The sequence below is a fragment of the Prionailurus bengalensis genome, chromosome A2 (assembly GCF_016509475.1).
Source record: "Prionailurus bengalensis isolate Pbe53 chromosome A2, Fcat_Pben_1.1_paternal_pri, whole genome shotgun sequence".
NCBI lineage: Eukaryota > Metazoa > Chordata > Mammalia > Carnivora > Felidae > Prionailurus > Prionailurus bengalensis.
The window spans coordinates 99,354,951-99,485,341 of record NC_057348.1 but is presented as its reverse complement, the minus strand read 5'-3'; the positions used below and the strand labels follow the sequence as shown (position 1 = coordinate 99,485,341).

At 42.4% G+C, this 130,391-nt stretch overlaps 2 protein-coding genes and 1 long non-coding RNA gene across 4 annotated transcripts; 2 read left to right on the top strand and 1 right to left on the bottom strand.

The window, feature by feature from the left end:
* Nucleotides 1-18,621: 18,621 nt before the first annotated feature.
* On the top strand, nt 18,622-23,138 carry DLX5 (distal-less homeobox 5). Its single transcript, XM_043588935.1, has 3 exons — nt 18,622-19,290; nt 21,167-21,351; nt 22,457-23,138. Exons 1-3 carry the CDS (start codon nt 18,936-18,938, stop codon nt 22,784-22,786), a joined length of 870 nt encoding a protein of 289 aa, XP_043444870.1. The 5' UTR covers nt 18,622-18,935; the 3' UTR covers nt 22,787-23,138.
* An 8,104-nt stretch (nt 23,139-31,242) lies between these two features.
* Nucleotides 31,243-76,018, top strand: LOC122487908. Of its 2 annotated transcripts, none has more exons than XR_006298501.1 (2): nt 31,243-31,974; nt 73,180-76,018. It is a non-coding gene; the product is annotated as an uncharacterized LOC122487908 (long non-coding RNA). The 2 variants fall into 2 exon arrangements; XR_006298500.1 differs by lacking the exon at nt 31,243-31,974 and adding an exon at nt 39,241-39,632.
* On the bottom strand, nt 32,749-38,075 carry DLX6 (distal-less homeobox 6). Its single transcript, XM_043588934.1, has 3 exons — nt 37,347-38,075; nt 35,861-36,054; nt 32,749-34,009 (listed from the first exon to the last, which is right to left on the bottom strand). Exons 1-3 carry the CDS (start codon nt 37,771-37,773, stop codon nt 33,758-33,760), a joined length of 873 nt encoding a protein of 290 aa, XP_043444869.1. The 5' UTR covers nt 37,774-38,075; the 3' UTR covers nt 32,749-33,757.
* Nucleotides 76,019-130,391: the final 54,373 nt, after the last annotated feature.

The following is a 130,391-nucleotide window of genomic DNA, read 5'->3' as shown; positions in this document are numbered from 1 at the left end:
CAAAAGACAGATTCGGGCTGACAAATTCCTTGGGCAGCATCTATGCAATGCGGAATTGAGTAACAAGAAAACTACCTCTCTTTATGTACCAAGAAAATATGAAAAAGTACATCAATCCCTATGTTAAATGCCCCACAGAAACATACTTTTTTTTTAATGTTTATCCATCTTTGAGAGAGAGAGAGAGCGCAAGTGGGAGAGGGGCAGAGAGAGAGGGAGACACAGAACTGGAAGCAGGCTCCAAGCTGTCAACATGGAGCCCAATGCAGGGCTCGAACCCACAAACCACGAGATCATGACCTGAGCTGTACTTGGACGCTTAACCGACTGAACCACCCAAGCGTCCTAGAAACATACTTCTTTAAAACACTATAAACTGTGATGAGTTCTTGTGTTGCTATATTCAGATTTTCACACATTGGTTAACACATATTCTTTTTGCAGGCAAAAATTGAGATATAAAATAAAAGAAACATTTCAAATAAAATGAAGCATTGAAACAATATGGATAACTTTTTTTAAAAAATCTTTTGATACTGAAGGAAAAATAGGATTCTTCTGTTTATTATGAAGTATATATAAATCAGAGATTTGTAAACCTCAAATTAAGCTCAGTTACCTTCATTAAATTTTCTGTAGCAATAATCCAGAAATCTTAAGCAATCTGGAAAAAAAAACGTATATTGTGGAATCTATATTTTATAAGGTAAAATATTTACCAAAAAAATAAGTTTACATATTTTCCATTAGGAATCATGGTAATAATACTTTGGGGAGTATGTTAATTCATTTGTAGGCCACTTGAAGCAACGGAAGGGAAACTACTGGTATTCCTCTATTCCACCAGAAGCCATGAAAATTTTTCCTAATTTATATGATGCAATAACATTTGCAACATAGTTGGTTATTTCCATTTGAGGTCAACTGTGGTAACAATAGAAAATCAGACATTTGGCAGAAATAGTAGGTTTAAGCTTAAAGAAACAGAAAAACTTTTTCATCACTGGTAACTTGAAAAGTAAGTTTGTGTTTGGTTATGTTAAAATGTCTTTGCAAATTAACAATCTGTTATCAGTAGTGACATTGATGGAATGTTTTAATCTGAATTAAAATTTAATAGTTTAGATGGAAAGCCCAGAACAGAGGGGCGGGGGGAGCGGCGGAATGTAATTAAAACTCTGGGCAAAGTGTCCCAGGAGAGATGTGTTCTACATGGTGACTTGTCTGGAGCTCTCTTTGGAAATGCTTTCACTCCGGATGCTCCCACACTCCAGGGCTGGACCTGTGCCAGTTGCACACCACATCCAAGCAAAGAGAAGGGATGTGAAATCAAGAGTTTGGCTTGGCTTTCCCAATCCCAAACCCTGCACAGTCAGTAAGAGAGAAGGAGGAGTTTGTGGCTACACAAGGCATTTCATAAACTGTTTCAGAGCATTTAAATTTATATATTTTTAATTTTTAATTTTATATATTTTATATATAAATATATTTTAATTTTAATTTTTTATATTTATATATTTTATATATTTTATTTTCTGCATTTACATCCATTTATCCTTTCAGGTGTTGCTGCTTCAGGGTGTGCAGTTAGCTCCCTCCAGAAAGACAAGGGTGCTCAGCTGAGAAAAGGCTGAGCACTGGCCAGGGCTACAGGACCTGAAGGAAGATCCCCAAGCTTTAATTCACACAAGGCACTGCAGGGCTGTCAACTTCCTAACTGGCCTCACACATTTTAAGAAAAGAGGCAACCTTGTATATTTCTTTGTGTCAAGGGCTCACTTCCCTTGAAAACGCGTTAATAAGTTAATAAGTGAACAACAATGAGATTTAGAGAAATCAGCACATTTTGAAGAAGTATTTTCAGTCTCTGTCCTCACCTGTAAATGCAGGAAACAAACACCAAGGTAATAATCACATAGGCAAAAAAGAGCTGAGCTGTTTAGGAACTCTGGGACTGGAGGAGGAGAACTTCTCCATGATGCTCTGCTTTGACTTGCTTAGCCACCCACACTGCCTTGCTGCAGAACATTAAGAGTCCATGTCCTCTTGGGCTAAGGCATACATTCTCAGTGGTAGGATATCACCCCCAAGAAGGAGAAAACGATCTTATTCTTTATGTATGGATACACAGATATTTCATAAAGGGACATACTGTTTATCTGTGGTGTTAAAATATCAGGGGGAAGGAGATTAGGAAAACATGTCTGTAAAGGCTCCTGGAGAGAGTAGGGTATAATCATGAAAAACAGGTTGAGAAACATTGGATTCGGGCATTTTCCTCAGAAAAGCTCTGTCATGATTATGTTAGCAGGAACAACACAGAATCAAATGACTGACCTACAATTATTGAGCAACAATATACACAGTGTTCTACTTTAGCTATTGTAAGAGAACCAAAGAGATACAAAATTTTATTCCTTTTTTTAAAAGTGTGTATAGATTAGGTGGATGTGGGGCGCCTGGGTGGCTCAGTCGGTTGGGCGGCCGACTTCGGCTCAGGTCATGATCTCACAGTCCGTGAGTTCGAGCCCCGCGTCGGGCTCTGTGCTGACAGCTCAGAGGCTGGAGCCTGTTTCAGATTCTGTGTCTCCCTCTCTCTGACCCTCCCCCGTTCATGCTCGGTCTCTCTCTGTCTCAAAAATAAATAAACGTTAAAAAAAAATTAAAAAAAAAAAGATTAGGTGGATGAGACTCTAGCACAGAGTAAACAGACACTGATGTGAACATGAATATTTGAATATGCCAAGAACTGACTAGAATGTTTTTAATAATGTGAAACAGTTTATGAAAAAGGATAATAACTGTACACACAATAAGGTCAAGGGGAGCTCAAGGAAGACCAGAGCAGTGGTCAGGGAGGATTTCATACAGCTAATGGGATTTGACCTGGACCCTAGGATGGGAGGGGTTTGACTCAACAGAGAGGAGACGGGAAAGTATCCAAACAAGAAAATGGCTTTGGGGCTGAGGAACTGCATCAGAACACAGTAAGACTTTCAAGCCCAGAAGGAAAATAAAGTCTCAAGGGATCTGGAAAGAGCTTGGAGACTATGCCAAGTTTTGGCCAGTTTGAAAGTTGCACAGGGACCTTCTTTTTTTTTCTTCTTCTTCACTAAAAAAGAAAAAGCAGGATAGCCATCTTAGTGCACACAAAGTGGTATCTCACTGTGTGGTTTTTCACTTTAGGATTTTTATTTAGTAAAGTATACATATCATAAAATTTACCATTTTACTCATTTTCAGGTGTAGAGTTAAGTGGTATTACATACATCCACATTGTTATGTGACCATCACTACTGTCCATCTCCAGAGCCATGCCATCCTGAAACTCTATACCCATCAGAGAATAACTTTCCATCCCCCTCTTCTCCTGACCCTTGATAAACACTGTTCTACATTCTGTCTTCATGCATTTGATTGTTCCGGGTACTTCACGTAAATGGAATCACACAATTTTTGTTCTTCTGTGTCTGGCCTAATTCATTCAGTGTAATGTCTTCAGGGTTCATCCATGTTGTAGCCAGTGTCAGAATTTCATTCTTTTTTAAAGCTGAAAAATATTCCATTGTGCCCAGCCTTTCCTTCTCCTTCCAGCTTTCTTGGTAATTAAAGCTAAAAGACTAAAAGTGTAGGCCTCCTTTCAAAGGCTTTAGAGTAGCAGCTATGGGGAGGACAGATGACTCCAGGTTGCACTGTGATCATTGAAAAGACACTCCAACTAAGGGCAGAGATAAACACTGTCAAGAAAACTCCCTCCAGAGACAGGACTAGGGGGACTGGGACAGAGCAGAGCACACAGAGGAGGTCACCCCAGCAACCCACATCCCTGGCCTCAGCTGGGGAAGCTACTCTCAGAAGAGCTGCAGGGTGGCAGCTACCACAGTGACTGAGGAGGGCTAAGAAGTACTGAGGGTTGCAGCAAGGCAATGGAATTTTATCCCTGAAAATAAAATCAGGGAATTATTTGGTGTCAAATACCACTGATTTTGATCCCCAGGACTGAAGGGTAAAGAAAGAGGCATGCAGTTACAAGATGGTTAAAGAAGGAAAGAGCCGAACAGTAAGACAATAAGGTTATTGTGATACAGTGACAAAAAGAAAAGATACAATAGGGCATATTATTTTTTCTATAGGTGTATCAGTTATCTCCTGCTGCATAACAAAACACCCCAAAATTTAGTGGCTTAAAATCACTGTATTATTTCTTGCGAATCTATGAGTTGGCTGGAGGAATCTTCTCAGCTGGGTCAAGTGAGGCAAGTAAGGTATAGTCACTAAGTCAGTAAGTTTTAGTTAATAGCAGTTTCAGGTTGATAGCACTATAGAGGTAACTAGTGTGCCAATCAATGAAAAAGATGGCAAATGAAAAAGCTCTAGAGTATAGGGCAATTCCCCAGACAGGCAAAGCCTATGGGAAACCTTAGGTAACCTGGAAATCCAAAGGAAAGAAAAATAGGGGCACTTAAAGACAGGCGGTCAGTTAGATAAGTTGCACCTATTTTGCAATTTTTTTTCTCAAGGTTAGAAATTGCAAAACAACAACAACAACAACACAACTCTGTAGCCTCCAATCTTATGCTAGGTGTTATTTCTGCTATTTGCGATTATTTTCTGGCAGAAAAAAAAATGCAAAAAAGGAAAAGCCTCAGTAACTAAGGTTATATCTTATGCATGGGAATTATCAATAATTTTAAAAGTATAAAAGTTGGGAGGTGTGATTCATTTACAATTCCATCTTGAAGTATAATGTTTCGATATCATAAAAAAAACTCTATAACTTATCTGTATAATCTTAGAAATGTACTTAGTTTCTCTGGGCCTCGGTAAAAAAAAAAAAAAAAAAAAAAAAAAAAAAGTTTTACTCACTTTTAAACCCAGATATAATTCGTTTCCTACTTACAAACAAAGAGCTATACCGAGTAATTTTTTTAGCACTTTCCGGATCAGAAATCTATGACTCAGGGACTACTTAGTTTTCCCAACACATCCACAGGTATCTTACTACATACCATCATACTTTGAGATTAGGGAACGATCACGTCGGAATTAAATCTAATGAAATCAAAAGCTGTGCAGCTGCCTGCAGTACAGACATCAGAGATAGCATGCAAGTTTCATCTGAAGCATCACTATCAGTTTACTGAGGCTGACTTGAGTACTGGGGTAAGAAGGATTCTGAGGCCAATGCCAGGCTGAGTAAATCTTGTGTTTTAATCTCACTCTTCAAGTGGGATAGTGTAAGGAGGCAGGTTATGGCTGTGTGAACTACATGTTTACCATCTCTGCAATGTGAGTTAAGGATAATTAGGAAGTATAAAAATCTACCAATGACACTGCTTGCTATTTTGTAGAGAAGGAGACATTTGAACTAAGCCTTACAATGGGTAAATTTTGGTGGATAAGGAAGAGGGCAGGCCCGGGTGTTATGCCACATACATATATATACATCCTATATGATATATATAGGAGAGGTGAACAAGGACAGGTATTAAAACCATGGACTGGCTCTCTCAACCTCTATTTACCTTCTTTCTAGTTGCTTTCATGTACACCAAGATTTCTTTACAATTAGAATTCTGACTGCAATGATAGGCACTATATTACATGTAGAAGGCAGAAGTGAAGGAGAAGGCATTTTCATACTTTTAGCTCTTTCTGCTAGCTACAGGGTATGAAAATGAATTTGGGATTTTGTTTTTAACCTCAATCACATTCTAGTGTTTCTTTTTTCTCCAGATTCTTTGGGTGAGAGACAACTACAGTAGCAGTGATGGCAGAAGCTTCTGATCCTTCCTGGATTGCTCCAATGTGTTTGCGAATTAAATCTATCTGGTAGCAGCCTCCATGGTGCTCCAGGAGTCATCCTTGGATGCCCGGCCTAGACTCTTCCTCTAGCCCTTCTGACACTTCTGCAAGCATCCAAGTGCCTCTACTTAAGTCCCATGGTGCCTGAAACATCTAGAATGACTTCTGCTTTCTACACTGAACCCCAATATAGAGAAGAATGATCAAAGATGTAGAGGTGAAAAGGTTTGTGGTATAACATGGAACAAGGAAGAAATCAGCCTGACTGAAGAAACAGGGTTGGGGAGCTCAAGGAGATGGAGATATACTGGAACAATGTGGTCAGAGCCAGACTCTGGAAGCCTTTCATGCCACGATGTGGAGCTGAGACTAGGTGTGGTAGGGAATGGCTATCACCGTGGAGTCAGAATAGGGTAGAGGGGGATAGAGTGGAACATGGAAGGGCTGTAAGCAGGAAGACTAATTTGAGGATATTGCAATGGCAGGGTTTGAGATGAGGAGGGCTTAGAATAAAGTAGAGAGGCTGGAGTGAAAAAGGAAAAAGTAAATTCAAAGGTACAAGAAAAGACTGAAAGTTGAGGATAACATATAAAATAGGCAATATCCCGGACATCAAAAGTTCACTTGGTTAAAACGCTAATTTGTCACAAAATAGATATAACTGCAATGGACACATGTATAATCTCAGGAGCTACAACTTTATTCAACTGATGTTAAAATCTGTATTTTTCTCACTTGGTTTCTTCCTCTTACAGGCGGGTGGGGATAGGTTTGGTAAAATAGCATCAAAGTTAGACAAACTGGTTCTGATCCATCTCTAGGCTCCACCTGCTGACACTGCTCCCTTTCACTGCTGAATCACTGCAGACAGTGTCCAAGTAAAATAATAATCCCTGAGATTCTGGAATGTTGCCCTATCCTGGCAGTGTAAACCTAGCAAAAGAAAGGCCAAGAGTGAAGAAAAGTCCCCTGAGAAGTCTGCTCCCAAGCCACCAAAGTTTCTGCCCTAGTTCCCAGGCTAGTCAAGCTCTCTCAAGTTATAGTAATTGTTCCTCTTTATTGAGAGCCTACTATGCCCAAGCACTGAGCCAAGAGATTTCCATCTGGCAATCTCATTTACCACCATGACAATCTTTACAGTGAACACTTTCTTCATAATTAGACAAATGAGAAAACTGAGGCTCAGAAAGTGGACAAAAATTTTGACTAATTTGTATAACCAATTTATACCATCACCTTAAAACTGGAAATGAGGGTGAATTACAGAACTTAGGAAAAGACAATTGGCTCACCCTCTCCTACCCAGATAACAGATAAACTCTCAAATATGGGTTGTCACTGGTCAGGCATTATCATTATTACATACTTTAGAAAAAGTATAAAGGAAATATCAAGGCTTTTCAATTATCAAGATTTGTATGGTCCTAAAGTTGCCTCTATATCATATAAGAAAAAATTACTTAAGTTTTAATCACATGATTTCCTGATTAGTGATTAAAATTTAAGTAATTTTTCTCAGACCAAATCAATTGGATTTTGTTAAATGAAACCTTTAAATAAGTCCAGATTATGTATTTATCAACATTCACAAAACCTAGTAGAATGGACTCTCATTAATTGTCATGATAATCATGAAAATGAAAAAGAGGAAAAGTGGAATTCCTAAATGAAGTGCAAGTTTCTTACATGCCTAGCCTTTCAAGACAGTGATTAGCAACTTCACATCTTTATACCCAAAATTTTTAGGCTAAAAAAGTCAAATAAGTTAAGAAAAGTTCAGCCATTGCCTGGTCCTGTATATATTGTCTAATGAAAGTCAGTGTCTTTTATTATCCTACTTGGTAAAAAAAAAAAAAAGAAAGAATAATAAGTTTCGCTGGATCCCAGGAGCGTTGGGCAGACTAATTAATAGCTATAAAATGCTCTCAAATGAAGAATACTATATCTGTATGTGCTAATTTTTTTTCAGTGATCATGTTAATACCCTATTCATTTCACTGGTAATTGTATAGCGCCATCACCATAGTGTAATGATGTGTGCCATGCAAAAGTCAGGTGAGATAATCTAATGATGTCAAGATGAAACGCTGTCAGTGTAAGTCTATAAAGATAGTATAACACTGTCAAAAATGAAAGGAAATTATGGCATTGTAAGTTCTACTACCATTAAAAGATGTTAGAAGGAAAGGGTTCCACAATCTGGGGCAATGTCTGTTATGACAGATGTACTCAAGCAACTTAAAAGACAAACTAGCATCCCTCATCTAATTTTCTTTATCCAAAGAGTTTTTTATTAAAATTCTCTGTTAATTTCCTACATGAATATCTTCAAGCCCAGAATAGGACTATGATTTTCAAAAGCGATTTGTGTTTGAAACATTCATTGTTCTTTGGGTCTATGGTCCAACATTAATTGCACCAGATTGTCTTATCTTTGTCAAGGGCAGGGAGAACATTTGAAAAGTTTTGTGAAAGGTAATAGTTCTCCAAGTTTCGCTTTCTGAAGACACCTTGGCAGTGAGAGAGATATCTTTGTTATACATGGCACACCTCACAGAAGAAAAGAAATACAACCCCTTAACGCATGGTTAGTTTAGGCACACCATTTATCCTCCCTATATACCAGATTTGGAAAAGCCTTAGGAAGGTCCAAGCTGAAAAGAAAACAAAACCTTTCAGTATACATTTGTGCATTTGGGAGCCTTGAATTTCAGTTCTCTGAAGTTTTCTATTATGTGGGGGATTCAGATGAAATGATTTTTAAAATGCAGAGGCGTGATCTCTGCCAAGACTATTAAAAAGATAATAATCGGGGCGCCTGGGTGGCGCAGTCGGTTAAGCGTCCGACTTCGGCCAGGTCACGATCTCACAGTCCGTGAGTTCGAGCCCCGCGTCGGGCTCTGGGCTGATGGCTCAGAGCCTGGAGCCTGTTTCCGATTCTGTGTCTCCCTCTCTCTCTGCCCCTCCCCCGTTCATGCTCTGTCTCTCTCTGTCCCAAAAATAAATAAACGTTGAAAAAAAAAAATTTAAAAAAAAAAAAAAAAAAAAAAGATAATAATCAAAATGAAATAAGGGATTTAGAGTCAACACATAAAAAAGTCAGACAAAAGATTGGACCATGCTGTACTCAGGGATTCCACCAGTCTATACAGTGAGAGTTAGAATCTAGTGAATTTGTGTGAGTTAGAAACAGATGCAACTTTCTTGGAGCAAATACAGCCCCTTCCTGAACACATGGCTGGTAAGTATGGTTAAGGGCTAGATTTCAGCTCCCAGTTTCCTTTCATCATGGCACCCTTGTGTAGTGCACAACTTGCACTACTACAGAAGGTGGTCCTGACTATTCTTAACTAATCCCCTGTGTAGAGGCTAAGTAGCTCAAATCCGAGGCACCTAGAAAATCTCTGCTCTACCTACCATGCAAATTCCCATGATGCCAGGCTACAGGACAGAACTTCCCAAGATGGCCTCCTGTTAGACTTTGAGGAGTGTTAGAAATATACCATAAAAATCAAAGTTTGGCCAGAACCATCCCAGCTTATTCCTGTTATTGTAGGGTAGTTATTACCATCCCCTTTTCACTTTCAAAAGCGTCCTGGTTTGAATGATACAATATATAGTCACCTTACACACAACTGAGAAGAAACTGAAATTTTTCCCAAAATAGTCTATAAATGGGTGTGTGGGATACATATGTGAATGTGAAGGTGGATGGGGTGGGAGAAAGGAAAGAATGGAGGTAAATGGAGAAATAGGATCTCTAGCTCAGTTTTATGTGGGTTTGTCCGTAGTTAGTTCCAGGGACCAACTGCTCATTGACATTTAACATCAGTTATGGAATTAAGCTTTCTATTAGAGCAACTTAACCTGAATTTCCTGGCTCCAATGCTAACTCACCCCCACACTCCCAGATATAACTCACATCTTAGTTCAATTTCCTAAGTTGTGGATGCTAATATCCAGCAACGGATCCTAAAGAAAAGTGTGATTCATTACAGGAAAAGGAAATTGTTGATGTAAACAAACCATTATAACTAAAAGAGTTATTGCATGTGTCTGTAGTGTAAGAATACAAAGAAAAGGAGAAGATCAACAGGAATGTTATTCTGGTATCTAAAGCCAAAATTTTTGGTTTTATTTTCCATAGGGTGTAGGATTTCTGATTTTGGAGATTTTCCCATGCAATAAACTTACTAGCCACGGGAGCCTAATTAAATTTCTTATCCTCTGTCTCTCATTCGTCAGTATAAATGGGTGAACAATGGCACCTCCTTATATTCTGTTGTAAAGATGAAATAAAATAACACACAGAAAGCAGTTAGCACACAGTCAATGCCTAATGGATGTTATTTTTTTTAAAGAGGAGCAAATTTGTTTCAGTTTAGGACCAACTCTCTCTCTCTCTCTCTCTCTCTCTCTCTCTCTCTCTCTCTCTGTGTGTGTGTGTGTGTGTGTGTGTGTGTGTGTGTGTGTACACAGATAGCATTTTAACGATGGAAAATTTTGACTAGTCTTAGGTAACAGCACAGTTTTATGTAGTGTATGTCAAATAGGAGTTAGGAAGTCAGGTTTCTCAAAGCCCTACTTTCCTCTCAAGAATATTGTGAGGGAAAATATTAAATTATATGGGAGCCCTCTGTTTTTTTTTTTAAGTTTAAACCTCTAAGCAAATTCAAGTATGATGATGATGATGATGGTGATGATGATGATGATGTGATGGTGGTGATGATGGAAGTGGACTCTTGGGCTTCTGTTTATTAATCTGTCACATGGATATCCAGGAGTACCTTTAATTCAAAATATATGTATTTGAAAGCAGATAGTTATTCTAAAGAGCTAAACAGACATGAAGTCCCTAACTATGGTTCCTCCTGGTGCTTCTTTCCCCTGGCCCAACCACCTAGAGTGCAGAGGAGGCAACAGCTTGTCTTCCATGGGCATGGGGGAGCCGAGCCAGGCATCTCTCTTTCTCAGGTGCCCACTAACCTACAGGGACCAACAGAAGCTCAGGCAAACCCAATGCCCATGGAGAGACAGAGAATTGCAAGGATGGTGGTATGAAGAGAAGAGGAAATAGGCCAGGCTGGAGAGAGGGCAGCCCTGCATGAGCCAGCAATCCCATGCCCAGATATTAAAGGCACAGTGTGGCATGAAAGGGACACTCACTTGGCGGCGTTCACACCAGCCCTCGAAGACCAGGTGCTTTACTCCTGACAGTAGTGCCTCAAACAGTGCTACCACATAATGGCTCAAAAAAGCACGCGGTAGGAGTGCCAATATGGAGTATGGGTTCAAGTTAAAGGAAAAGCAAATGTATCAAAGTTGAAGACCACACATAACCTGACATAGCTACTTCTTTAGGCTACTATGAAAGTAAAGTGAATTATGTAGTTGGAAAAAAAAAACATTGAAAGGCTACAAAATTTGCAAAAGACATGCCAAATGTTTGTCATAATACTATAAAGAGGAATGGAGCCCAGCCTTATATTGGAAAAACTTGGAGAACTTTTTTTTCTGAAGTGTGATATACAGAGCCACATGGGATTTTAGTGACCCCAGTTCTAGTAACAGGAAAGTCAAAAGAAAAGAACTGTCTTTGGCACCTTCTATTTCATTCATTCCAACTTCTCTAGGAAGTATTCCCTAAAGACAAACCTTGGGTGGACAAGTGTTTTTTCCTAAATGCCACCCTAATGTTGATTCTAATTCAGAGATGACAGGGTGGTTCTTAATGCCTGGCTGTTTTTATCTTTTTGCTTTCCATTCTTCCACCTATTTCCCTTCCAATCTTTTCCATTGTTCTTGTAAGTTAGAGATTTACCAGGTGATTTTAATTGCTGAATACTTTTTTCCCTCTAGTTTCACACCTAATTCACTGGCTTCTACTAAAAATACTATCACTGGACAAAGATGGTTGGTTCACTTCTTTTCTCAATGTTAAAAATTTCTCCCTATCCTCTCCAAGTTTACTATATAGCTTAACTTCCAAAGACCTAGCACAGTTATTCTATGACACAACTCTGTAAGTGTCTGAAACTATTAAATGGCAAGTATGGAAAAGCTGTTAAAACCCCTGAAGCAGTGAGAGAGCCAAACAACAAAATGTAGAGAAAGAATGGTATATCCATAGAATATGTTCAGTTTTTCCATGTATGAATGCAGCTACACTCACCTGTATTTGTTTTTTGTTGATTTAATTTGTTGATTTTCATCCTCACTTTTTTTCTCTAGGAGAGGATTTAATGCAGTGTCTGAGGATATTCTGTGTGGCTAGCTGCAGTCCAGAGTTACATAAACAGAATTATCTTTTCCCTCTATAGTTCCAAGGATTCCTTGGAACTTATAAGAAAAATTCCCCATTTATTTTATTTTTCCTGTTGAAGTATAATGATGTATAACATTATATTAGTTTCAAGAATATAACATAATGATTTGATATTTATACATATTGTGGAATGATCATAATAAGACTAGTTAACATCTGTCCCCATAAGTAGTTACAAAGTTTTTCTTCTTATCATGAGAACTTTTAAGATCCTACCCTCTTAGTAACCTTCAAATATCCAATACAGTACTATTAACTATAGTCATCATGCTATACATAACGTCTCCATGACTTATTTATTTTATAACTTGGAGGTTTGTACTTTTTGATCCCCTTCTCCCATTTCCATGCCCCCCATCCCACTTTAGACTAACCATAGTGCATGCAGACAATAGTATGTTGCCTGAAAAGTGGGGTCTGTTGAAAGTTACAACAGCAACGAAAGTGTTCCCTGATTTCTTAAGTAACCAACTGAAATGCATACATCCACTGGGGTTAAAACTGTGAAAATGCACTCAAACCATGGGTGCATGCAGTCACAAACCCAAAATTGTAAACCAAGATGTGGCAATAAATTATATGAATGTATATGTTCATATGATACTTTGCTAAATGCACCACCCAAGAGCCTGTTGAGACCATGTTGAGTCAGTGAAATAAAACCAAAGAATTAATGTTGCAAAAGCAAAATTTGACATAATATATATCCCCATGGGCTAAATAAGTTGACCATAACTAAGATTCTGGATGGCAGAGTAATGTATCTTTTCTGCCCACAATTTTTAAAAGTGACTCCGTTGCTGTGTCAGCTACACTTCACTTGGAAAGCTATTGAATTTTCCTTTCTGTTGCCTTAATTTTCTTCTGCAGGAGCACAGAGGGATGCAAGTCCAGGTGGGCACTGTGCCTTCGACTGATTATGCTGTGTAACACAGCAGGGAAACCTCTTATCTCAGGCTGGGGCTGCCTGTTTAAGAATCTTTTTCTTTATAAAAGGTATAAGGTAGTAAACACAGCTGTAGAAAAAGACTCTGTATTTTCTTGCTGTTTGTTTTAATCTATTAAAATAATATAATTAAGAGAGAGCACAAAAACATCTATAACATTATACTATCTGCCCATGTGCATATACATTATGCGCCAAGTTTTACCCAGCTCGCAGTGTTTGAATAATCTGAATGGATTTGACTTTAGAAGTGGTGTTTTACATCTTTGCCTACAGTGTTGTCAGATCATAAAAATACAGTGGCTTAGGATCAATGAACTTTAAAATTCTAAATTGATCTTGGAATTAGGATGTTATTAAAGATGACTTAAGCTTCACTCTTGCTATTTCCTTGCCAGAGTTGGATCATTGCTCTGAATTCCTGTCTGCCGATTACTTTTCTTTTAACTCCACAAGGGGTATTTTTTTTAATTGGAATATTTATATATCTTTAAGAAGAATAAAGGTTTTGTAAATAGTATCACAGCCAAACCTTCCTTTCAAGAAGATGAAATCTGAGTTTAGGATGAAGAATATGACTCAATTCAGTTTGCAAAGACATATAATAATATAATCCCATTTACTTCCTACTTAGATGAACTTGAAGTGTTTTCAGCTGTGGTATATTAAATTCGTTTCATAGAGAATAGATTAGAGTGGATACTTAAGGCCTTTTCCTAGCCAGTTATGTTTAAGTTAAATGAATAAACATATTTTAATGTCTTAATTATAAAAATAAAATGTGCAGAAGCCTATGATCTGCACTATCATTTGGAAATAAACTGAAAAACCCTGTTAGGTTGGAATTAAGTGGAAAATAGTTTCCCCCTCTGGGGATTTTTAATATATTCAGAATATTTCTATAATTGTTTGCTAGTGAATCCTTTGAGATTACTTTGGTAGAGACACTCTTGAACTCCAAACACGTTTTTCTTGAGGATGGGGGGCAGGGGGGGGTACTGAAATTAATTTCAGCATGGGAGGAATCTTTCTACCTATCCTTTCCATCAACTCCCATACTCTTTCCCTCACCTCCCTCCCTGGGTGAGCTCATTGTCAATTCATAAGGGCTTCAAAGCATTTTGGGTTGGGCCTGGTTAGTTCAGCCTTGAGAATACATGGGAAGAACTTTAAACTTCGGTGGGGGAATTAAACAGTTTTGCTAACTCAGAGGGTGAACCACCTCTGAATGTCAGTTCCAAGCCAGTATGCCTTGCTTTCTGTTGGGAGACACAAAGGCCATTCAGCTGAGTTGCCAAAACCAATGACCAACAACTTGTGATATTTTTGAAAGCTTTCACCACTTTTGAAACAATCGTTCCTGTCTTTTCACCTCACCTCAGTTCATAGAAATATATCTCTTCTAAACAAACATCAGATTGAATATTTCAAGGCTGTTACCTTAAGTTATTACGTGGTCTTAGAGACCTAGTTCAAAGAAAAATGAAACTCCATTGTAAATAGAATTATTCAGATCTATCTCCACAAAATGTATGACAGCCAGCTTTGTTGTGCTTGATATTTCTGGGATGAAAAGTACTCTACATGGTTCATGATCAATAAAGACATAATAACAGTGAACTTCTCTGAAAGCTTTTTTCACTAGACAGATAAAGAAAAGTAATGGATAAAGCATCGCAAATAAAAAGTAAAATAAGCCAAGAATGGGACGTTTAAAAAGCAGGTAGTTCACTGATAAAAATCCTAAAGTCCAAAAGCACTGTATCAAGTTTGCACATATAATGCCAGTATCATATTATGGGTTCCTTTATCTACCTGAATGGCACATCTGGTGGATGTGCATAATGTTTTAAATAAATGAAACAATAGTTTCCGTATTAAAAAGATCTTAAGTACATAAATTAAATATTTTCAGATGCAGTGATTTGACTGAACTTCAAGTCCCAATGAAAGGATGTTCTGCTTTTCACAAGCCTACAAGGAAAGAGTCTTCCAGATGGACCAGAGGGAGAAAACTGCATTTAATGCAGCTTATTAAAATAATCTTTCCCACCCCTTTCCAAGGCACTCCTCCTTCAAATTCAGCGGCACTACCATTTCAGCCCAGAGAAGCAGAGAATTACCAGCAGGCTCTGGAGCGCCTCATCCAGTTAGACGAGGGCCTGCTTCACTGTCAAGGAGGTAAGATCACCGCCAACTATTCCCAGTCATCCCAGTTGAGCAGATTGAACCGAGCGTGTTACCCCCCCCCAAATCGCCAGATTTCGTACTGAATCCCAGAAAAGGCTGATCCGGTGGAAGGAGGGGAGGAAAAGTGTGAATGTGTAAGTAGTAAAGGAAAGGAGCTAAAGGGCATGGGGTGGAGAGAAAGGTCTGCCGGAAGCAAAAAGAAGGAAAGCCACGTAGTAGTGTACTCGAACCCCAAAGACCTGCCAGCATTGTCCAGCCAGCGACTCACAGCTCGGGAAACGTTAGGCATTTGCGCGCGCCATCCCTCACGGACACTGGGTGGCGCTCACGGTAAAGACTTGCACTTCTCTTAGGGTCCATCCCGCCCCCCACGTCCGCCCCCTCTCGCCCCGTGCAAATTTCGGCTACCAGGAGATGGAATTACTCACATTCTTCCTACGTGTCTCAGTGGGGAGAGTACTTCTGGATAATTTTGCTGCCGTGGAGCTGTTCCTCCACGACTGGGCCTGTCGGTGGGTTTTGAAAGAGGCAACAGCTCGCTGGCCTTAAAGCAAAGTTCTAGGCCTTGGTGTGATTACCACCCACAGTACCAGCAAAAGTTTCTACCCTGAGAGCCGAGATTCTCAGAGCTTTTGCGCCCGGGGTTTTGATCCGAAGCGGGGCGGTGGGGAGAGGGGGGGGGCAGGCCGGGTTGCCACAAGGACTCCAAAACGTTAAATGAAATGGAACTATATTCTGATCAAACTCCTTTTAACCTAGAGCTCCCTCCTCCTCCCGCTGCCTATGAGGAAAGGGTAGGGGGAACTGGAGTCCAGCTAGACAAGAACAAAACAAGAAAGTTAAGGCTCTAGATCTCCAGAGGCACACCCAGATTTGGAGGTCTCACACAGCAGCGGCCTCTGTGCCAGTGCCTCTAGTCTGGCATGTGGGCCAGCGCTTTAGGAATTGAAACAAAGACGTTAAATCCTTCCCTACCACCCCGTTCCTTTTTGTGTTGGATAAAATACGAGAATGTCTTTTTTTGACGGAGGGAAAAGCAAAATTTAGTAAGGTCTAAACTAACTTAAAAATAAATAAATAAAAATAAATAAACTAACTTAACATTGTAACATTGTGTTCTCGACCAGATCCCTAACTTCTAAATCATGCCCCAAATTTGCAGTTTCCAATCTTGTACTAGTTGAAATCTGCTTTCTCAGCAAGGTCTAAGGACATAACCATTTGGAGCATAGTCGTATTGACCTTATTTCCCTCTGCCTAGTAACTTTTAAATCTATAACAAATAAAAAGTGGGGGGTGTGGGGACCCGCTAAGGCAGCCCAGCTCCCTGCTCCACTTGCCTTTGCCAGGAGGTGCTTTGACCCATCCTTGGCATTACTCTGGGGAAGCGATGCATGTAATTAAATGGCAGGATGTGTGTAAGGTGACTCAGTGGGTGCCAAGAACTTCTCCAGCACAGAGACCAGAACTGCAAGCAGTACGGGTTTGGCACTGCTTTCCCGATGTCCTGTAGTTCTTCACAGTTTAAACCCAGGGGGTGAGCTGCGATGCCAACATCGACAGGGTGAGGCAAGGGGTAAACAGCCAAGGCTCTGTTTCCTGGTGGACTATCTCAGAGAAGTTCAGGGCTGCACAGGCCTAAAGCAGGAGGCTTGGGCCAGGGTGGGGAAGGGGGTGCAGGGAGAGGGGGAATGCTGTGGGGACCCTGTGACACACACCTCCCCTTCCCTGTGCACTCCTGTCCTAAAACTGTCCCCAAAAGGTAGTGCGGCAATAGCTGTGGTTTTACCACACCCAGACTGCAGAGGCGAGGAGTTAGTGCACGTGTGGTCACTCCAGTTTGCAGTTCCGCAGCTAGGCTGACATCCTGCCCTGAGTTCCAGAACCCTGGCTCTCCCTGCCAGCCTATTTTGGGTCAGAGTAGCTCTATGACTAAGGTAAGGCTAAACTAGCACTGAACACAACAAACGTGGACACTTTCTTCGGTTGAGAGTGGGTGGGTGAGGGAATGAGAGGCCCCACCAGCCCAGGTTCTAGGTTCTGGGTCTTAGGTTCTCAGTCTCAGACTCCCTGGAGATAGATGCTGGGAGGGCCCAAATCAGGATCCAGCTCCTGCAGTTGCCTATTTTAGGGGAGTGGATATGGGGGCGCGGTAGTTTGACTTATGTTAAATTTCTAAGCTCCCAGCTGCATCACCACTACAGCAAGAGTGACTGTCATGAAAAGCAAACTCTGCACCTCCAGTACCAAGTGTTTGATTATGGAGTCTTTATTCCCTTTGCATATCAGTTGAGGCATGTCTGCCACGGGAAATGAAGGGAAGGAGAATACAGAAAGCGGGACTTGGGAATTAGAAAGGCAAGCCCTTTGCTGCCACGTCCATGGAGCTTGGAGGGGGAGATTCGTGGACTTCACACAACCTCACCCCAAACAGCTTTTGTCCCTACTTCCTAGTCTTCCTAGGGTTTCCCCATTCGGTCCTGGAGTAATGATAGATCGTAAGTGAACCATTCACTTCTGCAGGAGTATTTGGCCACTGAACACAGTTATAGACCCTCTATTCCAATGGCGTCCGCGTAGACAAGAATATTGAACAAAATGTGCGGCTGCCTGCTCTTCTTGGGGACCAGCAATTTTGGCATCATTAAGTTATTTGTGCTTGTGACAACGATATTTTTTAATGATTGTAGAGATTTAGGGATGCAGGAACTCTCTCTGCCATTAACAGCTCAATGGACAGCGTGCATTCTTGAGCATCCTTATCCAGCCCTTGTCTGAGAAGTAAGTACTCATCTTGTGCAAAAGAAGTGCTTGCTGCAAATTTGTGTCATTCCCCAAATCACAAATTTTCAACACCCGTAAGTTGCAACTTGGTTCTCAGCACCCCACCAAAAATATTGCTCTCTATTCCTTCTCACCGCCGGTCCCACATCCCTGCTCCCTCCCCCCATACCCTGCTTTGATTCCTCATTTCAACATCAGCCTTCAGTTCCACACAAGCCCCAGTTGCAAGCCACAGGGGTGGGGAGGTAGGGAACAAGGAAAGACCATCGCCGACCTCATCCCCCAAACATGTGCACTTTCCGAGGCTGCTGATTGGAACACATTGTCTCCAGACATTACTGAGCTGGGTGTTGGGGCTCCTGCGTTGTCTTTGGTATTCACTGAAAACAGATTGTCTGAGACACCCTCCCCCAACAAGCAACAACAACACACACGCGTGCGCCCCCGCGCGCGCGCGCGCGCGTACACACACACACACACACACACACACACACACTCCTCCCCACCCCCTCCATTTTTTTCTCCCTCTTTTTTAAGCAATGCTTTGTTGTGCTAAAACTAGTTGGACGAGTTAGGGTGTTGCTGCTGCTCCCGAGGCCCTGGCCAATGGAACCCGATCCACCCCGCTGTGCGTAAGCGCGCAATTAAGGATTTAACCAAGGCTGTGCTGCGCCTCAGCCATCAGTCAGCCAGCCGGAGACAGAGCCTCCACGACTCCCAGCCTCCTCCTCGCCGCCGCCGCCGCCTCCTCCTTTTCTCCTCCTCCTCCTCTTCCTCCTCCTCCCTCGCTCCCACAGCCATGTCTGCTTAGACCAGAGCAGCCCCACAGCCAACTCGGGCAGCCGCCGCCGCCACAGCAGCAAGGACAGCCGCCGCCTGTGAGCGATGACAGGAGTGTTTGACAGAAGGGTCCCCAGCATCCGATCCGGCGACTTCCAAGCTCCGTTCCAGACGTCCGCAGCCATGCACCATCCGTCTCAGGAATCGCCAACTTTGCCCGAGTCGTCGGCCACCGATTCCGACTACTACAGTCCCACGGGGGGAGCCCCACACGGCTACTGCTCTCCTACCTCGGCTTCGTATGGCAAAGCGCTCAACCCCTACCAGTACCAGTACCATGGCGTGAACGGCTCCGCCGGCAGCTACCCCGCCAAAGCTTACGCCGACTACAGCTACGCCAGCCCCTACCACCAGTACGGCGGCGCTTACAACCGCGTCCCGAGCGCCACCAGCCAGCCAGGTATGGGGGGGGGGGGGGCGGGAAGGGGGCAGATACAGGGGCAGCCAGAACTCCAGAGGCGCGAAGTGGGGTGGAAGATTGGGGCCCGCGACAACCACTACAGTGGGGGCGCGCCCGGCAGAAGGGAGGGGGGCCTGGACTCTGCAACCAAGAGAGGTTCTCCTGGGCCAGCATTTTAGGGATTCTTAGAAGAATCTTCCTTAGTAGAATCCTCCACTCCGGCACCTGGGGGTGGGGGGCCCTCAAGTTTCTGGATTCCCAACTTGCCTGGTCTGGAAGCCAACTAGGCTGCAAAGGGGCTAGGGGTGGAGAGAAGAAAGAATCAGGCAGCCTGAGTGGCGTTTGCGTAATAAAGGGGAGGTTAGTCGTTGGAATTGTTGGTGAGCGTGCTCGTTTGGTGCGAGTGGGAGTGGAAGGCTGCCTCAAAGACTCTGTCGGGATTAGTCTGAGAGCAGCCAGCGTGGTGTCGGTGCCCTGGGCGCGCGGGGTGGGGGTTGAGGACTGGGGAGCTGCAGCCCGCCAGAGGAAGAACGCCGCAGAGAGCCTTGTGGTTTATCCAGGGCATTTCCAAAAACAAAAAGGCATTTAAGGGTGGAGGAGGGTTGCTGAGGGGTGCGTACAATTTCTCTTCCTCTTCCCCACCTCCTCTCTTTTCGCCTTGAAACTTAGTTGGAGAGTTGAAGAGGGTTAGCTTGGGCGGTAAGAGAGGCATGAGGTCTCCTTGGAGAGGTTTTGCTGGTTGGGTTTGATCTCTTCCCACTAGCACATTAATAATCCTGCTAATATTAGAATCCCCTTCTTTGGCAGAATAGAGACCACAGCTCTCATTCTCCACCCTTTCCTCTCTCCCAGGAGCTTGCCACACACACACACACACACACACACAGGGGAAAGGTTCTCCACCCCTTGCAGAGATGGTACTTTTGATAAGGTGGTACTTTTCGGAAAGGGGACTTGTGGCCCCAGGGTATGTTTGTAAGACAGGCTTTCAGAAAGTCTTCCCGCACCCCCCCCCCCAAATATATTCACGACTTTGAGAAATTCATCCTGACCTGCCGCCCCTTTCCTACGAAAACACCCCAGCACCCAATCCTTTTCAATGTGTGACTCTTACTAAATTTTAAAAGAAAGCCCAGGGGGTGGTATGTCTTCGTTCCTTTCAGTGTCTCTTTATTTCGTGCATAAGTGAAAGATTTTTTTTTTCTTTTGGCCAAGAACTTATTAAGTCTATTTGTAAAAGAAACCAGACACATCTGTGCCCTCGCAGATCTGCAGGGAGATTATGGGGGCTGCATAATCGGCCCTCTGTCTGCAGCGGCCTGGACCTTTTGCTGCTGAATTGAAGGAGCATAGTTTGCTTGTGGGTCTTTGAACTTTGGAGACCTCGGTTAGCGTCTTCCCTGCCCAAGCGTCTGGTCTCTGCGGGCGCCCGAACAGACGCCGACAGAAGTAGCGGGGCGGAGGGGGGGGGGGCGGGGGATGTCAAGGCCCAGGGCCTTCCCTTGAAGCCCCAGGAGGCGCTGGCCACGCTCGCCCAAAAACGAGGGTGAGCACAGGGTGGGCGTAAAAACAGGTCAGGGTGCAACAGGAACGGCTGCAAGGGCTAAATCCCAGACTCCAAGAAGGGAGCTGTGCTGTACAAAGAGCTCTGCACAAGCCCACAAGAACCTGAATGAACAGAGTAGGGAATTAATCAAACCACCTGGCTTTTCCACGGTTTCGGAGAGGGGCAAAGGAGGTGCCACGGGGATGGAAGACTGCGTGGTAAACAGAACAAAACAACACAAGTAAACAAAACCCCTAAGGACTGTATTTGAGGGTTCTGTAAACGAAACACTGTCGACAAACTCTAACCGAGTCTGTTTTGATTGTTTAGAGAAAGAAGTGGCCGAGCCCGAGGTGAGGATGGTGAATGGCAAACCAAAGAAAGTTCGTAAACCCAGGACTATTTATTCCAGCTTTCAGCTGGCCGCGTTGCAGAGAAGGTTTCAGAAGACTCAGTACCTCGCCCTGCCCGAACGCGCGGAGCTGGCCGCCTCGCTGGGACTGACGCAAACGCAGGTAAATCCGCCGGCGGCCCGGCCGGAGCCCCGCCTCGGCTGCCTGCTGGGCCGCGCGGTTCCGTCCCGACGGGCTGGAACCGACTGGATAGCACCCGCCAGAAACTCGCAGACAGAGAGACACGGCCCCCAGCCCTTACCTCCACGAGCCCGGCCGGGTGTCGCCGCCGTGCGACTGTGGGGACGGGATGGAGACGTCGCTCACCCCCCCACCCCTCGCTTCGGGCCTCCAGGGGCGAGGGGCCGATTTCCTAGATTGGAAACAAGGGGAGGGTCATTTCTAGGACACTCTCACGGCCTTGAGAAATTGGTCCTCTTCACAGTGCAGAGCCTCTGGGGGTGAGCCGGCCCGGCGGCTTCGCGTTGGTCCCGGGCAGTGAAGGTCGCCTCCGGCAGGAAAGCTGAAAGGTCACGCCCCGCTCCTGCGGAGCTTTCGGCCGTAGCCGCCAGAGGGTCTCAAAGTGGGGGGGTGGGGGGGTGGGGGGGGAGGGAGGGGGCGCTGTGGTGAGGGGGATATCATCCCCTGCTCGTCCGATTCCCTTCACCCCCACTGCAACCCTGCTGGGGCCTATTTAAAAAAAAATGAAGAATGTTCGAATCGCCGCCCAGAGCTGCAGGCGCATTCTGACCTTTGGAAGCTGAGGAGGGAGTGGAGGGAATTGGGAGGGAGATGGGGACACCGCTCCTTTCCCTCCACACCCGCGCGCGCACAGCCAGCCCCAAGGCCCTCGCGCGGCTCTCGAGCCATTGTTTTGGAAACCTTCGCGGCGCCGCGTTTCGCGCGCACGGCGCAGGCCCACACGTGGGCGCACGCCGCGGGGACCTTCGCGCCCCCCTCCCCCCGCCCGAACAAAAACTACAAACCGCGGTCTCCGAGTCACGCCCTTGCGGCGGCCTGTGAGCACCTAGCCGGTCAGGGTGTCCTCTCGGGGCCCCTGATCCGGGCTTGGCCTCCTGCTCGGCCCCCTGACTTTAGGCCGCGAGCTACAGGGAGACGCCAGGTCCGGGCCACTTGGAGGCCCAAGATGCCTCCAGTCGCCGCTCTGGGGAAGGCGCGGGCGGCCTCTGAGTGACCCGGTAACGTGTGCCTTTGTTCCCCCACCCAGGTGAAAATCTGGTTTCAGAACAAAAGATCCAAGATCAAGAAGATAATGAAAAACGGGGAGATGCCCCCGGAGCACAGCCCCAGCTCCAGCGACCCCATGGCGTGTAACTCGCCGCAGTCTCCGGCGGTGTGGGAGCCCCAGGGCTCGTCCCGCTCGCTCAGCCACCACCCTCATGCCCACCCTCCGACCTCCAACCAGTCCCCCGCGTCCAGCTACCTGGAGAACTCGGCTTCCTGGTACCCGAGCGCGGCCAGCTCAATCAATTCCCACCTGCCGCCTCCTGGCTCCTTACAGCACCCGCTGGCGCTGGCCTCCGGGACACTCTATTAGGCGGCTTGCTCTTGCTCTCTTTTTGGGACTGCTGTGTTTTGCTGTTTTAGAGAGTCATAAAGAAAGGAATTCATTTGGGGAAGGTTGGAAAATGGAAACAAAAAAGATTCATGTGTAAAGCTTTTTTTGCATGTAAGTTATTGCATTTCAAAGGATCCCCAGCCCCTCTTTTTTTTACTGACGAACTTTTTTGCGCAACTGTGGACACTATCAATGGTGCCTTGAAATCTATGACCTCAACTTTTCAAAAGACTTTTTTTCAATGTTATTTTAACCATGTAAATAAGTGTAGATAGAGGAATTAAACTGTATATTCTGGATAAATAAAATTATTTCGACCATGAAAGCAAAATGTTTCTAAAAAATACTCCTTTTGCCCTCCTTATAATCGGCTAGTGACGTTTTATGCAGGCAATTAAAGGAAGGCCAACTCTGCAGAGATCCAATATGGCAAAAAGGAAAACAGAAATTGGGGGCTGCATGGATGCAAAGCTGTACACGTGTATGTCTTGGGTGCTGTACTTTATGTGTTTATATACATAGGTGGCCTGTTTATAGTCCTGCCATAAAATATATATTTAGGTGGGGGTTTTTTTGTTTTGTTTTTGTTTTTGTTTTTTTACCTAACCACAAAAACATTTAGATAATTTTAAGTTTTACCCCAAATTGTTTCAGGTAGAAAGTAATGCTGGCATCTAAATCCGGTCCTCCCACCCTGTGTGTGAGTCAAAAAACAGAAATCCATCAATAATCACTCTGAATTCTAAGCTCAAAGCAATTATCATGGAGAACCCCAACCTCCCCCCCCAAAAAAACAGCCTCTGTGTATTGGCAGAGCAATTAGATAAATTACAATCCCTTCTAATGGGAGCTTCCAGAGATGAGGAGGAGGAGGTGGAGGAGGAGGAGGAGAGAAGAAGAAGAAAAGAAGAAGAAGAAGAAGAAGAAGAAGAAGAAGAAGAAGAAGGGCAAGAAGAAGGAGGAGGAGAGAAATTATTGAACAAGAAGAAGAAATTTTCCTTCCTATTACAGTTTTTTTTTTAAATTTGAAATATTTGCAGCATGGCAAATGGTAGGGTCTTGGACGCCTTGGTGTATGACTAAAAATTTATTTCAGCTCTTTCAGAGAGGAAAGGATCACAGGGCTTGAGAACAATGATAAACCTAAATCAGTAAGGCAAGCAGGGCATGGGTGGGGGGTGGGGGGTCATTTCTTCTCCTGCCAAGAGAGGGAACTGCAGAGTGGAGGAAAGGAATGAAAGCATTTTGGCCCGGTTTTGATTTCATCTCATGTGAGATAATATTATAAATATTTTTTTTCCTCCATCCTCTTTACCACTCTGGTTTTTTCACGAAGGAGCTCTTTCTGCTTTGCTTTTACATAAAACAGTGGCAAAGCAGGTTCCAAACGATGGGAAATTGAATCTGTTTGCAGGGATTTCTCCTTTGTGAAGCCTTCTTAGGGGCAGAGAGGAAGGACTTGTAGCAACTTTGGCCTGTGTCCCATCCTTCTCCCTGTGGCCCTGCACAGAGACATCCACACTGTGACCAGAGATGCAGCCTGGTCTAGAGCTGTGCTTGCGGCCTGACTTGTGGGCATCTTTTTGACTGTCGTTTAGTACGCCTGACTCTGTTTCCTCAGGATACCAAGGGAAATCCTATGTTGGGAATTACAAGATGCGTACGATATATTTTACAGCTAAGAAGTCGGCAGCAATAAATGTGACAAAAGAGTCTTCTTAAGGGGGGGGGGGGGGTTGGAGATTATCACATAAAAAATTACATCCTGTCATCTGAGGATTTCTGAGAAGGTTCTTCCAGGGTTGGGAAACTAGACCTGAAAAGGCACGCTACGTGCCCGGAGGGGAATTTACCTGTGTGTTCGCTTTTTCTCCTTCTCTCTCCGTCTCCTTTCCTCTCCTCCCCATCTCCTCGATTCCTTTCCTTTCTAGCCTGCCCATTTGCCACGGCTTGGGCCTCGGTGGGAATCTCAATAGTCTTCTTGCACACCCTGCCGGGACCCCGGGGCAGCACCTTGGCCCAGGCCAGGGCTGTGGACCCCTCCTCCTCCGCCATCCCCAAGCCCGCGCGGCCGCTTTTCTTGCCGCTGCTTTTCCTCCTCTGCATTCCCCTCCAGCCCTCCTTTCTTGCAAGAAGTTCCGGGTGGCGACGCACCTGGGGACAAGCCTAGGAAACCCCACTTTGTTTTTTGCACTGGCAGAGAAGGGGAGGATGGTGGGGAAGGGGTGGAGGGATATACTTCCTACTTTGCTTTCTTCTTTTGTAAAGATTTTGAGTTTCCTTTACACGGAAGCCGGCGCTTTATAACCCGGGAAACCGGCTTCGAGAAACCCTGCGCCGCCGTCGATCCGAGAGCAGCAGACGGACTTTCCCCTGCGCCTTCGAGTGCGTGTTTGGGGAAGCTGGAGGGGGCGCACCTACTGTCCGCCTCTAGCATTTCTCATCCACTGGCCGCCTGAGAGTGGAGGGAATGTGCGTGGAAGATGCTCCTTCCTTTTCTGCACACGAAGAGGGCTGATGTTTTTCTAGCCTTCCCTGTTACCTCCCCACCTCCATTCCTGGCTTCTAAAGGGGATCCCTTCCCTACATCCCCAGTCACCAGAGACGGTCAAGCTGAGAGAAGGGTGAGTTAGGATTTTTCCCGGGAAAGAAGAGAGAAGCTCTTCTTTAAGGACCACCCTTCCACCTCCAGCCTTGACGCTGCTTGCTTTTAAGGACATTAGTCTGTCGCTGCGACACCGGCAGGCATAGCGCGGACAGGCTTGGTTTCAGGATTGCTTTCCGTGTGCTAATCTCACTTCTTCCACTCGCAATGGCCTCTTCTCTCGAGCGGTTGTTGGTGTTTTTTTTTTTTTTTAACTTGGTCTGGGAGCCATGGACAAAAATATTCTGGCAAACCATTCTGCAGCGGGTTTTCCCTGGCACCATGGGGATTCTCCCAGGAGAATTTAACTCCCTGCAGTCCTGCGCCCAAGGATGTAAAAATAACAGATCTTGAGCAAAGTCTAAAAATATCTGTGTGATGTTTCTCTCCCTTGCCCTTCCTCCCACCTTCCCTCTTTCTCTTTATTGTTTATTCCTATATCTAATACAAACGTGCACTACTCCCCACCATTATTTGCAGTATGCCTGACCCACCTCTCCGGGGCTTCTGTCTGCCCCTTCTGGTCCCCACTTGCCTAGCTTCCAATCTAGTGCTCCCAAGATGTTAAGCCCACCCCAAGATTTAATTTTCTTTTCCGTGGGCCTCTTCACCATCCCCACCATACTCCCGAGCCTCTACGCCTACTTTCGGACCTCCTTACAAAGCCCAGGAGGCCCGGGGCATGCCGGCAGGGCCAGTGCGATTCCTTGGTGCCCTCTCCGCCTCCTGGGCCCTCCTGTAAAAGATCAGATAAATTGGTCTTTGTTTGAAGCTCTTACGCGGATTTCTGCCCTTTTTCCCCCCTTTTTCCTGGCGGCCACCTCCTTGTGGAACAGGGGGCGGCTTGGGGAGCCGAGAGAAGCCGCATTCCTGTGGGTGCCAGGCGGCTCCAGTGCTGAGCCACAGGGCCTGAGACACACACACAGAGGAACCCGCAGACCTCGCTGCCCTTGATCTCTCTCTCTCTCTCTCTCTCTCTCTCTCTCTCTCTCCCTCCCCCTCTCCATCTCCTTCTTCCTCCCTCCTTCTTGGGGCACCCAGCCGGGAGCCTGTCGACCCACACTCAGATCCACCCAGGTCTCGGCCTCCGGCAAGAGCATGTTGACCCGCACACCAAACACACGCACACACCCCTCCTGGGGACCATAGCCAGGCCAGGATCTCCCCGCCCATGCCAATCCTTTCTCTCCCGCCCCTCATCCCACAATCCCAGACGCGCCGGCTGGCCTCCGTTGGCTCCTTTGATCCCACTGGATGCCCCACGGCTCGCGGCGTCCTGGCCGCGCAGTCCTGGGAGTCGCCCACGGCGCGCCAAGGCCTGGCGGTGCTCGCCTCCTCCCGGCGCGCCCAACAGTTTACTCCGGCCTTGATACCATTGGGTCTCCTGATCTCCCCCGCCCGAAGTGCAAGGGATGCCTCCTGGAACATTGCCCCTGACCCCCCGCCCTCCATCAGTCCTTCCTTTTATTCGAGGAGAGGACCTTTAGGGCTACCCAACCAGCACCCTCCCCGCCTCGTCCCCGCAACCCCTTGGATCGCGCGCCTCCCACTGGCCACTGGGATCTCGCCAACCCGGAGCTCTCTAGTGCTCTCCAGAGGCACGCCCTGAGGGCAGACGCCCTCCGGCACCTCTGGGAAGCGAGCCACGACGGCGGATCCGCCTGCGGTCACCCCTCTCCTCCAGCCTAAAGCACCCCCCTCCCACAGCGGCTGGGTGGAGGCTTCCGCCTCGGGTGAGGTTGGGGAGGGGGCGCTGCTACTCGCTCCCGCCCTCCACTCTTGTTCCGAAGTTGCCTGCGGTCCTTGCGTACTGTACTTGGTTTTTTTCAGAGGCATAGCGAACTCTGGGCCTCGAAAACAGCCCAAATAGCGGTAGCACATGTGGGATTGGCTAAATATTTTTCTACGCAGCCCTGCCGTCCCCCCACCCCGCCCCATCTGCGTTTTCTTTTGCATTTGACAAGCTTTAAGTTCCCCTGTGGTAAGGGGCAGAAAGTATACAGTGTATCTACTAAGGAGGGGCGGGGGGGGGGGGAAGCTTCCCTTTCAATCATCCAGGGTTGCCAGCTGAAATGTAATAACCTGTTTTATAGGTCGCGCTCTAACACTGAAGATAGGAACCGGGGGAATTTACATGAATCTGTCTTTAAAGGATATAAGAATTTTGTTTTGCAGCGATTAATGTTTCTGTTCTTTTGTTCGCTGGGACTTCTTATTTACTTCTGATTTGTGGGGGTCCGAAGGAGTCTCTGCCAAAAGTGCATATATTATTGAGTCTGTTCCACATCCTAAACCAAGATTTATATAAAACCGTGAAATACCACACATTACGACCTTTCCCACAGGAAGGGGGAAAAATGGTTTCATAACATCACTACACACACACACACACACACACACACACTCACTCACTCCAAGTTTCAGTAATGATTCTATCTCCACAATTCACAGTCTAATGTTTTTTTTAAAGAAGTGAGTGGGGGTGAAGGGCTATAAACAGTTCCCAAGCTATGATTTTTTTTAAGTGCTTTTTTTTTTTTTTTTTTTTTTTTTTTTTTTTTTTTTTTTTTTGCTTGCAAAGGTGAGAAGACAGAAATCTGCCACTGGAAGCTTATTGTCATCCAAGGACTGTTTTGGCCACTTGCCATTTGCAAGGTGGGATATTAGGGGTAGGCGAAGAGGCAGAATATGGACTCAGCTTTCATCTATAAACAGGGGTCACTAAACAAGGAACATTTCATTTTTGCCCTTAAATTCATAGGAGCTAGGAAGTCTGCTTGCCACTGGAGGGTGGCTCTGGTTGGGCAGCTCCTAGGGCTGTGAGGTGGTAGGAGGAGGGAGAATCATCATATACTGTTATAGAGGCTGGAAGAGAGGCTCAGGAAATTCTCTGCACTCCTGGTGAGAAAACTGAGGTCTTGGAGATATAAGGGTCCTGACCAGGACATCCCCACCAAGAACCAGAACTAGACTCCAGAAGTTTCAACCAAGGAGGGCTCACCCTCCTGGAAGCCAGCTAGAACCCTGGGTTCTCTTTCACTCTGGACCAGCAGAGTACCCCAGCCTCTCTCCATACTCTTTTGCTCTATGTTTCATACTCCCTCTCTTGAGTCCTTCCGTGTTTTAAGGAGACTGACCTTGCTCTTTTACAACCATGTCTGGGAGCAAGAATAGTCCTTTATCAAAAATACTGGACTTACTGGAATGCAGAAAGAAACATATCAGTGACATATAGCAATAGAAGCAGCTGGACTAGTTTATACGGGGGGGAGGGGGGTAATTAATAAAAGTTAATGATAGGATTAAAGCCGATAGCCAGCCTAGCCAAATAGAGGAGACAGCTTCCCAGCCGGCTTTATTTAATTAGCAGCAATTAATACGGTTTCTGCTAATATCCTTTTGGCCTCTCAGTGACTTGTTCACAGTGAAAGAGAATGGAGATGGAGCTCAGGAACACTTACAAGCACCCAGGGCATTTTGTTCTGACGACAAGAGAGATTGCAAATTCATTTAAGCAAATGTTCATAAACAAGTGACAGGCACACTCTGAGGCAGCATTGGTGGAAACAATGGTGAAACTGACAAATATTCTTTGCTTAGGAGAAGAGCACTTTTCTTTTTTAAGCAAGGAAATGCTTTAGCAGAGAGGGGGAAAGACAGGAGGCTTAGAAAGAAAGAATGAACGAGAAAGAAAGAAAGAAAGAAAGAAAGAAAGAAAGAAAGAAAGAAAGATAATTTCAGACTCCAGCAGAAGCACATACAGCAACCCTTGCAAACACATCAGCCCTACACATATTGAAGATTTGTACACGTAATGCTTCAGACCACTGATTTGCTATTTTCTTAATTCCCGCTCTTCTTTTTCCATATGAATCAAACAGTCTTTTGTCCTTCAGGGTTTGATTTGATCGCTACTGTTCACATTTCACTTTTGTATTTTCCTCTTCCTATACCATTACTCATTGAGTGCCCTGTGAAATTACAATCGTACATTTTCAACTCAGCAACCCATTTGCAGTGCAAAAATAGGGTCTAAATAATGGCTGAATTAGCCCTACTGGACAGTTTCAGATGTAACACTCTGTAATAATTATATTGCAGGCTGGATTAGGATGCTATTATCATAATCTGGACGTTTACAATTATCTGTAATTTGCAAAGATGCGCCAGGTCTTGATTACAGCAGTTTTTTTTTTTTTTTTGTATCACGCTAACCATCACTAAACAGTGACAGTAATAACAGCTAATTTTGCTGGCAATATAAGAGGTGCTGGGGTGTGCAAACAATTTCACACCTGGATGTGCTCACTCAACCAAGAATATAGAGAAAGAGCTTCTGCCCTGAGACTCAGACAAATATTCTCCTCTGCTTCTGTTCAGTATAGATTTCTAGACCCCGATCATTGCTTAAGAGATATTCACTGGTGGTAAGTTTTTATTTCTTCCATACTTCAAGGCACAGTTCATATTTCTATTCTCACACTTTCCAAGCTATATGTATTGCTGTTGTGATTTATTTTAGACTGCAACTTTGCTTTATTAGATTTTTCAATTCTGATCTTTTTTCTCCCTTTAACAGTAAAAGTGTTGTCGTTCTGGTGAGTAAAAGGATTCGGGTGAGAACGGGATCCTTAAGAACTCTTGTGTCTTTTTTTCTTTCTGTGCTGTTGATGTATTTGGTGCAGCTTGTGACTGGAGACTGAGAAAGAGACCAGGTTTCTATAAGGTGTGGAGGGAGCCGACTGGAGATTCCGAGCTAAGATCTATTTGAAAATTGTTATTCAAAGCTAGTCATACGCGAATTTAAGGTCTTTACATTTGACGATGATTTTCAGTTTTGGAGCGTCGGGAGAGCAAAGGGAGCTCGCCACAATGCTCCTTTGGTATCACAGATATGCAGACATTAGCAACAGCAGGTGTAGTCTGAATCTCTAGACTGTATAGCCCCCTCGACATTTTCCTCCACTTGGGAGAAAGTTTCCGGAATAACTGGCCTCTGAAACCCTTCAGGGCTGCTTTGCAAGGCCTTTGCCTCAAGCTGATGGGGGAAGGGGGGGAGGAGAGGGGGAGGGGCGGGATGCGGTTCTTACAGCTATTGCCTGCGGGGCCCAAACGCTGCGACCTTGGGGTTGGAGGGGCACGATTGGCTGAGACGCAGAACTGAGCTGTGGAGCTAAGGAACCAGTCCGATTTAGGAACGCACCAAGGAAGACTCTAACCAGAAGCGGTGCTGTTCTATCTATAGATGACGCTGTTTCCTGACCCAGTAGAGATTTGGAAGCAGCTACAGATGTTAAGTGCAGGAGCCTGAGACGTCTTCGTTTCCCTCACCCCTGTACAGAAAGGCCTTTCTCCGGCGGCGGGGACCTTTGGGCTAAATTGTGTCAAAAGATAATGAGATGCTTATTGGCGCCGGGGAGACATTTCCCCCTTCACCCGCACCCCCGCAGCTATTGTTCTCTCGTTCTTTTTTTACCTGGAAAATATGGTCAGAACGAGGCTCTAGAACACCAACTCCGCGGAAGTTTGAGCGTGGGGAGGCGTAGTAGGCGCCGCGACGGGGCGATGCCTTTTACCCACCACGCCCCTCCCACCAATTTCTCTCTCTCTCTCTCTCTCTCTCTCTCTCTCATCGGTTTACTATGGGGTCAACACTTACTAAGAGCGAAAATATTAACCCTTCATGTTCAAAGGACCCAGAGGAAGCCCAGTTCCAAGGACAGTTCTTGGGATGACCTCTTTGCAGAATTTCTTGATAATTAAACTCATGTTAAGAGATAGAGAGGTCGTTACAGGCGCATCATGACAACACCTTCAACGTGTTAAAATGCATTTGCTAGGTTTCAGAATTCCATGCACTCACAGTGGTTTGGCATGCGTCTGGTAGATTTTTTTTTTTAAGAAAAATTAGTGTTGGTTTCGATGTATGGTAGCTTTTTCTCTAACGTAATTTGAATAATTCAGCAAAGCCCCACTACCAGCTGTACTTCTGCAGCCTCTTCCATTCTTTTCAGCATTATAATTTTGGTTAATTTTCAATTTTAGGTCCTACGTCTCTGCAATTTGTGTATGAATAACAGAATAATTTCCCTCTTTTGTTTCGCCTTTCCTGTTCCTGAATCTAAATAAAGATGGCTTTTTAGTATTAAAAGTGGAAGAAAATTACAGGTAATTATCTTTGACGGTAAAAACGCTGTAATCAGCGGGCTACATGAAAAATTACTCTAATTATGGCTGCATTTAAGAGAATGGAAAAAAACCTTCTTGTGGATAAAAACCTTAAATTGTCCCCAATGTCTGCTTCAAATTGGATGGCACTGCAGCTGGAGGCTTTGTTCAGAATTGATCCTGGGGAGCTACGAACCCAAAGTTTCACAGTAGGAAGGGGGAAAAAAGAAAAGAAAACATTTTTCCTAATGTAACAATGCGAATGCTAGAAAATGACAAGACTGATCGGTTTTAAACCATTCTGAGACTGACTGAGCGTGGAAGTTGCTCAACAAAAAAAGGAACGGGTATATTGGTAAGTAGTCTTTGCTTTGTGTCTAATTATAGTGACTGTCCTTTTGCACGACTGTATGTCGCTGTCATTATATGGAGCACTCTGAGTATCTCTATTGACTTCTGATAAATGGCTCAGTGGTTTCAAGGTTCATAATTTGAAGGATGCCCAGGTCTGTAGCCATTAATTCTCGCAGTATGGGGCTTCCTGCTTGTATGACGAAAGGGCTTTTCATTTTCATTATTTCTGTGCTTTCCACAAGATCGGAAGGATGTATTTCATCCAGGATCATGCATTTTCCTACCTAGCTAGCTTGCAAAGGGTGTAAACATTAAGTAGTTATAATTGTGCATTTACTTTGTTTTTTTTCTTGTATTCTTTCCTCTTGTTTTTAAAAAAATTGCTTCCAAACAAAGACAAATACAGCTGTATTATTTTGACTGAGGAAAGGAAAAGGAGAACACTCAGTTTCAGCACTAGAAACTATTGGATGTCTAGAAGTTAACCTGGGGATAGATCACTCTGATGTTTTAAAAAATAGATAAATGTGTAGAAAATGTAATAAAAATATAATATATAAAGAAAGCTGAGAAAACATCCATGTTTAATGTTAAAGTACTTAAGACAAAGGCTGGTGCTGCAAACTGACATCTTTGCAGGCACTTGATGTTTATATATAGGGCTTCCCATATTAGGAAATAGGAGTTCTTTTAAGAGTGATAGAAAATATACTGGGAGGGACGAGGAGGGGGTGGTGAGATGGAGACACACAGAGAAATATACAGGACACTCCCAGCGTTTTGTGGCTTTTACTCCATATATGAAAGAAGACAAAACCATACAAAGTATATGTACAACTAAAATTCAACAATATATACAGAAATGTTTCTCAATATAAACGTCCCTATTAGCTTAGTGAATGCCACCAATTCACCTAGTAAAGGTATCAAAGCAATAGAATGGTGATTTTGGTTGTTTCCTCTGTCTTTCCTGATTCCAGTTCAGGGTTTGGGGGTGGGGTGGGGAAAGAGTGGTTTTGTTTTGTTTTTTTTTGTTTTTTTTTTTAAACATCATCATTCTTGCTCATTGCATTTTGATAAAACATGCAGCGTTCCCTTTGTGGCAATGTTCTAATCTTACAGCCGATTTTTCCTTTTTCTTTAAAGAAGGGCTGTTAGGTAAAGGTTTTTTCTTTTTCTTTTCTTTCTCTTTTCTTTTTCTTGTTTTGTTTTGTTTTGTTTTGTCAGTCTGGGATTGGTAAATAAAAATGCAGGAGCCCGAAATGCTTCTTTTCATCATGTAATGTCTTAAGCTCATTAAACAAGTAAAAACGCTGCCATGTTTGCGCAGATTCTTCTGGTGGGGGAAAATGTCTGTTAAAAAAAAGTCGTTTTGATGGATATTCCCAAAGAGAAGAGGAGGCTCAGAGCCTGGATCCCAAAGGGTAAGGGAAAATGTCCTTGCAGTGAGGAGTTTCAGGAGCACTGGCATAGAAACCAGTTTCTCTCTCTCTCACTCACTCTCTCTCTCTCTCTAAGATGCAAAATCAGTTACTGAGGCTGCTCAAGGGAAAAAGCAGATGAGAAAAAGAAAGGGAAAAAGAAAAGGAGGGAAGGAAAGGAAGGGAAGGAGGAGAGAGGGGGAGAGAGAGCGAGAGGGCGAGCAAGCGCCCAGACTGTCTTGCCACACAGAAGAGTTCTCCCGAGCCTGCTCCTTCGGCTGGGTTTGGCAGATGCAAGCAGGTCCTGGATCCTCCTTGCCTTGTTCAGACGTTTCCCTAGGGTATCAATTTCCCTCAGACAACTCACATCATCTGTGGTCTCTGCATCGTGTCCTGGTGTGGAGAGGAGTACCAATGCGAATAGCCGGGCATGTAGCTGTTGGGGGGCATACTGACGCCCTTGGCTGAGGCAGAAACGTCCCACACTGGAGGCAGCGCCGGCGAGCGCGGTGACAGGGCCGCTGAGCCCGGGAGGGGGTCGCTCTCGTGCGGGTTACTGCCCTGCTTCAGCAATTTCTTAAACTTAGAGCGTTTGTTCTGAAACCATATCTTCACCTGGAAAGAAAGGCAGCAACGATCATTAGGCTCAGCGAAACACCGAACCAGTGCCTCTATTCCAGGGTTTGGAAGCAATACCCCCATCCCCAAAAAACGGAACAAACGAAACTGCAAACGCCAGGTCTCCGCCTTCCTCCACCTCTTTCTAGCCTCCTCTCTCTCACCCCGCCCCTGTCTACCAGGTATCTTGTCTGGATACCTAACGTTGTTGTGCTAAGCTCTTCAGTGGGATGCAAGTCTAGGTTTAAAACAGCAGCATAAATAAGAATAAAATAAGAATGAAGGCGAATGAGACAGTCAGGTTCAAAGTCTAAAGAAGGATTTTTAAAACAGAGAACTTTTCAGATTAAAGCCACACTTCCTCTGATAGTCTGTTTCGTATTTACTAATGCCCAAACCTGACATTTCTATGCATGTACAGTGAGCAAATGACTATGAACAGAGAAAAACCTGTACATTTATAACCAAATGCCTTGAATATACCTATGCATATATTGCATGTGCATGAAGCATCTTTCTCCTGAAGTAAATCTATCCTCATAATCCTGTAGGGAATAGGGATGGTACCTCCCTGGTTCCCTACTTTGTATGTTGTTTAGTCAAATTGTGGTCAACAATCATCACATGGTTGTTAGTGCGGTCACTAAAAGTCAAAGGACTCCTGAAAGTTAAATGTGAATCAGAAATCTGGGATGGAAGCATATCTAAGCTACTTGGTTTGAAGAAGGAAATTCTATGGTGCCACTTCTTTCACCTTTAAAATTCCTTAGCCATAGGAATCTTATCTGCTTTACCAAGAGTAATACAGGTTACTGAGTTGCAGGAACCCCCCAAATTTTTGGTGGCAATATGGCAAGAGAAAGCAGGCCGAATTGAAAAGAAGAGCTTTGGGGACATCTGTTCTAAGGCAGCACACAATCACTCACCAGCTAGAGTCTCCTATACCCTGGAGTCCCCTTGCTGAAGATCACCCACCTCACATGAGGCCTACCACCCCATGCAGCTAAGTTAATTGACAAGGACAAAAACCACAGGTGATTGCAGCCTGGCTTTATGACCAGGGTCCTAATATACCTACTTAAGCCCCTTCCTGTGAAGTCTAAAATGCCCCATATGTCTTTCAAATTAGTAGGACAGGAGAACTTCAGCAACTGTACTTAACTGAGGCTTCACCTGCTGTAATTTGGTGAGCATTCCTCTTTGATCTTCAACTCTGCCATTGCTCGCAAGCCCTGTACTCTAGGAAGGCACCTCACCAGCCTGCACCAGTCAGTCACCCAGTATGACTTAACCACTGAGCTTAAGGGCAATCTTCAGAAAAACCCACCTCACCTATCCTAGGATGGATAGTTTGCACTTTGGTTCCTTTAGTAAATCCTGTTGGAGCCTATACATATCTGGTCCTCCCCCTCACTCCAATTTCATAACTATGCCAGTGAGTTGAAATCCTTATTAAGTCCCATGACCACACAAACAGATCCTTAAGAAACATAGCTCTCATTCTGCCTCCTGGCCTGAACATCTTTTTCTCCTACATGCTTTTTCTCTTTCGTGTCGTTCTGCTCTGGAATAGGACTCGATTAATTTATGAGTTTGGTCACCAAAGGACACTAGGCTGGGGTGGGGTCGCCGAGGGTTGGGAGGATGTGCAAATCCAATCCAGCATTAAATACCAGGTCATTTATTCCAAACTGTTGTCCCGGAAAGTGTGTAATGGAGCAAAGGCATTTGTCATTAAGCTCTTTCCATCCTTAGTTGACTAGGCCAAGAATTCCTCCTGATGTGCTCCCTGCCCGATCTGTAAGCAGGATCAGCATTTCAGGGATACTTGGGCTTCTCGGGAATTACCTGTGTTTGTGTCAGTCCTAAGGAAGCTGCCAGTTCAGCTCTCTCGGGAAGGGCCAGGTACTGAGTTTGCTGAAAGCGATGGTTTAAAGCCTGGAGCTGCAGGCTGGAATAAATGGTCCGAGGCTTCCGAATCTTTTTCCCTTTTCCATTGAACCTGATTTCCCCGTTTTCAATCACTGTGGTTTTTTGTTGATCTGCAAGCAAAAAATACAGAGGAGCAGTCACCCGTGAGGCCACTGCTGCAGCCTTCCTGAGCTTGGCCTGGACTGCGCCGGGTCTTCCCAAAGCCCCAAAAGGATTTCTTCGAAGCGTCCCCACGCCACCCTGACCTCTCCGGGTTCACAGTGCCCGGGTACTTCCTGTGGGTGCGAAAGCTTCTGGCCGACCCTGACTCTGGCCCTAATAACGTGGGGCGGGGGGGGTGGGGGGGGCTGGACCGCGGGAGCGCTCTCGACCCTGGGGCAAACAGCCTCGCTCTGCCGCAGCGGAGGCGGCGCCGACCGCTCTCTAGGGCGCGCGGCGCTGCGGGGCGGCTGCTCTCGCCACGAAGCGGGGGCCCTCGGCCTGGCGTTACAGTGCCTTAAGCTGTGCTTGAGCCACCCTGATGTTTATGCGGCCAGTTGACTTGATGTCACTAGCTCCGAGCCCGGTGCATCAAGACCCTCGTCGAGTCCGACATTATTCTGCTGAGAGGGACCGAATCGAATCCCCAAACAAAACACAACCAGCCGCTCTGACCAGCTCCCCAACGGGCTGAGCATCGCACGGCAACTTTGAACCCCTCGGGGGGCTGAGCACCGTCCGCCCGAGGCCCTCTGCTTCACCTCTCGGAACAAAGGAGCAGCCAACGTTGTATCGAAAACCCAGAGGGAGGGGGCCTGGGCAAGGGTGGGGGGTGGAGGACATCTAAAAGCCCGCCGGAAAGAGCCCAATTGTCACCAGTTTAACCAGAGCTAGAGGCAGCGTCAGCTTCCCTTCGGGTCACCGAAGCTCACCGGGCGCCACCCGCAAAGTAGGCCACTGGCTGTCCAGATCGGGTTGGGGAGCAAAACACTCTCCCCAGTTCCGGCTCAGAAATGTCCCCAGTCTTGCCAAACGCCGGTCACAGACCGGAGGGGAGGAGGGAGGCAAAGGGCGCACAGACCCAGCGAGCTGGAGCGCGCAGTGCGGACCAACTCGTAGAGCGAAGCCAGCGCGGAGCCGGAGGCGCGGCTCGAGAGGCGCACCGGAGACCAGGGAGCCAGGCGGGCCGCGCCGCAAGGAAGCCGAGGGTCCGCGGCGGCGAGAAGGGGCCGGGCTGGGCGAGGCCGGCAGGCAGGCGCCAGGCGAGCGGGCGCGCACGAGGCCTGGCCGGGGGCGCGCCGGGCCGCCTGGGGGAGGGGGCCGGCGGAGGCCCGGGCGTTGAGGAAGTGAGCGGGGCGGGCGGGGTGGGGGGCAGCCGGGAGGCGGGAGGCGGGAGAAGAGAGCTGCCCCAGCGGCCTCTCACCTGTGTCGTCCCCTCGCGTCTGGGCGGCCGCGCTGCTGTTGTGGTAGGACTGGAGGTAAGGGCTGTGCTGCGAGTGGCTCATGTAGGGGTAGGCGGCGAGCGAGCGGTGGTTGTAGGAGTTGCCGCCGCCCGACGCGTAGGGCGAGCCGTGGTGGTGGTGCTGGTGGTGGTGGTGGTGCGAGCCGGCCGCCGCCGCCGCCGCCGCCGCCGAGTGCAAGCAGTGCAGAGGGTAGTGCGCGCCTGCCATGGCCGGGGAGCTCTGCTGCGAGTGCGGCTGTGGCGGCGGCGGCGGCGGCGGCTGCTGTTGCTGCTGCTGCTGCTGCTGCTGCTGCTGTTGCTGCTGCTGTTGTTGCCCGAACTCCATGAAGGCGGATTTGGACGAGTCCTGGCCTTCCAAGCCGTCAGCCATCGTAGTCATGGTCATCATCAAAACTTTGGGGGCTGGAGAAAGCCTTCTCCCGGGTTTCCTCCACCCTCCCCCCACTTGGCTCGCGCCGCTCTCCCCTCTGCAGCCACCTTAGCTCTTGGGATTCTTGCAAAAAAATAAATAAATAAATAAAAAATTAAAAAAAAAACAAGAGGGGGTGGAGGTGGTTCTCCCTCTCCCTCGCTCTTCTCTAATATATATATTTTTTAATATAAAGAGATATAGTGAGCAGGGCCTTGTTAACTCAAAGGGAGGAGGAAGGGGGAGGGATGGGAGAGGAGAGGGGGGAGGGGGGAATCTGCTCTCCCCCCCTTCTTTCCCCCCTTGGATTTTTTGGGGGCTGGTGCAGTTTAAGGCAGAGATTTTAAGGTGGATTCTGCGAAAGTTGCGCGTCTGCTTTCAGACTTGATGCAGACGCCACGAGTCGAATGGTTTGTCTCCAAAGGGCAGCGCCTCCCCATTGGTCAGTCGCCCCCTGACGTCACAGGCGCACGGCTTCTACTGGTGTGTGCGCCGCTCGCCGAGTTCTTCGCCTACCTTCGGCAACTCCAATCCCAGCCCGGAGCTGCAGCCGGGGGCCGCGCGGCTCCGCGCTCAGTGCTGCCGGGGAGGGAGGTGCCTCGGCCGGGCCGGCCGCCGACGCCTCCCGGAGCAGCTCGCGCCCCCAAACCCGGAGCCTCAGTTCCCCGTACCGCAGACCTGGAACAGCCTGGCTGGAAGCCGCTTCCTCTCACTCCCCTTGCACCCCAGCAGGCTGCCTGTTCTCAGAAGCAGTGCCCTCTGCATTTAAAGCAAGGTCCCCTCCCTTGACCTCCTCTCCACACCCCCCTCCCCCAGTCCCACTATAGTCCCGGGGGAGCGCCCCGTCACCGTGTATTCTTCTAGACGTACTTTATTGAAACCACAGAGGAAAGAAGACCCCCACACCTGGGCACCACCCCTTGGTTCGGGGGGAGGGAGTGTAAAGAAAAAGAAAAATCAGACCCTGTTTTGGCGAGGTTCCTGCCGTTTCAGGCCGTAGTTCCTATGTATTGAACAAGAAAGGGGGAACTTCCCCTCCCCCCCCCCCCCCCCCCCCCAGAACGCGCAGTCTGTTCTGAAAGCGAATCGTTGGAGGACTGACAGTAATGCATTTTTTCCTATTGAAAACAGAAGCTACTGTAATGCTTTCAAATATATGCAAATGATACATGCGGTTAGTGGTTTGGCAAATCTTGATTACAATATAAACTACCCAAGTAAAAGTGCCTTCGTCCTAAATTTGTCTCTCGATTACAATTCCAATTGATTTTATTTTATTGTCAACATTGTTAATGATAAAAATAGAGTCGTTTTACAGTTATTTTTACTTTCTGGAAGGAGGCAATTAGAGTTCTAATCAGGAATACACAAAAATCTCCCATGATTAACTGCAGTACTTTGTTCAAATTGCTGCTATAAAATTCAGAACAATTTGCCTGTAATGATTATGGACTGGGTTTATTTTGGGAGGTGGAATAAAAGTGGATATAGCATAAATTATCCTCTAATTATACACCAGTGTCGCCTCAATTATCCTCTTATCAAAATGGTTGTCTAACTGCCGCATTTAGTTTCAATTCTCTCCTTTTTTTCTATAAAAAGAACTTCATACCTTGTTATTATTAATCCATTTATTATTTGCAAGGGGATTTATATCCGCACATCCAGGTGGTAGAACCACTTCTCTTTCAAAGATGGACTGGGGAAAGACATTAAGTTCGGAGCAGCCCAGGGCTGTGGATCTAGCCTTTCTCCGTCTAGTCTCCAGACCTACTCAGATCCAGGCAGCTGAGGAGAGACAGCGGAATCCCGGAGCGAGGCTCAGGCCCGGCCACCAGGTAGGAGAGCCGGACTGGGGACCAGGCGCTGAGGAGGGCAGGCCGGGCAGCGCCAGGAGTCGGGTCCCGGAACTGCGGGGAGGCGAAGGAAGTCTGCATTGTCAGTGGATCGGGACTGGGTGGGCAAGACATGCAGACCCCATGGGCTCGGCGCCAGCGTTCAATCTGCGACTAGACCCAGCCAGCGAGCCTTTGACCACACGGAGAAGTGTACAATCTAACATCTCCAGTTCAACATGTGTAGGAACGAGTCTGGGTCTTTGGGAAGACGCCTGGGGACTTCTTTGCACCCTATTGGCTTGGACCCCTAAGGAACCCGAGAAATTGACAATTTAGCGGTACCGCTGGCCCCGGTAACTCCTGGAAAGGTGGCTGCAGCAGTAGCAGCTTGGACTGTATTGACATACTGTGCGCACCTCTGCAGCATCGGCTTATGCTAATTGATTTACCCAGCGCCCTGCCCGGGGTCTCCAGGAGTCGCCAGGCTAGTTTGCCTTTTTCTTTCCTTCCTTCCTCCATTTTATCACATAACCTGAAGTTCGCTGCCCGTGGGCTTTCTCCAGGGTTCTCAGGACAGCAGCATTTACTGTCCTCTCCCCTCCCTTCCCCAGCCCGCCGCGCTTAACTTCTTGAGGCTCGGGAGCCGGTTCAGTAACTCTGAATTCATTTTTAAGTGGATTGCCTTGTTCCCCTTCTTTTAACAAGAGGTGCACTTTAACACGCGAACCAGTAACCCGATCCACGCGTTTACAAATCGGCAGTGAATTAAAACAACAACAAAAAAACCTTCCAGGAAAATGAAAGGTGGGCCAGGGAAGGGGGAGATGTGTGTAGGGTGTGTATGTGGGGGGAGCAAACGGGAGGTCAGAAAAAGAAAAGCCCCCCCCCCCCTTCCCTGGAGGGCTCTCTGTGCACCCGGGCTTCGCGCCGGGCTTGTTTGTGATGTCCTCAAAGCCAGCAGGTAGATATGGCAATTTTATTGCTTTATACCCAGCAGCTTGCTGTTAACACGGTGAAGGCGTTTCTTCCCCACATACCCCCCCCCCCCCACAACCCCGTGCATGTCTATGTTTCTCTTTATGCTCGCAGGTGCACCTATTTCCTCGCTGGCTTCCCCAACTCTGGCCGCACCCGGAACGGGTCGGGTCTTGGCGGGCCCCGAGAAGGTCCCCGCACTGAACACCAGATCCAGGGCTCAGCAGCCTCTATTCAAAGGGTTTCCCCCGCTTGTTAATTCCTGAGGAAGCTTGGAGAGCTAGAATTGTCCGGGTTGAAGCTGCAGGGCTCTCATCCCACCCCCATTAGAGGATAAAACCACAGCACTGTGTTCCAGAGGAGCAAGTGTGCAGTTACACCGAAGTAGCAGTTGTTGCCAGTGGTAAAGGTCCTGCTGAGAACCACATTGAGCCCAGTCAGTCAAGGGCTGGAGAGCGGAGCGAGCGATGGGTCTCTCCGCCTGGGTTGAGGTCTCGGTGCGACTGTACTGGATTGAATGCTACACTGCTTGAGCTTCCGGCTTTGCGGGCACTCCGGAACAGCTAGCCAGAGAGCTAGTCTGGCCCCTCACAGTGCGCCAAGGTGGCGCTCAGCGAGTGGCCGCCACGTGTGGCCTCTGCCACCAGCAGCCTAGGCTGGAGGAGTTCGCTGCGCAGTGGCTGTCTGCCGAAGGGGCCGCTCCCTGCGGTCGCTTCTCTCCGACCGAACCCGGCATCTCGGCTGCCGAGTCCTTCGCGCGTCGTGGGCGGTGGTAATGCGCCTAGGCAAGTCAGCCCTCGTTTGTTCCAGTCCAACGCGCACCTCCGGCCCTTCTGAGAGGCACGAACTCTTGGATTCTTCAGGGCCTCGCAGCAAAGGCGCACGTCTCAGGGCCTCCAGGCCCCAGCGCTCGGCAGGCCGCCCGCCGGGCGCTGGCTCCAACTTCTTTGTCTTGCCCGCCGGGGAACCCTGGCCAGTTCGTGGGGGCGGGAGGAGGACGGCAGGCGAGTCCCGCTCAGTCTTTATCATTCAAAATAGAAGTGAAGCCGGCAGTCGGAGTAGGAGGCCAAAGGCTCTTTTAGATCCTGCAGTAGGCGAGGGTCATATTCACTAAGAAGTTACAGAAGGCAGACTTTGAGGCCTATATTGCTTTTTTTGCTTTTTAAGGTGTCGAGGTTTGGGGACTTATATCCCAGCTGTCAACGTTATTTAGAGAAAAAATAACGATTGTCAATATAAGACCGCGTGGGTCGAGCCCAAGGCCACGGGTGGGAGGAATGGGATCTTTGGGACAGAGAATCCCCTGTTGTTTTAACTGTAGAGGGATGCTAGCACACTCCCTTTGGGTGCTGACGAGGGTTTGCAGCCTCTGCACCCTGGAGAAGTGCATTCAACCCAGGGCAGGCCCTTGGTTGGGTCTGGTTGCTAAGTTGGGCTCAGTTATCACGTTAATTCTAAGGAAATTAGACCTCAACAAATAGCCTTTGAATTCAAAGAAATAACTCGGTATTGATTTACATAGCCATGCTAAGAACCTCCTTCTCAAGAGGAGACCTTGGTGGAAAAAATTCCTGCTAGTCTTTCCTTCATTCAATGTAAACTTCTGTTTGTGTACTTGTGTAGGGAAAGGGTGCTTGATGTCCTGGAAACCCAGACACTCTTTTCCCCTCCCCCAACACATACACCTGGGGAAGCTTGGGAGTGGAACAAGAGAGCTGCCTCTTTCCCTTTCTTAGCCCAAGTCAGTGATGGTATGTTCAGGGGCAGGCAAAAGTATCTGACTAGGCAAGGAAGCACTGAGACTGTGGCATTATTTCCTTTAGTTATAAAACATAATGCCCATATTAGCACCCTACCCTCCCAGGCCCACCCAAACCCTTTCAGGATCCCCAAAGCTCCACATGCAGAAGGAGGCTCACTAAAGTCTGGAAACATCTCCCTCATCTCTCCAGTTCAGGGTCCCAAGGACAGGTAGCTAAGAAACTCCAACACGGATGTCACTGGCCTTACTGGGCCAGTGATGCCCACTGGGAGCTTCGCAGACTTTTTCTAGAGTGTCCAATTTGGAGAATATTAATTAAGCATATTCTAGACTAGAGGCCCCTGCTCCAGGGGAATCTTTTCAAACCTGGATTCCAGGTTATGAAAGCAAAGCCAATCAGGTCCTCAAATTCAACACATTTTGCCTCTCTCTGTCCCATTCCCAGACTGTGAGAGCATCCAAAGCTTTCCTAACAGAGGGAGCCAATATGTTGGGCATACAGTGGATTCAAGGGGGGAAACAACACATGTTTCTACCATCCCTGTATACAGAAGTCTGTCTGTTCTCTTTTTCTTTTCTTCCTTCCCTTTTTTTTTTAAAGTTTATTTTTGACAGAGAGAGACAGAGCATGAATGGGGGAGGGTCAGAGAGAGAAGGAGACACAGAATCCGAAACAGGCTCCAGGCTCTCAGCTGTCAGCACAGAGCCGGACACGGAGCTCGAACTCACGGACCGCGAGATCATGACCTGAGCCGAAGTCGGATACTCAACCAACTGAGCCACCCAGGCGCCCGCCCCCTCCCTCCCTCCTTTTTCTTTTTCTTTTTCTTTCCTTTCCTCTTTTTTCTTTTTCTTTTTCTTTCCTTTCCTCTTTTTTCTTTTCTTTTCTTTTTTCTTTTCTTTTCTTTTCTTTTCTCCCCTTCCTTCCTTCCTCCTCTTTTATTAAGCATAGAACTCCACCCCCTAATACACTAAATATTCTTCTTTCTTTCAGTCCAGGAAAAAAATAACTCAATAATGTTTAGACACTTAGATTAAAACAAAATGAATAGTGATGTTGGTATTTTTAGCCTGTTGGGTAAACCAAGGCTGAGTCCCCCAGATTTGCCCTGCTGGGAAATGTAGCAAGGCAAAAGGGGAAGGGATAGGGTGTTTGAAGTCAGCTTTAATTAAGCCAGTTCTTGGAAACTAGGACCTCCTGACCATTGGAGGATAAATGCAGCCCTGGAGTGGCAGGGAACAGGCATCAGCAGGAAATGGCAGACTATTTTTAGGGTAATAAGGAGTTAATATAGCTGGTCAAGCCTCTTCCTAAATGCCTGGAAGCATCCTCTGTTTTAATTTCTTCATCCCTTCATCAGCAGTAACATAAAAAAGTCATAACAAATGCCTCAACATTAAGGGAGAGCCAGTCTTGGATAGCTCTTGAGGAAAACCTGGGATGGAAAACATCCTCTTGCTATCATGTGAACTCTTAGATGGTTCTCTTGTTACAACAGAAAAAGAAATCAAAACTGTTTCCCATTAGAGAGAGAGAGAGTTGTACCTGACTACCCTTGTGATATAGATGTTCTGGTGATTTTCATATTCATGACTATTCCTAGGTACTTCTTATCTATGTTTATTTCATATGTTTATGAAATCATATGTTTATTTCATGACATCCAAATAAATGGAATTTATTAGGTAATTTATTAGGTTTTTAGTAATAGAGCAAAAATCCTTTTTTTCACAAATCTAGGAGAAAGAACACCCCCCTTCCATGCTACCCAGAGGGTGATGCAATAGTATTCTTCCATAGGTTTCATAATTTTGTGCAGAAACAAAAATGCTTTCCCCCACCCCCTCTGTCAAGTGAGGCACCCTGCCTCATAGAACTCAAAGCCTTTGCTTCTTTAAATACTCACTGAGAGTTGTGTCCATTTGGATACATATTCAGGTTCATATTTGAGTTCAGCATTTTTCTTCCCATATGCTCTGTGGAGAGGGAGATGGAGAGAGTAGAAAAGCTGGGAACATACAAAGAGAGTTGAAAAATACAAGGGAGTGAACAAGAGAGAATGAGTGTGAATCTGCTTCATTTGGAGAGTACCTCCCCTCGTTTTCCTGTCTATCCAGTTCTCTGGAGACCACTGCCCCACAATGTTAGTTGCTCAGCAAATAAAACCAAGTCTGATAAAAGCAGTCCTCTTTGCTCTGGGGGCTGGGGGATGGCTGGACCCAAACACCTAGCAGCCACATTTAGTGTTCTCTCTTGGACCTTTCTCCCCATCTCATTCCCATCCCTAACCTGCTTTCCCCTCAAACCCTTAGGGCATCTTGTTGCTCTCTCTAACAGCTGCAAAGTCAAAGGAGGAGGAACCTTTAAAAATTACAAAAGAGGTCACCCTCCCCCGAGAAATGAACCCTTTTAAGAATGAGCCTCTGGAAGCTCAAAGGTCTTGGGCCCGAGAGTTAAAAAGCGAGCATAGTGTTTCAGGATTTCAGTGCAGCAGTCCCAAACAGACAGGCAGGCGTCCAGGGCTCTCTTTGGGGCTGGGGTGAAAGAAAGGACGGGGGAGGGCAGGAGCCGGGAGGGCGGGCAGAAGCTGAGGGCGACAGGAACGCCCGCGCCCGCAGCTGGCTCCCACGCGCCGCTGTCTGCGGGGAACGTGAGGCTGGATAATGGAATTCAGGAGGCAGAGATCCTCCAAGAGCCAGCCACTGTCTTGTACAGATTTGTAGAGAAACCCTCACTGTAATTAAAACCGTACAGTCAGATTAATTCAATGTGTTGCTCGGCAGCGTTTTTAATAGTAAAAATCCGCTTTAAAATTGAATTAGGATCGAAGAAAATTTCTGCGAGACTCGCTGGATTTGCCAGCTTTCATTGAAGCCAGCCCGAGCTGGACTTCGGCGGTGGCTGCACAGTGTCGCCCCCTCCCCCTTCCGTGGTCCTAGACAGGGATGGGATGGGGGGGAGGTGGGGGTGGGGGCTTGATCAACACGGAGTGCCAGTTTGGGTGCGATTCTGGGAGGCCCGAGCCAGGCCCAGGAGGAACGCAGGGCCTGCGGTCACCCTTCTGATGGCCAGTTTTGAGATTATGCAGACTTTCGACACCCATGACGCCTTCTACCCGCCGTTTCGCGAAGTTCGAGGCTCAGGTAGGGTCCCGCGAAAGAAGAGAGTTCTGCTGTATCTTGAAGCAATTTCCCACTGTGTGTTCCCGCGCTGGCAGAGGTTGGAGCCCTCCCTGTTTGGATGCTGGAGTGACGGGAGAAAGTTGTGGTTCTTTCCACTCACCCCCACCCATCCCCCTTTCACTTCTTGAAAGTCTTCCAAAAATTAAGAGTAATATTTCAAGCGCGCTGTCAAAATGTCTCCCAAGCTTTGATTTGGCTGGGCGCCCCCCTTTTTCTCCCTTCCCACCCCTCATCCTTGCGTCTCGGTGGTTGTGAGATAAACGTTATTGTCATTCTTAAGGTTTCCCCTTTAAGGTTAGACACTTTGGAGCTGAAAACTTGCTCCAAAGTTCCTGGAAGAGGTGGCGGCTGAGTGCGAACCTAGAGGCTCTCACTTGAGACCGCTGGAGTGCGGGGGTGGAGGTAGGGAGGGGGTGAGCGGTTAAGGGAGCTTGACCCGGCACTTTCCCGGAGAAAAACTGTGTTTTCAGGGGAGCAGAAATGGTCCCAGCTTCCTCCTCCCCCCATGGACTTTTCAGCGTGTGTGCGCGCGCGCGCGCACACACACCCACACACCCACACACACCCACACCCCCTGGGACGAAAACTCCCTAACGAGTTAGTCCCATCATCAGGCCTGAGAAAACAAAAACCGCTGTGGGTCCCTGCTCCTCCGGCAACATGTGCAGACGCTTTAATTGCCACAAATTGTCACTCTGTCCCCTTTTCATTTTCTCGCTCCTTCGTTTATTTTTAGTACACTTCAAATGCCTACACACATCCCTAGTAAGGAGAGCGCGGAGCAATTATTGCCTCTGCCTTCAGGGCCTGCTTTGCCAATCACTGAATGGGGATGGAGTAAACAGGGCGAAAAGCGAGGCGCGTTATTGGTCTTGCTTATTTCAGGTGGAGGGCGGTAAATAACTCTCCCTACTGCGCCACCCCCTTCTCGTTTCTTGGGTCCCAATTATCTAGAAGAAAGGAGATGCGCTTCCCTCCCTCCTCCTCCCCATCACAGCCCACCCCATGTGAGCCGAGTTTTACTAGAATCCAGCAAACCCCGCCAGAATTGGCGGGTTCCTCGGAGAGTAGTTAGTAAAAGAGAATTCCACCGGGACCCAGCTCTTAATTCGGTATTGAATAGAAAGACGCGGCGTGTGCAGGCACCTTCCCTGCCCCCATGCTGGGAAATAGGGCCCTTTTTCTCTGAGGGCTACCCCGGTGATAGATGCCCCCAGGTAGGTGATAGAGAACCCGATAAGGGATCCTTCCCCGTCTAGAGAAGCTTTGAGGTTGGTTTGGAGCAGTTCTGGACAGTCTGTGAGAAGCTGTCCGATCAACATTGCTGTTGTTCTAAATATTAGCCAGGAATTCTTAAAGGCGAACTTTAAATTTCGAGACTGAAGTGTGGTCTTGAATGGTGTAGAGGTCGTCCTGTACCCAGCTCCTCTTCTCTGTTTTTCCTGGGATAGGCACAGCGGTGCCGGGTGGGGAGGGAGGCAGGTGTCTGTAGCAGCAGCCGAACGGGGTATCTGGCGTCCTACAGATGGATCCAAAACAAATCAGTGCGGGATTAACTTGTCTGTCTGCTGAATTGTCTGCAACTGCAAACACTGCGCCGGCCGCGCCTGCCCGGGCGGGTTCGGGTTACTCCGCGCGTCCTGGGCGCGCTGTCGCTACCATGTGCCGGCCCGGGCTGGCGGGCCGACCCGGGACCCGTCGGGCGCCCGGCCGGCTTGGCAGGACGTTTTAAAAGAACGCGGCGAGTATGAACTACTCCATTCTCACACACACCCCCTTCCTATTTCTTTTTTATGAAAACATTTACAAGAAATCTAATTTCAGATTGTGGAAGTAAATTTCATGCTAGGATATACTTTACAAAACATATAATCTTTCGGGCCGAAGACGTTTAATTAAAACCATACTCTGACAAGTTGAGTTTCAAAGCGAATTCACACCAGCGCAGAAGGCTAATTCATATTCAAGATGCAGCCTGTAGTCCGTGTTGTTTGAAAACGCCAGCCAGGGCAATGCGTGCTCTATCTGCTCGCTGTCTGCCCAAGGGCCGAAGGACTCCCAAAGGGTCCTGCGCTTCGTCCAGAGCCCTGGACTGGCTGGCTGACTGGCTAGGCTTAGCTGCCTGGTCTTGAGGAGATAGAGGAAAACTCCTCGAGCACCTTTAGTGTCCTCAGAATAACTCCCACGGGATGGGGGGGGGGGGGTGGGTGGGGCGGGGAGGTTGTGAGGTGGGAGTGGTCCCAGACACCGGAGACTAATCCGGAGAGTAGGCAGGGGGCACACCTGCAGTCTAGGCGCCTCAAGAAGAAGTCGTCCGGGTGGGAGAGAGTGCCAAGCCCCCTCGCCTCCTTATTGTTCCCTGATTGACCTGCTAGAGAAAAGGGAATCCCCTATCCCCCACCCCAAATCTTCCTTCCTGATGACCCAAAACGTGAAGGGGAAGTTTGTCCTGCTCCAGCTGATTTGTGGCCACCATCCTCAGAGTCCTCTAGGAGGAGGCAGCATTGGTGCCAGAAGCCTTCACAGTGTCAGCTGCATTCTTATAATCTTCCTCCCTCCCCTCCATTTTGCTGTTTCCCTTTAAATTGACCAGTCTCAACTCAAATAAGAGCAGTACAACCCCACATGGGAAGGATCTGCTCCCAGCTCAGCTGGTTTACTAAGAAGCCCTGATAGCACAAGGTGCTAATGGCCAGTCATGCCTGTTGGGATGGGCAGGAGCTAGTAGGTATCCTAAGGTCCACACTGATGGGAGACAAAGTGACTGCAAGATAGTTTGGGTTGGAGCTGAGGTTGCCTGTAAACTGCAATTCCAGACACTGAAGCTGTGGCCTCACTGGGTTCCAGGTCACTGTCCTCATTCTACACCTCAGTGTTCCCTTCCTCACTTCCAGCCTGCTGGTCTTTCCTTCTCTTAGAGGTGACAGTGAGTTGTCATTAAAGTTAGACCCCTGACTGCTCTGAAACCTGCCTCAAGAAAGAAGCTGGGATGTGAATGAGACATATGTTGGTTCAATTTTACTCCACATGGTCAAAAAGGTAAACTTCATATGGCAGCCACTCCCAACACAGGGAAGGAGGATTTTGCCTCAACTGGGGACAGTGCAATTATTGATTGGCTGATGGACTTTCTTTTAAGTCTGTATTTCCTTTCAAATACACCCTTATTTTCCATAAAGCACAAACTCAAGTCAGTTATAAGAAAAATCCTAAAGTCTAATGGTCAAGAAGGATTTAAAACAACGTGGCTATCTCATCTTGAAACCTCTTGATTTTATTGGGCCAATTTAAGAGAAAGCTTAATTTTTGCAAAGGCAATTCCAAACACAATCACGATAAAGTTTTTTTTCTCTCTCTCTCTCTACAGAGACTACCAAGTGAGTATCTCCTTAGAAAACAGACATGGATGTTGGCAGCTAAATGCTTAACAGTATGTCATTTTAATACTTATTGGTCAAATAATATTGATCTTAGATTAACAAGTAAGACCTTGAAGTCCACTCTTTAGCGCCTTGCATTTTGGACGGTTGGGGTGTGACTCTTGTTCATATGCTCCAAAAAAAAAAAAAAGTTATAATTGTAGGCCTGGAGGGTGAGAAAGAAAGACCTTAGAGACAAACAGAGGCACTGCTGGAATGGTTTTAACATTGTTTGAGCTGAGCACTAAAAAGTGTGTACCTGACCAAATGCATTTGAAGCCTAATCCTATGTTGGAGACTTGTGAATTACACAAAAGGGGAGAGGAACTGCACATAATAATCCCCACCTGTTTTATTTCAGTGATATGAACAGGCAGTTTTCCTGTCACAGACAGGAGCGCTCTCAGGACTGTTGGAGGCCCATTTGTGGGCAGTAATTCTGGCATGGATATATGGTGGGAAGAGTACAGGGTGGTTGGTAACTGTCAGGGTGCTGCAGAGGGCAGGCAGCAGTGTTAGTGTGCAGAAGGGGCAGGATAGGTAATATTTCCCATCTGGCCCACCCCTTCTGCAGCCCCAGAGAATCAACCTCATAGTTTCCAGCTTCAGAGCTTGGGTGGAGGTGAGAGAGGCCCAGACAGGCAGGAGATTTATGTCATTTCTTTACCTTTCTAGTTCCCTCTGCCCTTCTTTAATTAGCCCCATTTCACAGATGTGGGAGCTAACACATGGACCTCAGTACATAGACCACTTTGGTGTCTGGGAAAGGGAGAAGGATGAAATGCAGGTGTTCTAGCTTCCCATCTCCCAGGCAACCGTGGGGGCTGGTGATGCGAATGGAGAAAGCGTTGGGTTTGGGGTTGGTTTCCCAAGACAGGCTCGCTTGTACACGGTAATGTTTCTGCTTCTGAGGCTCATTTGGTCAATGAGGTAGGTGGGATTTTCATGTGACAGACAAGGCTCGAGAGATTCAACTTCGGGCAAGTCTGAGGGTTCTGAAGGCAGCAGTCCCAGGATTTCCTGATTTCCCGCCAGTGTTCTTTGAACAGACTCCTTTCTCCAGTCTAATAACTTTCTCTTAAATTCTGAATACTTTAACCCTTGCTTGTAGTAAATGTATTTGTAGTTCTAAAATGTGTCTATTTCCCACAGAAATCTAGCCTGCGGAAAGCGAGAATCGATACTAAAGTACTCTTTTTTATTTTTAAAATGGGTTTTAAAGGCCTATTGTGGGGGGAACCGAGTTGTCAATGTGACCCGGAGGCGCAGTGGAGATCGGGATTCTATTGGTTGCCACAGCGGGCCCGGGCACAGCCACAGCTGACTCACGTGTGAGCCTTATCATGCAAATCCGAAGGCTGGGCATGCGCACTGCATCTCGGGTGTGGGGGCGGGGGTACCCGCCTCCTTCTCTTAGTTGGGACCAAGACTCCCAGATGCGCAATAATTAGGTTTCCTCATTAAACAAAGGTCTCCCCTTCATTCCCCTCCTCCCACCGTTCTCAGCCGCCGGAGCTCCTTGCAAACCAAGCTGATTACCCGTCCCCCCGCACGCCCCAATCTCTCATATACAGACTTCGGTCCACGGCTTCTATTTGTTAGGGCCTCCCCGAATTTTGGGGTCCTTTACATACCTCTCCATTATTCCCTTTCTTTGGGCCAACTTTAAAGGATATTAAGATCTGATTCTCTCTTCATTTTAGGTCCCCTCCCTCATCTCTCCTCAATTAAGAGAAAAAAATCCCCAGAGGTTGGTGCGACGGGAAGAGTACCAGCATCGCTGCTCCCCATTCTCTTTGGGGCTTCGGCCATCTCCGTCTCCCCACCCCCCCCCCCCCCCCCCCCGGCCATGTGGATTTCAGTCCAAAGTGCAGGAGCGTTGGACGGACCAAGAACTCTATGGGCAGTAGAGCCGGTCACCAGTCAAGCCGGACGGCGCACTCCCAGGCACGAGCCCCGGCCGCTAAGAAGCCCAAGGCCAGCACCTGCAAGCCCGCCTGCGTGGGTGGGCGGCTGCTCCGCGGCTTCCAGCCCCCACCTCTCAGGAGAAGCGCCTGACTCAGGGAACGCCTGCAGGGATGTCCTCTAAACCTCTCCAAGACCCCCAGTGAGGGCACGGAGACCCCAGAGATCCATCTCCTTGGAGCAGAATGGCCTTTTCTGGAAAGGGATCTCAGTGGGCGACAAATAGCCACCATTACGCTCTAAGCCTCCCGCGGGAAAGCTCCGAGTCTGGGCGCTGAGCTCTGGCAGACCCGCGTGCGGCGTCGCGCGGAGGACCGCGCCCACACGCGCTCCCGGAATCGCAGTGAGCTCATTCTCCCCGGTAGGAACGGGCATCGCTCCTCTGGCTTTCAATTACTCTCAGCTTACCTGCAGGGAGAGCAGACTTGTATTTTTCCTCTGAAAAACCTCTTACCCTCGATTCCCCCAGATTTCCCCTTCCCCCTCAACCGACCTTAGCCCAAAGAAGGGCGAGATAGCGGCTTGATTCTTTGATATGACACGAATAGTTGTTGCATCATGTAACTTCCTGCATCTTGGTTTTAATTTGCCGTGAACCAAACAAAGATATTTGCAATTTTAAAATAAGCACTCGATTTAATAAATGGGAACATTGTGCAGGGAAGACTATGCTCCCCCCCCCCCCCCAAGACGTTATTAGCTCTGACAGCATGCCGCTCAGGTTTGCGGAGAGGATTTTGTAAAGGGATGACAGACAGGAAGGCCAGCAATCATGGGCTCCTTGGGCTGAAGCTTTTTTTCTTTCTTTCTTTCTTTCTTTCTTTCTTTTTTTTTTTTTTATCAGAATGTTCTGTTCGATGCCATTTATCCTTGATGATAGAAAATTGCGCTGTTGCCAGGACGCTGCTGCTGCCGCTGAAATAGAGGGCAGGAGCCACATTTCCATTTTCCGGCTTGAAAGCTATTCAAATGAATTTGTGGAGAGGTGGGGGGAACGTCTAGCGATAAACAAATGAGAATAAATCGAGTTCCCCTTTCCATTCTTTCCTTTAAATGGGTACTCTTCATTTCCGATATAAAGATTTTTGTTCATCAGTGTTTAGGAATACCTGGGAGATAGTGTGAGCCAACGTATAATTTATTTTGATGTTCTTAAAGTGACTAACCACGTAAACATTTAAAAGGGATGCATGTCTAAACATATATAAAGTATAAGAACTATACATACATAGATCCCGTACATACATACCTTCACACAATTCCAAAATACAATGAAAGATCAACTCTTCAGCAGAGTTTCAATCGAATACAATTTGCAAGCAATGCTGGCTGTTGGTAGTTGTGGACTTCTTGCTAGTTGTGTATATGCAAGGATTGTTAGATGGGATCATTTTTTAAAGCCCTCCCCATATTATATATTTCAGAATGCTATGTAATTTTATTACTCTGTGGGTCTTAACTGATTTAAACACCCTCCCCTCCAAAAAAAAAAAAAAAACTGATGAAAGTCACCCTTTGTTATGTGCTTCTTTCAAGTTAATTTTCCAAATTTACCTTTAAAGTTTTCTAAGCAAATACAAGTCAAAAGAGTTGGTAAACCTTACTTGTAACGATGTGAAGAGAGGCTGAAACCTGCACTTCCCTCCCTTAGAATTTCGATTTGCTGCTGGATTAAAAAGATCACATATTAATAGGAACTTAAGGAATCATGCCAAAACATGAAGTTTTAAAAATGAGAGCTTAAAAAAATACAACCCATGAGAATATATACATACATATTAGCAATGTCTTGGCAGAAACTGTAAAACTTACAGGGCTCCCACTGCGCTTTAGTAAGTAACTTCTACTAAATTCTAACTCCTATATTTTGCAAAGTCAGACACCGACGGTTAGAAAATTTTTCAGCAATATAAAGTCCTTTAAAATACAGCGACTAATTGTACTTGAGTTTTCAGGTGGTCCTTTAAACTTCGGGAAAAAACACCCTGCAATATTTTAAAACTTAACATTTTTAAAGTGAATTGTGGGTCTCTAACTACTATCCTTTTTAGCTACAGGATGGTTTCCGAGTGATAGGCCACCGCTGTGCAAACCAGGGCTGCAGAAAGAATAATAGTGTAAAAATAGGGAATGAGAGGGGGAGGGTGGGTGGGCTGATACTGATGTTGGGAGCTTTTCCAACAGAATTTTCGGGCTGAGTCCCTCAGCCAGCCAAGATTCCTAGTTACCGATTCCGGAATAATCCCTGTTCAACGGAAATTTCCTTGTTAACATATTAGCATGATAATGAGAAAACAATTATCAACACCGCCAGCTGTAACTAAATAAAGCAAGGACAGTCCAGTTTGCTAGTGTTTGTTGTGATTAAAACAACTGGAGGTGAGCGTAGCGTGTTTAGGCACTGAGAGAGATTCCTCCTCCCTTATCTTGGCCCTGGGAATTGTATTCCGGACAAAAAGCTTCACCAGCGGGCTGCTTATCCAGTTGAGGCAATTCACCGGGTTCCTTGTTGAATTACCTCTCCAGGTGGGAGCTCGGGGCAGGCAGCGGGAGTCCGGCGCCGCCAGGACGCAGAAGCGAAAGTTTGAGCTCTCGGGCGGGGCTGCGAGGACTGCAGCAGAGGAGACCCCTGGCCTCGCACTCCTGGCCCTGGAGACAGCCTGACTCCAAGCTCCCCGCCGCTCCGCAGGGGACAGGCGTATTGGACGTTACGCAAAAGGAGGTGGAACCTCCATGGGTGCCAGGGCGGGGATACGCGTGGGAAGGCCCCTGGGTCCCCGCCTTTGGGTCCTATCTAGACCTTTATCCCCAGCGTGTCATGAGGTGTCTTCTTCTTGCGCCACTTTTTGGGCTTTGGCCACGTAGCCTCCAGCTGGGTTTGGAGAGACTTGGTGAAAGGGGGAAAAATGGTCTTCGAGCACTAACCTAAAGGAACTTGGAAGCGCGAACAAGACGAAGGTGCTCGCAGGAAAAACCAGGGCTTAGCTTAGTAGTGAATGGGCTGTTGGAGTTGGGGACTTCTTGTTGTGCGAGTGTCTTTGTGTGGCTAGGCGTGCAGAGTTGCGGAGAAGGTGAGTTTGGGGTGGAATTACGTAAACCAAGAGTGGAGACCGTGGGGTCACATCCCTGACTGAGAGAACCTCCGCCCCTACCCCCGCAATCCGGTTCTCCCCTGCTGTACCGAGTCCCTAAAAACTGCAGCGCCCTCTTCTAGGTAATGCAGCTGAAATCACAGTCAGGTTTGGCAGAGGGGGGCTTTCTCTACCCCTCCAAGAGGTGTATACATTAAGCAGTAAAAACGAGAGTGATTTTTCCTTCACCTTCGGAGATCCCAGGAATATAAGACTTGCCTTTTTTCTCTCAAGAAAACAACGAGCACCTCTGAAAGGCTGCAGAAACACTCTTTAGGGGTTCCGGCATCCAGGAATGTGACACGCGGTGGAAATACAAAAGCTCATTTTGATATTTTGGAAGATTTTCCCTTCTTTTAAATCCTCTGCATAAACGCCTGGTTGCAACGCGAAAGGGCTTTAGTGTGAAAACATGCAGGGTTCCATTCTCTTATGATGTGTACTAGCAGCTGCAAAACATTCCCAATGAGCTAGAAGGTCATTGTGGAGACTTATTAATATGACATTTAGTGCTGGCCTCATCAATTAGCCAAAAGCCTTGCCCCAGAAAATGAGAAAAGAGAAAGCAGAGGTGTTTAAAAATGCAAAGGACTTTAAACTCTGCATTGCTTCCCAAATCCCAAATAACTTTTCATAGTTATCCTTTGGACTGTTCACCCACCACATTCCTATTCTGTTTCCCCTGTGTTCCAGGGCTGCATCTCCACTTATTTCTGAAGTCTCCAGAGCTCTGAGATGTGCAGGGCAAACAGTAAAGAATCACATTAATCCTGCTTTGATCTCCAAAGGGAGATCGTAGCAAAAATGAGGTCACCACACAGATAGGCACTGCTGTGAAAAGGAGCCCCCTCCCCTTTCTCTCTCTCTTTCTTTTTTCTTTCCTTTGTGTGTGTGTGTTTCTATAAGATATCTTTCTTGGCTTCAGGACATCCACTGCTAGTTGGCAAACTGTAAAGTGTCAGTGTGAACTATAACTTTTTATTTAAAAGCTCAAGGATTAAGCATCTTAAATGGAGCCATTTTTTTGTCTTACAGATCTAGATACTGGAGTGTATGTACTCCTCTTGTCTACCTGGTTATCTACATAAATACATTGGACCACTTTCCAAATGCATGCCCCAAACACAACCTCCACAGGAACTTAACTGCCTGAAAAAAAGTTATTATTTCCTCTGCCTTTCTTTACGCCTGCATCCTGTAGGCATAGAATAAGAGTAGTTAATCTGCTTAGATAATTTAAGACTTAAATATTAGAAGGACTATATTGACAATTTCAAAATTTGAGTCTGAGTGCTTTGGCTAAGCAAAGCTTAGGGGATGACAGATATGATAAAAGAACTGCCAAAAACTAGACTTTATTAAAACTAAAAAAAGTATGATGTTTTTGTGGCTTTGAAAGAAATGATTGTTATAGTGCTCACTCAATCCAAATGTGTCCCTAAACAAACAACTATAGGGTATTTTATTTTATACTACCTGATATTTATACACACAATACAGTATTTCACTCTGCTTGCATATGCACACACACATTCTAGTGCTTTTCAAACCACCTCCCATATATATAAATACAGTTAATCAGTTAGTATAGTTAGTATAGCTGAGCTACGTACTCAACACGAGTGATGTGTACATAATCATAAACATTTGTGCTATGTGCACATCCTTCCCCTCATTTCTCAATTTTTTGTCAGTGCATCAACATCATATAGCAAGAAGCTGCTTATGAAGCTGTAGCTGCTGTCCAGCTTTTTTCAGAACTTGTTGAATGGGAGGAATACCTGCAGATATCTGAATGTGTTTTTAAAAAATGCTATTCTGTTTTACATCATCCCTATTAGAGTTGATTTTCATTTAATCTCGGTGGGCCAGCCTCCATGGCAGCCCAATTCACACTGACACGGAGGCTACCCAAATGGTTCTTCTACACATAGGACAGAGTGCACTAAGCTGCTTTGCATCAAATATGTCCTTTTAAGGTGATTTTAGACAATCAGTTTGGGAACAGCTTGGAAGGTGGACTACCATGGAAAGAGAGCGATCAGGAAGGAAGAAAGCAAAGAGAGAAAGCAGGTGAAGGAAAAAAAAAAAAAAAAAAAACCCTGAGTGATCACTTAGGCTGAGAAACCTTTTGTGGCCATAGATCCTATCCTGTGAATTGCTGAGGTTATTTTCAAACTCAGTGTCTGTTCTCACCTTAGTGGCCTCCCTTTTCCTTGATCCATTCCTCTAAATATGCTACCAGTAAGATCAGCTTCTGGAGAATTTGTAGTGGAAACTACCAAAGTATTTTTTATAGGATGCTGGGGATATTTTATCGGATATAGATACATAAAGCACAGTGTTAAGCGTCTTAGGAATCCTCATCTTGGTGATATTTAACTGCAGAACGTTATTGTCATGTTCTTATGAGGTGATTTGTGTGTTGTTACTTGTGACTTAACCTGCCTCTACAGTTTATTTTATAAACTAACTTTACACATATTTTCAAGTAAAACATATTTTCTCTCTAGAAAAGCAACAATGTTTGATACTTGTTGGTCCTTAATGATGGAAATAAGCATTACATCTTAATTAGCTTTAGTTTTGCTAAAAATTCTAATTTCTTCAATCTGCTCTTTTCCTTTCACCAGAATCCCAAGGGCCTAGTATGTCGTATGTGTGTAAGGAGAGGAGAGAATAGGCCTCCTTGTCTTTTTAATTAAAGTTTATGCAGCTTGTAGAAAGTAGTAATTTTCTAGAAAATTAGATCATTTTAGATCACTGTAGTTTTACTCTACTATTTTAACCATGGTTCTAAGCAAATCTTGCCCTTTAAAAACCTTCAATTATAAAGAAAGAATACTGAAGAAGTACTCTGAATTTAAATTATTCAGATTTAGCAATCTGACCCTACCTCCATGAGAGTAGTTATAAATGAAGTATTCTACCATGTATGCATGGCATGACAGCCCAAGTTGGTTTCTACACAGCATATCAGAGTGACCGACAGCAGTTCCCATCTCTGCTTGTTGGAAACAGTATTACTCTTACCTCTGTCCTAATTCTTTTTTTTTTTTTTAATTTTTTTTCAACGTTTATTTATTTTTGGAACAGAGAGACAGAGCATGAACGGGGGAGGGGCAGAGAGAGAGGGAGACACAGAATCGGAAACAGGCTCCAGGCTCTGAGCCATCAGCCCAGAGCCTGACGTGGGGCTCGAACCCACGGACCGCGAGATCGTGACCTGGCTGAAGTCAGACGCTTAACCGACTGCGCCACCCAGGCGCCCCTACCTCTGTCCTAATTCTAGGGGTTATGATTCACATGCACAAAGGGACTTCTTAAGTCACTGTTCTTTTTCTCAAGTTGGAAGTGAGATTTTAACCAGAAAGCAATCAAGGTATTGGACTATAGGATTTAAAAAAAAAAGGATTACTTTAAGTATATTCACCTAAGATTTTTAGAGGTCTCCTATTGCCTATAAAGCAAAGACAAACTCCATTTGGGGTTTGGGGCATTCCTGTGGAGGCTTAGAGCTTAGAGGTGAGGATCTTGGGTTCTCGAGTCAAACTGCTACATAATCTTGAGCAAATTATATTTCTTCTCTGAATCCTCACTTTTCTTTTTGTACAACTGGAATGACAATAGAACTGACTTACTTGGTAATGGTGGAATTAAATGAGATAAATGACTGTAAAATCCTTAGTAAGGTGCTTTGTGAAAAGTACTAGCTAATGCTTACCATTTACATTAATATAATGCTTAACAAGGCCTTTTGGTTTCTCCTTCTGCATCTCCTTCTGCTACTCCCTTATTCTAGAAAGCCCTCCCTGGCTCATTGTGCACGAGGCTATGTTCTCTGCTCTCCAGCTTTGCTCAAGTAATAACCCTCCAAAAGTCTTCTCTGATGCTTGAAATTAGGTGTCTGTCTTTATGACTACATAGCACCCACTGCTTATTTCTTTTATAGTATTTGTAGTTTTGTGGGTTTTTTGTCATTGTTGCTTTATTAACCTGTGTCTCCCTAAGTAGACAATAAGCTGTGGTGTAAGTGCCATGTAATATTTATCTTCCGTTTTCAGCGCTTATAACTGAACCTGATGGATAGTAAATACTTAATATATGTATGTTGGATGAATACTCAATCTTTCTGTTTTGTTTGCATTTATAACTAAGTTGTAGTTAGATGGATTCTTCTACATTTAGTTTACTTAGTGTGCCTCAAGGAGAGTACTCAAAGAGACCTATCGTTCCCATAAGTAACATTATGAAGAGTTTTGGTTGTGGGCTCTGTAATGAATTGTTGGTGTTTTCAAGACAAAATATCTTCAGCTAGCTTCTCAATTTAATTGAAGAGCTCATGAACAAGTTGGGTTTACCTGTGAAATCCTTAGACATTTGACCATACTATTCAATGTATGGCTTTTGTATATTCCTTGGATAGTGATTTAGATTATCTACATGAGTGTTCATAGTTAAGTTTCAACTATCACAATGTGCTGGACAACTGGCTTCCAATTAATCCAATTGTGCCATTGGTTTAAGGGACATATGTATATGTAAAAGTCATTAACAGAGATTGCATGGATCGTAAGTATCTTCAAAAGACCATTTAGGCTTATTTGACTAACATCTTGGGTTCATACAACTCTAGAACAGAAATACAGAGAAACCTTCATTACAGCAGGCTAATTTGAGGGAAGGTTATTATACACCATAATATGTCAGAATTAGAGAATACTGTGTGTAACCTACCATATAGAAAATATTTGCTCAGTTCATGATCTCACAGTTTGTGAGATCGAGCCCAATGTCAGGCTCTGACCTGACAGCATGGAACATGCTTGGGATTCTCTCCCTGTCTCTCTGTACACCACCCCCCCTTGCCTATGTGCTCTCTTTCTCTCTCTCTCTCTCAAAATACATAAATAAACATTAAAAATATATTAGGAAATATTTACATAATCCAGGGACCAATATTCTGTAGCCAAGACCTTATAACTTGGGTCTGCTTTAATGAGTAGGCCAGGATTCTTTGTAATCGTTTCATTAATTGTCAGAAACAGTTATTACTGGAGTGTTTGAAAGCAGTTTGTTTTCTTAAGATTAATCACCCCCTGCAAAGCTCACTTAATTAGATTTATTAACTCTCTCACTTCCACCAAAGGAAAAGTTCAGTCAATTCCCCATCTTGGAATTACCAAATGTTTCAAAGGCTCAGGTCTAAATTAACTAGGTTTTCCTGGAACAACTTAATAAATATATGAGTTATGTGATAATAATGATGATTCCTACTGTTCTGTTCATGTAAACCATAATTGATTTTATAATTTTTCTCTCTCCCCCTTGAAAATAAAATGAAGCAATACAAAATTTAAAAATAAATTCATTTCATTGTGAGAACAATAGAATTTCCATTGATGATGAAGAAATACTATGCTCTTCAAACTAAAGAACAAAGTAAATATTTTAATTTGATTGCAGGTCGAATGAATGAGTCTCACAGAAGCTGCAAGAAAATCTTGGGAAAGGTCATGTGGTCTATTTTCTTGGACTCAGGCAGGGCACTCCTCTGCCATCACAGAGTCAACATTACTCAAAACCTAGTACAGCTCTAACCCTGCACTTACATGTTCCCATGAGGCATTTCATTTCCTGGCTCAGACAAAGGAGGTCAAAGAAAGGAAAGGAATGGAGAAACAGGAATTTGTATTTTGCAACTGGCATAAGACAATACAGAGTATGGGATCCTAAGATTAGGAAACTGTAGATAACTAGTCAGGGAAGTGGTAAAGTTTGCTGTGCAAATGGATCTTTGCATTTCTGCCACCTCTTTTGCGGCACTTCCCATTTATATGTGCCCCACATCTTTCCATGAAGGCTTTGAAGCGGCTTTAATAACTGACATGTAAAACAAAATGGATTATGTTACTCTTCTCTCTCTCACTTTAGATTCATGCTATGGAGTTGCTCACAGCAAGATATTTCTGCCAATGGAACTAATCTTTTACTAGTTTTATGATTAACAAAATGACATGCATAATAATCCCTTGCTTTCTTTTTCCTATGTAGATAATATTGGTCCAGGAAAAGACAGCCTTTTTCTTCCCTTTCAATATCAGAATCAATTTTTGTCACATAAATATGGCCTAAATAGTCCATCTATCAACCATATTTAAAAGATATTCAAACAAGAGTCTACAACTTCTCTTGGAAGCCTATTCCTTGTGGTTGCTGAAAGGATAGTGTGAAAACTTTTTATTGTTTTAGATTGGACCTCCCAAGCCTGACTGTGAATTTTTATGCCTGAGTACCTAAAATACTCCAAGAAAAACATAGCTCAAACCACCACATTTTGCTTGCTTTCAGGTTCAAACCCTATAAAACCACCACATTTTGTATGGTTTCCACACCAAACCATAAGCTGGCATGAGATTCCACTAGATGCTCTGTTCAGGTCTAATTGAGATGTTTACCAACCTTGACAACATTTTTGGCTAACTTGTCACTAATTTGGAATGCACGTGAAGCAAGCTGAGTTCTCAGCAATAATTTCTTCATTTGGATCCCTTTACTTGGCAACCCTACCCCCAACCCCTGCCACCAACTAGAGGCACAGAGCCATTGCATTATCTTGGGTCAGTCATTATTACTTCCTCTGTGACATTCTACTGATGCTTGCCTTGCCTTGGACCTTAGTCTTCCCTTCAAAACTTAGTTCTGCACTTTGAGGCTAATTGGATAAATCCACTTTTGCTAAGGTGCTAATAGGTTTAAAAATTCTTAGGGAATGCATAGGGCACTAGATTGTAAGGTCCTTGTGGGCAGGCATGGTCTCTTGCTGGCCATTTAGAGTTGCCAGATCAAATACAAGATTTTTATTTGCTAAATCTGGCAACCCTATGGCCATTGTATTTCCATCTTCTAAAAACCCCTGCACAGCAGGTGCTCAATAAATAATGGTTGACTGACTGAATGAAAGTAGTTGAGGGGTATATATCTTGGAATCTTTTGATTTGCTCCAAATTATATTGCATAGGGAGCTGGCTTACTGTGTAGGCTTGAAGCTGTTTTTATGATCTTAGGCTTCTGACTTTTTGATGGAAACTGAGGTGTGCCAGTTCTGCATTTTGTGTGACAATTGTTCTAGAAGGGCATCCTTCTTTGGAGGAGCCTGTGGCATAGAAAGGGGTGAGGAAGAGAATACCTGCTGTTAGATCCTAGTTCACTATGACAGAGCAGTCCCATCAATTGAGTTGGGAGGCCTTGAGAGAGAGGGGAAGAGTCTTGCTGTCTTTCTTTCCTTGCCAGATTGGGGATCTCCCTTGGTAATCACAAATATACAAATAGGAGCCTCCTGGTAGTTCACAGGTACGGGGAGGACAAGTAATAATAGTAGTTTGGGCTGACTAGAATATTTTATAAATAGTCCTAATGCTCCCAAAGTCATCATCATGAGGATTCTTAAGGCCTCTGTGGATGGGGGAATACTGTCTCAACATGTTTATTTGATAATTATGTTAAATTATCAATTACATTTATTATTGAAACTGCTGTAAAATCATAAGGGTTCTCTTACTTTAAGAGCGAGGGGCCATTGGATACAAAGGCAGTGTTGACTTTTTCTTCCTTTATTGCATCTACTGGTTCTTCAGGAAGTTTCCAGAATATTCCCAGTACTTTATTATGCTTCTCCTTGGTGTTGGTCAGTCAGTATTTCTCCTAAAAATGTGGTTTGGAAAGTTAAGGAATTAGTGAGTAAAGTTCTTGCTCTTCAGGGACCTCCTGAATATATCAGATATTAGCTGTTACCTATTTATGTAGAGCTGCGACTAAAGCTCATGGCGGGTGTATCTTCCTGTATTAGCTGCTGCTGAAAGACAAGAGAAATACTTTAACTTTGACACAAGTCAACTCTGAGCCAGACTAAGCCTAGAATTCACATTTCCACCCACACATTCCCTCAAGTTCTGCTTCGTGAGTGGATTATCTCTGATGCTTGTTTATCTGATTTCTAGAATCTACTTCTGTCCTCAGGCACATTGTCAGATAGAGGAAAACTATGTGCTGTCTGGCTACTGAATTCTGTCCCTCTAACAAAACAAGGTCGAAATGACTTAAAATCTCATCCAGGAAGAGTGCTCTCAAAGGTGTAGAATTTTGGTTTCCTACACTTGATCATTAAAAATGTGGGTTTTGCAAATGAACAAACAAACAAAAGCAGAAACAGACCCATAAATACAGAGAACAAACTAGTGTTTGTCAGAGGGGAGGAGGTAGGAGATGGGCAAAATGGGCAAAGGGTAGTGGGGACACAGGCTTCCAGTTATGGAATGAGTAAGTCAGGGGGATGAAAGGCACAGCATAGGGAATATAGTCAATGTAATGTAATCGCGTTGTATGGTGACAGATGGTAATTATACTTGTGGTGAGTACAGCATCACATACAGAACTATGGAATCACTATGTTGTATACCTGAAACTAATGTAACATTTTGTGTCAACCATAGCTCAATAATAAAAAGAAATAAGAAAAAGAAAATGATGGGACATTTTAAAAAACTGTGGGTGTTGGAGTCAAATCTACCTGGCATGGAATCTTGGATCGGGTTCTTCAGTGGCTTGAATCAAGTTCTCTACTCTTCTAAATTCTAGTTTCCCAGTATGGAAAGGAGAGATAATTATAGTATCTACTGCATAGGATTATTAGAATTAAATGATCTATTACATGGAGAGTCTAGCCCATACATAGCAAGTGCTCAACAAATGACAGCCATTATTGTTCAGAGTCTGGAAGAGAAGATTTTCTTTTTAAACAGAATCTCATAATGTTTCTGTTCAACAAACACATCTGTGTGGCCTGGATTCTGGTTGTGGGCCATGATAGAAACTGTGGCAGTAATGTCCCTGCACCTGGTTGGCCACATTCCTGGCTCCTCCCCTGAATGTCCAGCTTCTGGTTTAACTGGAAGTTAGGATGCAGGGCCGGGACACCCTTGCACCCTGTTTCATAGCCACAACTAGAGCCCAGCAGGAAGGTGGGTGAGTGCTGGTGCCAACCCCAATTGCTTCTGAAATTGCTGGCTGCTTCTCTGTACCTAACTTTTACGGGTTGGGTGTTTTGGGGACAGTACATTCCCAGTGCTGTAGAGGAGGTGGCTGAGCCCACTGCCTGAGGCTGTGCTGGGCTTCTGGCCCTGCCCCCAAACTTCCAAGTGCTCTTCTGGTTCAACCAGAAGTTCAGGTGTGGGGTGGCCTGGGAGAGTGGGTGGGGTGCAGTGGAAAATACTTGAGCAATGAATCTAGAGGCCCTGGGGAAGTGTTTTTGGTTTTGTTTTGGTTTTTGGTTTTTGGCTTCTAAGTGGGATTTTACTTTATGCCATTTGTCCCTTCTACTTCTTCTGGGCTTCCCAAGGGTTTCCATCCCACCAGGAGTGTAAAGGCCACTGCAGGTGAGTTGTGAAAAGAGAGATTAGAAGAAGAAGGAAAAAGTTGAGATGGTTCCTCCCTTTAGCAGAGTCTCTTCTGGCATCTCTTGACGTTGTCTCTCTTCCTAGCATTTTTGATCTTTTTAGTCTTTCTAGAATGGTCGTTCACTTCTGGTTGTCCACAGAAATAGAACCTGAGGCGGGGCGCCTGGGTGGCGCAGTCGGTTAAGCGTCCGACTTCAGCCAGGTCATGATCTCGCGGTCCGTGAGTTCGAGCCCCGCGTCAGGCTCTGGGCTGATGGCTCGGAGCCTGGAGCCTGTTTCCGATTCTGTGTCTCCCTCTCTCTCTGCCCCTCCCCCGTTCATGCTCTGTCTCTCTCTGTCCCAAAAATAAATAAAATGTTGAAAAAAAAATTAAAAAAAAAAAGAAATAGAACCTGAGGTTAAAACACTGAGAGAACCTCACAATTCTTCTTTTTTCATCTTTGTTCACCTTTCCCATCCTATCTTCCATTCTCTTTAGTATTCTTCTTTCTTAGAAAATAGGTCCAGGGAGCTTTTCAGAAGAACAGCAGGAAAAAACAAACAAAACAAAACAGAGGGAAACTAGGCAATAAAGTAAGGAAGATGGAGAGGAGGAGGAAGGGGGGGCGGTGACCCCCTCAATCCCAAGTTAACAGGAAATGGTCCTGAGTTAATACAGAGCTGGCAAGGCTTCCCGTCTTACTTAAACTACAGAAAGGAATTGGCTGAAATTTGATAAAATTGTAAAGGAAAATCCAAGGGGGAAAACCCTCCACGAGAGTAGTGATGATATTAAACCACTCAACATGTTAAGGAAGTCTGGCTATACGCCTGCAGATGACCTATCCAGATAGGCTAAGAGGATTAAATTATCTCTTGATATTGGACTGTATGTGTATGTGTGTGTGCGTGTGTGTGCGTGTGTGTGAGTGTGTGTGTGTGTGTGTGTGTGTGTGGTGATAGCTACGTGGATTTTAAATATAAGGTAAGAATTACCTATAAGCTTGTTAGAATGGGCTTTATTTTTTATTAAGCATAAATTTAGTTCACATTTATTCGTTTGTTTATTTATTTACCAGCATATTCAAAACACACAACAATTCCGGTAGCATCAGAGCAAAATAAAAAGATGACTCCTCTATTCATGGAAGACTTAAATTAAATAGGAAGCCACCAAAATATGATAAAGCTAACTAACTTTAATCATAATGAGTGTACGGGGAATACGGAAAGGTAATAAAAAGAGTACAAACTTCCAGCTGTAAGACTAGTGAGATCTGAGGATCTAATGTATAACATGGTGATGGTAGTTGATAACACTGTATTGTATAATTAAGCATATAAATTATCACCAAAAAAGAAGATCAATACGTGAAGTGATGGATGTGTTAACTAACTAGGTCAGGGATCCTTTCACAATATACAAACCACCATGATGTATACTGTAAATATCTTACAATTTTGCTTTGTCATTTATATGTCAATAAAGTTAAAAAAGTATTAAGAAGAGTAAATGTTTTCCTTTCACAGGATTATATTACTGATATGGATTTGTATAATAAACTTTCTAAATGCTACTGCAATGGTAAAAGACCCTGCTTGGAAAGAATCCTAGGTGTCTCATTTCCCCAGCAGAAGGGCAGCAGCTCGTAGCCAGGAAGTGGCCACGTTTATCTTTGTGCCTCTCACGCTGGGACAGGGCTGGGCACATATCAGTGTTTCTTGAGCTAAACCAAACTGGGGGAGAATAGTGAAGGGGAAATTCTGAGGAAAAGTGATTTAATTGTTTGCTTATTTTAGCATCCTTATTGTCTGGGTGGTAATTGGATTTAGAAACCCACTCCCATTTTTCTCCTGACATTGAACTCCCAGAATATTCTAATTAAAACAACTTTTTTTTTGGTCCCCATTTATTGAGCACTTCTTATGTGTGAGGCTTTTAAATATCCTGGGTGCTCAGTCCTCATCACAGGTGATACCATTTAACACTTACACAGGCCAGAGATGTGGGGATCCTGACTGTTGTACACAGCATCCTGCTCGTTGCCAGGACTCAATACAACTTAAACAATAGCAGCAACAGCTGTGAGAAGAATCCAAGGACCAATTTGTTGGAATAAAGCAGAACAAGACTTTACCATATGGTAGATATATCTCAGATGGGTTTATTAGATGTAGGATGATTTTTCTTGTAGCCTAAGGGCTTTCTGGAGGGAAACTGAAATCTTTTCACTATGCCCACATCATTGCCAGATGTGGATATAGTGAAATAGACCTTATTCTGTGTGTGTGTGTGTGTGTGTGTGTGTGTGTTTGTGCACGTGCACATATGTGCGTGTGCAAAAGTAGCAAATTCTGATTCCCATAACAAGTTTCAGTTATCTCACTTTCACTTTCTTATGCAAAAATTTCTTCTTGAGCCTTTCAAATGTGCAGCAGGACTCTGTCCCTGCTCCATCAGAATATGTTATGGGTCATAATCATGTTCACCAAAATGTAAAACTAGAGGCAGTAAAAGAATGATAAAACATGGCAATTTCATAAAGGGCTTTGTTAGTCTTGTATTCTAACAGGATGTATTGGAGTGCTCCACCAAAAGTTAAAAATTCATCGTGATTACTGATACCATTAATCAGAATTTGCCATGTGAACAGCTCAGAGCTCTGTTGTATTAAGCTGTCATGTGGTTGCAATCATACCTTTCTAACTGCCATCAGAGGTAACTGTCAGCAACACCATGTCTTCTCTCCAGTCTATTGCGGCTCCAGGTCCCCAGGGTTCCATCCTGAGTCCAAGGTGATTTGTACGGTACGCTAATGACCTGCTGATTGTCTGCACAAAAGCGTAATTGTACACTGTTCAGGCAACACTGTGATTCTACACAAAAGCAAAGGACTGTCTGGTGTCAAAATAATACCATAGTCTAACTTTGATAAAGGTTTTTTAACTGACTACAAGGTACTATTTGGTGCTAAAGCATGTGGCAGAAATAATGTTTATTCAAATAACTAACAAGTTGCCAGCAGGGGGAAATTTCAGGAGTGTGTGTGTGTGTGTGTGTGTGTGCGCGTGCACAGGATGCTGTTTGATAGCTGTTTCTGTTCAGATTTTTGTTCTAATTTTGAAAGGTATAGAAACTAGCAAATATCTTTGTTTCAGTTAGATATTTATTCATGGCGCTGATTATCAATGTACATCTTAAATAAGATGTCACTGAAGGGTTTTCCTACTAGGTAATGAAAATGTGTGGTGAACACTATCTTGATCTATTTTCCTCTTTGTCTTTTGGCCTACCTCTCTGATTTGCCTCAGTGAGCAGGTGAAGCCATCAATACTCTTCCATGGGTGTGACTGCCCCCATGTCTCCCCTCTAAACCTGAGGACAGAGGAGAGAACCTGTCCAGTGATGGAACAATTGAAAGTCACTGAAAACCCTATCCTGCTCCTCATTTTCCCTGACCCCATGCTCTGTTAGCTGAAGTCTGGCCAGTTTGTGTGTGTGAAATGGGCTGGTTCTTCCCTACAGGGACTTGTCACTAAGTCATTTATCTGTTTAGTGATAGAGGAGAATTCCTGCTGAGACTCTGACCCGATTCCAAAGCTTGATTCCAAGACTTGACTTGTTTCATTTCTTCATTCATTTGTTTATGCTTTCACGCATTTGGTGATAGTTTTAAACCTGTTGTTATATACCAAACACTATGCTAACCAGGATGATAATGATGAATAAGATTTGGCCTCAGGTCTCAAGCCCCTTGTTGTCCTATAGGAGTTAACTGGCTATTACCAAATGCTTAAGAGACTACCAAGCATCCCTTGTCAGCTCAGTTCTGAAAGGATTTAAAGAGAATGTGAATTGCAACATGTTGGCAAAATGAAAGGTTCTCCATGGGACTGTATGCATATTTAGGGCAAGAAGCAAGTCTTGTCCTTGGAGTTACTTATGGCTCTGAGTGCAGGAAGGACATAGAGCACATGTTCTATAAATGTTGATTTTTTTTTTTGAATTTTTGAATTGGAATCAAATTTTGGAATTTGGAAAAGAATCTTTAGCAATGGGCAGTAAATTGAAGATGCCAAGAGTAGGGGCTTTGGGGTCAGCTATGAGTTTGGCCTCTACTGATACAGCTTCACTTAGTAGTCAGTAATGGCCTTTGTCCCATCAAATTTATTTGTCCATTTCAGAATCTTTGTGTTTAAAACTTATGATATGTCAGTGCATGTGCTAGGTGTTGTACATTCAAGAGTGAACAAAATGGAAACAGGATCTTTCTTCATGTAGCTCCCAGTAGAGGGGGTATGGGGATCTCAGAACAGATTAAGAGGATTCCAATAAGGTGTGTTAAGTTTCATGAGAAAGGAGTCCTACTGTTACCAAGGAGTCATCCTTGGTGACTACAAATGGGAGGGGTTGGAGGTCAGGCAGACAAGTTCTCCAGCACATAGGGACAATGTGCCGAGCCCTGGAGGCAAGAATGGTCAAGGTGCATTCCAATACTTAAATATATCCAGAGCCATTGAATTTTCACCTGCAAGGAGAGGAGCTTGAGATGAAGCTAGGGAGGTGAATGGGGCCAGACCTTGCATGGCCTTGTAGGGAGTGCTAAGTAGTCTGGACTCCACCGAAGACCAAAAGGAATTTATTGAAGGGATTTGAACAGGCAGTGCTACAGTGAAATTTGTATTTTTGAACTATTGCTTGGGCTACATATTGGATGAAGGATGGAGGAGGTGAGAGATATACCAGTTAGGAAGGCTTTTGCATAAATCCAGGTGGGAGATGGCCCATAGTGAGTGTGGTATTGTGGAAAATGCATAAGTTTGAGAATCCAGTAAGACCTGGCTCTAAAACTTAACTAGCTTTGTGACTGTTAGCAAGTAATTATTATTTTATATAACCCCCACACTTTCTTCTGCAAAACAGAGTAACTTTGCCTATTCCCAAATGGAATACTGTAACCAACCTGCCAGATATTACATGACACACACTTAAATGCTAGCCCCTTCTTGTGCCTAACAGTAATAGCCCTCCTTCCTCCTTGCTTGTATTTCTTCTCCTTTGATGTACAACTTTGTGCTTTAAAATCTTTTTAATGTTTATTTATTTTTGACAGAGAGAGAGAGAGAGAGAGAGAGAGACAGAGAGAGAGAATGTGTGTGGAGGAGGGGCAGAGAGAGAGGGAGACACAGAATCTGAAGCAGGCTCCAGGCTCTGAGCTGTCAGCACAGCTGACAAACCGCGAGATCATGACCTGAGCCAAAGTCAGACACTTAACCTACTGAGCCACCCAGGTGCCCCTACAACTTTGTGCTTTTAAATAGGATATTTTGTTACTGTTGTTGGTCCTTTTTATTCCTGGACCATGTGTATGGAGAAGAGCCCTCTTTTTTCTTTCTGCCTTTGTGACTACTATAGTTCTCCCAGAGCGTTCTGGGCCATCACAAGGTTACCTCTGAAGTTGCTTCTGTGGAACACTTCATTCTGTTCTGTGTGATGTTACAACCAATGAAAACCAAGCTTAGTAAAGATGAAAATCTTTGCTCCCTTCACTTTTGGAACTTTCTGGTAACTGTATTCTCCTCCTCATACCCTCGGAATGCAGCTTTGGTATTATCTTTGGCTGTCCTCGGGGCTGCTTCTTAAGCACTTGTGGAGAGACAACTTTGTATTTTTTACAGAATAGACCTTATTTTCACTCGGAGAATATTCCAAAATCCTGTCATATTTTCCTTTCTGACATCTCTAAAACTCATCTTTTCCCACTGGTCTCTAATAGCTAAAATCCTTTCCCATATTTTGGACTTCTTTTTCTTCTACTCCTTATAAGTCCCTCCATTGTGGTCTCTATTCTTGAGTTCTGTCTCTGTTAAAGCAATCTCCTTGGTACCTTCATTACAACATCTTTTTAAAATGCTCTCCCCAGTTTCTCTCCTCTGCATTAAATCTGGACTTCAGGGACTTTCACTGGTCTTCACTGCCTGATTAGTGTTTCCCTGCTGGTTTCTTATATTTCTTCTTAATTTCTTAATACCTGACCTCTTTATATGTGTTCTTTTTATTTTACTCATTCACTTTTTGTTTTCTTAGGCAGTTTTCAAGCTGTCTCCTCCCTAGCCAAGGACATTTTCTTTCCTTTTTATATGCCAAACTCAGCCTCAAACAAGTCGTATCCTGAAACCCCTTTCTTATTTTTCTCATAACATTCTTCCTTATTTGCTAATGCCTCTCTCTTCATGATGATGGTCTTTTCTTTATCAGGTGATGCTGCTGCTATTTAATAGAGTGTATGTATACACTGTTTTGATATAAGCAGATCTATTACTTATTAAAGAAGGTCTCTGTTATTAATTGACTTAAGTCCATTCTCTCACTTCCATTACCACTGCTTGTTTGAGGTTGACAATTGTAGTTGCCTCCCATTCAGTCTCACTGCCTCAGCTATCTCTCCCAGCTCCTCTATCCTTAATATCATTCTCAGAATGTCTTTCTGATCTGGTGCATTTCTCTTCTAAAACAAAACAAAACAAAACAAAACAAAACAAAACAAACAAAGCTTCTGGCTTTCCCTGGCTTGTGGAATGAGATTTATCTTCCTTAGGTGTGCTTCAAAAATCTTCACACTGTGGCCCGTCCTCACCATTCCAGGTTCACCCTGTCACTTTTTGACCCCAAATCCCAAATTCCAGTCACATGGAACAGCTTAAGGATGTTTGCAATACAATTTACTATATATAGAGGTTGAGAGCGGACTGCTACATACCAAATTTAAGCTGCAGAATTCTTTGCCATTTTTTTAAAAAGTCAAAAGATTTCATGTAAAAACCTGTCTTTCTGGTTTCTCTCAGAAAATATGGCAATACTGCATCATATACATACCTGGCAACAGAAGGGTGGAATTGAATGGTGGCCGCCCCTTTAGACGAAACAGGCTTTTCTCCAATTTGCCAGTTTCTGCCACTGTGTTTTGTATCCTCAATGTTGAGGCAAAGGGGCACTTGCCATTCGCCATTGCTCTTGTGCTTTGTCTTGCCTGACAGTATTAAGACACTGTCGTTCCGCATCTCTCCACATAAATAACAGATGGGTGGATGCTATTTTGTATTTCGAGAAACATATGGGACCTACTTTACTCTTTCATCCTTGTGGCCCCTGTAGGCATCTGAATTTGGCTCTAGGACCAAGTGACTTGCAGTAGGGTCTGGCTCCATCACTTGCTAGCTGTGTAGCTTCAGGCAACTGACTTAAGCATTCTCGCTTTCACCTTAATAGTGTGTACCTCACAGCTTTTTTGTGAAGATTATGTGAGATAATCTATGTAGAGAATTTAGTAGAAAAATTGGAACATGGAAAGAATTAATAATTCTTAGCTATATCATTATCACTATTATTATTATTTTGTTTTCCCAAAATCGAATAGTGGGAATATTAGAATCATGAGGGACATGATTTTGGACAGATTCTTTTGGTGCCTACTTAGCCACACCTTTCTAGCTATCAGTTTTGTCACTTACTGGCTATGGGCCTGGTCAAGTTGTTTAACCTTACTGTACCTCCATTTTATCATCTGTAAAATGTTAACAATAACAGTATAATAATAGTATCCACTTCTTTGGTTATGATGTATCATTTGAGATAACCACATACAGTGTATCACAGCTGTCTGCCAAATAAGAAGCATGCAGTAGACCTAGCTGTGATAATAATCAGCTGCCCAGGCCTCTGTTGCCCAGGGGAAGTCACCCAATAGTTGTGAGGACCCTGAGAGCCAGGTGATCCACCTGCCTGTGATATATGGTGCCCACAGGTCTACATGGGTTTTTCAAAAATGGAAATATAATTTGTATACCATAAAATTCACTCTCTCAAAATGTATAATTGAGATTGCACAAAGTTGCAAAATCATCACAACTCATTCCAGAAAGTTTTCATCATCCCCCAGAAGAAACCCCATACCCTTTAGCTGTCATTCCTCAAACCTACCCCCCAGCCCTTGGCAACCACTGATGTGCTTCATTTCCATGGATTTGCTGGTGTTTGTCTTCAGGGCTCTGACTTGTGCCCCAATTGTCAAGAACTGTTAGATATTTTGGCTTGAGAGGATGTCCCCAGGGCAGTGATAACAAAGCATAGGGGTGATTCCAACACCTCACAGATCAGGCTCTCCCTAGATTCATCAGGGAATCTGCCAACATTCCAGTGTCTCCCCCTGACCCACTGAACCAGACCGTTGTCCAGGAAGGGGAAATTACTATTCAGAAAGTACCCAAATACCGCTCAAGAATTGGTTGGAAGAACATGATCCTCCCGTCTAGAGCAAGGACAATGTGTTGTGCTCATGAAGACTTACTTGGGCTGGGCTGTGGGCTGGGATTTAAGAGATTTAGGCTCAGTCTTGGCCCTACCTTTCGGTCAGTCCCTATGTGACACTGGATAAGCTACTCACTTTTCACTTTGTTTCTTTGTGAAGGGAGGGATTTGGACCAGGGCAGATACCTGGGAGGCAGACATGATCACTGGTATCTGTAGGAAGCTTTTCTGTAGGTTAGACATCAGTTCTAAAAAACCCTCTTTATGTGCTCTGAGGACAGCACTGCTTTCTCAGTCTGGGCTTAACAGCTGTTCAGATTGTTTGTAATGTGGAGGCAACGTTGCTGAAGCCCACTGTTTGTGGAGTTTTGGTGGTTGGTGTGGAGCAGTGTTGAGATTCAACAAGAAGCCCCTCCTCTTTGCTTGCTCACTTGTCCCCTCTCTATTCTTCCCATATTCCAGTAATGAAGATTGCAGGTAATTTTAAATTGCAAATAGCCCACAGGAATGCTAAAGCCACCAGTTGTTAATAGTCTAGTGTGAAATACTCAAATCTAACAATTGGAAGACCTTTGGTTTAACCAGTCTTTGTCATATTAAAGACATTTGAGTGGGTAGATGATGGCACGTGCACACTGGGTTCCTGGAGCCCCAGGACAGGGACAGAGTGATGCAGCAAGGGAGGGGATGGAAGCCAAAGACAGTTACTGACATGGCAGTTTTGCTCAGTCCCTGAGTGGCGGCACTGTAATACATCTGCTTTAGCTTTGGGCAGAGATGCCCTAAACTAGTCATGCTTCATCTAGATCATCTTTGGGTGAGGTTTTTATCATTCTGTCTTACTTTGCTAATGACTCTGAGAATCAGTCATTTTGGTTTCCAGGAACAGACTAAGACTTGGGCGACTGTGCTTCTAACTTTTCATAGTATCTTAAATCCATTTGTCCCAAATATTATCATTTATCTCTCACTTAGGTCACAGAACCACAACTCCATTCAGGTCAGCTCTGTGAAACACTGGGAAGAAACAGCAGCTGTTTCTGGATTCTGGTGGCTCTCTTTCCTTTTTTTCTTAGTATGTCCCTCCCAAGCCCCCTCATTCTACACCCTTTCTGCATGCAGATTCACTTGCATTTAATTTCAATTATAATTTTTCCTCTTTCTTTGATAAAGCAAAATAAATGAAGGAATAGAGAATCCTTAGGCATACTTTGTGTGTCCCTGTAGTTTCTGCCTCATTGTTTGGAAACCACAGACTTCATCTAGATGCCAATGAATCCATCACTGGGGTTTGTTTAAGCCATGTATTTACCAAGATCTTCCCCTGAGCCATGGCTTAACTTTTTAATCTTTGATTTATAATTTTACAGTTGCTGAGACAGAAGGAAAACCCACTTCTTTGGAGGAGCATGACCTTTTCCTATATTGCTTCTCACTGGACTTCCTGAATCCTGGCCCCAGACACCATCATCAAGAAGACCTTATGGATGGGCTACCTATCCCCTGAGAGAAGAGGAACATCAACAGCAGTTTCTAAAGAGATTGCCTTCTTCATTTCAAGTAATGGCTGCAATCAGGGTCAGATTAAAGACAGACCAGCTGGACAACTGCTTGGAGGACCAACCTACGAGGGCACTAAAATGTCCATAGTATGCTAACACGTACTTTATATTTCCGTGGAAATATAAAGAGAGGAAAATGATACTAGCACTAATTTTAGGGAGAAGCCTGTACTCTAGTAAAGATCTGGCAAGTAGTAGTTTGATGGAAACACCAATTTATTAGCCTACATGTCTCTGCACTCTAGGGCTTGAAAATGAAAACATAATCAGAGACTATCTTCCAGTTCTAGGATGTTAGCCCTTATTATATCTTCATTCACCTGGAGGTAAATGTTAACTAACACATTTAACTAACATAGATCAAATCAAATAGAGCTTGAACTCCCTGCCTATGGGCTGGTTGATTGGACTCTGTGTTGAGTTAATTAGATCAATGGAGACACTGGGTGGAGTTGAGATCTTTAAAAATATTTGGCTGAAGGGTGATATTACTGGGTATTTGTAGATGAGGACATCAACAAACATTCTTAGAATCATGAAATATGGAACCAGTGGTCACATTAAAAATTTCAACTAATAGTTAAGTACTTATTGGACACCAGAGACTTAGGTATAAGATAGACATGGTTCCTACATCAAGGAGCTCACATTCTAGATTTCTCTTGGATATAAAGAGCAGTGGCCATAGCAAACAACTGAACACAAAGGTATTCTTGAGTCCAGGATTCCATTTAACATATTAATTCCTATTGCCTTAATCAAGCCTAGTGAGCATACATTTATAAGACTTACCAGTCTGCATTCTATAAATGCTCTGTGAACCTGCCTAGATTGTTTCCCTAGCAAGCTGCGTAAAGTCCCATGGTGCCAGAGGAAGGGGGTAGGGTTAGTTAGAGATTCTGGGGAGAGAGATATCAAGTGACATGGGTCAGGAAAAATGAAGAGATAGAATTTGGGAAGCAACTATTGCTTCTGTTTCATGTGGGGAAACTGTAGTGTGAAAAATGCTAGGCTGGGAACTTTGAGACCTAGATCTTTATTCTAATACAAACAAGCTGTGTGACTGTGGACAGTCCACTTGGGGGCTTCTTGGGCCATCCAAGACCCCTTCCAGCTCTAAAAATGTTAACATCAGGCCCCAGTCTACTGGACAACTGGCAAATTTCTAACTGAGCTGTTCTTAAGCTGTTAGGTTAGTAGATCTGCAACAGTCACTTGATTGATTGATTTTTGGAGGAGTTTTTATCAACCTTACAGCATACAATAAATCTGCTTCTCCCCTTAGGAGTTGAGCAGGTTCTAGAAACACACCCTGTAGAGCTCAGAGAGGCTTTATTCCTTCCTTTACCCTTTATTCTCCTTCCTTTACCCTTTATTCTATCTGTGCCTCTCTCCCTCTCCTTTCCTTCATCACACTTCCTTTGAGCATATACCACATGAAATGTACCAGGTGTGTGCTAGGTTTGGAGATACAAGCTAAACTTGACATTTCCCCACACTCCCACACTCCTTTCACAGGAGACGGTACAAAACCCTCCTTGCTTTCATCTGCTGGCGTTTCTTTTAGTGAGAATCAGCCATGTCCCAGGGGAGTGTGCTGGCGGTACTGCTGGGGTAATGAGTCCTGGGCAGATGTCCCATTCTGCTCAAGCAGTTTTGAGGTGCCTTGACATATGCCCCTAGGCAATCACTTAAACCCAGGGTCCAGAAAAAAAGGAAGAGACAATCATTTACTTCTTGGGATAAATCTGTAAAGGGACAGTCCTCTATACAGTGATGGCCACTGTCTGTCATACCTCTTGCAACCCTCTCTGCCCAGGTGGGGAGAATGTAGGTGATTACTGCCTAAACTTAAAAAAAAACAAAACAAAAAACCTCTTTAATAGATAGACATCTTTCATTATACTGTGCTTTATATTTCATTATGACCGGTGGCCTTTTTAAATATATATATTTTATATTTTTCAAGATCAGATGGCTGATAGGACTTAGAAGAGAAACAAAGAGCTTGGTAACTCACATAAGTGGAAAGTTGACCATGGAATAATCGACAGCATATTCAAATATATTAGTGAGTGCTAGAGGAGCTGCAGCAGAAAAGGAAACATTCTGTCAACCATCTCATATTTCCAAATATCTGGATACTGGCCATTGTGAAGACAAAAACTACAGATGATGGATCTTTCCAACTCTCATCTGCATGGTCTGAAGTCTTGTAGCTCCAGCTATTGACTCTAAGCCAATTTACATTTGTTTTCTTTAGCCCTCTTGAGAGAAAATAAAAATCTTATTTTTCCAAGCAATTAAAACTCTTCTGCTTCAGCTAGAATGAAAGAATTAGGAGTTATTTCTCCTTGTGTATAATTGCATGTTTCATTTTTGTCGTTTAATGATTGACAGAAAACTGATAAATTGAGACATCTTTGAATCAGGTTGAATGTACTCTCTTGGTGGCTCCATTGCTAATTTGTTTGACTATTTCACAGCATATTTTGCTCTTTAATGGAAAGGTTTATTAAATATGAGGGGCACAAAGCTGTCTGAATACTAATGAACTTATTTGCCAAAATTTAAATGTTCCTTCTTATTAGGAAATGCCTGTCTCACTTAACAGGATCCAAATTGAATAATGAAGAAAATTAAACTATATTGTATCCTCAAGAGACATTGTGTGTGAACTGTAACAGAATAGTGATGGGGGAAAGGGATCACTTTTTAGAAAAAAGAGTAGATAATTTGGATCGTATAAGAAAGGATAACTCAGGGGTTCTTGGGTGGCTCAGTTGGTTAAGTGTCCAACTTTGGTTCAGGTCATGATCTCATGGTTCATGGGTTCGAGCCCTGCGTCAGTCTCTGTGCTGACAGCTCAAAGCCTGGAGCCTGTTTCAGATTCTGTGTCTCCCTCTCCCTCTGCCCCTTCCCCACTCATGCTCTTTCTCTCTCCCTCTTTCAAAAATAAATAAAAACATTAAAAAAATAAAAAATTTAAAAATAAATAAAAAAAAGGATTAACTCAGAGAAATCCAACTTTTTTTTGAAAGAAATATACTCACAGAAATTTAATGAGCAGGATTGCCTACTGCACAGGTGATCTATAACTTTGGCTAGTTTAGAATGAGAGTAAAGTCATAATCATACAGCAATGCATGCTAGGTTTCAATGGTTACAATTTACTAACCTTATTCCAGTGTAAGGCATTACATATACCTCATGGAATAGGAAAATCAATAAGCTTGTAAAATGAAGACAGATATCTAGAGAAGTACAATAGGGAGATAGAGTTTGAGCAATTGCCCCAATTCTTAAATTTAGCATGCTGTTATGAGGCTGCCCCTTGATTAATATATTTACTTCCATTGCCTTGGTGTTACCACTAATAAAGTTCATGATCAAGCCCTTCCCTTGCCAGCATTTGAAGGACATTGTGGGAGCAAGATGGCTGCCCACTAGACCAGGGACACAGGCTGGGAGAACTTCAGCAGCCACACAGACTGTTGAATATGGTCAGTGACAGAATGTATGGAGGGAAATAAAGTGACAGAGGGAAAGTGAGGGAGAATGTTAAGATGAAACTGTGCAAAGATGGGAATTCATTCCTGTCAGTCACTTAAATAGGAAGGTATCCACTGGAAAAGGATGAGATGAGAAAGGACCCTAAAGAAGAGAAAATAAACGGAAGAATGAATGTTTCCAGAGTTTGCTAAAATTAATTATCCTGAGATTTCAGGAGGAGGAAAGGAATATCAAGAGAAAAAGTAGTCCCTGAAGCCTGTGAAGTCTCAAAAACAAAACATAAATAAAAACATTTTTAAAACTAAAATCATACTCTTTTAGGAAAAGAGGCTGTGCATTAACAGAAAGTTTGATGACAGCAGGGTTTGTATTTAGGGATTTACTTTCAATCTCTAAGAGAAGTTTTATGTGACACAGTTTCAAAAGACAATGTGTCTTGTGGCCGTAATTCAGGGCTTCAATTGTAAAGGGGAAAAAAAGAATGGTCGATGCATCTCAGATAAATACCAACGAACTGTGCAATATTTCATTTGAGATTTGTATTATCCCCAATTAAGTTTTAAAAAGAGAGACCTAGTGCATTTGATTGCCTCTGTAGGAAGGCTTGAGAATTATAAACTTAGATTTCTCCCTTGGAGTGAAAATTTGCTCTGAAAAATTAATAGTCTGGGGACATTAAGATTCACCTCCACCATTTCTTTTTTTTTCTTTTTCTTTTTTTTTAAAAATGTTTTTAACGTTTTTTATTTATTTTTGAGATACAGAGAGACAAAGCATGAATGGGGGAGGGTCAGAGAGAGGGAGACAAAGAATCCGAAACAGGCTCCAGGCTCTGAGCTGTCAGCACAGAGCCGGACGCGGGGCTCGAACTCACGGACCGCGAGATCATGACCTGAGCCGAAGTCGGCCGCCCAACGGACTGAGCCACCCAGGCGCCCCCATCTCCACCATTTCAAATCATGATCTGTTCCTTCAGAAAAAAAGAAGTTGGAAAGTAGGAAGCAGAGGGAAAAGAGATGACTGATGGGTGGGTGAGCAAGAAGGGTAAATGAATACTGCAAACCGAATAGACTATACAATTTGTGAGAAAATGAACAATAGAGTGTGAAGGATAAGCGGGTAATGTGGAATATAAGGTAATAAGACATTTAAACATAGGAAATTACTAGGGAAAGGGAGGATGAATTAAATGGGAGATGATTGAGGGAGGCAGGAAGGTGGGGAAGGGAAGAAGTCATTGGAATGGGAAACAAAATGTGACTAATGGCTGTAAAGGGCAAGGTTGAACTCTTGATGGCATGTCCCCCAACCTTTGGAGAGCATGCACAACCTAGAAAGAAAGGAAGAAAAGATGAAAAGAGTTCATGGTTAACATAGAATCATGAGGGCAATAAAAGAAGTAATGTGTATCATCAGTCCTCAAGAACAAAAGCATTTCTAGAGAATTGTATTAGTCTATCTTGTCTATTCATCTATGGACAGAATCGTCTTCATCTACCTTTTGCAAAAGGTTGAATTATAAAATTAATGCCATTAAAGGAAAGAAAAGCATTATTAGGAGAAGTTGAAGAAAATATTACATCCAGAACAACTGAAGTGGTGACTAAGTGAGCAACCTGTTCACAGCCTTTTATAAAAATTTTTAAAATTCAGCCACTTAATGAAAGAGCTGGAGATAATGTACCCAAATAGAAATGTGGGCAGCGATGAGGGAGGAAGTTTTAACTGTTGTAAATATTTTATAATACATTCTTCCACAACATTCTTTTTTTCCCTCATAAAAATGAGTGAGATTAAGTAAAAATCTTCTGGGTATTGCTTTAAACACTGGATGAGAGGATTTATAGCAATGCAAATATTCCCAATAGTAGAAATAACATTAATTTTTCAAGAAGATTAATATCTGGAGGAGATCTAAATGCCTGTGATTATCCTTTTGCTTTCTTGTGTTTGTGCAGGGGATTCCTTTCAGCCAGACAGTACCAGACCCCCTTCGGAGGGAAGCTGATAAAGTAATTTAGGTGGAAAGGCCTAATGAGATAATGATGCTAAGGCCAGTTAACACCTAATAAGAACATAACCACCAGGGATGATATTGTTGCTTATTAATTATAATGATGATGTGGAGGAAAGAGACAAGGTGGCACTCATTTAGCAGAGAGCACTCAGGAGTAAAGCTGTTTTCCCAAAGGGCAAGATGCAGTCAGTTAGAGTTAGAAGTAGGCAACATTTAGCAGGGTCTGAAATTTATGGCCATTGGGTTATCCTGGCGACTGCAGAACTGGAGGCTGAGTAGGAGGTAATAGATGCCTTCCTGAGGTGGCCCCAGGCTGGAGATGGGACTTCTGTGGTTGCAGGGCCAGGCCATGTGTGTAGGCAGAGACTCCAAGCTGATTTTGGGGGGCAGTCTGCTTGCCTTAGATTCCACAGTGGTCATTTGTGGGCAGACAGGCAGGTGTCCAGAACTGGACTGAGGCTGCTTTCCATTCTGGACCTTCTCCTCCACTCCACTCAGTACTGTGAATCAGACCCGTAGTGCAGCCCTTCAATCAGTGCTGGAGCCCTGCCCTGTCGAGGGAGCCCAGAAAATCTGCTGGTCCTGTTTTTAGAGGCACAGATCTAACTTCCATCTGCTGATTTGAATTCAAGGTTTCTGGGTATTAGTCACTGCCTCCACTCTGCTTCCTAAATTCTCTGTGGGTCTGGGCACCTCCATGTTCACCCAGGGCAGGGGAATTGTAGTATCAGTTCATTGCAGATACACTAATATCTGTATTAATCACCCAGCAGGAGTCAAGAATGGGAGGAACAAAAGAGCCATGTGAAAAACCATGGGGCTTTTGGAAATCCTGTGAATCCTTAAGGGAGGCATAGAAACTTGAAATCCAGGATCAAGCTGGGGAAACAGATTTGTCACCCAGGAAAGAACCTGAAATTCTCTTTCTTATTCACTGTCTTTCCCCTCACAACATGGGTCTCCATCTGGATCCTAAACCCTATGCTATCACTCACTTCTTTCTGGGTCTGTGGATACCACATTTGCAGTGATGGCAGTGGTTTTCCACACCTTTCTGTGCTATTAATTTTATTAGCTGGATGAGTGCCATTTCACAGGATTTTTCTTGCTGTATGTGATGATGTCATTGACTCTGCCATAGAAAGGAAATAACATCTCATCATTAACTTTTAAAAGCAAGTATATTTTATTTTTATTAAATGTGTGGTCTGAGAGTGGAAAGAAGTAAAAAGCACTGAACTGGAAGACAGAAGGTACACCTCTAGTCCTGATCCTTATACATATACATATGTATCCTGTAAACTTGGATAAATCTCTTGCTTTTGTGAGCCTCAGCTTCCCTGTAAGGGTAATCTTTATATACATAGTTTTATAGCCACATCCAGCCTTTAAATTCTATATATATGCATATATGTTCATAAGAATCCTACACCTATTAAATCTTTATGAGAGAAGTAATTGGTAAACCCATAGGATGATAAATATTGCCTTAAATCCATGGTTCCGAGTGAACAATAAAGGTCGGGTGTTAGCAATAAACCAATGGCAGAACTATTTATTGAGCATTAACCATGTGGCAACCACATGCCAATCTTAAAGGCAGGCCCTTTACAGGTGAGCAAACCAATGGGTTCAAAAAGTGAAATAGGTCATTCAAGATCATATAGTTAATAAGGGGGTGGAGCCAACATTCAAACCGAAGTCACCCTGAAACTGAAACCCTTGACCTTAATCACCACTTGTGTCTATCTCTCTCTATTTAGAACCCAATACTTATGTCCCATACCTGATGGCACTGAAGTTTTTTCAGTCACAACTGTTCTTAACTGGTGATGGAAGGAGGAAGTGAGGCAGGGAATGGTATGAAAAATGTCCCCAGTTGATTCTGATGCATACATCTTTCTGCCTCTAAATCTGCCTTGAGACCTCACTTGAACAGAGTCATAATACCATAATTACATAAACAGCACCTTACTCTAAAAGTTCCTGCCATGAACAGTTCTCATTTTTGCTCCTTTCTACATGGTTTTGAGGTAGGCAAGGGAGTCAGACACAATTATTTCTCCTGTGTTCCAAGTGGGAAATTGAAGCAAAGAGAATTGATTAATGCAATTTCATGCACTCAGTGGTCACAGAACTGACATCAAGACTCATACCTTAATCCATTCGTCAGTTGATGGACATTTAGGCTCTTTCCATAATTTGGCTATTGGGTATGGAAACCAGTTTGACAACAAATTATATATGTATATATACATTTATATATATATAATATATATACACATTATATATATACATATATACATATATATATATATATATATATATAAATGACTTACACCTTAAGACTCCAGCCACCACAAGGCATTGTCTTTTAGCCAATTCAATTAATAATGTATTTCATATAAGGATATGTATTTCATATATGTCATTTTGTTCTTCCTGGGAGTTTCCTAGTAGATGTAGCATTTCAGTCACATTTATTTATTTGGAATATCTGTAAAATCAGCCTCTCTGAATACTGCCAGTTGCAATAGTCATTGCCAAATGCCAAATGGAGGAAAATGGTTTCTTAATCAGGCATTTCTATGAACAAAACAATGATGTTCTAAACCTTCAGTGACTAGTCCCAGAAAAATACGTGATCAGAATTGTTAAGAGAATTTAGGTACCCAAAACAGAGAGGGCTCTTCATTGTTCATAGTCTTTGAAAGTAATACAAAGAATACATTTTTTGGTAAGCAAGAATTATTAGCATCTAGAATTTCAAATTGCTTTTCTTTTTTATGGTTTATTTATTTGTTTTGGGGGGGGCAGTGGGTGCACAAGTGGAGGAGGGGCAGAGAGAGAGGGAGAGAGAAAGAATCCCAAGCAGGCTCCATGCTGTCAGTGCAGACCCCAACTTGGGGCTTGATCTCATGGCCCTGAGATCACGACCTGAGCTGAAATCAAGAGTACGATGGTTAACTGACTGAGCCATCCAGGTGCCCCTCAAATTGCTTTTCAATAATTTATTTTAATGCCACACAGACAAGGCCCTAGATTTAGTTTTAATTCATGATTCTTTACAATTAAAAACATTTCATCTTTGTTTTGCTTTCTGCTCTTTCCTTTTGCTAAATAAATTCTAAATTCTTGCTCAGTATGGTTGTCTTTAGTTACCTGTGAAAAATTAGAAATATATAACTACAGGATTTGATTAAATAAAGGTACAATAGGATATAATATTGCCACTTAGAAGAATCAGGTAGCCCTATATGGAATGATCTCCAAGATATATAGTTAAAATTTAAAAAGCAAGATCTAGAACAGCATGTATGGTAAGCTTCCATTTATATAAATACAAAAGCATCTGTTTGTATACATTGCCTAGCTGTAGAAGGACATCTAAGGAACTGGTAATAGTGGTTGCCTCTGGGGAGAAACCGACTGCTGGGAGACTGGAGGGAGATGCTATATATACACTGTTGTCCCTTTTATATAGCATATCATGTTCATGTACTACCTATTCATTTTTTTTTTCATAAAGAAGGAGGTAGAGCTATTTTTATGGAGATGGAAAAATACAAAAGACATATTGTTAGGTATAAAAAGCAAGTTGCAGAATAGTATGAATAGTATATGATTTTATGTTTATAAAGTAATTGTCCATACATGTATGTATATATATACTTACACACACACATCTGTAAGGATGTGCACTAAGTTGTTAACAGTGGTTCCCCCTAGGGAATACAATGTGAGAATATGTGTATGTGTGTATGTGTGTGTGTGTATGGACTTCTATTTTATATCCTTTGTACTTCTATATTGTCTGACTTTTTTTTTTATGAAAAGCACATACTCCTTCACAATAAATACGTCATATAACTCAAACCCAACCAAAGGATGGTACTTGATTTCTACACACCTATAAACAAAATTTCCTGGATAAGCCTTTCTGGCCAGCCATGTTTTGTTTTTTATATCCCACGTATTGACTTCACATCTCCTTAACCTCTTTTCTGAAGTATCCTGAACTTTCTGTTCCTTTATCTTTGCTTTCCTATATCTCCCTTTATCAATAGGGCCCAGCCAAGATCATGACCAAGAAATCATGGTAATACTACTTACAGTTCCTCTCTCAACTTCTTGCCCTTTAAATCAATCCAGAATTATGCAGCTAAAATCCTCATTCCTACTTTAGAGACTTCTGCCTCCTGGGTCATTCCTCTCAGCACACAAATATGCTATATAGTTCCTATCTGGTTTGTTAAGTTTCAGTGGTAAAAACTCCACTCAAACTCTCTGAACACCACACCCCTTCAAATACCATCCTATTTCTCTGAACTTTACAGTAAGTCTTGAAAAAGTTGGCCTTATTTTTAAAAAGACACTTCCTCTCCTCTCCCCCATTAATTTTGAAAACCACCCTTCTTTCAGCCCTACCACTCTCTGTCTTGTCAGGGTGACTTAGGGTATTTAGTTGCCGAAGCCAGTGGTAATTTTCCCTCCTCATCTTTGCTATCTCTTAACTCATTGGTTACAGTTGATCTGTTTCTCCTTTTTTTAAATTAAAAAAATTTAATTTATTTTAGAGAGAAAGACAGCATGAGCTGGGGAGAGGGGCAGATGGAAAGAGAGAGAGGGAGAGACAGAGACAGAGAGACAGAGAGAGAATTTTAAGCAGGCTCTATGTTCAGTGTGGAGCCCAATGTGGGGTTTGATCCTATGACTCTAGGATCCTGACCTGAGCTGAAATCAAGAGTCGGACTCTCAACCGACTGAGCCACCGTGGTGCCCCCTTTCTCCTTCTTGAACACTTTTTCTCTTGGCCTTCTGGGAACCTCTCTCTTGGATCTCCTCCTACCTCACAATCTGCTTCTTTTTAGTGTCTTCCTTATCCTCTTTACCTTGAATTATCAGCACTTTTCAATGCTCAGTTCTTGAGCCACCTGCCTTCTCTATTTAAATTCATTCCGCTGGCAATCTCATCTAGGCCCACAACTTTGAATCCCACTTCCATACTGATGTCTTCCAAGTTTTACGTCCAAACCCCAACCTGGCCCTGAACTACTAATCCCTTGTCTTCTTGACACCACTATTTAGCTTTTTATCAGGCATCTTAAACTTAGTATGTACGAAATAGATAGACCAACCACCCCCACCATCCTTTCCATATCAGTAAATGGCAACTCAATTGAAATTACTTTCAAAATATGTCATGAATCTACTGCCCTTTAAATCAATCCAGCCACCATTAAAGCCTAGTCCAAACCTCAATACCACTCATTTGTATTACTTCAATAAGTTTTTGGATGATTACGTGTCAACGTAGGTTCATCAGTTGTAACAGATATACCACTCTCGTGAGGGATGCTGATAATGGGTGAGGTTGTGCATATGCAGTGTGGGTGAAGGGTATGAGAAATCTCTGTAACTTCACCTCAACTTTCCTGTGAACCTAAAGCTTCTCTAAAAATAATTTAAAAAGTTTTTCAAAACCTTAAGAAATATGTAAATGAGGTTATGTCACCGCTCTGCCCAAAACCCTGCAATGGGTTTGGGAAACCTTATAATGTTTCCCTCTACCCACTTTACATCTCTGAACTCATCCTCTATCACTGCTCTTTCACAGTCCTCATGCTACATTGACCTCCTTGCTGGTTTTTGAGCATACCAAAAATGCTCCCACTGTGGGAACTTTGTGCTTGCTGTAGTAGCGTCTGTCTGGAATGGTCTTTTCTCCAATATCCACGTGGCTCAGTTCCCTCCCTTAAATCTGCCCAAATGTCACCTTCTCAGAGATCCTTCCTTGAACACCTTTAGAATAGCACTTTTCTCGCTCACTGTGTCCTTTTACCCTGCTCTATTTTTCTTCTGAGCAACTACCATCATCTGAAGCATTATATATCTATTTGACTATTATTTTCTTATTATATATAATAAGCACTGGAATTTAAACTCCATGAGAATAGGAACTTTGTCTTGATAACCATGATATCCTCAACATTTAGAAGAATTACAGAGAAGAGTGCTCAAAAAAATATTTGCTGAATGTTGAATAGAGTGTTGAGAGGCTCATTATATCTCCTCTAGCATATTCAAATTACATGGAATTTGTCTTAAGACATTTATTTCTCCATCTCAACTTTTCCATTTCTTTTCCTTTTTAAAAAATTGTTTTAATTTTTTATTTGTATTTATTTATTTTGAGAGAGAGAGAGAGAGAGAGAGAGAGAGAGAGAGAGAGATGAGAGAGAATTCCAAGCAGGCTCTGCTCAGTGTGGAGCCTGATGCAGAGTTCTATCCCAGGACAGAGAGATCACGACATGAGCTGATATCAGAGTCAGACACTCACCCAACTGAGCCACCCAGGTACCCCTTAACTTTTTATTTTTAAATAATTACACACTCAAGTATTTGCAAACATAGTATACAGAAGTTCCGCATACTCTTTATCCAGCACCCCAAGCACTACATCTTTTATAACTATCCTTTTATAAAATATATTTCCTTTGTTTACTTTATTCACATTTCTCCTGTTTTCTTCCACAAGTCTTTCTAAATGGGCCTTCACAATAACTCCATCTCTTATTTCACAGTAAAGCCACTGATCAACTATCTTCAAAACAAACATCAAATCCCTTCTCAAAGATGACTGTCCTGCTCAAGGGAGACATAGAATACTTCAGTTAAGCGGGAAAAACATTTTAACTTATTTTTAATACTAATAACCCAGAACAGAAAAGCCGTTTCATCTCCTAAGTTTGCAGGTCCTATGGAAAGATGCTGTCTGTCCTATAATTTCTAATAGCAACTTGTTTGCTGTGACTTTTAAGGATGGAGGAAATGATAATTTGTTGACTCTAGTGTGTACTCATTTGTCTCTTACTATGCAACTGTTTAGGAAGAGTTGAATAAAAACAGATATGTGATTTCCTACATATAGCTATATTTCTGTTTTTTTTTAAATTTTTATTAAAAATTTTTAATGTTTATTTTTGAGGAGAGAGAGAGAGAGAGAGAAAGAGAGAGAGAACAATCAGGGGAGGGGCAGAGAGAGAGGGAGGAACAGAATCCAAAGCAGGCTCCAGGCTCTGAGCTGTCAGCACAGAGCCCGATGTGCTGGGCTGGGACATCACTATCCTCTATCATTAAAATGAACATGTATTAAATGCCTTATAAAAGCTGCCTTCATTAATTTTGAAAATTGATCACCTTTTTTTTTAAATCTAGGGCTGTGTCCTTATAGCACTGAAGCACCCAATCAATTTGATGTTTAAAAAAAAGTCACTTTTTAGAGATGTGGGATTATGATAACAACTAGTGAGGGAACTGAACTGTTTTCACCTAACTGGCTCTTTCTTAAACCTGTAGACTACAGTCAACCTGTAGACTAGGAGATCATGACCTGAGCCGGAGTCGGATGCTCAACTGACTGAGCCATACATGCACCCCCATGTGTCTCTTCAAGAAATTTTTATTCTGCAGAGTACCTGTCATTCATTTATTCAACAAATATTTATTGTGTACCTGCTGTGTGCCAAAGTTCTATGCTAACAACTTATCTCCCAAGATGATCTTGGAGGAACATCACCTTTAAGATACTGTAAATACTAAAAGATAGATTGCAAACTCCTCCCATCTTCCAGGTAATTAGGTTGCTCTCCATGGAATGTTCAGAAGACAAGGGCATTATTATACTTTAATAACTGGTCCAGGGTTAAAAGATCAGTGTGCCTTTCAATATGCTTAAAATATATAAAATAACCTACCATTTGAGAAGATAAGGTCCAGGGATTTAATGATCAATAAAAAGAGGACATAACTGGGACATCACTATCCTCTATCATTAAAATGAACATGTATTAAATGCCTTATAAAAGCTGCCTTCATGTTAAGCATTAATTAGAAACCTTCCCTGTGTCAGTGTTCTCCCATAATCAAATCTCCTTTCCAGTATTAGCAGGGTGATCATTCACCCCATTTTCCTGAAATGTCCTAGTTCACACCTGTTGTTCCAGCATAATTGTTAACTGCACCTCTTTTCACTCTGTAAAGAATCTTGATTTGGACGATAAATTACATGGTCAATCTAAGTATTAGGGTCTCTGGGATAAATGATCAAGGCGCCATTCCTATTTATTGGTATTACCTTGTCACAAGCTGTAAAAACAGTTTTCTTTTTGATTGTTTCTTCCTGAGTTGTCACAAAGACCTTCACATAAAATCGCTCTGTCCCATTAAAGCAATTATTGAAACCCCCTTCAGTAATGACCACTTGTTTTAGTTTTCCTCCTCAGATTCCAAAGACCAAATGCAGACATTGCTTTTGCTGGGTCAGCATCATAACTGTTCAGAGGCATAGCCTTGCACAGAAAAAATTTTGCCTATCTAATCCACAAGAATCTTAAAGAAACATTTTTCCTTGGTAACATTATCTGGTAGAAAGAGTCTGTGATTGACTACTAATTTTAGCCTAGAAAATGGAAAGCCCAACATACTTAATTTCAATGGAACATATGTATTTCTGGACTAAGATACCTAATGTCTCGAGGGTGCTACTGGAGAATAAGTAATTGAAAGGTGAATTTGGGTGGCCTCCTTAGATATAATCTGTTAAAACTATTTAATCTCTGTGGTTCGCAAAGAAAACCTTTCTTGAGTTGAGGAATGGAATGAAATTTCTTGGACTACATGTTTCTACAGGTAGATTTTTTTCGTCAAATCTAGTAGCAGCACCATCATCGATTCATTAATTTTGAAAATTGATCACCTTTTTTTTAAATCTAGGGCTGTGTCCTTATAGCACTGAAGCACCCAATCAATTTGATGTTTAAAAAAAAGTCACTTTTTAGAGATGTGGGATTATGATAACAACTAGTGAGGGAACTGAACTGTTTTCACCTAACTGGCTCTTTCTTAAACTATGTGTAGATGGTGGTGCTGCTTTTTGCCTTCCTGACGATTGCTGTGAGGGCAAATTACATACTTAATAAAACATGAACATTTGGGATAACGGAGGCTGAATGACTTTGTCATTCTTGTTTGGAGTTTGCTTGAAAAATTAAGTTGAATGAAATGAAGTGGTTGAAATGCGTTTTTCTTTCTTTCCCTTTTTTTTTCCTTCTCTACTTAAAATGAAAGTATATATTTTAAAGATGTTACTGAGATAGCTTTATTGTAAGACACTGATGGACCCTGAAATATCAACTACACTCTTTTGTTGTTGTTGTTTTTGAAATCCCATCCTTTTATCAAAATTAAGAAGGGATCAGGAACACTGGATTCCTAAATTCGTTTTTAACCCAAAAGACTGTACTGAAAGCTAAAGAAAAATTTTCTTGATAATTATTCCTCTTCCTATTTCAAGGTAGCAACTCTACCTCCTTCACACTAACTGATCTGTTCCCCTAGAAAACCCATTGCAAGACCTGGAGAGGCTCCTTTCTTATGAGTCAAAGATAGCTCCTTTCCCTTCAGTTCTCGGGCCTATTTGTGAAACATGGCCTTGGCAATTGCCCCAAGAGTCCCAGAGTCCTGAGTGAATGTGGATTTTCCATGATTTGGAAGTAGTGGCATCAGGTGGCGGGAGGGGATGGGGTGATAGACCAGGCTTCTGGTCTTCCAGGAAATCAATTCCATTGGGATAATCTTAATAGGTCATATTATATATTATATACTAAAAATATCTGCAGTTCTCTTAAAGGATAAAGACCTGCAAAAAGAAGGTAAAGAGCTGATATGATAGAAAAAATATACATATTTAATATATTTAATAAATATATTTTTCTGAATAATAATGAGTCATTCCTAATTATGGGACAGGAACTACCCAGAAAGTACCAGATCTTCTTTCAGCAAGGTTATGCTGAGGAGCCTATGCACATCTCTGCAATGCTCAAGAGATCTACTTGCTATCTTTCAGCCAACAGTATGACAAGAATTTACTGATGTGCCAAGATCAGAGCCTGGGTGTCAGAATTGGGAAATCTGAGACATTATCATTTGGTTAAAGAACTCTAGGTTCCCTAAACATTCTTGTTCCATGAGTGGTTCACAAAAACCCTTAGAGGCTACCATAGTAACTGTAAGTTTCCCAAATGGGAAACTGGGGCAGGGGAACAGAGCAGGGGTGGGGTATGTGTTTGTGGTGGAAGGGTGACATTTTTCACAATATATTTTGCTGGAAGGTCTACACTCTAGCAGGACTGGCTTTAGGAAATGCTGGTTAAGTGGTTCTTTAGCAATATTTGCTTATTTTGGAACCACTCTTCCTCTCTCCTACTTCCTCTGCCTAGAGGTATAATTTTGTAATCTGGTTACCCAAGGTCCCCTCACTGTGGCCCTCACCTGACATGTTCTGGACCTTGTCCACCTCTCATGTTGACCAAACTTCCTATCAAATTCTATCTGTATATCATGTCCCATTTCCACTGGATATTTATTTCTGCTTTCCAAGGGAGCAGGAGGTGATCTGGTAATCTAATTAGAATGAGAGTTCAAAAGGTAAAAGCAGTTGAATATACTGTCCCTGGTACAGTGGAAATAGAATGTTGGGGTTTACACTTCCATGAGTAGAAGCAGCATTTTAACTTAAAGATATGAATTTTTAGGGGTGAAGTTTCAGGAGCTATGTTTTAAATTAGCGGGAATAGTATTTGGGGGACATGGACACATTTTTTAGTACTCTTGAAAGCATGCACAGACAAACACCTACTCTGAGAGTAAGGAAGGCCTGGCCCTTGAGCTTGGGAGAATCAAGAGTATCTGTTTTGCGTAGCCAGGTTTCATCACTATTGAGGGAGGAGGTGCTGGTAGGGAGTAAGTCCGCCAGAGAACGTGCCTAACTGCTCTGTCAACAGGAAGACCAAGGTACATACCTTTCTGGGAGTGTGGGGGGAAGGGTTGGCACGGAGAGAGGGTGCTTGGCACCCTTCCCACGTGCACATGCACCCTCACCCAGGCACTCCCAGCCTCACCCCGTGGTTTGCCTACAGGCTGGTTCCTAAAAGATCAGAAAGACAAATGATTCAGAAGTGCCTGCAGCTGATTCCTACTTAGAATATGTAATCTCACAATCCATGCCTGTTTTCTTTTAAATGCTTATACGCCTCTGATCAAATCTTCACTCTCCAACTGTCCCTTTGAAAACAGCAGCAATGCTTCATTTCTGATTACATAACAACTTAAGCCAAATAACTTAAAAAAAATGCCCACAGCAGTTTTGATTTGACACTGTTTATGTTTCATTTTTGTTATCCTAATCCAAGATTTTCTGAATATCTTCGTAGTTTAGCCAGGACACATTTGCTGAGTTATTGACTGGGCAGGACTCTGATTTAAGCTCTTAGAAAAATTTCCCATGTGACTTAGAGTGATTTTCAGGGAAAATCAAGAGCACCGTTGTTGGTTCCTAATAATTTTGTGGTTTCTATATGTAAACATATGTCTTTCACACACATAAATGCACACAGGGCATACAATTTCCAGCACTGGCTCAAGTGCACACGTGCACGTGTGTACAAACACACGCACACCACAAATCTCTGGTCTTCATTTACTAACCATTCTCTCATTTGAAGTAACTTTTCCATTGCCCCCATCACTATTAAACAATAACAATTTCAGAAAGATGCTTAACTAAAACAACCTAAAGTTATAATTGTTCAGTTTTTAAAAGTTTATTTATTTTTGAGAGAGAGAGAGACGCAGAAAGAGAGGAAGAGAGAGAATCCCAAGTAGGCTCTGTGCCGTCAGCACAGAGCTTGACACAGGGCTCAAACTCATAAACTGTGAGATCATGACCTGAGCTGAAATCAGGAGTCATATGCTTAACAAACTGAGCCACCCAGGCACCCCTATAATTGTTCAGTTTTAAAAGAGAATGGCATTGAAACTGACACACATAGCTCAACAGGGTTTTTTCTGGAAAAGTAACACAGTAAATACATTTTTTAATTTAAAGATTTTATTTTTGGGGTGCCTTGGTGGCTCAGTCGGTTAAGCGAGCCACTCTTGGTTTGGGCTCAGGTCATGATCTCACGGTTCGTGGGTTTGAGCCCCACATTGGGCTCTGCGCTGACATGGCAGAACCTGCTTGAAATTTCTGTTTCCTCTCTCTCTCTCTGCCCCTCCCCCACTTGTGTTGTCTCTCTGTCTCTCTCAAAATAAAGAAATAAACTTAAAAAAAGATTTTATTTTTAAGTAAATTCTACACCCAACGTGGAGCTTGAACTCACAACCTGGAGATCCAAAAGCTGCACACCCTACTGACTGAGCCAGCCAGGTGCCCTGAGGTAAATACATGTTAGAACTTAATAAACAGCTTCTGTTTTATTAGCAAAGGAACAAATAGGTAGTTTTATCATTCCTTTAAAAGGTGATAAAGCATGAAGAAATGCTGTTCAGAAGGTTTTTTTTTTCCAAATGTAATGCAGATCTATGTGCATGAGCCACATCCTTCTTACTGTTTCCTTTTATTAAATACTGCCAAGAGATTATTACAGTGGTGTGCACAAATCTGCAATGATGCTAAATTCACAAAGTTCTCAAGGGAAAAACATACATGAGAAAGAAACAAAAAGACTGAAACAATTTTAAATTAGGTTCAAGACTACCTACCCCTTTGAGAGAGGAAGTTATTGGTTATTATTATCATGCCATATTTAAAAAATTCTTATAACATCTAAGTTGTTAAATAATAATAGAGAACAAGATTTGAGTACTACCTCTGTTCTGAGCACCATGCTTAGCACTTTACTTTGTTCTCATCTGAGCCTCGTCATTTTTCTATGGATGAAACTATTGCTATGCCCATCTTATAGATATGTGCGTATTTTGGAAACATGTAGGTGTAACAGCCAATACGTAGAACATGTGAACTTGAAATTCTCCGGAACAGATCTGAGTGACTTATGTGGGAGCTGTGTGAGGGTAGGTAGAAGAGTGTAATTTTTTTTCTTCAAGTCACTACTGATGTGCTCGATAGCATTGTGATGTCTCCATGCGTGTGCACATGGAGAACTTTTAGAACTTTCAGAACTTTAGAACTTTAGAACTTTTAGAACATTTCAGAGGGATGCTCACTTTTTAAAACACAAATGCTGGGGCGCCTGGGTGGCGCAGTCGGTTGAGCCTCCGACTTCAGCTCAGGTCTCACGGTTTGTGAGTTCGAGCCCCGCGTCAGGCTCTGTGCTGACAGCTTGGAGCCTGGAGCCTGCTTTGGATTCTGTGTCTACCTTTCATTCTCTCTCTGCCCCTCCCCTGCTCATACTCTGTCTCTCTCTCTCAAAAATAAATAAACTTAAAAAAAATAAAACACAAATGCGCATGAAGTCTTACACTCACTATGAGAGAAACATTATGTCTCCCGGTGCCATCCCCCAGTTACTGCACAGGCCATATAGGCTAATGTCATTGTAGCCAGGGCCCCGCCCTGTTCCTTTTCTTTCTTGTGGCTTGGGCCTTTACAACTTTCGCATCTCTTTGCCTGGCTCTGAGATCAGGCTCCCTGACACTGTACCTCTGTGTTGCTTGGAGAGGCAACTTAAAATATACAATCTCCAGACGGGAATGATTTAGCAAAATTAAAAACAGACAGGGGGCAGAGAAGGCGGGAGGTGTCAAATGTTTCTTCTACCCCACTATCAGTTTGATGTGGTGGCCTTGTTCCTACCTAGTCCCCCTCTATGCTGTCCATCGCCCAAAGTTAAAATGCCTGAAATGTTAACACAATACACATGGATAGAGATACATACACCCTTCCTTCTGCCTCCTAACCCAACACATGGAGTTTTAATTGTGGCTTATTTCAACTTAATTTTACTTCACCATTAGGATAAAAAAGACTTGTTTCAATAAGTCTCAAGAGGTATTGTAAAACATGTAAGTACTGAAAAAGTCTGCTTAGCCATCTCAAAAGAAAATCATTACTTTTGGTGGATATTGAGCATTTGCTTTGGGAGTGAGCTTCCTTCCTCTTTACAAACACAAAATGGTCATATTGATGAGTTGATATCAAAGCTGCTGAATGTATAATGTATACTCTTACTCATTATTAATGCATATGAGTAAATAAAATCTCTGTTCTGGTTAGAAGCAAATCTAATAGAAAACAGGCAAAAGAGGTATGGATAGAGAAACAATATCATGTAATGTATCCTTTCCTCAGCCCCTCCCTGGGGAAAGATATGGAATCCGGCAGCTCAGGAGTGCTGGGAGGTTTTATTACAAATGGAGAATTTCCCAGTTATCCCAGATCTTAAAATCAGCATGGCTCGATATGATACAACAAGGCATCACTGGGCTCAAGGTGAAGACTCACATGGAGATGTGATGGCTACCACTGAACACAGAAATGATTATTAAGAAGCCCATGAGAACTACTATTTTCTTCATAGCATTGCTCCACTGTTTTCATAATTTTTTTAAACGTTTATTTATTTTTGAGAGAGACAGAGACAGAATGCAAGTGGGTTGGGGCAGAGAGAGAGGGAGGCACAGAATCTGAAGCAGACTCCAGGCTCTGAGCTGTCAGCACAGAGCCTGATGTGGGGCTCAAACTCACAAGCTGTGAGATCATGATCTGAGCCAAAGTTGGATGCTCAACCGACTGAGCCACACAGGTGCCCCTCTACACTGTTTTCAGATCTTATGTTCATTTTCTTTCTTTTTTCTTTTCTTTTCTTTTCTTTTCTTTTCTTTTCTTTTCCTTTTCTTCCTTCCTTCCTTCCTTCCTTCCTTCCTTCCTTCCTTCCTTCCTTCCTTCCTTCTCTCTCTTTCTTTCTTTTTAAGAAGGCTCCACACCCTATGTGGGGCTTGAACTCATGTCCCCAAGATCAAGAATCGCATGTTCTACTGACTGAGCCAGCCAGGCACCCCATAGATCTTATATTCATTTTAAAATCCATACCAGGTAAAATGCTGCTATGGGTTAGGTTGCATCTAATGTCTAGCATGCCTCCTGAACATAGCCATAGTATGTACTTCTAGTTGTATTAAGCTGTGACCAACTTTCAAGGTGGTTTCAAACACAATTTCTGAGTTCTAGTGGGGATGAAAGCCCTTATATCTTGCTCTTGTTTTTTGTTAGTACCTCGCATGACTTTCTGCAGGATATGACCCATGGAATCCTGTAGCACAAAAACGATAAGATGTTCAGTATCTTTCATTTTCTGCAAATAGTCTGTATTTACACTACTACTCTAGTGGTTTCTGACTACCGCTCAGGGCAATTTTGCTTAGCCTAGCGGAATGTCCTGGAAACTACTGGCAGTGATTTAGCCTCCAAAATTGGAACGCATTAGTAGAGACAGAAAGCCTATGAACAAATAGTGGGCGTGAGCCAGAGTAAATAAGTGTGGTTCATGAGCTGCGGTTAGAAATGTCTCTCTTTCAGTATGCAGGGCAAAACTTTTGCCAGCATTTGCCATAAAGTCATCACACAAAGCAGTTTTTCCTCTCAGTAAGACAGACTCAATGAAAGAGGGCTTCTAATCTCACAATCAACTGTTGGGGCTATAGTTATAGGTCATGCCAAAGTAGACCTGAGCTGAGGGGTCCTTTTCTCCAGCTAGCCTTTCATACCCTGCCCACTGCCAAGCCTCTGTTAAAAAGAATGAAACCCACAAGGGAGTGAGGAGGAGGCTGGAAGGGTTGGAAGAGGAAAGACTCTTTGTAATGCTGAAAGCTCCTCCCAGGATCTCATAACAAACCACAGAGTCAGTTTGCTTCCTCTCTTTTCCAAACCCAAACTTGGCCCTTACTGTATAACTCCTTCGAAGTACTTGGTGAAGCTATCATTACTGGGTGAAGCATTAAGACACCTTCCTCTGCAGAGATCTGTTGGAGGCTCAGAGGCTCAAGGAGACAGACATACATGGTTTCCACTTTATACAGCTTGCATTTTCCTTTAGAACTTAACTCCTTGACCACACATTACAGAAGGATTTAGTACATTTGGATTGGAATAGCATGATTTCTGGTGCAGTGTGCATGCTTGCCCTCTGAGCTTGGAGTCTGGTTTCATGCAGTTTTTTATTCCTGTGTAGCCTGTGCAATCTTAGCAACCACTGAAACCCAAGAAGAAACTTTTTTTTTTAAACTGAAGAAGCCATTAATCAATACTCCCTAAGACTCATTCACTGTGGGGATATTGTTGTAGGGGCATGTGTAGTTTACCTTTAAAAAAAAGGAACATAATGAGAGATGTCATTTTACAAAGCTTTCTTTTGATCACCATTGTCATCATACCATAAGAGAGTAAAATACAGGTAAATATTTTAGAAAAGCCTCAGACATGACAGCTTTAGGAATAAAAAAATCTGAAATATTATTTCTGCACTAGTTAACAAATTTCCTAATTCATTTCAATAATTATGGATCTCACATTTAAATGCAACTAATATTCATTTTACATTGACTATGTGCCAAGCATTATGCTAGCTACCAAGAATGCAAAGATGAAGAACAGAACAAATCTACCAAAATGTTGACAATTGTCAGTTATGAATGGTGGAACTTCAGATTTTGCACTCTGTTCAATTTAGAAAATTAACTGAAATTTCTTTTTTTTTCCAAAAAGAAAGAAAGAAAAAGAGATAGTCTCTTTAAGAGCTCATAGTCGATATGGAAATGAGTGACCCAATGATTTAAATACAGGGTGATAGGCAGAGTAATAGAGGGATGCTCAGAGATGGCCCAGTGTCCTTACAGAAGCAGTGCTGAGTAGGATATGAATCTGGTATTCTACCCTAGAGGGATGAGAACTGGCTTAAGAGAAAAATCAAGCTCTGTTTTAGACTAGTTTCTTGCTTACCCACGTGATTACAAATTGCTTAACCTCTCTAACTTACAGCGTCTTCTACTGTCATAAGGGGTTTTATCTGGTTTTAGGATTGCTGAAAGGATTAAATGTGCATATATATACATATATACATACATATATGTATACATACATACATACATATATATACATTCTAACCGCAGCTCATGAACCACACTTATATGTATATATGTATGTATATATGTATACATATATGTATGTATGTATATATGTATGTATATATGTATAATAAAGGACATAAAGAACTGTGCACATGATATAAATGTAAGATGTCATTTTTATTATTGGTCTCAGAACCTCAAGCCTTACTTGCTGAACAAACCTGCATAGCCAACAGCACTTTGTCATATATGTCAAATAAATTTGACTACAGAAAGCTATGTTTCACTTTTCTTTCATCTGAATATCTCCAAACCCTTTTCCCCAAGTCCTATAACCAAGGACTCTGAGCTCCTTAAAGGAGAAACAACTAGACTCATATTGAACAGGCCTAGTTCTCAGCTGGGAGAATCAACAGGCTTTTACCTCAAGTGAAGTTGGAAGGCAGAATGACCTTGTGGAATGAACATGGGCTTTGGAATAAATGGACCCGTGGTATCTTAACATCACTGCATCTCAATTTTTACATCTGTGGTAGGATAATATCTACCTCAAGGTTCTGTGAGGATTAAGTAAGTATGTGAAATAGTTGGAACATGGAGGCCACTCAATAAATGCAGCCCTTTCCCTAAGTACTAGTTACATTGATCCATAATGATCTCAAATTTTATTTCACTGTGCTCAAGTCCCCTTCTTACATAAACAGATGCTAAGAAGTAAAATAATCTGAGTAGATATTTTGATATTAAAACTGAAGTAACAGTGAATAGAAAAGGAAGAATGGAAAAAGGAAAATGGAAGGAAATTTACATGCACCACACGAAGTTAACTGATATCGGGGTTCTGGGTTGGCCTGAGTACTAAGTGAATGGTGCAGTAAGTGGGAACTTCCAGGAGCTAAATAGGGTTTGCTTAACCTTAAAACTGGGCATTCTAATCTTGCTTTTTTGTTTGTTTGTTTGTTTTTGGACCCCCAACTCATTCCTTCAATTTCACTCCAACAAAAGGCAAACATTTTTCCCTTTCAGTGTCCCAATCCTTTTAAAGTTTACACATAATGTCCTTTTGTGCTGTCTCCAGCATATGCAATAATAATTTTTTTGGCCAAACTGCTGCAATGAGCCTGGTAACCATATGGCTTCTGCACTTGCTTTCTCCCTACCAGTCACAGAAAAACAGATGACATGTATTCAAGATGCACAGGCAAAAATAATACTAATACTAATACTAATAAAAATAACAACCAATTACTGGGAGGACAAAAAGGTTTCATGGTGTAAATGTCACTTCTATCCAAGGTTCTGAAAATTCTGCTATGTTGTCATTGTACTCCCCACTATGGTACCATCCTCCCCAGCTGGGGATGACAACTTAGTTTAAGACTGGAAAGATGCATTCCACATGACAAATATTCAATTCTCTTCAAAGTGGTTTCATTTTTTAAATCACTCAATTTAGTGATTTTTTTTTACCAGTAGAAATACTTTTTCCTTATTCCACTAATTGTTTTCTAAGAATTTCATTCTAGATTACATATTAGCAAAGAATTGTAAGATCTGGTGAAGTGTGGCAGAATCAAAACCTAGCTATCATTGTTTTGAAAATCTCAGGCATATCCTATGAACACACTAAGAATTTGATTTGGGGGCACCTGGGTGGCTCAGTTGGTTAAGTGTCTGACTCTGGATCCTAGCTCAGGTCATGATCTCATGGGTTTGTGAGTTTGAGACCACGTCAATGGTCTGACAGCCTGGAGCCTGTTTGGGATTTTATCTCTTCTCTGTCTTCCCCTCCCCTGTTTATGCTTGTGTGCTTTCTCTCTCTCTCAAAATAAATCAATAAACGTTCAAAAAAATTGATTTGATGAGTCCTTTAAAATCTCCTAACAGTATTGGGGGGAAAAAGGCAGTCTAGAACCTGGTAAAAGCAACGCATCAGATTAAATTGGAAGGCTAAATAATAGGCTATCGGTTTTGTCAAACTGAAATAAACAAATAAGATTGTTTTGGTAAAGAAGAATTCACACCACACACAAACACACACACACACATGCACACGCACGCACACACACACCTACAGACTAAGTTTCTTTACCTGTATTTGTTACTGTATCTTTCTTGTCCTTGTCTGACCCTGTGTACTTCCAGTATTTAGAATATTTGACTCTCTATTTATTTTGGTAAAAAAACTGTTAGGTATTTCAAAGACATAAGAGAAACACAATTGAGAAATGGTGTAAACCAAATGGATCCACCTTTCTGACTTGCAGTGTGGGCAGGGTATCTGGACACTGTCAGGGCATTGTAACCCATATCCCAAAGTGACTTTGTTATATGAGAGGAGTTAAATTTTTCTCCTCTTTGTAACCTTGTGAAATTTCCACATTAAAAAGCAATCACATCTTTCAAACTGGAAATGATTGTGTTTGGCACTACAGCCTCTGGTGTAATGGGTTGAGCTTGTTTCCACTAAAACGAAATCAGCTTTCAAAATAAATCATCTGTAACAACATTCTACTCTCCAAATCGTATAATCCTATTAACAGAGTTTTTTGGTTTGGTTTTTTTTTTTTTTCATTGTCACTGGGCTGACAAGATTGGCCAAGTTTCAACATGGAGAAACAGAAAGCTTTGAAGGATCTGGCCAACACAAGGAGAGCTACCCAGCTCCTCCCTTGCCAGGGCTTAATGAGCCTTTAAATATAATCATCTATGTTTCACCTCCACCTAACATGTTTCATGGGTACACGGTTATCCAGTCACTCAGCAATTCAAGCCACTCAACAAACAGTCCAGTTGGGACAACCAAAGGACAGTGGGTTCCCATGGCTATTCCAGTGAATAAGACTTTTATCAAAATTACATAAGAGCACCAATGTGTTGAATGAAAATGTATCCCAAGTGGGTGCTTTGCCAGGAGTGTAAATTATGTGGTAATATCTAAAAGAGAATGTTATAATTCCAGATTTCTCAGGAAAGCATATTTTTCTTTGGGGGTACAAAGAAGAAAAAGAAACATCTTATTAGAACCAAGTAGATTTGTTTTCTTCTTTCAGCAGAAAGAAAGAACTCCTAGAAAATGTTTAGGGAATTCCCAGACAAAACATACTGTTCTGTTTGGTGTTTGCCTCTTGCAAATAGTGTAAGACACTATTTGCGTTTTGGTTTATCAGTCAGGCAACTGACAGTCTGTGAGCAAAATGCTCTTATTAAAATAACCCAGCCGAAGCAGCTGGAAATGGTGGTCATTTATAACTTTCCACAATAAGTGACAGATCACAAATGTTAGCTCTCACCAGGTTCTATCTTGGATAGGCTGCTCCATTTGGGGCTGAAATTTGCAGACAACACATCTTGTTTCTCTGGAGAATCCTCTTTCAAGTCAGTCCTTGGGGAAAGCTTTTTCCGTGAGCCAATATTTTCTGGCACAACATTTACATGTAAGGCTTCAGAGTAATTCAGTTCTTCTGAGTAAATGCAAACTCGATGTTGGTGTGATCTTGTCTTTTGGAAGCTTTCCCCAGGACTGAGGCTCATGTGAGATTCCTTGATTTTCAGCTTTGCCTTCTCTGTTGCAGAATGGCTAACTCTGACTCTAGAATCAGCAGTACTGGGTTTGGATTCTGTCTCTGCTAAGCAGCCTTATAAGCTTGGTCAAGGCATTTAACCCTGTAAGCCCTCAGTTTCTACATCTATTGAAAAGGTATAATAATATTGCCTGGCTTAAAGAATTATTGTGGGGATTAAATAGTAACTGTAAATTAGCAGTTACTCACCCTCCCTTACCATAATTGGGACCATTTTGCATACAATTAATTTACTAACCTGAGTACACAACAGCAAATATTAGAAACAAACAATTTTGTAATCTCAAGTCTCTGAAAGCATTTCCCTCAAACTTCTATTATAATAAAAAGGGCAAATAGATGCAAATGGGGGGTTCTAGATGTTCACCATTTGCCTCTCATGAATTCCCTAGAGATAGAATGGTTTTCTTACATTACAGATTAAACAGTAAGAGTTCAACTGATTTCCTAGACCACAAGAAAAGCAGCAGTTTTCTATGGGAAGTTATTTTGGGTCTGAACTAGTTTTAGATAAACTGGCAAGGGTCACAGAGCTTGAATGAATGATAATTGGCTTTTGTGAGGTCTCCCACTATTTAAAATTTTATGGTCATTATTTCAAACCAAGGAAAATGGAAGTTACTTTAAAGAAAGAAGGATATTTCTCTTTTGGCATAAAATTTAGTAGCTATGCTAAAGTGGACAATTTCCCCCTCTATGTAAGGCCACTAGCCATACGGCAATAGGCTGTACAGCTTATGGAGATTTTAATTTAAAAAATTATTATCGGGGCGCCTGGGTGGCTCAGTCGGTTAAGCGGCCGACTTTGGCTCAGGTTGTGATCTCGCAGTCCGTGAGTTCGGGCCCCGCGTGGGGCTCTGTGCTGACAGCTCAGAGCCTGGAGCCTGTTTCAGATTCTGTGTCTCCCTCTCTCTGACCCTCCCCCGTTCATGCTCTGTCTCTCTCTGTCTCAAAAATAAATAAACGTTAGGGGCGCCTGGGTGGCGCAGTCGGTTAAGCGTCCGACTTCAGCCAGGTCACGATCTCGCGGTCCGGGAGTTCGAGCCCCGCGTCGGGCTCTGGGCTGATGGCTCAGAGCCTGGAGCCTGTTTCTGATTCTGTGTCTCCCTCTCTCTCTGCCCCTCCCCCGTTCATGCTCTGTCTCTCTCTGTCCCAAAAATAAATAAACGTTGGAAAAAAAAATTAAAAAAAAAAATAAACGTTAAAAAAATTTTTAAAAATTATTATCTTCCTATAAGAGAAATTTATGTATATAATTTTATCAGAATATCAACCAATTATACTTAAAAGGATGGTTGCAGCATTCTTCTGTGATCATTTGTAAGTTATTCTTATTTTCATTCTTTCCCAATGATTGAAATACCTGTCTCCATTTATGTGGTCTACATGCAAAACATATTTTGAGTTTTAAATTTTTTTTTTAACGTTTATTTATTTTTGGGACAGAGAGAGACAGAGCATGAATGGGGGAGGGGCAGAGAGAGAGGGAGACACAGAATTGGAAACAGGCTCCAGGCTCTGAGCCATCAGCCCAGAGCCCGACGCCGGGCTCGAACTCACGGACTGCGAGATCGTGACCTGGCTGAAGTCGGATGCTTAACCGACTGCGCCACCCAGGCACCCTATTTTGAGTTTTAAAAGCATTCTTTGTGTAGCTAGAGATATGAGCAAACAAATGTTTATTTTGATTTAAAAATGGTTAATTGTACATAAACATCAGATTTTGATAGTTTCTTATGAAAAACTAGAGCACTTAGGCACCATATTAATGGCATATTTCTTCATAACTGGGTTGGGCATGAAGTTAATTCAAACTAGTTGTCAAAATATCTGAAATATCTGAAAGTATTAGATTGGCTACTTATGTATTGTTTATTTAACAATATTTGTTGTTCATTATAAACATAACTATTAATGTTTATTGGGACATATTTTACACACCATAAATCTTTTCCATTGTAGACTGTAAGTGTACAATTATTTATTTGGAAAGTAAGATTATATAGAGTCATGCAACCATCATCACAACCCATTTTTATAATGAAATGACCAATTATTGATCCAGTGTTTTAGATTGTTCAGACTGAGCCTCAAGGATGTACAGCCAAAATGCAAAGGTCCTCAAACAAGTTCACCATTCCTGGGTTGCATTATTAACCTCTATCATAGAGTGATGAAATCATTTGGATACATGTCTGTGTTCCTGACTAGCCTCTGAGCTTTCCAGGCTGAGAATCTGATCTGGCACTAGTATATACTTTAATGCCTTTCCTTAGAATATCAGAATCTGGGAATGTCATCTTTGTAGATAGATGGTAGATCCAGTACCAACGGCAGCCTTAGTGTTTGAGGCACAGAGATCCAGCATCAGACCTGCTTTCCTGCTTCTTCAGCTTCTCTAACTTTTGGTTTACCTTTCTTCAGTGTGAACATACCTAATACTGGAAGTATTTTTCTAAGTGTAAAATAGGTAAAGGCTTCCCACAACTTTGGGATACCGATTTAGCATTTTTGAATTACAGTGAAACAAGACTTTTTTTTTTTTTTTTTTTTTTTTACCAGCAAACAAAAAGACAGTGACCTGAGAAGGTGGACATGGGCCATTTCTAAATCCCACACAGTGGGCAATCTGTCGGTGCACCTACTTCTCTGAAGCTGCTTCTGTCAAGGACTTATCTTGGAGTTCCACTGTCATCTTGGTCAGTATCTTCACAGAGCAAAAAGGATACATAAATATCATACAAAAGTCATAGTTGACACTGCTACTCCCGGCAATAATCATTTTGCTTCCAAGCTACCAGATGTCGAATATGGCACTGCAGTCATTGAAACTGGCATCCTTCACTCTGATGACAATAGCATTCAACTGGGGACAGATCATCTAACCCTCTTCTTCAGGCTGCCAGAACAATTGGTTGAAAAGTAAAAATGCAGTCAATCAGTTCACTGCTTTGATACATTCTGGATCCGCCCCCCACCCCCCATTCCCACCCCATAGACCAGAGTCATTTGAATGGCTTTTCTTACAGAATTGGCAGCCATTTTGGCAGCTTGTAAGGAGAACCTTGATGAGAAATACTGTGGAACACTTGCTGGCCTCAGGGAACCTGATGATTTAAACCTTATGCTGCAGTAGTCCTGGGTAAAGCAGAGCTACAGGCAGGCCAGGTATTCTCATAACACAATGCCTGACAGATTTCTTAAAGTAAAAAAAAAAAAGAAAGGCTGTCAGCAAAGACTCTCACCTCTATGGGTCTCTTTTCAGAGGAGAGTCTTAGAAAGGAGAATGTTTGTAGTCTGCTGAAAAGAGGGACAAACACTCCATTAAACATGAAATCCTATAGTTACCTAAAGAACATTAAATTCTGACCCTTACTGACAAAAGACAGAACCTATACTCAATAGTTTACAAAGCTAATATAGCTCTGAGTTGGAGTAAACAAGGACATTACCCCATTAACCTTCGACAGACAACTGAGCTTATATCATGGTTTCGAATATTGCCCTTAGAATCCACAATTGCTGTATATTACATGATCTCTTGCCTGCAAACAATTATTCCCATGTGATCGAATGACATTTTCCCCTCTGCTCATAATAATATGCCAATTTTCCTGGGGCACAGGTGTCATCCAAAGAAGGTCCTCTCTCCTAAAAATTTTTTTTCAGAAGTCTGCCTGGCCAAATGGCTACCACTTACTTCAATGTTTCTTTCTTTTTTTTTTTTTTAACGTTTATTTATTTATTTATTTATTTATTTATTTTTAATTTTTTTTTTCAACGTTTATTTATTTTTGGGACAGAGAGAGACAGAGCATGAACGGGGGAGGGGCAGAGAGAGAGGGAGACACAGAATCGGAAACAGCTCCAGGCTCTGAGGCATCAGCCCAGAGCCTGACGCGGGGCTCGAACTCACGGACTGCGAGATCGTGACCTGGCTGAAGTCGGACGCTTAACCGACTGTGCCACCCAGGCGCCCCACGTTTATTTATTTTTGAGACAGAGAGAGACAGAGCATGAACGGGGGAGGGTCAGAGAGAGGGAGACACAGAATCTGAAACAGGCTCCAGGCTCTGAGCTGTCAGCACAGAGCCCGACACGGGGCTCGAACTCACGGGCCACGAGATCATGACCTGAGCCGAACTCGGCCGCTTAACCGACTGAGCCACCCAGGCGCCCCAACTTCAATGTTTCTATATTCCCAATAAGGTTTTCTGGGCCAAGTATGAATATGTAAAAGAAAAACAGACGGACATTAGGCTTTTAATTCTGTGGTAAAGTGGGTGGGTCAAAACCAGAGATCACATAATTAAGACTTTGCATTTGTGAGAATGACATGAGTTTTGGCCAATTCAAGATGGCAGCCTCTTAATTTGAGCATCTAAAATTTCCAAATCATAAGAAAGATCCATAGTGTTATGCCTGCTGGCCAGGTTGAAAAAACAATGGTAACCTTAAAAGCCTAAATTTGCAGCACAGATAGCAAAACATAGGACATTTCCCCTTAGCTCCTATCCCATAATACTCTATGACACAGCTTGGAGCTTGGGTTGCATTTAAATCTTGTGCACGGTTGTATTAGATATACTGTTGTGCCTATGGTCACATATTTATTGATTTGTGGATATTGAACCAGCCCCGCATCCCAGGTAAAAATCCCACTTGATTGTAGTGAATAATTCTTTTAATGTATTGTTGGACCTGGTTGGCTAGTATCTTGTTGAGGATTTTTGCATCCATGTTCATTAGGGAAATTGATCTACAGTTCTCCTTTTTAGTGGGGTCTTTGTTTGGGTTTGGAATCAAGGTAAGGCTGGCCTCATAGAATGAGTCTGTAAGTTTTCTTTCAGTTTCTATTTTTTGGAACAGCTTCAAAAGAATAGGTGTTAACTCTTCTTTAAATGTTTGGTAGAATTCCCCTGGAAAGCCATCCAGCCCTGCACTCATTTTTTGGGAGATTTTTGATTACTAATTCAATTTATTTACTGGTTATGGGTCTGTTCAAATTTTCTATTTCTTCTTGTTTCAGTTTTAGTAGTTTATATGTTTCTAGGAATTTGTCCATTTCTTCCAGATTGCCCAATTTATTGGCGTATAATTGCTCATAATATTCTCTAATTATTGTTTGTATTTCTGCAGTGTTGATTGTGATTTCTCCTCTTTCATTCTTGATTTTATTTATTTGGGTCCTTTCCTTTTTCTTTTTGATCTATCTGGCTAGGGGTTTATCAATTTTGTTTATTCTTTCAAAGAACCAGCTCCTGGTTTCATTGATCTGTTCTACTGTTTTTTAAATTAAATTTCTTAAAAAAAATTTTTTTTTAACGTTTATTATTTTTGAGATGGAGAGAGACAGAGCATGAATGGGGGAGGGTCAGAGAGAGGGAGACACAGAATCTGAAACAGGCTCCAGGCTCTGAGCTGTCAGCACAGAGCCCGACGTGGGGCTCAAACTCACGGACCGCAAAATCATGACCTGAGCCGAAGTCGGCCGCTTAACAGACTGAGCCACTCAGGCGCCCCTAAATTAAATTTAATTTCAATAGCACTGATTTCTGCTCTAATCTTTATTATTTCCTGTCTTCTCCTGGTTTGGGGTTTTATTTGCTGTTATTTTCCCAGCTCTTTAAGGCATAATGCTAGGTTGTGTATCTGAGACCTTTCTTTCTTCTTTCGGAAGGCCTGACTTCTATATACTTACCTATTATGACCACCTTTGTTGCACCCCAGAGGTTTTGGGTTGTTGTGTTACTATTTTCATTGGCTTCCATGTACTTTTTAATTTCCTATTTAACTTCTTTGTTAACCCATTCGTTATTTAGTAGGATGTTTTTTAATCTCCAAGTGTTCGTTGTCTTTCCAAATTTTTTCTTGCTGTTGATTTTGAGTTTCATAATATTATAGTCTGAAAATAATGCACAGTATGATCTCAATCTTTTTGTACTTGTTGAGGGCTGATTTATGTCCTAGTATGTAACCTATTATGAAGAATGTTCCATGTGCACTCAAGAAGAATGTGTATTCTGCTGCTTTAGGATGAAATATTCTGAATATATCTGTTAAGTCCATCCGTTTCAGTGAGTCATTCAAAGCCATTGTTCCCTTATTGATTTTCTGCTTAGATGATCTATCTATTGCTGTAAGTAGGGTGTTGAATTCCTATACCAATATGGTATTATTATCAATGAGTTTCTTTATGTTTGTGATTGATTTATATTTTTGGGTGTTCCACGTTGGAGGCATAAATGCTTATAATTGTTAGGTTTTCTTGGTGGATAGACCCCTTATTTATGATATAATGCCCTTCTTCATCTCTTGTTACAGTCTTTTTAAAAAAATTTTTTTTAACGTTTATTTATTTTTGAGACGGAGAGAGACAGAGCATGAACAGGGGAGGAGCAGAAAGAGAGGGAGACACAGAATCTGAAACAGGCTCCAGGCTCTGAGCTGTCAGCACAGAGCCCGACGCGGGGCTCGAACTCACGGACCGTGAGATTATGACCTGAGTCGAAGTCGGACGCTTAACCGACCAAGCCACCCAGGCGCCCCTCTTGTTACAGTCTTTGTTTTAAAATCTAGATTGTTTGATGTAAGTATGGCTACTCTGGCTTTCTTTTGGTGACCATTAGCATGATAGATGGTTCTCCATCCCTTTACTTTCAATCTGAAGGTGTCTTTAGGTCTAAAATGGGTCTCTTGTAAGCAGCAATATAGATGGGTCTTGTTTTCTTATCCATTCTGATAACCTATGTGTTTTGTTTGGAGCTTTTACTCCATTGAAATTTAGAGTGAGTATACTGAAAGAACCATAAGAGACTCTTAAAAACTGAGAATAAACTGAGGGTTGATGGGGGGTGGAAGGGAGGGGAAAGTGGGTGATGGGCGTTGAGGAGGGCACTTGTTGGGATGAGCAGTGGGTGTTGTATGGAAACCAATTTGACAATAAATTTCATATTAAAAAAATAAAATACAATAAAAGTAAAAAAAAAGAGTGAGTACTGAAAGATATGAATTTATTGCCATTGTGTTGCCTGTAGAGTTGGAGTTTCTGGTGGTGTTCTCTGGTCCTTTCTAGTCTTTGTTGCTTTGGTCTTTTTTATTTTGTTTCATCTTTTCTCCCCTCAGAGAGTCCCCCTTAAGATTTCTTGCAGGGCTGGTTTAGTGATCCTGAACTCCTTTAGTTTTTGTTTGTCTGGGAAACTCTTTCTCTCTCTTTCTAATTTGAATGACAGCCTTGCTGGATAAAGAATTCTTGTCTGCATATTTTTCCAATTCAGCACACTGAATATATCCTGCCTCTCCTTGCTGCCTGCCAAGTTTCTGTGGATAGGTTTGCTACAAACTTGATCTGTCTTCTCTTATAGGTTAAGGATTTTTTTTCCTTTGCTGCTTTCATAATTCTTTCCTTATCTGTGTATTTTGTGAATTTTATTATGATATGCCTTTTTAAAAAAATTTACATCCAAGTTAGTTAGCATATAGTGCAACAATGATTTCAGAAGTAGATTCCTTAATGCCCCTTACCCATTTAGCTCATCCTCCCTCCCACAACCCCTCCAGCAACCCTGTTTATTCTCCGTATTTAAGAGTCTCTTATGTTTTTGTCCCACACCGTTTTTATATGATTTTTGCTTCCCTTCCTTATGTTCACCTGTTTTGTATCTTAAAGTCCTCATATGAGTGAAGTCATATATTTGTCTTTCTCTGACTGACTAATTTTGCTTAGCATGATATCCTCTAGTTCTATCCATGTAGTTGCAGATGGCAAGATTTCATTCTTTTTGATTGCCGAGTAATACTCCATTGTGTGTGTGTGTGTGTGTGTGTGTGTGTGTGTGTGTATACACCACATCTTCTTTATCCATTCATCCATCGATGGACATTTGGGCTCTTTCCATACTTTGGCTATTGTTGATAGTGCTGCTATAAACATGGGGGTGCATGTGCCCCTTTGACACAGCATCCCTGTATCCCTTGGATAAATACCTAGTAGTGCAATTGCTGGGTCATAGTGTAGCTATATTTTTAATTTCTTGAGGAACCTCCATCCTTTTTTCCAGAGTGGCTGCACCAGTTTGCATTCCCACCAGCAGTGCAAAAGAGATCCTCTATCTCTGCATCCTCACTAACATCTGTTGTTGCCTGAGTTGTTACTGTTAGCCATTCTGACAGCTGTGAGGTGGTATCTCATGGTGGTTTTGATTTGTGTGTCCCTGATGATGAGTGATGTGGAGCATTTTTTCATGTGTTGGTTGGCCATCTGGGTGTCTTCTTTGGAGAAGTGTCTATTCATGTCTTTTGACCATTTCTTCACTGGATTATTTGTTTTTTGGGTGTTGAGTTTGATAAGTTCTTTATAGATTTTGGATACTAACCCTGTATCTGATATGTAGTTGGCAAATATCTTCTCCCATTCCATCAGTTGCCTTTTAGTTTTCTGATTGTTTCCTTCACTGTGCAGAAGCTTTTTATTTTGATGAGGTCCCAATAGTTCATTTGATATGCCTTGTTGATGGTTGGTTTTTGTTGAATCTATTAAGAATTCTCTGTGCTTTTTGGATTTTGATGTCTGTGTCCTTCCCCAGCTTAGGAAAGTTTTCTGCTATGATTTGTTCCCATAAACCTTCTATCCCTTTTTCTCTTTCTTCATCTTCTGGGACTCCTATGATTCAGACATTATTCCTTTTTAATGAGTCACTGAGTTCTCTAATTCTTATATTGTACTCTTTTGCTTTAGTTTCCCTCTTTTTTTTCTGCTTTATTATTCTCCATAATATTGTTTTCTATATCGCTGATTCACGGCTCTGCTCCATCCACCATGGCATCAAAGGGATGCATCTTTAATGACTTGGTGCCAAAGGTCTGGGTTGGGGGATTTCCCTTAGTTTAGATCATGAGGTGAAAAATAATTCATCTTCCCATTTTGGCTAACTGCAGTCTAACTTTAAGCCATTAAGTGTTTTTCTTCCTTTTTGGAACCTGGGTCAAATATAGTGTAAGGTCACCTTTAACAGATATTAATATAAAATCAAATTAGTGAAAAATATGCTTGAAAATATACTTATAGTTTTAAAAATCAGCACAAAAGGCCAGAGACCCTATTAGTGGTGTAGTATCATTAACTATACTCTCTATCGTACCTTTTAATTCCCATGACTTATTCACCCCATAATTGGAAGCCTGTATCTTCCACTCTCCTTTGCCCATTTTGCCCATTTTGCCCATCCCCTACCCCACGCCCCTCTATCAACCATCAGTTTGTTCTCTATATGTATAGGTCTGAATCTACCTTTTGTTTGTTTACTCATTTGTTTTGTTTTTTTAGATCCCACATATGAGTGAAATCATATGGTATTTGTCTTCCTCAGTCTGACTTATTTCACTTAGCATAATACCCTCTAGGTCCATCCATATTCTGCAAATGGCAAGATCTCATCCTTTTTTTATGGCCACATAAGTGTGTGTGTGTGTGTGTCTATCTCACATCTTTATCCATTCATCTATCAATGGACATTTAGCTTGCTTCAATATCTTGGCTATTGGCTATTATAAATAATGCTGTGATAAACATAGGGGTACCTATCTTTTTGATTTAGAGTTCTTGTTTTATTTGGATAAATACCCAGTAGCAGAATTACTGGATCACATGGTATTTGGATTTTTAACTTTTTGAGGAATCTCCATTACTGTTTTCCACAGTGACTATTACAATTTACATTCCCACCAATAGTACATGAGAGTTCCTTTTTCTCCACATCCTCACCAATACTTGTTATTTCTTATCTTTCTGATTTCAGTCATTCTGAAAGGTGGAAGGTGACATCTCATTGTGGTTTTGATTTGCACTTCCCTGATAATTAGTGATGTTAAGCATCTTTTCATGTGTTGGCCATCTATATGCCTTCTTTGGAAAAATGTCGATTCAGGTCCTTTGCCCGTTTTTAAATTGGATTGTTTGTTTTTTTGGTGTTGAGTTGTGTGAGTTATTTGGGTTTTTTTAAAGTATTCATTTAAATTCCAGTTAATTAACATACAATGTACTATTAATTTCAGGTGTACAATGTAGTGATTCAACACATCCATACACGACCTGGTGCTCATCACACGTGCACTCCTTAATCCCCATCACCTATTTAACCCATCCTCCCACCTACCTCCCCTCTGGTAACCATCAGTTTGTTCGCTATTGTTAAGAATCTGCTTCTTGGGGCGCCTGGGTGGCGCAGTCGGTTGAGCGTCTGACTTCAGCCAGGTCACGATCTTGCGGTCCGTGAGTTCGAGCCCCGCGTCGGGCTCTGGGCTGATGGCTCAGAGCCTGGAGCCAGCTTCCGATTCTGTGTCTCCCTCTCTCTCTGCCCCTCCCCCGTTCATGCTCTGTCTCTCTCTGTCCCCAAAATAAATAAACATTGAAAAAAAAATTAAAAAAAAAAAAAAAGAATCTGCTTCTTGGTTTGTCTCTCTCTCTTTTCTATGCTCATCTGTTTTGTTTCTTAAATTCTACATATGAGTGAAATCATATGGTATTTGTCTTTCTCTGATTGACTTATTTCACTTAGCATAATACATTCTAGCTCCATCCACTTCATTGCAAATGGCAAGATTTCATTCTTTTTTATGGCTGAGTAATATTCCACTATATATATATATATATATATATATATATATATATATATATATACATACCACAACTTCTTTATCCATTCATTAATCAATGGACATTTTGGTTCTTTCCATAATTTGGCTATTGTTAATAATTCTGCTATAAACATTGGGGTGTCTGTGTCCCTTCAAATCAGTATTTTTGTATTGTTTGGATAAATATCTAGTAGTGCAATTGCTGGATTGTAGACTAATTCTATTTTTAACTTTTTGAGGAAACTCCATACGGTTTTCCAGAGTAGTTGCACCAGTTTGCATTCCCACCAACAGTGCAAGATGGTTTTCCTTTCTCCACATCCTCACCAACCCTGGTTTTTCTTGTGTTGTTGATTTTAGCCATTCTGACAGGTGTGAGGTGATAGCTCATTGTAGTTTTGATTTGTATTTCCCAGATGATGAGTGATGTTGAACATCTTTTCATGTGTCTATTGGTCATCTGGTTGTCTTCTTTGGAAAAATGTCTGTTTATGTCTTCTGCCCATTTTTAATTAGTATTATTTATTTTTGGAGTGTTGAGTTTTGTAAGTTCTTTATATATTTTGGATACTAACCCTTTATCTGATATGTAATTTGCAAATATCTTCTTCTATTTCATAGGTTGCCTTTTAGTTTTGTTGGTCGTTTCCTTCACTGTGCAGAAGCTTTTTTATTTTGATGAGTCCCAATAGTTTATTTTTGCTTTTGTTTCCCTTGCTTCAGGAGATATATTTAGTAAGAAGTTGCTACAGCTGATGTCAGAGAGGTTACTGCCTGTGTTCTCTAGGATTTTAATGGTTTCATGTTTCACATTTAGGTTTTTAATTCATTTTGAATTTATTTTTATGTATGGTGTAAAAAAGTGGTCCAGTTTCATTCTTTTGCATATTGCTCTCCAGTTTTCCTGATATGAAGAGATTGTCTTTTTCCCATTTAATATTCTTTCCGGCCTTGTTGATGATTAATTGACCATATAGTTGTGGGTTAATTTCTGGGTTTTCTATTCTGCTCTATTGATCCACGTGTCTATTTTTGTGCTAGTACCATACTGTTTTGATCACTACAGCTTTGTAATATAACTTGAAGCCCAGAATGGTGATGCCTGTGTGAGTTCTTTATATATTTTGGATATTAACTCCTTACCAGATATATCATTTTCAAATATCTTCTCCCATTCTGTAGGATGACTTTTTGTTTTGTTGAGGTTTCCTTTGCTGTGCAAGATAACTGAGAGTTTTATGTAACATGACTTCTCCTGGATTTGTGTTTAAATTAAAAAAAAAAATTTAACATTTATTTATTTTTGAGAGACACAGAGATACAGAGTGAGTGGACAAGGGGCAGAGAGAGAGGGAGACACAGAATCCAAAGCAGGTTCCAGGCCTTGAATGGTCAGCACAGAGCCTGATGTGGGGCTCAAACCCATGAACCCTGAGATCATGACCTGAACCGAAGTCAGATACTTAACGGACTGAGCCATCCAGGCGCCCCCTGGATATGTGTTTAATAGGTACATTAAAAACCTGATTGTGTTTATTCTGTACTTAATTTACTATACTTTTTACCCCAAGGAGCTCAGAGTGATATGTCAGGTATCATTTTATTCATCTTCACTATATTTCAATAAAGTGGCAATAGTCTGATGCTAATTGTGGATTTTATGAATTAAAGGCAAAGAGAAGTTAGATTATTTGACATAGGTCAACACAGGCCAGACATTCATTCATTCAAAATTTAATAACTATTCTTGAAACATGCTCAATATATCAGAATGGAAACAGAAAACAGAAAAAGTGATTCTATTCCTGTGCTATCTTCTCTGTAGTAATATTCATGTGCCAAATATTTATAGCTTATACTAGTTAGAATAATACTAGCTGTTATAACCGGCAGGTGCTAGAATGTGTAAGGGCTCACATACAATAGAAGTTTGTTTCTTGCTCAGAATATGTCCCAAGTTGTTTAAGGCAAATGGGGAGTTAGGGAGGAGGGGCTGTTCCCAGTCATTCAGGGGCCCAGGTTAATGGAGGCTCTGCAGTCTTCTGCATTTAGCTTCCAAGGTCATTGGGTGATTTTCTGTGCCTGGTGGCTGCAGGAGATTAGCACTGTGGGGGAAGTTTGGAAAATTGTACCAGTGGGCCCTGGAAGTGGCACATATCACTTCCATTCACACCCCATTAGCCAGGTCAGGCATATGGTATTGCTAAGACGCAAAGCAGGCTTAGAAATTATATTCCTGGCTGCACAACATATTTTGCCACAATTTTATACTGTGAAGGGGAAACACATATTTTGGGGAACAGTTACCTGTCATTGTCATAAAATATAAGTCATAGGTGGATTTTCCTGACCCTGTCCTTTAAAGGTTTTCACCAGTCTACCCTCTCCCACTGGGTTACCAAGGCAATGATTTCATATCAGGGCAATGTGGGCTCTGATAAACAACAACAGCCACATTAAGGGTCATGGTTTGCATGTGATTTCTACCTGACCAATTTCTGTTATTTAAGCCTGGGGTTTCTTAGGTCTTTGGCTGTTGCTAATTTAATGTCAGGGTCTATGTCACCGGGGTTCAAGCTCACTTCAGTGACTTTGTGTGATATTTGCTAAGGCATTCCCATCAACTCCAGAGTGGTTTGCATCCCTGTCTGTACTGTGCTGGTGGACCCAATGATGTTTGTTGTGCATCATTTAAGCTCTTTTATAAATAGCTGGCTCTTATGTAAAGTGTAATCATCTCCTGCTTTTTGCTGTTTATCATTGGCAAGTCTCTTGGGAGCCAGAAAATAACAGTTCTTCATTTGGAAAATGATTCTTTTTTTTTTAACTTCTAGATCTGTTTTCTTCTTCCTTATATCTTCTGAGGGCTTGAAGTTACCTTGAATTTACCTACAGGGTCTTTTTCAATTACATACATGAGCCAAAAATGAGTTTGCCTGAGCCAAAAGTGAGTTTTCCTGGATGCTGAATGGCCAGATAAGTAAATAGTGAGAGAAGACCTACTTTATTCAGGTGTCAATTACTATGGCTAACATTTATTGAACATGGAGTACTTGCAAGGCAAAACGCTGAGCTCTCAATAAACATAATTCCATTTAATTCTTACAATAACTTTTGGAAGTTGATGTGTTTTTTTGCACTTTACACACACTGAAAATGAGGTAGAAAGGGATTAAGTAACCTGTCTGGACTACAGTTGTAGTGTGTGGCAACTAAAAATGGAGCCAAAATTTGTGTAAATCCAAGTCTGGATTTATCACCATTCTGATGTTCTACAAATGTATTGGTTCCCAGCATTCCTATTTTTCATGGGTCCCCCATATAAAAAATCCACATACTCTGTTAATGTTCTTGGAAAATAAATGGTACACTAAGTAAAAACAGATATTTTAGGACATGTTTCTTGATTGTCTTATTCTTCACATTAAATTCTATGCACTAAGGAAAGAACAGGTTTCTTAGAATCCAGAGCACATTTCCCACCAGATGAGTCAAGATTTGCAGCTATAACTGCAGTACTTGACAGCATCACTTAATGAAAAGATTTAAATCCACCTACTATTTTATGCTCAATAACAGATTACTCCATCTGCTAAAGGCAAAACAGTGTGAGAAAAGTGATAATGTAACTGTTCCCTGGTGGGTATTGATTAAATGTGAGCATTATGAGCTCATTACATTTGTTAATTTAGACTGAGAATATTAACTCAGGTTAAGTTCAACTTGCTACTACTGACAAAAATCCCAGAATATAAACAGAAGGAATAGATGACACATGTAAGCCATAATAAAATCCATTTTAGGCCTTGATGTACCTGAAAGATATTTATTTTCGTTTACTTATTCTAATACCTATCTGGAGTCAGAAAGCTCTGACACTGTGTGTGACTTTGGATGGGAAAGTTATATAACTGTTCTATGCCTCAGTTTCCTCATATTCAAAATGGGGACAATAATAGTGCCTACCTCACAGGATTATCGTGAAGATTAAATGAGATAAAGCACATGGAGCACTTGGTAGTCACCAAGCGATATTAAATGTCTATCTTAGTTTGCCCGGGCTGCCATCACAGAATACCACAGACTGGGTGACTTAAATAACAGAAATGAATTTTCTCACAGTTCTGAAGGCTACAAGCCCAAAATCAAGACACTGTCAGAGCTGGTTTTTGGAAAGACCTCTCTTCCTGCTTTATAGATGGCTGCCTTCTTGCTGAATCCTCACATGGCCTTTCCTTTGTGCATGTGTACAGAGAAGATAGTTCCCTGGTGTCCCTTCTTATAAGAACTCTACTTCTCATAAGGACACTAGTCTTAATGCATTAAGGCTCTACCTTTATAGCCTTAGTTAACCTTAGTAACCTCTTTATAGGCCTTAACTCCAAATACAGTCACACTGGCATCTCTAGGGCTTAAACATGAATTTCAGATACAATTCAGTCCATAGCAATGCTCAAAAATAGTACAATTGTCACTTGTTGTGATGAGCGCTGTATGTTATATGTGAGTGATGAATCACTAAATTATACTTCTGAAACCAATATTACAAGTATGTTAACCAACTAAAATTTAAATTGAAAACTTGAAAAAAAGTAGTACAGTTGTTTTTTTTTTTTCTTCTTCATTATTTCATTTTTATCATGTATCCACCTGGTACACAGCTTTATCTTATATGGAAATGAGACCTTGTCAATGTTTTCACAGTAACCCTGACTTAGCTTCCTTGATGGACTTGCCAGAGCAATAGTAGTTTAAGAATTAATCAGAGTTACTGGTAGAGTGACTCTGGAGACATGTGGTGGTGGTGAGAGTGTGTGTGTGTGTATGTATGTGTGTGGTGCTATCTGGAGAGCACAGCACAAATAAAGTCTTGAAAACACTGGCTCACTAGAATTGAGATTTTAGGACATCTTCTATGATGAAGCCTTTGATGAAAAACGAATGTTTCTTTCCTTCACTTTCACCATTTTTCCTCCAGTTAAAATTGAGCCAGGACTGTGAGCTCCCATTTTGGCTAAATTGGAAATCTGGAGTTGATGTTCAGCTAAATGATTTTTTTTTTTTTGCATTTTGTACACTGCTGTCTTCTTCCTGCCTCATCCCATTTCAAGCATTTGACAGGTGGTAGGGCTCCCTATGTTGAAGAATCAAGCATATATTCTAAAGTTCAGTGCCTGAATTATTCATTTGGATTCTGGCATTTGGGGGTCATTTTGCTGACCACTTAAGACCGACAACATAGAGCAAATGTTAGCAAGACGACAGGCTTTGGCTTCTTAGCCAAAGCAATTTTGAAAGCAGGTCCCAATCTTAAAAGGTCTCTTTCCAAGGCTTAGAAGTGATAGGCTGCCTGGGGGGAAATCTGCACTGCTGGGAAGAGCCACCTGCATCTCCCTGCAGAATAATTTTGAAAGGATTTTTTCCCTTCTTCTTTTGGCAGGACATTAGTCATCATAATAAAGATCTGGTATTTACCAGATCCTTTTAAACAAATAATCTGGAAGCAACAGGAGGAAATCTGCAATAACTTACAATCAGCACTTAATTTAGAACTGTTTAGATTTTTCACAGCATGCCTGAAATGAGCAATGTTTATATGAAGTTCAAGAATTCCACAAGCAAACCTGCTTTGCCGAAGGTGACAGCTTGCTCCAGACACTCAGAAACTAAGCCTGCAGTTTCATGTCATGTTCTTGGAGCAGTATCTGGGAGACAGGTCTCAAGTTCTTGAGAAGGGTTAAGAGGGTGTAGGGGTCGGTGAGACTCTTCTCCTAGAGTTATCATTTCTATTACTTCAAGACAAGTTAATCCAGATCCATGCTGGGGGTTTGGGAAAAAAGGGGGTTTAGGAAGTCTTATCCCTAATCCCAGTAGCATATAAATGAAGTAAGATGACAGCACTATGGGACTATCAAGACCCTATAATGAAGTGCTGCACAATGTGAATGCAGAACCCACTTCAAAAGCTTTACAGAACTAGAAAAAGAGAAGATCATTGTGGACTGAAGTGGAAAAGGCAGGGCTTCAGCTAAGCCTTTTCATTCACTCAATAAATATCTATTGAATACTTTCTATGTGCCAGTCACTGAACTGAGTGGAGACTGGTAAAAAAAGAAGATATGGTCCCTAGTCTAAAAGAACTTATGTTCAGGGGCATCTGGGTGGCTCAGTCAGTCAGTTGGGCGTCTGACTTTGGCTCAGGTCATGATCTCACGGTTTGTGGATTCGAGCCCCATGTTGGGCTCTGTGCTGACAGCTCAGAGCCTGGAGCCTACTTTGGATTTTGTGTCTCCCTCTCTCTCTGCACCTCCCTGCTCATGCTCTGTCTCTGTCTCTCTCAAAAATAAAATAAACATTAAAAAACCCTTATGCTCAAATAGGAGAGTGAGGTCTTAAAGACTTACAGGTTAGAAAGAGGGCAATGAGAAAAATAAATAGGGTTATTACAGAATAAAGAGAGGTAATACTTTAGACAGTGTGCTCAGGGAGGGTCTCTCCCAGGAGGTGACATTTTAGCTCCTTTGGATGATAGGTAAGATGGAGCCATTAGAGCATCCAGAGGAGGAGCACTGGATAGAGGACCACTCACGTGAAGGATGAGGGTGAGGAAGCTGGGAGTACATAAGCCCGAGCATGAGTTGTGGGAGATAACCCAGAATTACTGATGCTGGGTGTGGGGAGAGGGATGATTTTAAGGAAGAAATTGACTAGCCTAGAGTTGTACCTCATCCTTCCACCTGGGCCCCTTACTGATATGCTTTCCCTGCAGAGGCATGCTAAAGAATATGTCCAGAACTTCCTGAAGCACAAAAAATAAAGTGAAACTGAAAGCTGACTGTTCCATCAACTGATCATTCACAGACCACCTTCACATCTGGGAGCCCAAGTATCTAAGTCTTCTATCTTCCTTAAAAAAATTTCTTTTAATGTTTATTTATTTTTGAAGGAGAGAGACACAGAGTGTGAGTGGGGGCAGAGGCAGAGAGAGAGGGAGACACAGAATCTGAAGCAGGCTCCAGGCTCTGAGCTGTCAGCACAGAGCCTGACACAGGGCTCGAACCCACAAACTGGGGGGTCATGACCTGAGCCGACGTTGGACGCTCAACTGACTGAGCCACCCAGGCACCCCACTTCTATGTTCCTTTTAAAGAGCTCTCATCTTTCCCACATCTGTGAGAAGAGGAGATGATTTATTGTGATAATATTTGTTTATCATACAAATGTGAAATGTGTTTTCCTTTAAAAAATTTTTTAATGTTTATTTGTTTTTGAGAAAGAGAGACAGAGTGAAAGCAGGAGAGTGGCAGAGAGAGAGGGATACACAGAATCCAAAGCAGACTCCGGTCTCTGAGTTGTCAGCACAGAGCTTGACACGGGGGATCGAACCCACAAACTGAGATCATGACCTAAGCTGAAATTGGACGCTTATCCAAATGAGCCACCCAGGCGCCCCATAAAATGTGTCTTCCTAAAAACAATGGTGTGTGTGTGTGTGTGTGTGTGTGTGTGTGTGTGTGTGAGACAGCCTTGCATCTCTATGGTCTGGATTGGGGTGGGCCCCAGCTTCCTTCCCTTGCCTCCTGCTATTCACTCATGTGTCAGTTGAGATCTGCCAGAGCCCCTCTCTAATGGTTCCCAGGGCTGTGCTTAGAGCCATAGAGCCAAGACAGCCTTTGTCCATGGGGCTCATCACTGGAAGTCCTTTTTCTTGCAGTTCTGTGAAAGTATTTGTTTTAGTGTTTCTGGCCCTCATTCTTTGGAAACCATTGTGAAGCGCTTTCATCATAATACTCAGTACTGGCCCACCCAACTTGGCATTGCATCAGCTGAAATTCTGTCCCTGATTCAAGGGTGTTGCATTATTTCAAATAGGTCATTAACCAAAAGATTCTGTAATTCCCCTCATGGTGCTACCTTGAGAAGAATATCACCTTGGCCTGCATTTATTTGTAAATAGCCTCAGGTCCTGAAGTATAAGCAAGCCCTGCACCCATGGGATGTGCAGGATTAGACCCATATACCCTCCTGATTTGTCCTGGAAAGAGATTTTTGGTACATTTTTCTGTACGGACCACAATCCCTGCTCTTGAACAAATTGCTTCTCAGACTGCCTTCCTACAAATCAGTATGTGTCTCAGAAGAGAATCCATTGCTGAAAAAGGAGGGAAAAAAACAGGCATGCCAAATCTTTATAAAAGGTAACTCCTTCATAATAAAATCTTTAGAAATTAAGCCCTAAAGATGAGAAGAGGTGAATCACCTCGTCTCTCCATACAAGGGGGTAGGACATGCTAATGTTATTAGGATACAACATAAAAATATAAACTTTATAATTAATATTCAAAGGGATAAACCTAAACACCATGTTCCAAGAGTGGATAATCTAAAATATAAGATATTTATGGCATAATCTATATTTTTAGGAAGGGGATCCTTTTTGTGTCTATGCATAGAAACATAAGAAAATATTTTTAGTGAAAATTAAATTGATTCTATGATGACTATATTGTTAAGGATGCAGTATATCTGCATGTACTTACTTCTCCCAGTGCCTTTTTAAGTTCCAAATTTGAAGCTCACAATACTACTTTGACTAAACACATGTCCTTCCTCTGAGGAAATTCACATATTTTGGGGATACTAGTCCATCCTGGGAGTGGAGAATACAGGGAATTTTGTTTAACTTTTCAGGTGAGATTCAGTAAGGTGTTTTTTGACTAGAAATGTCCAGTCCATTGGTCAAAGAGGACGTGAGCAGTAAATCAGTGCAGCAAGCTCCATGAGCCGGGATGGATAGGAAAGGTGACCGGCCTGTGACCATGCTGCCCCATTCAGATCTGTATTGTCAATTTATGGCTTCCTGCTGGGCACCTGAGGCTGGAAGCAGCGTCGTCTAACTGCACCCAATATTAATGGAGTGTACAGCTTTGCTCATCACTGGGAGATTACCGGATTACATGAGATAAAAAAAGGGAAGGTCATCGGATCAGCTGACATCGGGTCCAATTTAGGCTTTAAAACTATAACAACTTCTCGGCTTTTAAACAAGCCTATCAGCAACTTTTCTTTTTCAAGGCTAAAGCCACCTCTTCAAGGGCTTCTCAGAAGTGAAGGCAATGAATTTACAAGTGTTCCCAAGAGTGCATAGTGGGTAGGTATCCAAGTTTCAGTTTCCTCATCTGTAAAATCAGAATAATAATAATATCTACCTCTTAGGGCTGCTGAAGGATTCAGACAAATTAAGTAAAACTCATGGTACTGCCTAGAATAGAGTGAGCCCTCAGTAAAAATGAATGGTTATTATGTATCAGGAATCTTGGTGCTTTTTACACACTATCTCCTTTTTTCTGGAAATATACGTGTTTTTTAAGAAGTATGACTTGGTCCCATTTAATTTGTTTTACACTGAGCTATAAACAGATAAACATATTTATCCATCCATCTATCCACCCATGCATGCATGCAACGAGTATTTATTCGGTCCCTATTAGGTTTACTCTGTGCCAGGCACAGCTCCAGGTGCTAGAAGGATAGCAGCAAAAAAGACTGACAAGGTCTCTGCTTCCGTGGAATATAAACTTCTCTGGAAGAGACAGACTAAACAAGAAACATATATGCTATGTGAAATGTCAGGTTATAATAATAAATAATAGGAGGAAAAAGTGAGAAGGCAGAGGATGCCTGGCAGAGATGGGGGTTGTCTTTGATAGAGTGGTCAGGGAAAGCCGCTGTGGAGGTGACATTTAAATGAAGACAGGAATGAATGGAGAGAGTGAGGTATTTGATGATCTGGGAAAACAGTGTTCAAGACTAAGGATATGGGAAAAGCAAAGGTCATGAGGTCGGAAGAAGCTTGGAGTTTCCAAGGAAGAGCCAGAGAGCCTCAAGGTCTTTGTTCATTTCTTCTGCTACGGCAGCCTCCTGGCTGGTCTCCCTGCTTCAGCTCCTAGTACAGTAACCAAGAGCTTTTATTTATTTCTAAACTTAAACAGATCATGTTATTTCCCAGATCACAACACTATAGTGGTTTCCCCTCTCACTTGAAAAAAAAAATCCAAACTCCTCATGTGGCTTTCAAGGGCCACCCAAGATCATCCCTATGTTTTCTAGTGGCCTATGTTTTCTCCCTCCTCTCCAGAAAGGAGTGAAGACAGCATGGTGAGATACCAGTTAGGAGCTGCTGTAGCCAAGGTAAGAGCTGGAGGCTGGAGTGGTAGTGTCGGGGTGGGGCAAAGCAGAGTGGGGATATACTGAGACAAATGCTGACAGGACCCGCTGAAGGACTGGCTGTGGGCTCTGGCTCTGCAGCTCCTTGGTTTCTCCAAGTTGTCAAGTGCTGTTAATGGCTCCTCCTAGTTTGGGCCTCCTGTTTCCCTGGAGGCATTATTTTTCTGTAGCATACTAAAATGCTACACATGTAAAACTTGATTTTTTAAATGAACAAACTTTCCCTCATGAAATTTCATCTCTGTGTGGCCTCAGAATTGAAGCCAATTCTCCATAATTGTAGTGAAACATCACCAATATGGGTGGACATTCTGCAGGGGGATTATTCAGGGCCCTGAAGGAGGGATAGAAAGGGAAAACAGATGAATATTCCATCATATTTATCAGCATTATTTATACATCACTGATTTGTTCTGATACAAATATTTTACTGAAACAGATTTGACAGTGTTGGCTAAAAAAGTTTTGAATTATCTGTCTCTATTATTTTGACTATGGAACTTATTTTACAAGGTTGAGAATATTAAATGTAGGAGAAGGTATTTTGCAAACAACAAATGTCCTAGGCCTGCAAAGTAATCTGGTTCTCATTCCGTCTCTCACTCTGCTCCATCCATATTCTTCTCATTGCCATTTCTAGAACATGTCTCCTTAAGTATTTCTACCAGCTATTCTTTTTGCCTGGAAAGCTCTTATCCCAGATACCAAAATGCTAACTCACTCACCTGGCTCTAGTCTTGCTCAAATGTCACCCTCTCAGTGAGCCGTTCCCTGATTATTCTATCTAAATTGCACCCAGTTCCCTACTCACTTCCTTTGCTCCTGATCTCTCTTATCCAGTTCTATATACTCTACAGCACATATTCTAACCTACTATATAACTTACTTTTGCATTTTGTTTTGTTTATTGTTTCACTGGGATGAAACTCCATGAGGGCAAAGATTTTTTTTTTTTTTTACCTTTTTTGCTCATTGACATCACCCAAGCACTTGGAATAGTGTCTGAAATATATGAGGCACTCAATGAACATTTATCAAATGGAAGAATGAACGAATGAAGAGTTATTTTTGTTGTAACATGGTGAGGTAAGAAGTGGAATGAAAGAAATCTCAGGATAAGGACGTAAGCTATATGCCTATCATAAATTCAGACATGACTTCCCATGAGAGGTATTCCTAGAGATCTAAAATAGCCTCGTGGGGAGCAGAAATGGGTGGACAGAGCCACATAGCTGATCCTCTGCCTTTTGGCGTTAAATCATTGGGGGTTAAAGATGACCCTCAAGGCCTTCCTACTGTGTACTAAATGAGGACGTAACTCATTCTGGGGAGAAATTTCTAAAACAAGGGCATCAAAGGAAGTTGGCACCCTCATTACCTCTGAGCCCTCCCTCTTTGGACCAGGGCCAGAGTCCTCAGGAGATGAGGCTGGAAAAATAGTGGGGCTAATAAAAAGCTAAGTATAAGGCAGCACTGTTTTGCAGCCTAATAGCAGGGTGTGATGGCTGTGGGGGGAGGATATTTCCTTACACACCCACTTCAGTTTGGAAATTACTGGCATATCAAGGAAAAATGGCCTCATAGGACAGTAGCAGAGAAGTTGCTCCAAGAGCGTCATGCATGTCTTCTGGTAGCTGGGTCTTAAGGAGGAATACAGGGGATTTGTGCAAGTGCACCGTGATTTTCCCCTGGGACTCCTAGAGGAGGGCAGATGGTTGTCAGAAGTGAAGGGATTTAGAAGGGACTATACCTTGGCCACCCAAGTAGGGTCACAGAAGACCCCAAAACTGGTATATTATTTTTTGTTGCTGAGACTTTGCTATACCAAGAAGGATGTGCATTGAGGAAATTCCCATTTGGTCAGGCTTATTGCTAGTGGTCACTATCAGAACGGGAAGAAATTAAAAATCTTGGAACCACTTAAAATAGAGGATTTCTAAGCCAAGGAAGGTCTTTCTAGGCTCTATATCAGCCCCTGTAGGGCTGTAGCCAGCCCCTGCTTCTCTATTCTTATGTAGCAGTGGAATAAATGAGATCCCGCACTGATGAGTATGCCTAATATTCCCGATCACTCTACAATAAAAGCAGTCCAAAATTACTTGGGAATTTGGGAAAGGGGTCAGAGACAGGACACAGAATCATACTAGTCCCGGCAGATTTCCATATCAGTGTCATCAGCTCTGAGTTCAGAGTGGTGCGGTGGTGAGACCTTCCTACTGAATGTGGAAACCACACATGCAAAATGAAGTTGGTGGCACCAAAAGGAAGAAAAAAGAACTAAAAGACCTATTTCTCTGAAACTCAACTTTTCCTTTTCTAGACTGCTTGACAATATTTCAGAAAGCAACTCTCTTTCTAGACTTTGGCATTTTTGTTCCCCCAGGAGAAAATGAAAAAGGACGCACTGAGGCAATAGGCGAAATTGTTTGAGATTTCCCAAAGTCATAATACTGAAGTACTACTGCACTTTTCCTTCACTCCCTTGAGGAAGAATACTTAAAGGGAAGTAGCATGGAAATAAAATAAGAAATAGAAAAATTATGGAAATTTAACTTCTTCTTGAGTACTCATGCAACAAATCTGAGATAATTTCTAGACCACAAATGAGAGAAGCTCCAAGTTGGTTTAGGTTTAAAAAAATAAACACCCGTTTATTTACTTTGTAATGCTATAATGTCAAAAAGGAGAACTCCGCACCAAGTGTAATGGGCATTATAAAAACCTCTAGTTTCTATTAGTTCCAATACTTTTCCCTCTTCTTGCCCCGATACTTTTTCCCGAGTAGTATTTTTTTGTGTAAGTGATGTCACAGAAATGCAAACCGACAGCACAAGAAATTGCTGAGTTCCCTCAGAAGCATCATGGTCCCAAAGTTGTACAACTTTGTGAAGAGTGTCAGGAAAGGGAGACATGATATTGCAGAAGGACCCTTTTTGAAGTCACAGGAAGCAAATTCTTTACATTTAGAAGGACTGGCTATCTGATGCATATGGACTCTGTGAGGTTCCATGATTTCCCATTTGTTGATAGAATACAACAATGTTCCAGGGCTCCCTAAATTGCGTTGGGAGTGTAAATAAGTACAACACAAAGTATAAATAAGCACATGAATAAAAATACACACTTCCTTTTTGTTTCCTCTCTGGCAGCAGCAGCATGCCTGGCTTACTGCCGAGTAGGGGGAAAGAAGCAGACAGAGTTATGTTTCCTTTTAGACTTTGAAACGATAAGTTTGACCTCTCGGCAGCAGTTTCCAATCCAGGCAGATCTTCTAAACTACTCTAAGGAGAGCTTTTGAAAATTATAATCATTGGGTTATACCCCAGACTTGCTGGGGGTGTGATGGGAAAGAGACATCTACATTTTAACAAGCTCCCTGAATGACTCTTGGGGAATCCAAGGGTCTAATGTCTAGAAGTTCCATGGAAGGGCAGGTTAGTTTAAGGGATCTCCCTGAAATGCTAGAGATGCCTCTGTGGGATGTGGGATGCGGGGTTTGTGTGTGTGTGTGTGTGTGTGTGTGTGTGTGTGTGTGTGTCTGTTAAAAGAGATGGGAAGGAGGGGTAGAAAGTAGGCAGTTATGTCCTGGGATGTATAGAGGGAGGATAAAACTTTACAGAAGTTCTTACAGAACAATCACCATTCCAGAAATCCCTTGATTCTGGACCTTATCTGAGAAAGAAGGAAAACAAACCATGCTAGCCCTCACTGAATGCATTTTAACACTGTGCTAGGTATATGAATTCATTTATTCATTCACAATCAAGAAGCTCATCCCACGTGCCAAGCACTGTGTTAAATGTCAGGATTACAAAGAAAAAAAGGACAATCCTTATTTTTAAGGAGCCCACAGGTGATCACTAACCAGAGAAAAAATGTGCTATGATTAAGGGGGCATGAGGTGCTTTGGGAGACTTTGGAAGGTGCTTTCAATTCAGACTGGGTGTGGTGAGAAGATGAGTCAGCGAAGCTTTTGGAGATGTGGAACTTAAATTAAATCTTAGATAATTCTAATTCGAATATTAACTACTATAACTATTCCAGTATGGTTGGAGCAGAGAGAGTTGTGAGAGGGATAGGAAGGGGTAGAGGAAGGGATAGAGTGAGAGGTGAGATGGGAAAGGGAGGTGTATTGGAGCCAAGTAAAGAGTTGCCTTGACTTTACTCCAAGTGCAGCAGAGGAAGAGTCAAAGCAGCCAAAGACAGGATCACATACATTGTGGTTGAGAAAGCACAGTATGGTGGCAGCATAGTGAGTGTAGGGGGTTACATGAGAGATGTGAGCCTGATGGCCTGAGAGGAAGCAGTGGAAGTTGGAGTGGAGAGGAAGGGACTGACAGGTTGGCAGGGAGAGCAACACATCAAAGGTGGTGTTCCAGTTTCTTTTTCGGCAGCTGGATGGATCACAGTGTCACTCACCATTCACTATTTGCTTTAACATAGCCCTTCAGTTTGCCTTCAAAATAACCTGATGTCATTTTTAACAGAAAAAGATAGGAAAACTCTGAGAGATCAAACAGAAAAATGGAGAAAACTCAAGGTTTCCAGCTCGTAACCTGGGAGGTGGGATACAAATTCAGGTTGGCCTGAGACCATGCTTCCAATGCAGATGCAAAACTTAATACAATTAAGAAGAAGAAGAAGAAGAAGAAGAAGAAGAAGAAGAAGAAGAAGAAGAAGAAGAGGAGGAGGAGGAGGAGGAGGAAGAAGAAGAAGAAGAAGAAGGAAAAGAATATGGCTTTCAGTAGGCTACATGCACAATAGCAACAACATAAGCTAAGATCTGAAAAGCAGAATCCCAGTACCTGAAATTTATTCCTGACAGCAGTTAGCATGGTGAGATATGACCTCCTTTTTGACAAGGTTGTCAATGGTCTCTCCTGTGCTATGCAGTCTTTTTATACCTCACTGATGGCAAATAGGATTGAATCAAGATTTTAAAGAGGAAAAAATGTGCTCATAAAAAAAAGTGCAATGACACATCTTAACTTTTGTCTCACAGATTTTGCCACCTCTAAAATAAATTTGTTTAAAAACAGTTATCATGCTGGAGGAATTTAATTTAAAAGTTTTTTGATGGAAAAATAGATCTTTACCCAGAATCTTATATGGTAGTAATATGACATGATACTTTAAAGGGAGTGCACTGAGGGTCTAGGCTCTCTGAGCTAAAGGGTTATACAGAAGTCATCATGATGTCAGGACATTGACAAAGATGTCATCATTCGAACCTATCTGGGCAATGTATAGGTTATCCCTGCAGCCACCAAGTCTACGTCTGGCTGTTTGATGATGTGGTCTGAGCTTGAACTTTTGCTGGTTTTTCTGGCTGGAATTGAATGTAATCTGTGTGTCTGATATCTTTGAAATTACTTTCTGCCTCTCAGTTTTGCTGGAAGCAGCTTCTTTATTAGTGGAGTAGGAAACTGTCCTATATAGGAACATTTGTACTATTTCTTGAGTCCAGGTTTTCATGCTTTGAGTTGGCTGCGAATTAAAGATGGGTTTGATTTCGATCGGCTTCCTATATTCCTCCTCCCCCCAGTGTTTATCTTTATCTAACTTCTCTCACTAAATATACTTTTCCTCTCCCATTCGAGAACAAACACACCCCCATTGGGAGTTAAATTTGTTGGTTTAAACAGTCTATTGGTTCATCACTCCCTTTGCTGGGCTTCAACTTGCTGAGACCTGCATTGGGGCTCCTGACGCTTTGGTTTTCCCATCTGTTGGACTGCCTTCACTCACCTTGAGAGGTCACTGTGAGGCATAGCTCATAAATGTCATCATAAACTGCTCTGCAAAACTGCATTTCAACATTGGTGATGCCAGATTCAAAAGAGCTTGCTTGTGTGTATCTTGTCCAAAGAAAAATGTGGTGGCCTTTTGATGCTGGACAGCATAGTGAAGAGCTGGCAATCTTCACGTTTCCTATGGCAGCCTAGACTGCATTTTCTTTCAGCTGTCCTTGTTAGCAGTGGTGTTCTAGCATTCTTTCCTATTAATAGCAGCAAGCAGGCTTGCAGGTCAATTTTTTTTATTCTCTGTTCCTTTACTTAGTTGGAAGGGCCTCCTTTCCTTAGTTTTTAAGAGCAGGGATTTTGAGACAGTAACCCCACCCTTCCATAGCAGGTCACGTAAATGCCTAGACACCACCCACCCCCCATGGGCAGCTGGCCCATTTATGCAAGAGAACAATAAGGAGATGGTTCCTTTGCTTCTGCTTCTTTGGCAATGTAGGAGAAGGAGGTGGCTGAAGCCAGACACGTTGGCTCCATGCACATGCCCAAGCCGTTTTCAGTCTCACCCTATTGAGCAACAAGAAGGCAACTGTCTCTATGTTAACATCACCAATGATGATGTTATAACTGGATTGGCTAGGTTTTTTCACGAAACGCTGGCTTAAAGGGTGTGTCATGTGTCTGTAAAACATAAATGGAAAGAACCAAAAGAGAAGAGAGGCAAAGTGAAATCACTCCTTTCTTGGCAAGGAAAAAAAGATTCTGTTTTCGAATAAAGGCAATTACCACTATAGCTGAACAAAGAACTAGTCTGAGACACCAATCAATCACTTCAATATGGAGGTCTTTAGGTGTGTGAAACTCAGTCACATATAAACTGAACGTCTATGTAACTGTTAATTTATCATTCAGGCCAAAGGCACTTCCTACAATCATTTTCAAATTCTTCTGCTGAGCTAGAACTTTGCCACATCTGCTATTGCCGGCACTTTTTTGCTTTCTTGCCTTGGTGCCTGCTGTTCTTTCTTCATGAAATGCCCTTCCAGTCTTTTTCATTTGGGGAATGTATATTCACTTTCTAAATTCCATGTCAAAGATCATCCCTACCTTTCCTGTGCTCCCAGGCAGAAATGGTTGTTGCTGAGGGGCTCTGTTAAAATTCAGGCTAGCATTGGTACCTTTAATCATCCCAAAGCACTGTGACTTCCTTGAGTTGAGGGGTTGTTTCTTGTTCATTTCTGTATCCTTGGTGCTTTGTACAGGTCTACACATTCATAAGGGTAGAACTCACTCCCCTCTAACCATAGGGTAGAAATGTTTTAGTTGTCCAGATTTTAGATAATGATGATATTTGTTAAAAAGGGATCTGTTAGAAACACATGCTCTGGATTTTTGGTTTCATATAGTTTTTCCCGTTTTCATACAATCTGAGGGTAAATGTGGGGGAAATTATTTTGCTTTCAAAAAAGCTGTACTCCATAATCAGCAATATCTTCCTTTCAAGTAGAATATATGACTGGCATTTTGCCATGTAGGTGAAGAGAGAGAGGTTCAGACATGGCTGAGAAAGCCAGTGTAAGCTGAATAAAAAGAATGGGATCAAAAAGGCAGACTGTTGTCTTTAGTACAAAATGATGTTTCTTAAAATTGGGTGTGTTGCCCAAAGCTGCCTTCAGGCAGGTTTTACTTATGTAAACTGCATATATTCAGAATTTAGATTTCGACTGACCTTAGCTTCAAAGACAGGTATTTTTATGTGAATAAGCTCTTTCATCCATTTATTAGATCAATCATCAGTTTTCTTAACAATTAAGGCACATTTATCTCTCTGCATTCTTTTCAATATAGAAGAAAAACAGAGTTCTGAATTAATCTAGTTCCTCTCAGTACTTTGTAGTTTAAAGAATTCCCTTAAAATTAAAAAAAAATCCACATAATTTGTACAAAAATTTTAAAATGTAAATCAGCAGAGGCACCTAGGTGGCTCAGTCAGTTAAATGCCCGACATCAGCTCAGGTTGTGAGCTCACAGCTTGTGAGTTTGAGCCCCATAATTGGGTTCTCTGCTATCAGCACAGAGCCTGCTTTGAATACTCTGTACTCTCTGCACTCTCTGCCTCTCTCAAAAATAAAGAAACATTTGAAAAAAATGTAAATCAGCAAAACACACACCTATAATATTGATATCTGGAGATAACCACTGTTAATGTATTTATTGGCTCATTTATCAACAGATATTTCTTGGTGTATAAACTTATTTCTAGAGATTTTTGTTGAATTTATATATACACTCCACACATTTTTATTCACAGAAATGGAATCATAATAATAATATCCTTAATGTACTATCAGTACTTAATGTACTATTTGTACACTTTTATTCCAGCCATTCTGTTGTATGATTATTTAACCAGTTCATTATTGTTACTTAGGCTGTTTCTAAAGTTTTATTATTATAACAAAGATGCAAGGAACATGCTGTAGATACTTCTCTGTCTTCTTGTCCAATTTTTTCTTTAGGAAAATTTTTAAATGAAAAATTCTGGCAAAAAAAAAGGAATGTGATTTTTAAAGATTTTGGTGCATTTGGCTAATTTTTGCTCAGAAAGATTTTGAGTGCCTGTTTTTTCCATACTTTTACCAATATGTTATCAATCTTTAAAACTTTTGCTAATATGATATTTAAAAAAATATACATTGTTACAGCTTTTATTGACTTATTGTGTTGAACATTTCTTTATATTTGTTGTGCATCCAGGTTTCTTCCTTCATGAATTGCCTGTATACTTTTTTGCCCCACCTTTAAAATTGGAGTTATTGCTTATTCTTATTGGTTTATAAAAACTCAATATATATTAAAGACATTAACTTCCCTATGTAGTAAAGATAGTCCTAAGACATTAATGTTTTATTTATTATTTTTTTGTCAATTACTCTTATATTACTCATTAGAGAACTTTCATGAAAAACAAAGGAGAAGTCATAATATTGTTTTTAATGTTGAATTTTTTTTTCTGAAGACTTCTGATTTGTTTTTCCTTTCAGGGTATGTAAATTGAAAGCCAGAAAAGTGCTGATCAAACTGAAGATCTAGATATGAAATCCAAAACGCAATATGCTCAAGTCCCTTTCTAACAAAAGGGCTTCATTTTCACTTCTGTATTCTCCTTTTGGTACTATGTGACATCATGTGAAGATATTTCTATAAAAGGTAAATGTTTATATGCTAAGGGAATATTTGTACAGTTCCACAGTTTGTTGGATTTTGAAGAAATGAGTAGTGGTGATATTCAATATGTTTGGGAAGGATTTTCTTTGCAGCTCTGGATAAGAAATATGTACTTGGGTATTCTTGTAACCCAGGCAGAGAGATGGACTCTTCCAGCACATAAGAAGAAACACGACTCCAGGGCAAAAGTTTTCTCTATCAGGTCTTGAAATAGGAATGGATTCTCTTTCCTACTCATTCTCTTCCTCCCCATTTTCTCCTTCTCCTTTTCCCATTCCTCTTTTCTTTCTTTTTCTTTTTCTTTCTTTCTTTCTTTCTTTCTTTCTTTCTTTCTTTCTTTCTTTCTTTTTCTTGTTTTCAGTCGGGTTATCATGAATAGATTTTTGTGTTACTTTTTCATCCAAATGAAATATTTCCATTTCATCTCATTTTTTTTGTTCTTAATATGAATTTGTTTAAAGTAATATATATTCTCTTCTATCTCAGTTCTTTGTTTCTTAGACTTGGATGACCTTTCAGTCCAATAGAATTATTCAAATATTGACTGTTATTTCAATAGGGATAGAATTATTAAGTATATATGCATGTTTTAGCCTTTAAAAAAACTTAAATTTTGGGGCTCCTGGGTGGTTCAGTCAGTTAAGCAATTCGACTTCAGCTCAGGTCATGATCTCACAGTCTATGAGTTCAAGCCCGACATCGGGCTCTGTGCTGACAGCTCACAGGCTGGAGCCTGCTTGGGATTCTGTGTCTCCCTCTCTTCTGCCTCTCTTTCACTCGTGCTCTGTCTTTCTCTCTCTCTCAAAATATATAAACACTAAAAAATTTCTTTAAAAAGTTATAGTTTCCCATCATTCACATTATGTGTGTTAGCAATACAGCCTGGGGAAGTCTCACTCTGTTTGAGCACCATCTGAAGTCTTGAAGGAAATTACCAAAAAAAGTTTTCTTCAGCCTAGAGGAAGAGCTGATATTCTATCTACAGCATTTTGAAAACAGAACCTCCAGGGTTGCCTGGGTGGCTCTGTTGGTTAAGCATCTGACTCTCGGTTTCGGCTCAGGTCATGATCTCACGGTTTGTGAGTTCAGATCTCACGGTTCATGGGTTCAAGAACCCTGTTGGGCTCTGCACTGACAGTGCAGAAC

Bases quoted from the DNA above. Each gene is read 5' to 3' on its own strand.
- DLX5 (XM_043588935.1), top strand. From the start codon at position 18,936: ATGACAGGAGTGTTTGACAGAAGGGTCCCCAGCATCCGATCCGGCGAC. The intron at 19,291-21,166 runs GTATGGGGGGGG...TTGATTGTTTAG, and splicing joins GAGCGCCACCAGCCAGCCAG to AGAAAGAAGTGGCCGAGCCC. The intron at 21,352-22,456 runs GTAAATCCGCCG...TCCCCCACCCAG, and splicing joins TGGGACTGACGCAAACGCAG to GTGAAAATCTGGTTTCAGAA.
- DLX6 (XM_043588934.1), bottom strand. From the start codon at position 37,773: ATGATGACCATGACTACGATGGCTGACGGCTTGGAAGGCCAGGACTCG. The intron at 36,055-37,346 runs GTGAGAGGCCGC...TTTTGCTTGCAG, and splicing joins GACGCGAGGGGACGACACAG to ATCAACAAAAAACCACAGTG. The intron at 34,010-35,860 runs GTAATTCCCGAG...CTTTCTTTCCAG, and splicing joins TAGGACTGACACAAACACAG to GTGAAGATATGGTTTCAGAA.